The sequence below is a fragment of the Nyctibius grandis genome, chromosome 1, assembly GCF_013368605.1.
Source record: "Nyctibius grandis isolate bNycGra1 chromosome 1, bNycGra1.pri, whole genome shotgun sequence".
NCBI lineage: Eukaryota > Metazoa > Chordata > Aves > Nyctibiiformes > Nyctibiidae > Nyctibius > Nyctibius grandis.
In genome coordinates this window covers 28,359,908-28,480,621 of record NC_090658.1, presented here as the reverse complement: position 1 = coordinate 28,480,621, position 120,714 = coordinate 28,359,908, and the positions used below count along the sequence as shown (strand labels likewise).

General features: G+C 39.7%; 2 long non-coding RNA genes across 2 annotated transcripts; both read left to right on the top strand.

Annotated features, from left to right (window-relative positions):
- The first annotated feature begins 18,487 nt into the window (after positions 1-18,487).
- On the top strand, positions 18,488-65,738 carry LOC137665985 (uncharacterized). Its single transcript, XR_011048576.1, has 3 exons — positions 18,488-18,550; positions 19,028-19,057; positions 65,371-65,738. It is a non-coding gene; the product is annotated as an uncharacterized lncRNA (long non-coding RNA).
- A 928-nt stretch (positions 65,739-66,666) lies between these two features.
- Positions 66,667-115,401, top strand: LOC137665969 (uncharacterized). Its single transcript, XR_011048569.1, has 2 exons — positions 66,667-66,724; positions 114,291-115,401. It is a non-coding gene; the product is annotated as an uncharacterized lncRNA (long non-coding RNA).
- Positions 115,402-120,714: the final 5,313 nt, after the last annotated feature.

Sequence of the window (120,714 nt, the reverse complement as noted above, 5' to 3'; positions counted from 1 at the left end):
TACAGATTTTTTGTTTACGATAGTTGTTAACTTTCCACTTCAGAAATGTCACTAAGAGTAAGCCTTAGGAAGCACATATTGGGTGTATGTGGACAGCAGATCGGCCTCTGCCACCTTCGCACTTTCCCAGAGAATTGCGGCCATTAAGGAACAAAACCCAGAAAATATGATGAACCTGGCAAACATCAAATGTGAGAAACAAAAGAAGACTAGAGAGGAAAAATTCTACTTTAAAACTCTTTCCCATAAGCCTTTGATTTGACATTTTTCATTAGGACAGATAAGGAAAAATTTGATCTTATAGACACTGCTCTGCAGGATTATATTTAGGCACACTTACGTTACTGGAAGAGAGCTCCCTGCACACCTGTGAGGTTTCAAGTAACTTACAATATAAAGCGTCAGTGACTACCAATGGGACTTGGGCTATCCCAGTTAAATTGTGCACGTGATGACATATCAGTCAGCATGACAGGGCTTCATTTCTGCAAGTAGAAACCCTTCATGCACTGTGTTATGGAAATTACTGTTCTGTGCCAAGAAACTTTATGTTACTCCATCAGGCGCAACTCCATTCCTCTGACTCTCTGTGAATATTTTCTGTACGTGGCTATGGGTAGTTTGTGTTTCTTCATCGAAACAGCTCTAGAGTCTGTATAAATGTTTTGATGCATTGTAAATGTTTTGATGCATTGTAAATTTTTTTGGCAACATGTTATTACTCCTTTGATTAGAGAGGCCACCGTTGTTTGTTTTTATATTTAGAGCAAAGAAATGCAAACATCCTTACCATCAAGAAGGCTAGGTGGGGTAGTACTGAAGGTAGGTTGTTTTTAATCTCTGTACTGCCTGTATTCTAAGCTTATGTTTGTGTGTGCCTATTTTGCCCTCTGGTCCAGCAGAAGCTGCTGTTTTTCAGGATTCAATAAAACCTATTTTCTGAAGACTTGCTTTTGCGGGGTGAAGGGCAGAGGAGAGAAAAAAAGCCAAGCTGAACAAATCTATATGCTGAGGTTGACTTTACCTTAGAAAAGTTCCTTGGATTTTCATACCCCTGCACCAGTTCATTGATCTACATGCCAAAAAGAGGTGGTTGGTTTTGATGTACGGATTCTACATTGTTTAGGAGATTATAGTCTAATTCTCCTTCTGCTGTGACTAGTTAGGGCATGAACTGCAGTCATAATGATAGGCTCTCTGTTTCTGGATTTTAGCATGCCAGGCAAGGAAGTCACTTCAAAGTAAAGCTGAAACACGTGAAGAAGTTGTGGGGGAGAGAGCACTAGGAGGAGGAAATTAGATGGACCTTGTCTTATTAAAGAGTAGTATACACTGATGAATCAGTGAATTTAGGCACCACTAAAAAGGATAATACTGGGTGAAAATGATATCTGGCTTTTATTAATAGAGTTGGTGTGAAATAGCAAATGTAAGAAAAAGGTAACTTGGAAAAGGGATCCATTTTAATGGGAAAACGTTTTGTTGTTAATGATTGTTAGTAGTTGTATTGGAGTTGTGTTCAGGGTCTGCTTGGAGATGAGAGCACAGAGAGGAACCGCACTGCACTTTTCACTCTGCATGTGTCTAATAAAAGATTCCCTGTCTTCAGTGGTTCGCAGCTCCCACAGGGGTGGGATAAAGGGAGTTCCCGCTTACAGAGAGCATTGAGGGCAGGAGCTTAACTGCAAGACTTTGAAAATGTCCTTGAAATTACTTGGTAAAATGTCATTTATAAATGTGTAAAGCTGCTGTAGGCATTTTGGTTTCATTCAGATTTTTCTGTGTTTTTTTTTTTTTTTTTTTTCTCCCCTGTCTTCTCAAGGCTGGTCTGAGATCTTAAAAGGCACTATAGTTTAGACCTTTGAATTTTAATAACATTTGGCTATTTCTAATCTCTTACCTTCAGCCCACTCCATATACTATTACAGCACAAATGAAGTACAAGAAGCCCTTGGTTAGGACTCTGGATGTTTCTTTGTAACAGACAACTTACTTGCTATATTTTGCCTCTTTGTAGCCAAATATGATCCTCTTTCCTTTGGTATTTTCAACGATTTCCTTAATTATTTCTAGGACTAATTTTTGGGTTGTTGCTTGCTCGAGAATAGTCTATTGTGTGGTCTAATGAGAAAATCTGAGCACATTAGGCTTGATAGTACTTGCTTCTGTCTAAAATGTCATTGTGAGGGCTGAGTTTCTGACACAATATTTACAATTACAGACTCAAAAGTTTTATTCTGTGCATAAGATTCTTTGTCCTGGTTTCAGTCAGTAAATTTGCTCATTAGAACTTTTTTGTGTAACCACTTTTTGATCAAGACATCTGTGGGAAGTGACAGTGAAAAAGTGATAACTAAAGGAAAGGTTAACAAGTTAAACCAAATGTTAAACTTGAAAAGATTTCAATTTGTGAAGCATTAAAGCTGTCTTAGGTGTAAAATAATTTAGATCTTCATTCGCTGGTTCATCTTCTTTCTGGAAACACTTCGTTTTGGGGACTACACAGAGATTTTAATTTAGGTGTATGCCTCTGCCCTGTTGAATCAGCCCAGTGTTATTTTGTTCACCTTGAGATCTACTTCCTCTAATAGACGGAGGCCAAGATTGTTTTATAACTTGAATATTAATGTATATCAAGCAAGCCAGATTTCTTAGGGGAAGCTTGATTTAATCCGAAAGCCAAAACACTTCCAACTGGATACGCTTACATCCCAGCTGCACACACGCACATTCTTTACTCCCTGGCAGTGAAGAATACACGATGAAGCAAAAATTTCTCTGACATCGGCATTGTAGACCCCCATTCTTCTTCCTCTCCTTCTCTCCCCTACCCTTTAGTTTTGGATTCAGGGGTCAGTGAGGTTCAGTTTAGGTATTGAATTACAATGTTGTCACTATTTTGGAAAGGTAAATGCTGGCTGAAAACATGAAACCTTTTTTTTTCCGCCTGTTTTCACAGTAAGTATCCCCACAAGTAAAAATATATGGATGCGACTGCAGTGCCAAATTAAATGCTATCAAAAGCATGGCAGCTTTAAAATTGTAGAGGTATGTGAAAGACTGTTTAATCTTTTACCTATTGTATGTGATATAATAACATTGATACATGTTGAGCAGCCATTTGGGATTTTATATGTCAAACAGAGAGTCTGTGTATTTTGAAATTTAATCCTCGTGAAATATTCGACATCCTGAATGGAATAATTGACAGAGGGACACTAATTAGGGAGTTGTAATTCGGAAGGTTCTGATCGTGTAGGTTATACTGACATGTATATTGTCCCCCTGGTAACAGAGTTAATGGTGCTTAGACATGTGCATCAGGAAAAGAGAGCATACCCTTGGGAGCTCTAGAAATCAATCTCCTATGTAATGCCTTTTTTATAATGCTCTAGAAGGAATGGATTTACTCATTTTTCCATTTATTAAGCTGATCATACGTAAAATATTCTGGCTTTGGAAGAGTTTGACTCAGCTGGTGTTTTCATTCTTAAAAATCTGCAGTGAATAATATCTTCCCCTGAAATGGAGCTTTTCACCCGAAGTGCTTTGCAGCTCTCAGTGTTCACTTGAAATCTTGGGTAAATCTATTACATTCAGCTGAACTGAGTCCTGGTTACCTTAATGCAGGGATTATTTCATCAGCTCCTGAAATGCAAAACCTTCTGTGGCAAGGGAGAAAAGGCAGTCTTGTGACTGTGGTTTTGACCTAAAGGACATGCTCTCTCCAAGTATGATTTCATTCAGGTAGAGAGAGCAAGAGCTGTATTAAAAACCAAAAAGATCGGCCTTAGGCAGACAGGTGAGCTCAGTTTTTTCTCTCTTTTCCTCCTGGCTTTGTGATCATACTACACACATAATCAGACCATCTGATTTCCTCATCTTTGCTAGACTTTTCAAACTTTCTGCATGATTATAAGGCTTAAGTGAGGAGATACTTTTAAAGCACTCATTTGCTATATGATAAATGAATACAGAGAATTATTGGGTAATACTGCTTAAGGTGCCGTACTCTACCACTGTAGAAGACAGAAAAGCAAAGAACAGGCCAAAATCCAATTAAAATTGCTGGAATCTGGCAAAACGTAGTTACTAAATTAAAAACCACCTGGGGGATATTGACCTCATTCTTGAAAAATGTGTAAAGGGATTTTTAACTTTTTCAAAATGAAACATTTTTTATGTCTCCTTGTGTTCAACTTATCCAGAAGCTGGCTCTTTCTGCAGTACAGTGTGTCCTCTGATGTTCATGTTTGGATGTTGCTTCAGCAATGACTCAGAGTTCCAGCTATTGTTTCACTAACACCAGTTCCTGCCATGCTGGGGGTTTCCCCTCTCATCTCTTCCCAAATTATCAGCCAGATCCAACCCTCTTCTGTTCATAAAATCTGACGGGAGGCCCCAGTTTGGGCTACGTGGCTACAATATACTATTTATGCAATTCTAGCATTGCAGCTATCCTGCAGAAGAAATAATGGTTATTCATTTTCATATCTGTTGCGGGAACCCAAATGCTTTGTGGCATCAAGGAGAGGAACAGTCATTGCGATACAAAGCGGGCGGCAGCACTTTGCAAAGACTGCACTTCGGTAGAAGTACCTCCTGTAATCAGCGTATCTCGCAGCTCTGTGTGGCTTCTCTGCAGAAGAATCACACTGTCATTTCTGTAGTTCACTTGGGGGGAAAAAGAAGCAGATAGGCTTAAAAATGTTAAGAATTACCAGTGTACAAAGATCCATGCAAAGCTTTTCTATTTAAACAGAAATATGGACAGATATAGACAGTGTGTCTTGGAAGCAAGACATCGAGTGGATTGCTCTACTGCAGCTGTAAATTCAGACTGGGTGGTACCAAAAAGGGTTGAGGGTATCAACCTCATATGTCCTGTAGCACAAGGACATAGAAAATGGAAAAATGAACATGTGACATACAGTCTAAGCCAATTTTTAAAATGTGTCCATACCACCACAGCCTGGGCTGTGTTCCTGCTATCATTTGGTCTAACACTAAGAGACTTTACAAAACATGCCTTTCACAAAACTGAACTTCATCTTATGACAGCTCTCATCTGTGCAGCACACATGCCACTGTGACAGGAATGCTAATGCAAAGTTCTCTGATACACTTCATCTCATCAAGGCTAATGAGAATACCCATTACATGTGTTCAGAAGTGTCCTTGACTTACAGCAATGCCCACATCTCATATGGTTGCAATCATCCTTGTGTGTGGATATTTCCAGAAGATTTTTTGAAGTTTTTTTAAAACTTTTCATTTATGTTATTTATGGAAATACAGAAGAAATTATTAATTTGCCCTGTGTAGAGGCTTTTCTCTTAATTAACAATTTTCCGTATTCACGTTAACCCTACCTTTTTTCCTTCACCTCCATTTACAGTTATTTAATCACCTACAAATATGGATTATAATCTCTTCTGAGAAGCTACATGCCCTTTACTGCTCTGACAAGAACAGGCATTCTGAAGCGTCTTGAAATAATGGTACTCATCTTAAATCACATCTTTTTCATATGTCCTTAACCTTGTACTCCAGCAGCAGTCTAAATTCAGTTCATTCACTATTTACTGCTATCCTCAGAGATGAGCTAGGAGGGGGAATGAGCAGGTCTCTTAGCCTGAAAAGTTTCTTGGTATTTTGTTTCACTTGTGATGCTTCAGCATGAGACATACAGATTTCCATTTAAGTGCCTTTGCGGGCACTGTTGGTAAATTCTGACAGTAATAAATATGATTCTTCTGCTTGCGTCTTAAACTTTCTATAGCCTTTTTTGATTTTGTGCTGCTTCCAGTGCTGAGACCCTCAATATAACAGAAAACAATGCTTTATTAAAACAAGCTGCTGTATAAAATGTGTGCTTACTCAGCTGGAAGCTACTTGGCCATTTCTCCTGCTGCTCTCAAGTTCCAGAGCTGCAGATGGGGTTGGGTTAATGTAACATAACTTTCCCAAGAGCCTGCCGTAGGCCTTGACGTGTTTTCTGCTACATATCCTCATCTTCCAAATTAACCTGAAGACAAATGGGATCTGTTAATTTACCACTTCTCTGGGACAATGTATTTGGCTGTCATATTAGTGTCTGCTTTATATTTTGAGTAAACCTGAGTCCCTAAGGAGCTGGTTAGCTAAGACCAGAGAATATTCTATGTGCAAAAAAAAAATTCACAGAATCAATCACAGAATCACAGAATCAATCAGGCTGGAAGAGACCTCTGGGATCATCGAGTCCAACCATTGCCCTGACACCACCATGTCAACTAGACCACGGCACTAAGTGCCATGTCCAGTCTTTTCTTAAACACATCCAGAGATGGTGACTCCACCACCTCCCTAGGCAGCCCATTCCAATGTCTGATGACCCTTTCTGAGAAGAAATGCTTCCCAATGTCTAACCTGAACCTCCCCTGGCGAAGCTTGAGGCTATGTCCTCTTGTCCTATCACTAGTTGCCTGGGAGAAGAGGCCAACTCCCACCCCGCTACAACCTCCCTTCAGGTAGTTGTAGACTGCAATAAGGTCACCTCTGAGCCTCCTCTTCTCCAGGCTAAACAACCCCAGCTCCCTCAGCCGTTCCTCATAGGTCATACCCTCCAGACCCTTCACCAGCACCTTTATCGATAGCACACTTCAGCATGCAAGATAACAGAGAAAAAGTCAACAGAAAGAATTGAAGAATCTTGTAAAAGATGGCATGTGTGCCTGATCTTTGGTTCAGTCTCTTCCCCTCCTTCTCTGGGCATGTGACATTCTGTTGTGAATGTACAGAATCACAGAAAACCTGAACAACAATAGCAGCAGTGTGGAAATCAACCCATGTACCCACACTTATTGAGTGGTTCCAGAAGATGTGGGAAATTGTATTGATGGAAAAGCTGATTCATACAATTCTCCCTATCCCAAAAGTACAACAAACAAAACCACTCCTGTACACAAGTATATTTGGAATCTGACCACTGAATATGCCAGGTGCTAACAAACAATATTCTTGAGCATATTTTTATCAGGAAAACAAAATGCAATATTTGAGAATAAATCATGAAAAACAAAGCCCATAACAGTGTGCTGTGAGTAAATCAGTCTTTAACAGAGAGGACTGACAGTTGTTATGTTTCCTCTTCATTATTCCTTGAAGACAGACTGAAACAGTAATGGATGTGCAGCTTGTTGAACTGCTAGATCTGTAGATCCCTTCCCAAAGACAATGTTAGCTTCTCATTTCTGCCTTTCCCTCTCATTTTAATCTCATATGGGTTTGAAAGGGAGTAAGAGAAAGCCTTGATTGATAGGTAACTGTACCATTTAGGACAAACTGAAGCCATTTCAAAGAGATACAAAGCTTACAGATGAAAATATACACATAGTGTAGAGACTTCAGCTCAATATAGCTTCATTCAGCACTCCAAACTACGTTTTTACATTATGGCTGAAACTATCAATGAGTGAGTCCCTAATTCCCTGTGGTTGGCTGTATATCTGCCTAGTGTCTTTTATGGTAGCTGCTGTAAGACTGATCAACTAGTTGTTCCTCAGGAAGACCATAGCCTCCTCCCACCTGCTCTTTACATCCCTACCCATTCGGCTACAGGGCTAAGCAAGGGAAGGAAATGGTCTTGCACTACATATGTTTACATGATGCAGTACGGCATGTTAGAAATAAATGAACTGGTTTGCTGAGGGCTGAAGTTAACTAGGGGTCCTTGGTTAACTCTGACGAAAGCCACACTGGGTTCTCCATAGGTGAAGGGAGCAGGTGACAGGACCAGCTCAAAGTAGCAGTCTCTCTCCCAACCCAAAACTGGATTAAAGCAAGTGAATTTGAAAGAAATAATTTAAAAAGTAGAAACTGTACGAAAAGACTCCAGGTGTCCTTGTGTCTGTGGAAATATTAGGACAAGTTTGCTCTTCTCTCTGCATGAATATTGATCAACAAGCTGCTTTCTTTAATCAGCAATGGCAATGGTGATGAGGTGATGAGGTGATGGTAATTTTTTTTTTTACTGCACGTCTTTAATGAGATAAACCCTTAGCACTATCATGACTGTTGAAAGGTGTCAGTAACAGCAACATCAAGAGTGATGGAAACCAGCACCATTGTACGTTTTTGGTAATGTGGGGAGCAGATGTAACTTTCAACTTTTTAGTCGTTATTTTAGACACCATATTAATAATAATAAAAAAAAAAACAGTTAAAACCTTAATGTTCAGTGAGATAAAAACACAGCTATGGATGACATGGTTTGGGCTGGATTATAGAAGGAAGTTGAAGAATGCAGCTTCAACTCCAGGGTCTAATAGGCTGTGAAAGAACAAGATGTGAAAAATATGCACAAACAACACATGTGACAAATGCCTTTGAGAAAGTTTTCCTCCTCCTCTTTTCCATTTCATCTGGAATGAAAAGAGAGTCAAACAGCCAATTCTGTTGTGTTCACATTTGGTAACTGTTTACACTTTCTGGTTAATTACTTTCTATAGTTTAATGGAAAGAAAACCTCAAATACCTTGTTTTAAAAGCTTACATTTGCCGTACCAAAAACTCACAAAGCTGTACCTTTCAGTCCAAAATAGGATCTTTCAGAGATTTGAAGAAAAAAGAGCAAACAGCAAAATAGATTCTAAAATGCTGCTCGTACTGAGACAACATTAGATAGGAAATGAAAGTTTAACAGTTCAAATAGGAAATATTTCTTCAGCTTTTGAGGCAAGACAGAGTTGCTCAGGAAGTGTGGCATTTTGCCAGAGCAGGGAGCCTCCAGGAACTGAAACAGAACTATCTGGTGACCCTTCACTGCCTTAGACCAGCTGTTAGAGGGATGGCAAGCACTGGTGTGTGCACTGCTACGTGAAAGAGAAGAAACAAGAGCACATGGAAATTGTCACAACAGCATTAGGTTGGGAATGTGTACCTTTGCTGATGGGAATGTAATGTTTTTAGGGTTTTTTTCCCGTAATGTTCTTTTATAGGCTATACTATACTGATACTTTTTTTTTTCTGTAATTCCACCTGTATTTGTTCATTTTCCTGCAAAATACTGTGTCATTCTTTATGTGGTCACAGAGAGTGAATATTGCAGTGGATGGGATCTGTCCTTTAAAACTACTTAAGAAGTTTAAAGGCATGCTCTGGGGAATTGGTTTCTCCCTGTCCACCCTAACTAGTGGAGAACTTAAAGTAAGGAAGAATCACAAATGGTAGTTGTAGTGTTTTGGGGATCCTAATGCTGTTCACCCAGACAGGGTAACTTCTCATTCCCAACTGGATCTGCTCTGCAAAGAGATCTGAACTTAGTGATAGGGACCAAGTGCGTAGTGATTCAGCTGACTAATTGTTGGATACCTGCTCTCCATACCAGCTGAGTTGGAGAGAAGGCATTTGGGCTCTCCCTGCCTGTGCTACACACAGTCCATGGGCTGCAGGAAGCCTGTGAAGCAATGTGTTGGCTTGCTGGGCAGCCCAGGATCATCCTGGGACGTTTCCTGCCTTACTGAACACCGCTCAATGTACTTTTGCCTCTGTATTGCTGGGCCAGCCAAAAAAAAAAATTCAAATGTAGATAAGAGGAAGGGGAAGTTGAAGGCAGGCATCCTGTGGTATTGCAGATAGGTTCACAGTGCACATGAGGTTGGGGATACTTCAGCTGGAGTAAAAAAGGAAGAGCCAAATGTTCAGTGGAGGACACACGCTTGTTTAACTTGCACAGTGCTGACACACAGTGGAGGTCTCCACAGTACCCTTTTTGAAGTTCACTCCAGTGCCCAGCAGGAAAAGAAAGCAGCATTTTGAGTACAGAGGAGGCACTTAGCAGCCCTAGAAGGAGCAGCAGCTGTTGAAACAGCTACAGGGAGGGCTAACCAGAAAACACTGAAAGCTGAGGTCAAATAGATGAGAACTGAACAAAGAATTAGCAGGAGACAAACAAAAGGATGCAGCCCAAAGGGTTGTCTTGAATGGAGTTCTCTCTTAATCCAGTGACCTGAGTTTGGTGCAAGAATGGGAAGTTTTCCTAAAACATTATTAGCCCTGAATGGGTATCTGATTCCAGTTTCTTCGTTTTCACTGAGGTATGCTCACTTATACCACTGAGGGATCCTGTTTTCAACATACTTTTAGATCTAGAAAGTTATAACTATCCATCCTGTCATATAATTATCTTTTAGGAGGGGAAGGGGCAAATCCACTACAAGTAATTGTTAAACATTACTTACCCGTATTGCCTGCATAAGAATTACACAGCATGGCTTTTTTTGAGACTCTTCTCACCTGTATGGGCATGATGCTGCTAGCTTAAATGGATTTCCTCCTGTTTTGAAACAAGTCATGTGAGAGGATACTCCTAATGTTCTTGTCCAAATTGATAGTGCTACATCCTACCCTGGGAGTCACGAGAATTTGCTGTATTCTTCAAAGATATGTATTTGCAATTAGTCATCCATATGAGGGGACTGTTTAAGACAAGCCTTTCCCCCAAAGCAGTTAATTCTTCCAAATGAAAATAATCAGATAATGAGTTCATTTCCGATTTCACATTCAATGCCAAACATTTTTGGGTAAACAAGATATGCTGGCAGAGCTCCGCTCTCATTGTATGTTTTTTATTAACTGGGAAACAGACAGTTGATTCTTATCCTCTCTATCAGCTCAAATAAATTACACATATTTTAGACTGAAAGACTTGTGCAAACTGGCTGGCTGGTTTCAATGTGGGAGCCCATCAGCCGGTCTGTGTAAACTGCAACCAGGCCCTGCTAGCAAGAAGTGAAAACCTCCAAAGACCCAGCTTGGGAATCTCCCACTTGATGGAAAATTTTACCACAGTAACTCATTTCTGCAGCATGAAAATAAGTAAGGCAGCAGAGAATCTATCTGTGGCAACTTTACCAAATCAGACAGGCCCAGTATCTGAACTGCTGTGCCATTTCTGTCAACAGCCCCTTGGTAGCATGAGGAAGCCCCTGACCAGCATGGGTGCTCGTGCATGGCTCCATGCTGCTCATGAGCCAATGTAGGCGTCAGCTGTTCACGATGCACAGGGTAGCAGATACTGCTAGGTATTTTGGGGTTGTGTTTTAAAGAGGTTGTGGAGGAAGGTGAGAATATAACAAAGTATGTGACCAATAAAAGTGTTAAATACTGTTTCACCTCCCTGGAGCTCAGCTTTGGTCATTGGACTTGCTGTGGTTTTACAGACCTACCAAGGGGAACAGAATCTGGCCCTGAGTCTGGGGCCCCTGAAGCTTTCAAATTAATACTTCTTTCCAGGCAGAAGAAGTTGAGAAGGGAGAAATTGAAAAGATTTATTTGGAAGTGGTATTTATGATATATGCTATGTCAAAAGCATTTAAAGAAGTGTTTTCTTTAAATGTCCCAAATTTTAGCAAGAGGTCAAAGTATTCCCAATAGTTTCTAATTTTGAACATTGTAGATTAAAATTCAGATTGATGTCTAACGTCTCTTGTACAAATAACATTCTTCTTATCTATGCACAAAGAACTCCAATATGTCATGAAGAGACCAGTCATTCATAAACAAAGCAAAGCTGTCTTCCCTGTTGATCCTTTATATTAGCTTAGTGCTTAGGTTGATGGTGCTAGCTCCTGTCCAAACTGAGAACGTAAAAACAATCTCTGTACTAAAAAGCTAAAGAGCTCACAGTCTAAACATACAACAAAGAGTCAGGAGATGGAGACAGACAAGAGGAGGGAGTACAAACGCAGCGATATTGATCAGCACAGCCTAAGCGCAGCAGTAATCACACTGCAATTAAGGTTTTAAATGGATATTGCAGAAAAGGAGCATTTCAAGGAAAGATTTGAAATAGAGCAATGCGGTTATTTTTATAGATGTTTATCTTTTTTTTCAAAAATAGCGAGAAGCAGTGTCAGAGAAAACAGTTTGTCTGAATCCAGGCTGTGTTTTTAGGAAGTCATAATTGACCCCTGAAGTCTCAGATTCAGATGTTGAAAAAAAAAAGAGCAAAAGAGCAGTAGAGTTTATTGAGATGATGATTTTTTCTGATGTACAAAATAATACCCATGACAATGGAGGGTGTAACAGAGCTATACAGGTGCAGCTGGAGGAAGACTTTGGCTCTGCAAACTCTAGAAAAATCCCAGCTCTGGCAACTTCACTTTTTAGCTTCTGAGGACCAGTTGAACAGAAGTTGCCTGCGTTTTTGCAGGGGTATGGAACAGAAGGAGTCTGGTGTCCACAAAATAAAGATGATTAACATTGTGATTTCTGGGAAAAATAGTATTTGCAGCATGGGCTCCAGATAGGAGAAGCTGGGGTATTAGTAACATGTGACTGGAGACAGTCTCAGCAGTCCAGCTCTTGCTGTAGAGAGAATAAAGCAATGTCTTGAGAGAATTGGTCCTTTCCAATCCTCTCCTTAGAGGGGGAGAACTGCAAATATTTTTCTTTTTGCTGTCATGCTGAGGATGAAGACACCATTTGGATTTTCCTAACCCAGAGTTTAACTTTCAGATGACAGAAATACAACAGTTCACAAGAACGTAGTCTCAGCCCTCACACATGTGCTAGTTAACACTTTCATGGCTGAGTTAAATGCTCAGAAATTCTAAGCTGCTTAAAAAAGAATCTGGCAAATTACAACCACCCACTCAAAAAAAAAAACCCCAACAATAAATAAATATATGTGTATCTGCTCTTTCCTTTTTAAAGACCGTCTGAGATTATTTTCTTTTTCAGTAAAAGCCTGATTTGGAAGGTTATTGTCTAGAGGCTGTATTTGCATAACAGCAAAAAGGGTCAACCTGCATTGTCCAGCATTGAGGAAAAAATAACCTTCGTAGAAAAGGAGGGTAATTTGCCCTGTTGTGCTGAAGGAACGAGACATTCTTGAGGAAAAAATTGCTGGCATAGGTCTACTGCAGGGGAGAAGCAGTGTTGTACTGTGAGTGTGGTTTCACTAGGAGAACAGTTAACAAATTGGGTATGTGCTCTGCTTTTCTGTTCCCAGGAGGTGATGGTCCCTGGCAGATTGATAGTGACAGTTGTTTGTTGCAGTGCTTCAAAGTTGCTCCAGCCGCTTCAAGCCGTATACCTAGTGGTTGGGTTTAAAGAAGTTTGAATTTGGTTAGATGTCTACCAGTTTTCCATATGAGCAATGATCGGCTCTGGGCCTGATATATCCTTAATCAAAAGGTGCCTTCTGTCTCCTCCTCTGAAATTTCTGTTTCACACTTGTTGTTTCAGAACTTGTTTTGTGTTCTGTTTGTCTCCATTTACAGCAAATTTTGTACTATGTGGTTTTTCAGGGAAAAAAAGCCTGTGGTGAGGGAACATTCAGAAAAACACCCAGCTTCTCTGCAGGGTCCTTTGAGGAACTCTACTGTAAGAAAATAAAAATGTTATACTTGAGTGGGGTGATATTTTTCTAATGGGTCTTAATGCTTTACTATCTGGTTTGCCAGTCCATTTCAGCTGGGAAGGTATATTTGATACGAGCATCCTACTTCATCAGATAGGATGGTCACAGCACGGTATAACATTCCGTTGACTTCTGTGCCCCTAGAATCCCTCTAGAATATATGTATAAGAATATATATATAAGAATTTTTAGTAGGAATACCTGGTTTAGAGTAGTCCCCTGCCCACTCCAAGGTCTGCCACAGAGCGAATCTGTTGCTGCCTGGATTAAACCAAGAGGGGCCCTGCCTCCAGGAGAAATGGCTCAGGACCATGGCTGCAACCTCCAACTGAAACGTGTAGCACTGGTTTGTCCTTCAAGTGTGAAGCCAATAAGGACTCCCTACCACAGTTTTTGAACATATTTCCAAGTATGGCAGGGCACATAATAGGACTTTTGGCATGTATTATAGTGTGCTCAACAACTCCACTCTCTGATCCAAACATGCCCACCAAAAATAACTTCAGTGAACAGCTTTTATTTTAATTATTCCAGTATGGGACTCATGAAGTTTTGCCAACAGTCTGGTTTGTAAAGCTTTTTGTATCTCAGCACAGAAACCCATAGTGTGTAGTTAATCCCCCACTAGGATTTTCCTGATCCAGTCACAGGTCTATCCTGCAACCTCATCTTTCTTTACATATCATGTGCTCTTAATGCTCACCCCATCAGCTCCTTGAAATCTTGCCCTTTCTTGGCTCCTGTGACTGTTCTTTCCCAGCTTTCCCCTCTAATTTTCTGTTTTCTCTTTCAGCTCCACATTTAGTGGTTGTTGTTGGTTATTTGGTGGTTCCTCCGCAGTTCTGATCTCTTCAGGGCTCTCAGTGAGATCTGTATGTGGGCTCTCCCCTTTATGCTCTCTGTCCAACCTACCATGGGGTATAACAACTGGACAACTACATTTTTGCCAGTGACTTGCAAATCTGCCTTTTCCTATCTGATCTGCTTCCTTTCATCACTGAGTCTTTCAGTTTGTTTCCCCTCCTCTCCCTCTTTTCCTATCTCCTTCCCTTCCTCCATGTGTCATAAATCATAAAGCAAACATTAGAAAAGGATGTCCCTGTGGTTGGGTGGGATGAGCTGCTGAGTTCTTCAGAACACTTCCAGACCTTGAGTGGGTTGACTATGGTCGTTCCTCTCTATTCTCTATGTTGGACTATTTATCTAACCCTTCTTTCATCAAACTCTAATTTGCTTTGTGGGGAAGCATGTGCAATTTGGGACATGGCAATGGTGCAGTATTTAAGGAAGTACTTACTGTTAATTTGTAAATAGCCTCAGATAGTGAATAAATTGTCCCTTTAAGAAAACTAAATGTGAAAGGCAAAAATAAAAAAGAGTTTATATAAAGTTCAGTTTAGGTTAAGTTCATTTCCTTAGGTTCATCTCCTAAGCATGCCAAAAGAAATAGCTTTGGAAGGAAGAGGAGGAACTTTCCAGAGCAGGATAACCTGTAGCCTGATAGTTTTTAGCACAGGTGTGGATAATATGGGTCCAGATCCCTTCATGCCTGGAGGGAACTGAGCCCAAATCTGTGGTCTGAGGGAGTGCTCCAGTTGTAGGGTGATTGCGTAAAACAGGCCTCCAGCAACAGCACCCACTTCTCTTGCTGTTTTGGTGGAGGAGGTTTGGATAGCAGTGGAGAAGGGTGGAGATTCCTGCCTCGAGATAGGCGACTAAATTTCAGAGAGGCTTAAGGTAATTCCAATATCCTCCTCATTTCCTAATGGCTAATTTGGGCAGCAGCTGCTCAGCCCTCTGTTTGGGGCGTCTATATTTTCCACTTCCCAAAGCTCTGGATCCCAGCATGCAAGCACACTCCCAGCAGTCAGGAGCTGCGGTTTTCGGCACTGTGGGGCCTAAACACTGCTTGTGTTCAGAACAAAATATTTGTCTGTATTTATAATGTAAGCACTGTGTTAGAGATGTATTAACAGATGGCACGTGAAAGTTATACGAATGCTGCATATAAATGTCTTATTGTCCATATTGTGATTCTGTGATATTGTTATTGTTAGTAGCACTTATCAAGGTAACCAAGCACAAGACCCTGTAGAGCTAAGGCTCCTCCACCAAAACAGTAAATTATGAAGCAAAACTAGGGGAGTGTCTTTGCACCAGCTAAGGACAGATAAGACATACAGTTTTGTGAGAATCCCTTTGCATTCAAGATATTTTCAAACTACTGCTTACTAGCATGCTGCTCTGTGTTTGACTAAACCTGAAATGCCACATCTAATACTGGTATTTTCATTTTGTCTCACATTTGGACTGTACTCTGGTTCTGCTACCTTAAGTTTCTGTGCGTATGCAGTGGGGAGTATAAAATGGAGGATTTTCAAAGGTCTGAAGGTCCTTCAGTGTCAAATTACTTTTGAAATTCTGCTTTAGCATTTCCATAAGGCCCTCAAATATTCTTGGCAATTTACAATAGTCCTTATCCCATAGCATTTAAAATACATTTCAGATGTGCTGAGAATAATAAAGCTAAAAACAGGTAGAAAAATGAATTAAATAATCCAGGCCATAGTTAGAAGATCAGTGATTATTCAGGTATCCACTATTTTATTTTTAAGGCTTAAATGGAAGGACACATCACTTTTAATTATTTTTTATTGGCTCGTTGATTGTGACAGTGTAAGAAATGTTTCTAGAGGTCAGATTTGAGTTAGAGTAGGGTTTCACATGAAATCTGAGTGCTTTTGAGAGAAAGAATTGCAAACACTAGACTTCATTATCTAGTACAAATATCGGAAACAAAATGGTTCATTGATCTCCTCATTAGTTTCTTTTTTCCAAATACACCGATACATTTGCCCATCTGTGATTAAAAGTATAGATAACGAAAAAACTTTTGCCCTATGGTAAGTGTAAATAAAACAGAACAAAAAGCTTTGCTTTATAGTAAGCAGAGGGATGCTGCAGTGTTTGAGCAAGTATCATTCAGCGGCTCTTTTTTAAAAAATAATCTGAAATAATGAAAAAACTGCTACTTTAAAAAATTTAAACTTTTAAAAACCAACAACTTCAGATTATGTAGATTTGGTGCCTACTCACTGGAAAGTCACCAAATCTCACTTGTTTTGCTTGGGCCTCACTCAAACATAACTGGCCTCAAGCTAGTAAGCAAGCCAGCAAATGTCCTGGCTTGTAAAGAAATCTGATCCAGCTCTGTAAACTGAACCCAGCCTAAGAGCTGTGGTGAGGGGAACATATGGAAAATTAATGACAGATAATAGAATGGTGGGACAGCCTTAAATACAAAATAAGATTGTTATTAAGTTTATGCAACAATTTCAGCTAATGGTCTTTTTTGAGTTAAGAAAGTCACAGAGTAGCTGAGTGTTGCTTTTGACTCTGCCAGCACCTAAGCTCTAGAAATGGCTGCTGTGTTGCTCTTGCCCCTCTGCAGCTTGATATTCCCCATTGCACATTCTTAATTGATACCTGTAGCAGAATTGCTTTATAAGCTGGTTCAGCTGCAACAGCACTCTGGGAAGTACAGCAATTCTGGTCCCACCTGTTTAAATAAATGGGAGCCTCAGGAAGAGGAGTGGATTGGAATTTGCTTGGGCTCAAACAGGGTATAACAGCAAAAGCTAGGCTGAGAACTGCAAGTCTGGCCAAGCACAGGAGGTAAGGGCAGTGTGTGTGTGTTTTCTTTTTTTCCTCTGTGGACCTCCAGGAATTTTGCAAAGATAAGCTTCCCGTGGTATGATGTCACAGATGGGGAAACAGTCCTAGGGAACTCATAGTTGCACAGCCCCTCTCTGGTGGAGGGAGTGGGTTTCATGATGGAAAGGAAAGAATAATTTTAAGGAAAGTGTATGTATTCCTAGAATGCTCAAATCATGTATTTATTTGGCTGATGGCCTGGGACGTTCGCCCAGGGTAGTCATTGAAATGTGGCACCATACAGTACTTATTTTGTACCAAGAGAAAAGTGATATTTTTCCTCTTATCCCTCTATTTTTGTTTTATTGAAGACCAGTTAAATACTAATATTCTTCCTGTCTGGACCCTAAAATGTCTCTCCCTCCTCCCCTGTTGTTTCTGAAGAATTACCTCTTCACAGTGGAGGAGCATCAAGCTGCCTTTATTGATGAATAACTCAGTTGTGTCCTCATTCCTTATCACCACATCCAGCCCTCTGCATCTTTAACAGATCATGCAGTGCAGGGGTGGCCCAGGTGATTTCTGTGTGGTAAGTTGATGCCTCTTGTGCTGAAGAAGGTTTCCTGTACATTTGAGGAAAAACAGCAAGGACTGTATAGAAGGAGAACGGCAGGCAGTGGTCTCCATCTCTTTATTGCTAAATAACATACTACGGCTGCTGTATTTTTGTCTTTGTCTCCTGATGAGTAACCTAGCAGGAAGAGCACAGCTTATGCTCTTGTGGTTGTAGCCTCTCTGCAGAAGAAAACTCTTCTCCTTTCTTTTATAATCTGAAATGAGGACTGTATGCTGTGATCCTTGCAAAACCATTCCCCTTTCCAGGGAATATCTGATAAGAATAGCTCAGCATTTAAAGTATTCCCCAATCCTTGCTCACACTTGCAGTATGGAGTATTGCACACCCTGTTATCAAGTAAAAAGTAAAGTGTCAACTGAAATGGAGTGGCAGCAAAAAGTGTTTCATACATGGCTGCGACAGAAGAGCAGAGCCTCGCCCTGCTGAAGAGTAGCAGTATTACCAAACACATCTCAGGCTGGATGGATGCACATGAGCAAATGTTGAGGTTGATTTGCCCACTCAGAGACTCTTTAAGGCCAAAAGTTGGGCAGTTTTCTTGGTAGTTTGGATGTTTGTGGTTTTGTGTTTTTTGTGTGGTTTTTTTTTTGTTTTGTTTTGTTTTTTTTTTTAAAAAAAACCCTCTTGTTGTGCCATTCAACAAACTCTTTTTTCTTGAACCTGTTGCCTCTGTTCCAACACAGTGGCTTACGGGCCTTCCCAGAAGAGCCTTGAGGAGGCTCTGGAGAGGACCAGGCTCGCCCCAGACTCCTGCAGAGCAGGCACTGAGAGTCTCTGATGTCAGCTCTAAGCTTCCCTCCATGGCTGCTTGACTGAGAGAAGAAATGGACTTTCCAGTAAAAGCTTTTCAGGTGCCTGACTGCATCTTTAGAGCAGTTTAAAAAAATATGCGGTGATCAGGGTGTCAGCAAACTGGTGAATTCTGTACCTTACATTAAATAGGTGATCATAGTAGATCATCATAAGGATTCATGCTAACTATAAAAATTGATGTCTATAAAACGAAAAAAAATGCTGAGTTGTATAGGAAAAATGCATATGTTATACACAAACACATAAATACAGATTATGTATACGTATACATAGTGGTAGTAGTAATACCAGTAGTGCAGCAGAAAGCCTTTAACTATGTGCGGGGGGGTGGGAGTGATTTAGCAAACAGAATTTTTTTTCTTGAGAAGTAACTTTTAACCCACTTCACATGGCTCAAACACTGGGAATTGGTATCAGTGGGGAAGGAAAGGAATAAGAAATGTTTAGAAATACCAATGTTTCCAAACATAAATATTTCCGTTCCTGGTTTGATAAATCTGTTTAAATCCTTTCAGGTTCCTGTGGAGGAGTAAAACAGCCTAAAGGTAAGACTTATGATGTCAAAGAGTGTTTTCTGTGACCTTGGCAAACCTATGAAATGACCGAGAGACGTGATGGCTCCAGAGGGCACAGTACATGTTTTGCTTTCCTAATGTCTAGAAGATTCAGTACATCTGAAATACAGAAAAAAAATTTCATGCAGGGCAGTGGAGATGTCCTACTGACAAGAGGGAGCTGTATTCTTTTCTCATCACCTCATAAACAGTGGGGTTCTGACTGAGGATGTTAGGTAATGCTTGCCATATACAGAACTCAAAGGGGGTATTACTTTCATTGTATAACCCTTTGAGATCTGAGGCAGTATTGTTTAACAAAGCATATTGTTTTTCCCTCTTGCTTTTACTGAGCTTTGATGCTGATTTTTAGAACTTGACAGCTGTGTTTAGACTTGTCTTACATCTCTTCTACAGAGTGGGGGGAAATATAGACGTATGGGGCAGCAGGCAACATAAACTGTGTGGAGGGGATGGGTGAGGGTGGAAGAGAGGCAAGATTTGCCTTGGGAAATTGTGAGATAGGTCCCCAATGATAAGCTTCTAGCCATCCTCCTCTTGTGAGACCCCATAGAACTGAATGGGGTGCTGGTCCTTTATGCCCTATCCAGGAGAACTGTGTGCCTTGGAAAGAGACTCATTGATACTTAACACCATTGTAGAAAGGTGTGAAGTGTGGCTAGGCACTATGCTTCAGAAGGATTCCTATCTTTGCTTGGGATTGTGATCCAAAAGACCTTAAGAGACCCACAGGACTGCTTAACCTTCCCTATAGTGCTCTTCATTGTGACAGTATTTAGGTATGAGTATTTCGTGTGGCAAAATAATTAGGATGAAACAATATCTATTATGAATAGACTCTGAAAAAGGTCAGAACTTGTTACAGCTATTGTAATAAATGAAATGAAAATAAACTTTTAATCATTACTTTCAAATTCCTCACATCAAAGTAAAGTTAGTTCTTGTAGAATATTAACCTGATAACCTGTTTAAGTTCATCCTTCATGGCATAGAGAGAGATGTAAAGAGTTCATATTTGTTCAATAGCTGAGTTTTTCAGATGGCCCATCTTTGAATAATTATGAATACCTTGTTCAGTACCTGAAAACTGTGACGTTCCACCATCTCTACAGATACTTATTCAAGACATTCTCCTCTGGTATCTGTAATGGGACTGCACACATGGAACCAGGGATTGGAGACAAAATAGGAAAAGAGAAGGAATCAAGGGACATTCAAAACTCTAATAAAATAGAAGTCAGGCACTACCCTGTTCAAGGTCTGAATAGCTCTTTTCTCTTCACTGTTCTATCTAATGATAGAAGACTCAAGAATATTAATTCTTCTCAACTTCTGTAAAATACTATGCAAAGAAGGGCTCTTAATGAATTGTGTGTCACAATATTGTTTGTTTGTGTTTGTTTTTTCTTTGGAAAAATGACATTTCCATGGTGTTTGATTAAGTCATAGCCCTCTCAGAAGACCTCTCCTGAGTTTCAGCAAGATTATATCTAAAGGAAGATGCAAAACCCCAGGTCCCTTTACATGTTTCTCTCTGTGCTGTTTACATACATTCTTGTTTCCAAGCTGGAGTAAAGCTTATGAGCATAGAGCCTTTGTAGCAACTTCTCTGTAGGAATGCCACCTCCCCAGACCGTGAGCATTTCTGTTCTGTAAATACACTTCCCCCACTCTGATATGGGATGTCCTCACCTTTGTTTTCTCACCTTCTTTTCAGAATTTGCCTTTGGCAGCTGAGGGATGGGGCATGACGAGCAATCCTTGCCACCCATTGCACGCGCTTTGAATTATTTTTTAACTGGGTATCAGAAACAAGGATAATTTAATGGCTACCACTGTTAACCATTTCACAACTGATCTGTTTCGCAGGAATGTAAAATCAGTATACTTCTAAGCCAATATAACATTGTCTGTCACTGGTTAGTATCATTTGTGTCCTCTATGAATGGAAATTAGAAGTTCATAGGCCTTATTTGGGCACTGAGCACAGAACCTGAATTTATTCTCATAGAACAAAATGTACTACAGGATTACCACTTCTAACCTAAGATGTCAAACAAGTATCCCCATAACTCAGCCCCCAAGTTTGGGTTATCTTAGAGCAAGTTCTTCAAGTATTTGGCAATGATTTAGAGTCAGACCCAAATTTCATCGCTTGCAGTGTTCTTCAGTTCCAAACCACTGTGTCTGGTAGAAATAGCTGGAATGTGGAGTATTGTATTTAAAAACAAAGCAAAACAATCCTTAATAGCCACTCTATCATTTAGCTAAACAAAATCCCTACCCACACCATCCTGGAAGCAGGGAGTGCTGAGAATGGGAGAAATGGTGGGGAAAAATATATTGAAGTAAAACTGTGTATACAGTAACTAGAATTAATCATTTTGAGGTTTGGAACAAAGATGAAAATATAAATTAAACAAAACTGCCTTTATCCCATAAAACACTTAATGCCAGTTGCAGAATTCAGAGGGTCCAGTGTTTTTTTCCAAAGAAAATTGTATGAAAGGCCAGGAAGCCACTTCTGCTTGGTTACCCTTACACTGAGGATCAAAGCAGAAAGGTATCTCATTTCCATGTATAACTTTGAAGTATTTTATAAAGAAAGTCAGAAAATGGGTCTTAAGAGTAGCTCTTACTAGGCTGCCTTGCATTAGAGGAACGAGTAAGAAAACTATAATGTCTCTGCTGGAAAATGTACCAATACTGCATTGCACAGCAAACTTCTTCAGCTGTCTCTTATAATTTTTGGTTTGTAAAGACCAAGAAAGAGTGGGACAGGTTTTTTATTGCCTTGGGATAATTTTTTTTTTTCCTCTGCTCTCATAAACCTTCCATATGCTTCTACATCCATGTCTTGTTTTCTATTTCAGTGAAGGTTTTTATTTGGAGTCTCATAAAATTCTAATTTATTGCAGCTTCTTTTTATAAAATGGAGACGGGAGGAGGGAAATATTGAGATCGCATGTGCAAGGCAGTCCCAAGGAATGCATTTGTGAATTTAAAGCATTGGTCAGTTTATCAGCCCCCACTTCAGTTATTGGCAAATACTTTTCCTTGTTCTCTAACCTAGGATCTTGTATTCTTACTGTTTGTATAGAAAGGCTGACTATCTAAGTGTACTAATATACGCTTGTTTTTGGGAGTATGGAGTTCAAATCTGAAGTTCTAACACTGTTAAATAGGTCATAGTGATGTGTAATGTATATATTGAGAGATGATGGTGAGAACCTGCCCTCCCAATGTGCCACGTCTGGCACTACTGGGTAATAACTTCTCATGCATTTTTGTGCATTACGGTCCTTAAATTCTACTTAAATCAGGAACAGGAATGTCAACTTATTGAGTAGCTGCTGGTTTTGCCAGCATAAAGGAGTGCATTTCTGGTACAGGGAAAAGCATACTCTTTCCTCTTGTAGGGCAGAAGCCAGAACAGAAACTCCCAAGATGCCAAGCCAACATACCAAAATCAACCTTAAGAAAGGTCTGAGGAATATCCAAGAGCACAGTGAACTTCCAGATCTTCCTTCTTCCTGTGGACTCTTGTTCCTCCTACATGCAAAGGGACATCAAGGGACAGCCTGGCGGGGAACAGAGCACTGGATGTGCTTGAATGTACACGGGCTCACGCATCACTTCTTTTGCATTTTTACATTTGCTCTTTACTACAAATTCATATCCCTCTGCCTAAATAACAAAGTCTATTTTACAGTCAGCCAACTGTCTGCATCCACAGCAGAGTGAGGGGGGAATCAGGTGCAAGAGTCTCCCATCTATATGGTATGCGTCTGTAGCAGTCAGTTCTCACTGGCATGTCGTGGACTGACTTCCATCAGTGCACACCAGTTGTTGAATAGTCGTAACAAATACCCTCCAAGATAGCAGTGTTATATCCCTCAGGAAGACACTGGTGACAGATGGCCCTTTCCTAGGTCGGGAGCAGAGGGTTTGCCTCTGGGGGAACAGGAATACTTCCAGGCTCACCTGTGATACCTCCTCCTGCTCTGTTCAGAATTGGATGAGACCAATTCCTGTTCTGATCCAGAAAATCGGAACAAGACCAGAAATCTTGTTTTAGAGCAAGATTTCTACACAAGGGAATAAAATATATTTCCTATGCACTGCCACATAGTTATTTTTCTTTTCCCTTCTCCAGTGCTAAGTTGACCAACTTAAATCAAAACCTCGTACTTCAAATAGTGAAGAATCTGAGCACTAATGTGTTACTGTGGTTTGAAGTTTCGAGTAGCTGAAAATTCAAGTGGTCACTGACTTCAGGAGAATGAGCACATCCTGTTCAACAAAGAACCACATCACTTTTACATAATGACATGATGCACTGAAATCACCTGTAAAAACAAATGTCCAGAGTTAATGGTATATTGCACCAGCATAACCTATATGGAAGGTATCATCAGGCAAAATGACAAGTTTAAGAATTTTGTGCAAACAACATGTATGCTTTTGTGTATGTTATATATTTAATAGATATGTAAACATACATGTACACACACGTGCAGGTATACTCTGAATATATTCATCTTTGTGAACCACTTCCCACTCTATATATGTTATTGTATACGTTAAGGTATGTCAGTAATGCAACACTCAAGTTGTTTAAAAGTTTAGAGGGAAGACCTTCCTGGGAAATGTTCATAGGAGTGGGTCAGCCTGAGCACTGAAAGAGAAATCTGAGTCCCGCAGCACATTTGAAATCTGTTCTTGCAGAAGCTGTAAGGAAATTTGAGAGAAACTCTGCTCTAGAGACACTGCTGGGCACTGGACTTTTTTTTTCCCTCTAAATAAAACATATAATAAGCTTTTAACTGCCTTTTCTCCATAATAGCTACTTAACCCTATTCACTAATGTTAAGGAAAAAAAAAAGAAAATTCCAAGCAAAATTCCTATTCAGAGTAAAAAATATAAATTAAGACGAAGTGCGCAACGCACACCCTTTTCTTTTCTTCCTGTTTTGTTTGGTGTTTTCTAGCTCTGCTTTTCAGACAGCTGAATGGGGGCTGGGAAAGTGTTTACAATATTTTCACATGATTGAGATGGCAGAGTTCTTGCACTCTGTGAAAGGCCTTCTGTTTTCAGATGGCATTGAAAGTTTGCCGTCTTTCCAGACAAAAGGAAGAGAGCCCATTGCCAGCAGATGAGTAATGGGCATGGCTTCTGCACAATACCTCCTATCCAGTCCTAAATCTACATGGTGTTCTTAGGCTTCCCGGCTTCTCCAAAGCAACCTTTGTCTCTGCTCTGGGAGACCAAAACTGCTCGTTGGGCAAGTGGGGATGCAGCCAAGAGGGGAAGGCTCTCTGACAACAGTTGCTCAGTGCTCACTGCCCAGTATCTGCCTTCTTACTATGCTACTATAATAGTTGGAAACCCATCAACAATTGGGCATCTTCTATACAAATATGTTGTAGACCATCTGTATAGTTTTCGGTTCCAGAAGATTCCAGTAACTCACTAAGTTTTAATACTTTTTTTTTTTTTTCTTTCCTTGTTAATCTGATGGGCTGCCCTGAGATAAGTGATTAAAGCAAAAGCCTGCCATAATTACTTTGGAGCTAAAACTGCAGAGAATTTGCCAATTTCTGTATTTGTTTTCTTACAAGCAACTTGAAGCAGGCATTTTCCATTGCTAATAATTTTTAGGTTCTATTAAGTCTTTTTTTTTTGTCAGAAAAAATATTTTGGTGAAAATGATTGCTAACATATTCTTTCAAAATATTAGAATAGACAATTCTAAAGTTTTTCCAGAGAATTTGTGCACTTGGCGTTACTGAGACCAGTAGGTAATTTTTTTCTTGTTTCTCTTATAAAATTTCCTAGAGCTTGTCTGTTTGGAATTTATCTATATGCATATATGTAAATGTAGACTACATATGTGTGGGTCTTGTGTGTGTGTGCATGTGAGCATGTCTTTCTGTCTACCTGTCTAAAAGAACTTGCATTTCACTTTCACATACTTTAGAATGCACTAAAAAGAGCTTTCTAAGAATTAACTAAGTGTTCATTAACTACACTTAATTTTGACTCTGTGCTCAGCTAAAAATTTTGAGTATTAAATTCTTATTCTTTCATGCTAATTTGATGTTGCACAGACACTGATTTATTGTTGTCGGGAAAACAGAAGCAAAGACGTAAGAGACGCTGAATTTCTTAAGGGTTGGTTGTAGCTGGTATCAGCAATTTACTGATTAACGTGTAGTAACCTGTAGTGCTGACAGTCTTGGGTACACAAGCAATGCATTAAGGTTATTAGCAAAACTATTTTCTAAATTACCTGAGTAGAGCTTTCAAGGTAACTAATTCTATTCTTTGGACTATTTTTTTTTCTTTTTTTTGAGGAGTTAACTGTTTAAAACAGCATTAAAATAATCTGGCTTCATTTCCTCTGCTGAAAGAGCAAGTCAGCTGAAACTTGGACTTTTTTGCTGAAAGGGGGGAAAAAAAAAAGGTAGTTTTTCTTTTAAAGAGCATGACCATACACATTCCGCTCTGGTGCCTTTAAAGGGGACTTCCCTGTTTTAAATGCCCTCGAGCACAGAAATACCAACACCTCTTAATTGTTTAATATATTACAGCCTAAAACATTTACAGAAGTGCTTTCCAAGTATTTCACTGTTCCAGGTGCTTGGTCCTGCACCTCCTAAAATAATAGGCTATTTCCCCTCAGTTTTCATGTGCTTGGTGCCACAATGAGACATGTGCTCTGTATCAAGGGAAGGGGAAGTGAGGGAAGTAAGTGGGACTGCCTGACATTGGCGCTTGCACTTGCAGCGTACACAGACTTCTCTGTCTTGCGTCACATAGCTTGTAAAGAATGAGAAAATAACGTGGCTTGTACTTGGACTGTAAGATCCAAGGAGAAAAATACCATATTGTTAAGCATTTGAATGTCACTCTGCACAAAGACTGCGTCCTCTGAGCAGCATCACAATAATAATAATAATTCTAGTAATCAGCAGTGCTGAACGTACACCAGTCCATGATACAGCCATCTTGCAGGCATCTTAAAGCCATGCTCCAAACTGTATTTGTTGTTGTGTGGAGGTGACGTGAAGCTGAAGTCTGAGGAAGAAAATTTATTCTGAAAAAACCATGACACCTTATTTTGATTCAGTGGGGGCAAAGTAAGATAAAACAATTTGCTTGGCCTATACTTAGCTAATCTAATTTTCAACTTGTTTAGCCAAAATGAACTGAAACTCTTCCCTGCTCCAGAAATAAATCCCTTAATATAGAACATTTAATGGCTCCCTGGGCTTCCATGAGACTCTACCCTGATATAACAGGATCCGAGATACTCTGTCAATCTTATTGTCGCATCGTACCTCTGCTAAGTCTCGGATGCCTCCTGCTCACATGCTGCACAGGTTGGATATCCACACGCCACGAGCATGGGTAACCTGAACACACTATGATTCAGTGCATGGGCACTGAGTGAAACCAGGCGGTCAAAGGGACTTTGTCTGGAAATACCTGTTCGGAAAGTCTCCCTTCTCTTTCTTGAAAATCCTCCCTACTGTGCAAATGCAAGTGAATGTAGATTGTTTAAAGAGCTGGGGTTTCAAGACCTTCTCCTAATAAGTCCCTGTGAGGGAGCAGCAGCTGGACACAGTTTCCAGTAAGGAGCTGGAGGGAGGGTGGCTCTGGCTGGCCCGAGGGAGGAGATAATGCAAAGTTAAACAGTTCTGTGAGAGTGGAGGACTGAGTCTTTCCATGGCTGCAGTTTCAATCATGCACTTCCTTGCTAAGTTGCCTGCCATCCCTTTGAACCCACGTCTCCCATGTGACAAAGCAGTGATCTGGCTACTGAGCCACTAGACTAATATTGTTCTTTTAATCTCGCAAAAATGTGTTATAAAGGAGTTTGATTCACATGAGAAATTAAGTATAAGATCTGTCCTGGTAACGACATTATACCATGAATGCTCTCTTTCTGCTGGCTGCAAGAATAGGTGGCTCAAGGGTGAAAGAGTGGCATTTACATTTAAATACACCTATTGGAATCACACAAACAGCAGGCTAAAACTACTGCTCCCTCTCTGAATTCTTTTAGAGTTTGCTGCTTTTTTTTACACAGCAGCATCTTTTTTTTTTTTTTTTTTTACATAATCAAAAATGGGAAACGAGATCCTTAAGATCCCATAAAATAAAACAAAGAAGGTCTTTGTGCCAGCAGGATAAATGGATGAACCTTTACAAACCAATTATTTCACATTTCATCTGTATGTGCCACTCAGGAGGTGAAATCCAGATATGAACCGGAGCTTTCTCTGCTGTTACATTAACTGGTAGTGCTGGCTGGGTGTAATGCTGTTTACATTTCCCAGAGAAAGTGAAATGCACTTTTTCTTTTTTGCTTCTGCCAAACCCAGATTAACCCCATGATAAAACAGAGAGCTCCTTAGCACCTGGAGAAAACAGAAACTGCAACAGGGTGGAAAGAGCACTTGATGCCAGGGTGGCCTGGCAGCTAGGGTGCAAGCTCAGTGAAACCCTTGAAATGCACCCGCTTGACCCAGGCCAAGGCTTCTTCCCTTTCCTCTCTGCCATCTTCCTCCCCTCCACGCAGCGACAGAGGCTTATGGGCTGGAGTTGCAAAAGCTCTAGGATTGCCTTTGCTCTTTGGGACCTCTGGTTGCAAAAACATTTTTTGATGTATCTTTTATCATGATTTTCCACCACTGAAACAAGGACCAAAACCAAACAGCATGAATAAACGCCTTAAAATTACAATGTAGCTGGAAATCAGAAATCAGGAGCTGCATTCTGAACAATTTTTGTACACACTCCCCAATTTGTATTAAATTACCATATAACATACAGCTAATAACACTAATCATTAAATATGTTCCAGATGCCTCTGAACAGTGAAGAACTTAAAATCCAGATTTGGATATGGCAGTTTCTTAACACCTAGTTAATATTTTTTCTTTTGAATATGTATGTAAAACCGCTACCTTAATACATAACCTTGGATAGTGGTGAATCCTAAGGCATTTTTTACAAATTTAATGAAATGAAATGGACTTTAGAATCTCTAAGTGGAGTGAAATGATCAGATCTTCAAAATGCATGTAACGAAAGAAGCAGCGAAGGAATCTATATCTCCATGTTCAGTAGCCATCTATGAGGTTTTTTTTAAGAGTATATCTCATTGTATTTTGTTTCGTTTTTTAACAGTTTTGGCTTTTACAACATTGTATGGCTGTATGAAACAAAACAGTGTGTCTCTTAGTCTTCCTAGTCTAGCATGTCTTAGTCTTCTTAGCATGTCTTCCTAGCTTTTATGTTGTATGAAATGCTGAATAATTGTTTCCCACATACTTTCTTCATTTTTTTCATAATTTTCTGTTAACTACTCATCAGTCATCTTTTTTTCCAAACTGAGGAATCCTCTGTGGCCTAAACTCTCCTTGAGAAGCTTTTCTAGACATCAGATAAGCCTTGTTGCACCCTGTTGTAGCTCTCCTCCTTCTGCTATACCCTTGTGGAGGTGAGAGGATCACTCAGTATTCACCATGAGCTGATGAAACAGCAGAATGACATCCTCTGTGATGTTCTCCCTTCCCTTCCATAGGGCTCCTGACATCCTGTGTGCTGTCTAACTGCTACTGAGCATTAGGATGAAGTTTTCATGGAGTTTAAAGGTCCATTCTAAGGAGGAGTTATTTGCCTGGCCCATGGATACATAGGGCCCCATTACCTGAATGCAGAGGATTTTATGTCCTCTGCAGAGCCGTTTGGACAACCTAAATTGCATACCTGTGTTTTGATCCTACAGTGCGATGAAGATGCCTCAGTGCCCCTGAGGGAGAAGTCCCTTCCAGCCAGCCAACAGTCAATATTACGCACCTCAGCCCACTGAGAATTTAGGTAAAAATTATCTTCTGATGAACAAAACATCAGATAAAGCTCATTTTAAAAAAGTGGAGGGGATGTTAAGTGCTCTGATGTTCTGGTTCCTGGCCTCAGTTTCCTGTTTTCAATAATAGTGTAACACAAAATATCAAGTTATTCCCAAGAGGAAGAACCAGAGTCTATCTACTACCCCTATCTGGTAGGTAAGTCGTCTCTCTTGTTTCCCTGGTGGATACTTAAGTGTTTCTGGGAAAATGTCATGGGAACTTCCAGGTCAAAGAAGGAAGCCTGTAGTTGTTTTGAGTTCTTATATCACTAGACTGTGTGGGCAGAAGATGGTCCAAGTTGCTGTTTGAGGTTAGAATCAGACACCTCCATTCCAATTCAGGCAATGTTATTGGATATGTGCCAAGAAGTTTATGCTAAAAATTTAGTATCGCTACATTATATCAAGCATAGCTCAACTACAATCAAATACTCATTTCCTAGCTTGAGGCTCTCGTTTCACACTCTGAATGAATAAAATACAGCCTGACCAAACAGAGGTTGTGAGACAAGTGCAAGCTCTACTTAGAGGTTAACAACCTGATTTCTCTCTCATACCAGTTTTACGGTCATTTAGCTCCATTGACTTTGGTGGAATGAGGCCTGATTTACAGCATTGCTTCAGAGCAGGTTTGAAGCTGTGTTATACAATAGCAATGCTGATGCCAGGTCTTTGGGAGTAAAGTGTGTTTGCATTGTACATGCCACAGTACTATCAGTTCTGAGGTCCTAAAGAAAATATTTATCAATTTTTCATCCATAGAGAAGAGATTTTCAAGAAATTATTTAGGTTTCTCATTTGCTCCCTTACTTTTATGATTTAATATCAGTTATGGTTTTTTTTTCAGTGACTTGTCATTTACCAAGGTAATCCTGGGTTTTCAATTCAAATATATAGATTAGAGGTTTACAGAGTCCATATTTGTGTGTATTTTTGGTTAGAACAGACACCCTCAATTTGAAATTAAATCACAAAAGTGCTGTAAAATTTAAAAACAAAAACCCAACAATAAAACAGCTAAAATTAGTTATTTTAGAAACTACATGGAAATTAGTTTACCTCCTGTTACCTCTCCCAAGTGTGATTTTAAGTTCTCACACAACAGATTACCATTTCTTCAGTCTGACGTGTACCACCATAGGAGGTCTCTTGTGCTGCTTCTAAGCTCATATTGACTTCCTAGTGTAGAGCAGATAGGAGAAAATATCTGAGTGAATTCAACTGAGCAAGGCATGAGGATCTGTGAGCTTGACCCATGGTGATGTGAAATATTTTTACTGTGGGAAAGCTAAGCAAGCCAAACATGACAAACTTGTAATCCACTTCACTGCTAGGTAGACACAACTAGGCCTGCTGGAGCTCTCCTTTAGGAACCTTAGCTCACGTGCACTGAGGATGTGGAAAAGCACATGTGCTTTTGATGTCTTTCTGGTGTATCTCTTAAATTGCCAGATCTTACCTTTCACAGTCTTTAGCAGCTGATCTGTCACGGGGATCTTATCTTCTTTGTCAGACAGTCCTTATCTTCTTATCCAGTGCAATGGCCATGTTCTTTGGAGTCAAGATCAGCTAGCCCTCTCCCTTCTCTTTCCCCTTAAAATAAGCTGAAGTGGAGCAGAAGCAACAGGAGTGCAGTGCAGAGGTGAAAAGAAAGATTTTTCTCCCCAAGAGATGTCATTGTTTCTCGGTTCCCAGCCGCAGAAACTTTAAACTAATGATCTTTCCAGAACATGTAGGCCAGCGGAGCCCAAGACTCATGTTCATGTTGTGATGATTAAATATTGTGTTATGAGTATTTCTAGCAGGGACGTTTTGCAACATCATATTAAGGATAATAATAGATAAAACCATACTCCCTCGTCTCCCCAAAAATCATCCTCCACCATGGTTATTTATCTGATGGATCGTGGGGGCTTCAAGGCCTTTACATATGTCAGGGCTAGTGCAAGACAGACTGCTGAAGGAACCAGGTGGCTGTGATGTCACCTCTCTACTTCTCTTCCTTCTCCCCCCAAAAATCCTGACTTTAGGGAGAGAACAGAAATTTTTTCTTATGTGCCTGGCTTGCTGGGATAGAGCCACATAGTTGTGGTCTATTTGCTCAACATTAGCTGTGCTGCCCAAGTGTGAAAGAAAGCATGGAGGGTAGATTTTCCCTGACTTCTGTGGGATCTGGAGCAGATCCATGAGGAATGCTACTGTTTTCAGCACTTCCCTTGCTCTGCCTAAGACCAGGCACGCTGAGATATGAATGTTGTTGCAGCTGCCACATACTATATATAAGCCACATGTTGATGATTATTGCTTTAAACGAAAAGGTCTTTGTGTAAAATGCTTGTTTTCTTCCATTGAGAACCTACCATTTTTTTCTACAATGCTTAAAATAAGAGCTTCTATTTTTAATGTTTTTAACAATGTACCTGGAATTTACATAATATCACAGTTTGTATTTACAAAAAAGACTATCCAGATGTATAGTTATTGTGCAGACAGCTTTATAGTAACAGAGAACCAACCCCTAATTAATTGAAACAAATTGACCTATTTATTCTTCAATTGTTTTTATCATTTTATGTTGTGATTTGTTTATTACTTTTAGGTGTGCTTCAGTCCGCTCCCCAAATAGCAGTACCTTTCTTAAATGCAACACAGTTCATTATATTTTAATGAGAGCTGCCTGGTCAAATCACATTACTCCTGTCACCCTACTGAATGCCATGTCACACTGCCAATGTTTGGACTGAGAGCTGATTGCTGGCTTCAGCAAGACTGGAAAGGAAAGGAAGACCTGGACACACTGACTACATTTAAATTATTAAATCAAATTAGTCAGAGACTTTTCCTGGAGGCTAACTGGCATGAAAGAGCTTGCATTCACACAACTAAACTCTCTTACCCTCCAAATCACAGTGGCCACATCCAAAATACCTATTGGAGATGGTCCCTGACCCAGGTTAATACCTAAGTTGTGCTTTGGCATTGTCTGGAAGAGCACAAGCAGCCTTGGGCCAAGACTGTGCCAGGGACCAATTTTAGTAGTATGGACAGTTTCAGGCCCATGCCTTGTTGGTCCTGTTTAGTTTATCTTGTGTCAGAGTGAAACCTCAGCAACACTGCCAAGAGTCAACAGAAAACCCCTATTGGCCTCCGTGACCAGAAGCCACTGAAAAGTATAATCATTAGTTTGTTCACTTCCTTCACATTTGGATTCTTTTTTCTCTCGTTCTGTTTTCTACCAAATGAGTACTGGAGTGAACATTTAAAAAATCTCATAGAGCAATAAAATCGGGTTGTTGTCTGCTCAAAACTTGTTGTTCATTTTGAGCTACCGAGAGGTTTATCACACAAGCTGACGTTCTGGAAAAGCAAGCTTCAGCTCACTTCCATGATAGAGGATCTCCTATGGCTTTGAGGAAGTAGCTAAGATTTTCTATGACTCAGTACCCCATTTGGATAAAAGGGTAAAAAGCTGTGAGGTGTTGAGATACAAACACACCAGGTGCTCGAGGTCACATAAGCACGCTAAACTGATGCGGACATAAAACTCCCTTTGATTTCTGTGGCAACTTTTTTCACATGTCTGGGAAGGGAATTTATTTTAAACCCTGCAAAATGGATGCGAGTGTGTTCACCCCTATATCAAGACCTTTTCACAGTCAGAGCACTGGGGGTGGGTTTGGATAAGCCTGAAGTGTCCCATAGTGTGAGATTGTTCAGGGAGATGATGCTCTGTGTTTCTAGGGCTAACTCTGTGCACCTGGTACCCCAGCTAACCCATGTGACACTGTCCTTCACAGTACTATGTTATACTTCTGCCTGCAGCAATATAAATAAGAATCAGGCAATTCATGCTATAATCTTTTTCTCTATTCTAAAGATTAATGGCAGTGAAGGCCAAGTTGGTTTAAAAAGCTCATCATACAAAATGATTATATTAGGCCATGCTGTATTACTGAGATTACAGAAAATGACCTACATGTATTGAATTAAACCATGATTGTCCAATGATCTCAGCAGCAGCAGCAGAATTGGGACATTTTAATCATTGCCTTATCAGTTTGGTAGGTAACTACTATACTGAATTGCTGCTCGAAATGAAAAACTGTATTGTTTTATCCAGAAGGTTTCTGGTTTCTAACACTAGCCTTTACTTTTCTTAGAGCTCAGACATATGATTGAATTACTGAAGCTGACAAGTACTGATTTCAACGCTATTTAAGCTAACACATTTCTTGCCTCAGGTTTGCTACAGGCTGAGAGTATGCTGTTAATTAATGCGGTCATTTGATGTGCAGCACCTTGCTGGACTTTGAGAATTTGATTGTGTGCTTTCACTCAATGTTCCTTTTAGGTTAAAAAGCCTCTTTGTTTCTTAATTGACTTATTCATGGATCAGTCTCATAAAAGAGGCTATGGAGCCTGACATGTACATAGTCATACCTGGCCTGGGCTGTGTGAATCTTATTTAATGAAAATGTTAATAAGAAAAGAATAGAGTTGTTGCACAGAATGATCTACATAGAAACTGGTCATTTTTTTCTGAGCTGGACTTTGAAAAGCAGGAAGTATGCCAAAGCAGAGCAGGAACTTTTAACCTAATCTACCTTTGGCTCCTTTTCCCTTCCCTTTCCGTGTTGCCTCTCAAGCCTGAACCACTCTCCCATGGATGCTTGCATGTGGCAGTGGCTCTACTCAGACCAACAGAGATCATTGTATCAGTTAAGGTTTGCAAGGCCCTAGTGTGTTTATTTTTGCAGTCTGATCTTGAGAGAAGCCGAGGAGGGCTTGCATCTACTTCCCACTGACAACAGCAGTGTTGAAAGTGCTCGGTGCATTCCAGGGCAAAGCCTGGAAGGCTGCGGGTTAAAGAGCTGCTAACGCTTCTCTGGAAGTACATGCAGATTCCTTTGGTCTTCACTGGGGAAAAGCCTGGCTCTCCATTATAAAAAAAAAAAACAACAAAACAAAACAAAAGAAAACACCACGAAAAACCCAACACAATAGTTGTAGTGGCCCAATTAAAACATAAAAAACCCCAGCCTCAGCCCAAGCACTCAGTTTGGGGGTCTTCTTGAATTAGACAGAGGCTTGAAGCTTAACCAAGGGAGCAGTATCTCCATGGCCTTTCATGGGCAGAAGTGTGCAGGCTCTGCCCATGTATGAGTGGCCTGTGGTGTGTGAGGATGTAGCCCAGTGGCCCAAGATGGTGTTCCCTGCCTGCTAGCAGAGGATATCACCACAGGCTTGATGCTTATTCACACTGAATAGGCTCTGAGCTGTGCTATGCAACCATCACCCCAGACCCTCTTTAGCTTTTTTAAAGCTGGATCCTTTCAGCTTATACTCTCTCTCTAACAATTTTCTCTTTTTTTTTTCCTCTCTACTTCCACAACTGAATGTGCTTTGCCAAACTCCCCACTCCACCATCTATCCACCCCATATGTTTATATTTTGCTATTGCTGAGGCACGTTGTACTGACCTGCCTGGACAGAGCTCCTTTATCACAGAGATAAACATGATGTCCCCCTCACATAGAGTTTCTATCATGTGTGACCTTTCATCTTGAACTGCCATGACCTTTTTTTTATTAATGCTGTACTGTGCTGCTTGCAGAAGCCAAGAAAGAAAATCTTTTGTTTCTAGAGAGAATACTGCTAAAGGACATGATACGGTCTTGTTTTTAATCCAGCTAATTAAAATCTGCATGTGCAGTGTAACTGAGAACGCAGCCTTCGCCCACCACTTTCCCACAGGCAGGGAATAAAGGCCTTTAGTGCAGCAGCAGCTAGCCACCCTTGGATAACAGAGAACAGAGCCCACAATTCATCTCAGCTTTCCTTATCATATCCGCAGAGGGCTTTCCCTTCCCTCCCCCTTTCTCTCTGTGGAATCACTTACTGTAGCTATCCGCCTCTATACATCACTTCAGAACGTAATCAAGTTAAAAATATGTTAGCTCTCGTTTATCTATGCTCCAGCGTGCTCTGAATATAATTCATTTCCAGTATGAAAAAGAAGAGAACGAAAAAAAAGAAGAAGAGAAAGGAAAGGAAAAGAGAAAGAAAAGGAAAAAAGAGAAAGAAAAAGAAAGAAAAAGTGTCTATTTCTAATGAAATGTCAAACCTATTTACATTAAGACTGTTCTGCCAAGAACTAGCTGGATAACACAGTTTAGCAGTTCACACTTTCATACGTTCATTATGTAGGCTTTTTGGATTTGCTGGCTGGTTGTGGTTATTACTAAGGCTGCCTTTTGTGTGTGTGTGTCAGGGAGAGGGTGCCATGGAATTTTTTTGTGAAACGTTTCCTTGGTTAGTTTTTCACTTGTTGCTTTTTGTTGGGTAACTGAAGTGGGGGAAGGAGGAGGAGAAGGAGGGTGGCCGGGTGGGAAGAAACAGTGAGGGCAGAATGGGAAACATTAAAACTGAGCCTCCACCTGTTTTCTCTTTCTTCAAGTCATGTTTCCTATGATGATGATGAGGTCAACAGGGAGCATAAAAATGTGCCAGGAGATTCAAAACTTGGAAGGAGATTGTACAACATGAGTAGAAAATACATTTCAGTGTATGCAAAGAAGCCCTCCCCCCACCAGTTCCCCCAGTAAATCACACAAACAGGCTTTCTGTGGGCATTCCCTGGTAACCCGCACAAAGGGCTGTTCAAACAGCTGTGCCTTCAGCTAAACACCATCCACAGGCTGCTGCAGAAAATGCCCGTTTTTGTGCGTTAACTTCCCCAAATCAAATTCAGCGAAATATACTTACAATTGTTAAAGGAAGGGATTTTGAGTCCTGAATAAATATGCAACATCTCGGGAAATGATTCACTTTATTTCTCTGTAATGAATTATTCATATGTAAGTTGTACTCAGGGAATGATTAAAGAGCTATGAAAAAGTGGTGTTTTGAAATCTAATAAAGCTTATTAGGTGACACCAGTCTAACCAAAGCACCTAACATTACATTTTTGTAGTACCTAAGTAGTTTAAAAACAGGGAACAGAACGATTAAAAGAGATCAGAAGTGCTGTGCTGCCTATATATTAAAAGATGTTGTGTTGATCAAGTACAATAGTGTTTTTCATCTTGGTTATCTTATGCTGACCTCTACAAGCATGAATAGAGAGATCTGTACATTTTTCTGCTTTTAGTGCCTATGGAAGGATAACATTAAATAAGAAATAGCTATTAGTATACTTATGTAATGATGACATATTATATTTATAAAACACATCACGAAATGATAGCAAATATAAATTTTTATGTACTCTGGAATTAGTGTCTAATCAGTAGAACAGTGATAGCCAAGGAGATATTTATCTGTATTTTAGCAATTTAAGATTTTTTTTATATATATTTTGAGGAATATGTTCAATAATTGCTCTTTGATAGTGACATCTGCTTTGACACAGTAAAAAGGTTGCTAATATCAAATTACGTATTTCTTATAAAATGAGTTTTTGTATTGCATAAGCAATATAAGATTTATGAAACTTTGTGTATTCCTTTTAAGTGTGCTACTCCTAATAAATATGGCATTTTTTTTTATTGTTACTTAGCAGCCTTCCTTAAGCATTAAAATTAATTTGCATTGTGGGGGGGACACTTATAATTTTTATGGGCAGATGTGACATTAAATAAGGTCCTGTAATTCCATGTAACTAGTAACATAAATTAGGGTGGTGATTATTATTTTTGTCACTAATAACTGTTGTTGTAGAGCCCTTCTTATGCAGAGGGCACATAACAAGACCTGAAAATCGACCACATTGCTATGTTAGTCACAGATGACAAGCAGCATGGCATAAATTCCCTCTCAAAGTTACTGAAGGATGCTGAACATCAGGGCATGCTAAAGGTCAGTCTTAATAATGGGGCACAATTCTAGATCCCCACCGTGAATATTTAATGTATTGGGAATCAGGATGCCCTCAGTGAGTCCCTAAATCACTGTATGCACTCAAAACTGCATCTAAAAATTTTAGCTTGTGATAGGACCCAAAAGTGTTTAGGAGGTTGTTCTCAATACACTTAATGAAAAGGGGATCAAAATGACATTCTTTAGTCCTGCACGTGGGACCTGAACTTGCACTTCTGGTGGTACCATGGAAAATAAGACTGTGACAAGAGGGCATACCTGAATTTTTGTATCAAATAATTTTCAGAGTTTTCAATTTCCATTTCAAAAGTTTATTTCAAAGTTTTCAAATTTTTGTAGTTTGTATCTCTACTTTTTATGTTACTATTAATCTTCTGCACAGCAGATATATACTGATCTGCCAGAATTAAGAGCAAATTCTACATTAAGTGAAAGTTAGGAAAACTCAAGAGGCTGACATTTCAAAGATGGCAGTTATTTAAAATGTTCAGCTATGGCTGCAGAAAGATTCCTTTAAAATGACCATTCTTCTTTCCTATACCAACCTCATATCAAAGCAAGTTCTTAAATCAGTGCCAAAAGAAGTGAAAAGAATAATTGTGATTAAATTTCTTTTGATGCTGGAAATTCCTCTCACAATCCAATTCTCAGATTTCACTGCATCCCTTCCAAACAAAAGCTGTCTAGCCCGATTGTGCAAGAATGTTTTATAAGGCTATGAAACGAAGGGTCAGTTAATGGCTCCCTTTCTACAAACGATGAAGGCCGTGGCAGTAATGCTTCATCCGAACTGATGATTCAGGGGGACAGTAGGAGGCAGCTGCTGAATTGCAAACAGAAACATGAGTCACCCTCTCTCTGACTCTTAAATTAAAAAAAAACCCAAACAAAACCAAAACAATAATATGATTAGAAATTACTTTCCCTACCCTCAGAGTAGAGGAAGAGAGTGGCAGCTCATCTGTTCTTGCAAAATAACTAGGTAAGTTTATTACTGGTGGTAAATGGTGTAGCCACATAGCTCTGGAAACAGAAGAGTAAGGCTGACCCAATAATCACGCCAAAGTCAGGTTTTACCTACTGAGAATAATTCTGTGTGAATAAAAACCGAGTTGGGAGCTTGGGATTTAGCCTACTGCTAGCATAGTAGTAATAACAATAATGCTAATAAGTAGTTATTAGTAATGGGAACACAGGGACAGCACTTGTCAGTTATAAATAATTAGTTATCAGAAATGGGAAGCCTGTGGTAGCAGTGGGACCCCAGGGCTGGTTGCCCTTGCGGGTACCTGGCAAATGGAGTGCGATGGGAACACCACCGTGTCTCCTCACTGCGTCAGGCTGAGCGCGAGGTGTAAACTACCGAAACGGAACAGGGGTAACTGCTTATTCATGGCACTGTAAAGCCTTCTTTCTACTCATTTATCCCCAGTCTGTCAGTAAGGACCCAATTTCTCTCTGGGACATGGTTAAGTCCAGAAGGAGCAGGGTGAGCTCCCATTCAGTTCAGCGTGAAACTGAAAATGCAGTGCTTCCAAGCACTTTTTCTGCACCTGTATTAAAAAGCTCTAAATCCCATTAAAAAAAACCCTGAAATCTGTTTTACCGAATTTGAGCCTGATGCTGTTGCTACTCACATTGGTTGGATCAGCATGCCTACCTACACCAACACCCAGGTTTTCAGCTTTCCCTGCAGGAAATAAAGTCCTGGACTGTATCTTCTACTAACATCAGGAAGACAGTTTTGGATGGGAAGGGTATCCAAAGCTTAGTTTTCTGGAACTGTGCCCACTAACAACTAGCCAGAGTTTGGACCTCTCAATCTGTTCATTGCCTGTGAGGATGGCAGTATTATTACGTTTAACATCAATGTAATAATCCAAAGAAAAGCAAAATAAGGTTTTGCGCATTTTCTGGTACCAAGGGATTATGATTTACTGCTGTTATTTAGAAATACATACATACATATATGTAGCCTTTTTAATTCTCTTAAAAGACATGGGAACTGGATTACATCTGAGCAAGCTAGCTAAACGATTATTAATGTAGCTAAAATAATTCACAATTCATCCCACTTTTATGACCATTTTGTATAGTAAAGTTTGATTCATTTCTCTCAGACAGACAAGTACTATGCATATGCACGGCCCAACACTTCTACCTTGCTCCCTGTCATTGCAGGAGGATTAGGATAATCTTCACATCTGCACCAGGTCAGGTAAGACATTGGTAGCAGCAGCCACTGCAACACTTTTTGGATTCCAAAGAGCTAAAATGTGGTAGATACATCTCTGACACCTTTAACATATTGGGAAAAATGAAATATCTGTGAAAGATTCAGTTCAAAATTTAGCCAGGATCAGATCTGGCATAATTGTTTTTCAGAGGTAAACATGTGAGTGCTTAGAAGGAAATACTCCTGAACACATACATGTAGCTGTTGAAGTTTACCTCTGAGGACACCTTTGGGAAACACTGAAACAACCCACAGGTACAAGGCATGCATAAGGCCTACAAGCTCTTTACCAGGTAGAAAAGCCATTCTGTGGCAGCTAAGGATGCGGTGAAACAAAAAAGACTGAGTTTGACAGAGCACACTTATACACTTTCCGAATGAAGTTAACTAAAAGGTCAAGAGAATAATCTGAGTGATAAATAATGTAGTGAGACACACACTAAAAGTCGTTTTCAGATGTGCTTCCAATCAGCTTCTTGTTTTGAGAACACATCATTTCAACCTTATTTTTTGCACCTGCAAGGTAGTTACCTGGATTAGCCTAATACTTAACATGTGCCCTGTCCTTTCATTCTCCTTCCTCCTAGGGCTGCATGTGCTGACATCTTGTCTTGGTGCTTAGAGCTTGGGTTCAGGGTGCTGCATGCTTTGCTTATGCATTACAATGTTCACCTTCCTACTTCCTTGGCTTTGCTTCCAGAAATCTATCAACAAACCTCTTAATCTTTTTTTTTCATCATCTGCCATTTTTTCTTCTGTAAAATGATACCTGTCATGTCTTGAAGCTCAGTAACTGTCCTTTATATAAACTTGCAAATTATTCTCAAAATTCTTTGAGCTTAGTTTAACGCCTTTCTCTGAATTAGCTACTTTCTTTTAATTTCTGGTTACAATATTTTCCTCATCTTCTATCTCAAATGCTTTGCTTCAGAAAGTAGGATTTTTAATTTCTAACTTTGTTCTCGCTTGTATTTCAAAGTGCTCAAAGCTTTCTGATCCCACTTATCACATCCCTTGCCTTAGACATGCTTTTTCAGAGACTCAGCTTCTCACACCATCTATTTTCTAAGAGTTTTTTATTTCAGTGATTATTATCCCAATGGAAGGAGTTTCTGTCTCTTCCATTTGAATCTGGTAGGTAATCTAACAAAATTTAGGGGGCATTTGTGTCAATTGTGAGTCTAGGATTTCATTTCTTTCTTCTTTTTCCAACAGCCAAGATCATCATTTGTTTCTATAGTGAAGATGAAAAGTATGAGCCATTCAAGATAAACTGAGGTTCTGGAGGGACCATAGTCTTAAAAGCAGTGAATCTAGGAGGCAAATGTAAACTTTCTTAGCATGATGACACATAATACACTCCTGTGAAGTTATTAAAAAATGAGCAGTGCTAATTAGTCATGCTTTGAACTTAGTATATGCGTTGACTTTTCAACTCCGACCTTAACTTTAATTAGCTGGCAAAATGCTATTAATATAGTCTTTTAAAAATTAAAAAAAAATTCTTTATATGTTGCCTTGATGAAAATCATAACATTAATTTAAGCAGTTGTAAAACTCTTCCTTCCATTTTTAAGTATTTACTCCTGGGATGAATCCTGCTGAAGTCCCTGGGAGCAAGGGAGTAAACCACCTGGCCTGCAAGCTGGGAGACTTGCTACTTTCATTCTTAGCATAGCTCTGTCTTGCCTGGTATCCTTCTTTGTCTCTGTCAGGTTCATTATGAAAATAAATTATCCTTTGTCAGTATGTTGTTGGTAGATTTAAAGAATTCTTAGCAGATTAGTGAGACACAGGTTTTCTCTGCAGAAATCCTGCTGATTAGACTCTGTGGCATACTGAACATCCAGCTGTTTTATTATTTTTCTTTTAATGACCAGTTCAAAGTAATGCCCTGAATAACCTATACAGACTCTTCTAAATAAAGGTACAGTGCTTGCTACCTTCAGTCTTCTGGAACAGTTGTTTATTTCACGCAGTCTAAGATTTTAGTTTGTTCATGACTTGCTTGTCTTGTCGGTCTGGTAAATTTTTTTTCTTTCATATATTGGCAATTTGAAATCTTGGATAGCTGCTCCTCTTTATTACAAACCAAACAAAAATAATCCAACAAGAAAGTTTGAGATTAGTAATCTCTTGATGTTCTGAGCAAAGAAAACTGATGCAGGAAAATAATTTAGCTCTCCAATTAAAGGCCTCAGCTTTTCTAATTGCTGTCTTTAGGCCTTTCTGATCTAACGCAGTCACTGGCTTGTGTGAGCCTTTTACTTCTGAAGGACTTACTGATTTTTTTTTCACTAGCTCTCAGCTTCTGATAAACCCTCCAATTCATGCCCTGGCTTCCTGTTTCTGATATGCAGAACACATGTCAGAACAACTGGCCTAACTAGAGATGAAATATAGTGAGAAAAACTGTAAGATGTAAGAAAGGAGAAGTACAAGCACGAATACAGTATGAGCTTTAGGATGTTAAAATTGAGATTCTAGAGATTCAGTTGTCATGTAAATGAATCTGAGGTTTTTTGTTGTTGTTAATGTAAAATACTTTGGGTTGTAAAAGATTCAATGAATGCATGGCTGTTTCTCATTAGTAGTGGCTGTCACTAAAATGAATATGTTGCTGAGTGTTCAGTTTCTGGGAAATGTGGTTGAAACATGAGCAGCTCTCTCGACGCAGAGCTCCGAGTCAGATGTTTTCAGAGGGGATGTTCTCCATTAAGTAATGACAGAGAACCATACGGAACACATTACAAATCGAAATACTGATTGATGAAGTGCCTGTGGTCAGCTTTCTACAGAAATGAGAATTTTGAACGTATTATCACATCAGCATGGAACTGATCTCACGTACAATCGCATTCTGTTTTCATTTCTTTTTTGCTTCACAGTCTCACATGTGCTGTTCCAGATCACATTTATAGCGAGCAGAACCTCAGACTGAAGGAAATAAAGCATCAAGTTTGAGCTCTGATGTTTCATTGATTTAGCCCAGTTCACAGAAGCTCAATAAGTCTGAGTTTGTTCACACAGCTGGTAAGCTATAAACTCTTTCTCCCTGTAGCAAAGTTCTCCCCTCCTTCCCAAGAGCTGGGAGAGGGGACTCAGAGATTGCTGGAGCATGCCAGTGTTGGGGAGGGAGAAGTGGGGTCACCTGGTAAGGCAGGGTGCATCCCGTGCAGGTTTGAATTTATCAGACTAAAAGCTCCACTTTGGCTTCCCAAAAGTAGATGCTTTCCTTTTCCCACTTAGCTCATTTACAGGGGTTCAGTGAGGAAAATCAACTGGTTCACACTGACTTCAGGGCAAGACTGCTTGATTTGTTTGCATTCAAGTTACTTATTACTCTAGCTTCAAGTTCAGGTTTGTTTCAGATACAGTGACCTCTTCTGTGTTACACAGAAAGTAAACAGGGCTGGTCATACAAAATGTGTATAGCTATTCACTGTGTGCACAGATTGCAAGTGAATGCATGCCTGAGTCACAGCACATTTAAAGAAAAGTATATAGTCAAATGGTAAATTCAGAAACTTGGGTCAAAGTATCTAGCTCTCTTTTTTGCCAAACAATTCTTAAATGGTGCTTTGGTAAAAGCCTGCGCAGGAATGGACTTAGACACATATTTAGCACAGTGTTACAAACACTTGAGTATTTCTGTTTCTGAGATCCCAGCATGAGATTATTATAGTGCTAAGGCACATCAGGTGTGAGAGCCAAGTCTTGCTTATGCCTTCACTAATGGAAACTCACTCAAGTCAATAGAGTTGCTTGGTTTATATTAGCACAGCTGAGGACACAGTTTGGCCCAGGACCTAAAAATTTGAACATAAAGGGAAGTAAAATCAAATGTCTACTAATGCCTAGACATGCGAACAGTGGACTGGGTGTAAAATTAAAAACAAGGAGAAAGAAATATCAGGCATTCATGTAAAGTCTGTGGATAAATTTTAGGGTCTAATTTCTCATAACCATTGATTACAGACAATCAGGACGTGATTATTCAGAATTGTTAAGAATGCACAATCCCTTGCTAAATTGTCTTAAAACTAAATCTTTGAGGCTTACAGCAAAAATTGTAACAATCTCCTAGCCTTGTTAAATACATGTGAGGTTTTTGTGCTTTTTAAAAGAATTAGCCATGGCAAACTGTTTTCCAGGGATCTGATTTCTGCCCTTCAGACTCCTACAGATGTTCTCGAAGATGCAGAACAAATGTACTTGCTGATAAGCAATTTGTTAGTTTTCACTTTGTGTTTACTCATGGCAGAAATCTGTATTGGTATGTATGCAAACAATGGTTTTTAAGTGTTTCATTAATTCAAAGGATAAATAAATGTAGAATAAAATGAGGAAAGTTGCAAGCGGCTATTCAGGGATATCAGATTTTAAGCTGTAACCTTCATAATTTTTTCAATGTTCTTCCTCTGTTATTAAAAATATAATGCAGGTATTATAATGATAGCAATGATCAGTAATTTGCTGAGATTCTACTACCTTTCAGATATTTAAGCCATGAAATACTAAAGTCTTTTCGATAGTGATGGTTAGTCATTGGCAACAGATACAGACTTTTAATGGGGCTGAAGGGCTTCATAGCAGAAGGAATGCTGAAAGAGCTGCAACTATCATTCAGATCACCTTCCTCATGTACAATCTTCATACCATACAAGAACACCCTACCCATCTTCATGGCTCTTCATACCAGAGCCATGAGTTCTGCTCTCAGAAAAGACTGCTGCAATTGTACTTTTGGTACAGTCCAGAAATACAAGTTTGGGCTTAGTTGTGGTACGGATCAGGAAGGACTTACTGAGCCAGTTCTGGAACAAGCCTCAGATCTCATGTAATCCTACTAGTCTTGGAGGATCAAATACTCCAGAGTCCTCACCGAAAGTGCTACCCCAGCCTAAGATGTGCAATAGGAGCGATCCTTATCTGGACAGGAGAGCAGCTCAGATAAGGAGAGGGAAATGCTGATGGCATTTTCTCAAATATTGTGTGAATCTCAGGGAGAAATGTCAGTGTGGGACATTCTCATAGTACACCGTTTGGCCTGGGATAGATGATTGAGGCTTTGGTGCCAGAAAGATTAGTACTGGACTAATAGTACTAGCATAGGCGTACAACCACATTTCTGACAGGGTAGCCAGAAGATAGGTTTTGTGACTTCTAGACTTGTTCTGCTATGGCATGAAGCAAGGGTGTGGTTCCCTGGCTCTTAAAGCTTCTCCAAGCCAGGGCAGAGCAGGCTTACTGTCCTGCAAAACCCTGGCTGTGCATTTGAGCTGCTCTCCTGAGCTGGAGCTGTCACTGATGTGAATGTGTGGCGAAAATGTTGAGAGCTGCAAAGAGAGATCAGTCAAATCAGTTATCTGTAGGCTGAGGCCACCTCTTTTCTTTCCAGCACTAGGCACCCTAAAACTGATAGACTATATCAAAGAAGTTTTCCCATTCATCAGATAAAATAAGGAAATTCCTTTTTCTCACTCCACTGAACGTTTCTAAGCTTCTAGTAGGACCTGAATCAGGGAATTAAGAATCTAGATATTATTGAATTTATATTCTACAGGACTCAGTTTGTTCTTGTACATATGAAGATACGAGCATTTTTTTTATTAGATAAAAATGCTCAGACAGCATTATATGTATTGCTATAGCTGTTGTTACGCTTTTCCACAAGTATGGTTATAGAGATAAAGGCTTGCCAATATAATCAGCATTATTACAGAATCCTATTTCCTTTCGTTATTGTATCTTCAGATGGATTTGTTCGATTCCGTTCCTTTGAGGAGGATTGCTTTATCTTTTAACTTGCCAATTCTTATACATTTCATCAGCCTTAAAAATAGTATTTTCAAAATGCTCAAGTAACTTAAGACTCTCTCTTTTCCAGTTGTGATCTGGTGCTTACATGTGGGCCTGGAAATGCTATTACCTGCCAAAATTGTAGTGAAACTGGTGTGAAATAGACATCTAAGACTTCTGACACTCTTGGTCTCCTATAGAAGATCTGGCACTAGTACAACCATTTAGGTTACTGGTATGTGTTTTTATTGGAAAACATCCCAGTACGACCACATTTACAGATATAAAGACATCCTATATTGTTGCTTCCCTATACTGCTATTTCCTTTCTAGATTGAAATAGGTGATACTACTAAGAATACCAGTATAACTGCATCAGTATTAAATGCTGTATTAACTATGTCTGACATCTTGCTGAAAGTGGTGACATAGGCTCCTAAGTGCTAGTCTGTTTTGAAACCAAGATTTAAGGTCTAATTCCACAAAACTTCACTCTCTTTTTAGATTGGGGATTTTTGTCTGTTTGGCTCTCTTGAAAGTTTTTACAGTTAGGTTTATGCTGCCAAATCAGATCAGGATTCAGACTTTGGGTATTATTACTTCTGTCTCATAATAATGATGCAAAGATTAAGAACAGTGTGAGTGAAGGATGAGGCTCAGAGCTTTTGGAGCAGAACTAGCTCTCACCAGAGATAAGTCCATGTGAATGTTGCACTTCTTTTATGGGGTTTATTTTTGAGCTTCCTTAGGATTTGAGGCAGTCATCTGAGAACGAAACAGCATAGCTGCCTAAAAGTAAACAAATGCTTTTAGATGTGGTGGGCAGATCAGATTGGATATGAGTTCTAAGGATGTACAAAATTAAGTCAGCTTTATTTAGCAACAGAACAGTTACTGCACAGTGGTAGCACCACACGTGACTCGTCCCCAATGTTGCAACATCATTAACCAGAGAGATTGGACACAGAGATGACTGTTCTTGGCCTTGCTGAGAATACCACTAAGATGTCTAACCACTGCCAGTCATGCTGTTTCTCAGCTCACGTGTTAGTCATATACAGGAAAAAAAAAAAAAAAGAGCAAAATTCTGTTGTTCCCTACTAAGTCACACTGAGTAGCACCTAAGTATCACAGCTGCTGGATTTCCATAGGCCACTCCAGGGCTCCTCCCATCAGAACACCACAGCTGGGTGATCACATCTGGCCATCAGGGAGCAACTTGGGTCTACTGATTCAACAGGAAAACTGGTTCGGACTCAAGCTTCCCTATGATTGTCACAGTCGCAGTGTCACCCAGTCTGTATCGTGTATTGATCTGCAGTCTCTGTCTTATTAGAATATTTATTATGTAACATTAATCATTACTTTTTTTTCAGAGTGCCATGAAGTTTCCACCACCTTTTGCTTTTCTGGTATGGTGTGGGACACCCACTTCCCCCAAAACCCACCTTTTTTTTTTCTGCCAGTCTCATGTGTATTGTGCAAAACCCCCTTTGCTAGACGGGCAAACAGTTGTTGCAAAGCCCCATCAGGCATTGTACAGTTTTGCTTCTTTCTGTTCCTCTGATTTTGCACTGAATTGTCCAATTACTGGAAAGCACCACAGACAAAAGGAGAACATAAAACAAAGGTAGATGCTGTTTCTTTTTGTCAGGGCGACTCAGCTCCCAAGAGAACTGAAACAAGAGGGCCCTTCTAAGTCCCACAGCAAGAGCACGTTTTTCTGAAAATGCGCTCTCATTCTCTCTTGCTCTTGCATACTTTAAAGCATACATCTGACACAAATTAATCTGCAGGGATTTTAGTCATTTCCCATCCACTGCTGGGGCAAATTAGACTTGCTGATGTTGTTTTGGCCTAACCCTGAATCAGCATGAAAGGAATGGCCCAGAGAGAGAGAGAGGGAGCATGTTCTTCTTGGCTCTTCTTCCATGTATGCTCTGGCCTGCTCAATAAAAAAGAGCTCAATTGGCCTGAAAGGTACTGGGAGATTGAAACCCCCTCTGTAGTACCTTAAAGAACCAAAATTACTTAATTAATGTGGAGGCCATTATGTGCGGTTACCATATGAATGAGTAAGTGGACTGCCTGAGTTACAGAGCAGGAAAAAGGAGAGGATATCTGAGGTCAGCCTTGTCAGGGTAAAGGAATCCTAAACAATGAGGGCATTGGTTTAAGATTTGAGGAAGAATTTGAAAAAGAGCCCTGAGAGTGAAATTAAATGAAGCACAGGAGAGTATTAGTGGAGATTAGCAGTGCTGTGAAGGAACCCAGAGCAGACTGCCAATCGCCCTTGAGCGCAGGCAGCTTTAACTGGCTGCTGCAGACAGGAATTAGGCTGTACGCTGCTGGAGTTTGACTGAAAAATATTTTCTTAAGCAACGTTAAAGAGTTTCTCTTCCACACCCCCTCTCTTTCATTGACTTCGGAAAGTGAACATGCCCCTTTCAGATGCTTTTTTTTATTGCCAGGCAGACTTATGAGAGAAGTAGAAAAAACAGAGTCAAGATTTTAAAAGCACTCTGGCACTCTCAGTGTAAATCTGAGATTTGCTTAGTAGCAGAGAGTTGCCATCGTGAATGTACTGCTTCAGATGAGAGAAGGACAAAACCTAGTGAAACTAATGAAATTAGTGGCTGTGTTTGTAGTTGAAGTTGGTGAAGAAACAGATGAGATGTATTGCTCACATATAGAATGAAAAGGATGGATACTGGTTTAGTGAAAACTAGATGATTTTTCCTAAATATGAATGCTTACAATGATCTAAATTTTTCAGAGTTCTTTGAGGCTATTTCAAGATTTTTCTCACTGGAGTTTATCTTATTAGCCATAATTTCCTGAAAGCAGTACCTGCGATAGAACAAGCATCCATAGCACATAAACCAGCTGAAGGCAGTAATATTTTGGAAGATGTTTGCTACTGTATTTATTTTCTTGGCTTTGGTTTTATGTGCTGTCTTTTTGAAACAGTACTCACTCACATGTTCTGGAGTAACAATCCTGACTGCTAGATATCAGTTCCTACCACTTACTTTTCCTACCAGCTATAAACAGAATTGTTGCTAAAAGCGAGGGGAGAGAAAATGAATCATCTCTCTGAAAATACTTTTATTGTGCGTAAGTTTTCCAGGACACAATGGACTAGATCTTGAGTAACATTTGCAAAGCTATCCACAGAATCCCAAGGTGAGACCTGCCAGAGCCTGTAGGAAGTCAGGGATCATGTTTAGACTGTGTCCTTCAGTTGTAACTAATGATCCTGATTGACTGTATAGATTGGTAGTGCCTAACAGCTTTGGAGAGTGGTCATTCAGTGCTTTGGTGTTAAATGCTGCTGTACCGTGATCCCCAATAGCTGGTTGTATGAACATAATCTTAGGTATCCATCTTTGGAAGGCTGCATTATATCCTTCTCTACATCTTTATTCCTAAAGAGTGTAGGTAATCTTGTATTTTACAACTCTAAGTCTCAGTCACTGGAGCTTAGCTTTCCAAGACAGCTCCTGCGTGCTCCTGAGGTGCCAAGGGGACCTGTGTGCCTAAACTGCCTCTGAGGGATGGACTGAAATGGTTAAGCCGCCTTGTGAAGAGGCATACGTAAAGCTTCACTGGTTTATGTCCCTGAAACTTTTAGGTGCTTCTGGGAAGGAGGTGGAGCTCTGACTGTTAATAATCCTAACAGTTTTCAAGTAACACCAAAACTGGAGTCTGGCTGGTATTTTAAGTTGGGGTGAATTAGTGGAATCCACACAAATGGTGCTTCATTGCATGAACTGCGTTTCAGAAGCAGATTGGATGACATTTTCCAGTGTTCCCTCTGCAGCAATTGTTTCGTTTCTCTGCAAAAGAACAATTTAAGTAATTGAATTTTCCCCTCAGGATAGGAAAAAATTACCTCCCTCCTAGCCCTTTCTTTTTTATTTTCCCTTCTATTAATTTAATTGAAACCAAAATTGTTTGAAATGTTAAATACCATTGGAGGCCTCCCATTACTAAGGCTAGAGCTGTGTGGGAAATACTTTTCTAACCTGCAAAACTTTTGTGTTTTCCTAAACATTCCTGTTCTGCTCCGAGATAAAACCAACCCCCTTTAAAGGCAGGAGTACACGTGCTTGTGTTTATGCATGGCTGTTAGCATTATGAGAGTGGTATGTAACCCCCCAGAAGTTTCAAATTCAAAATACCTCCTCTTTTTTCCAAACCAAAGAAAAGAAAAAATCGCCAAAAAAAAAAAAAAGGTGAATTGTTCCATGATTTCATTCTCTACCCAGAGCTTGAGCAGGCTTGCTAACAGGGCCCTGCCTTTCAGCTGAGTGCTCTGCAGATTAATATGAAGGCTACCAGAAGTCTGAAATGAGTAGGAACCAACACAGAGCATGGCCCCACAAGTACTTAGCCAGACTGCCTTCAAAACATACCTTGCAGCCTGGCTGAGCAGGAATTAAATTCCCTTTGAAAAAAGCAATGTTGCTTTAGGAGACTTGTGACTTGCTAGTCACCAGCTCTATAGTTGTCATGCAGGACTTCATGGGTAGTTTTCCAAGCTAGACCTGACTAACGTGTTCCACCTGGTCTAATGGAGTGCGTATAAGTGACTTAAGCTGGACTTTGCAGTGAAGCAGAGGAGGTGTGTTCAGGCAGTCAGCTGCAGGCCCAGCTGGGAGGCAGTACTACCTGTTGTGCCACAGATGAGGCAAGTTCGTGATGGCACATGGATTTGGACACAGCAGAAACAGGACAGCAAGCCCTCCAGACAAAACCCCTGACCAAACCTGTTGTGCATTTCTGCATTTTTTTTCACATAAAAAAGAAAATCACACCATGTAAATGAGAAACAAAGATGAAGCTAGTGGGTTTTTTTTTTGCTGAACCCTAAAACTAAAAAAGCTGACAGAGGAATTGCATACCCTCTAAACAGTCTGCATTGCTTCTGGTAACAATAACATATGTAATGCTCCTGCTAATTCTGAATTGACCGTGGAGTTACTCAATATATCCTCCTGCACTGCAGTGCTGATTGCTCAACATAGGGCCTAAATAGAGTTTGCAGCTGAGTGTGACTTTTTGTTAATGTAATGTATAATGACCAAATTTTGCCAAATATTAATCTAATCAGCACTGAAGGACCTATTTAGTTAAGAATGCTTTTTCTACTAAACATGTTGCAGGCAATATATTCCTGAACCATAAGCTCTGTTTCTCCATTCCCATCTAAATAAAATGCAGTAACTTTTTATTGAAAGATTTTTGTGTTACTTCAAACAGACTTTAACCCTGACACTGTTTCTTAATGAAATCTAATTACAGAAATGTGATTTCATTTTAAGAGGCTTTTCTCTGTACTTGCCAGTTCATAGCAATTAGAAATCCTTTGCCTTAGAGCTCACATAGAAGAGGAACTCTTATTACTTAAACTTTCAAGTCGTCTTTTTCATGTGTGAACCACAAATATATTAATTTTCAATGATTCACAAATTAAGCTAATAAAAACAAAGGCAGGGAGGCTGGTAGCTTCATACTTTCTAAGAGTTTGGGAAGGTTTTTTTTTATTTTAAAAAACAGAAAAACAGCTGAAGTCTCAAGAAAAAAAGAGCGATACATGAGATCACAAACTATGTAGTTCTTTTAAAGGATTCTGAATAACTCATCCATTATTAAGATTCCTTTTAATGACTGGTGCTCCTTCTAATTGGTTAAACTACTTAAGGAAGTATTTCAGTGCAATCATTAGCATAGAAAGCCTGATTGTTTATGCCTTTTGATCATTGATGCTATCAGGGAAGAAGTTGGATTTTAATATTCTTGAGATGGATGAGTGGAGTTCTGACTGCCGTCCAGGCTTCTTGGTTGTAATATTATATGCCGAAGATCCTTAAGTTGCATATAGATATCATCTTATTTCCTCTGATGAAATGTTTTCATAATAAATGCCCTTTTTGTACTATTTATTATATGCTCACTATCCAGTGAGCTCCTTGGGAATCAAATAACTTAGAAGTAAGGGGGAGAGAACACATTCTCCTTTTTGTAGGCTGTATGGACTATATTGTGCCCTGGAGATAAATACTAGCTTTGGGATTTTTAATGAAGTATCTGACTTTCTATGGTTCAGTGTGAGTAGCTGTAGAGGCTAAATCATCTGCCATCTGCATTTCATCTGTTCATATTTGACCTAGGTCAACAAGGCCTACCAAAGTAGGGATATAGAAGTATTTATGCAAAGAAATATATTAGCTAGTTTTGGTTTGGCAAGTTTATAAGCATGTTCTTTTGCTCTGAAAATTGAGAAGGAATCCTCTCAGGTGAAGCTTTTCTACAATATTTCTAGTGCTTCCAGCCTTGAGATACTGTTGCCTTACTGGGTTTTACTTTTGGTTCTTTCAGATCAGCCCAGAGGCAAGATGCATGCCTTGAAGAATGTCAAATTAAAAGCTGGCTGTTCCGAGGACATATTGAAAGTACTGAAAATAATCCATGGCATTTGTCATGGCCTAAATTCATTCTTAGTGTTAGCAGGTACCCTAACAGTGCTTGGTCCTTAGTGACACCTGGTAGTAGAAATCACAGGATTAGCATCTTTAGCCTAAATTTCTTAGAAACTGTAATTGTACTGTCAGGGATATGTAGTTGTACCTTTTCTGGACTGAAACCAGTGAGAACTTCATACTGAAGAAATCCATCACGGGTGCACAGGTGAAGCTGAAATTCTGATCTAGAGAGGAACTGTACCAGTTGTACAGTCCTGCTGCCTCGGAGAGTCGCCAACAGTAAAGCTGATTTTAAAAAGTCTGTCAAAGCTAGGGTGAAAACATTCTTTGTTAGGTAGGTAGATAGGGGCATTTTATGTTAATCTGCTTCAGAGTGAGGCTAGAAAGTTTTTAAAAACACACTTGTTACTGAATTCAAAACTGTTTTGTGAATCGTTAGCTCACATTGTGCTCAGTGGTAGGCTCCATTATTTGGGCTGACTTTCAAAATGCTGACGGGAGCACAGCCACCTAAGTAGAGCTGAGTGAATAATGAAACAGCGACTAATTTCTCTGATACATTTTTGTTAGGTTCAGGATGTTTGCAAGGAAATTGATTTTTGAGGGGGGGGGGGGGGGGGGGGGGTGGTGTTTTACACTGATGAGCAACTACCAAGTCCTGGAAATAAAAGCTGTGCTGCCTGGCTGCTCTGTGCCTACACGTGCGCACACGCAGCTCTGGCACGCAGGCTGGCAGATGCAAACGAAAACTTCAGTTCTAGAAAGCCACGTCTGCCACTCTCCCCCTCCTCCAAACCCTGCTTTCTGCTGATATGTTTGCCAGTAAAACCCAACCCTGTGAACATTTGCAGACACCTGTTGTAAAAACAGGCCAGGCACAGCAACATTCAAAGAGTAATAAAAAAATATTAAGAGTCACAGAAAATAGGTGAGTTTTGGTTTGTTTCCCCCGAGGCCTTAGGCTGTCCCCTTAGGAGTATTTCACTGGCAAGGAAAATAATTTAGTTATCATGACTGCTGTTATGGGTTGCTGAATGTTTGATTTAGGCAAAACTTACAAATTTGATTCCTTATTTCTGCTTACACAGACTGTATGATCTTTTTCAGAGAATCCTTTTTTAAAAGGTCTTTGAATAGTTGTGAACTTAATTGTATCAAAAACTTCAGGCACAGTCATTCTGTTTCCAGTCATGGCCATTGCAATTTAGACCATAAAGGAAAAGAAACCTGAGGAGGGAGGCTGTTTCAGAATGAAAGGTGTGATGGCTGCCCCCTCTCAGCTATTTAGTCAGAAGTCTTGTTTAACACTATCCCGAGTTACAGGAATTCTGCATTTAGCAGCCTGTTGTCCCCCTACCATGTATGCAGAAAGCTCCTGTCAGCAATCATGGGGAAGAAGAGACAGTTTCATGAGATGAGTGGGAGGTTATCCATAATTGTAAATGTATTATACTAGCATTTTATTTCAAACCCTTCTGCTCACGTGCATGAATCATTCAATACACTACATGACTCTCTGACTTGTGAACTTATGTAGCAGGAAGAAATTCCTAGCTTGGGGAAGTGTCTATGGTATCAATTAGTATAAAGTTCCTATGTTCATCAGAACAAAAGATAATGCTTAACTTGCTGACTGCTCAGGCCCCTGATTCTGTAATGTACAGAAAAATAGATCCACACACTGCACACTTAGCAGAGAGGGATTAAAGTTGAGTATCTAAAGCGTTTGGGCAATTCTCTCTGGTCTCAGATGAATCAGTTACCACTAGTATAGGAATAAATAGGTTTTTTAATATAATGAGAAAATGCTAGAAATCTCTACTACACCTTGAAAAGGCATTTGTGTGCCTGAAAGTTTTCTTCTGACTATACCAACTGATGTAAAAAGTTTTTCTCTCTCACCATGCAAACGTGCCTCAGAGGTTTCACAGGTTATCACTCATTTCCAAATTCTCCTTTTGGAGCAGAGTATACTTCTCTGTATTTCAGCACTGGAAAGCCTCAGTTTTGAGTGGGATCCATAATTAACACTACTACAACTAAATGTCAACAGCTTTCTCTGCAAGGGAACCCAAAGAGTCTTGAGTTCTCAATCCCTGTGCCTAAATTAAGGGCCAACATTAATTCAGATCAAAACTGAACATGGTTATCTTACACTCATCAGTGAATTCCAAACAGTAACAGCTCTCCATTCCTTTCCTGGGTAACCTTATATATAACTTTCCTGTTTATTAATCATTCCTCCCAAAAGCGTAAGAGGAAGAATTTAAACAGAGTTCTTCAGAATAAACCCTGGGCTTCTACACAGTCTGAAGCATGACAGCTTCAAATGATGAGAAATGTTTGCTGTTTTTGTGGCCTGAGCTTAAAGAGCATATACCTGCCCAGTTTACTTATAAAAAAGCAGGTTAGGCTGCAGTTGTGTTACCTGGAAGAAACGTAATGGTCTGAAAACATGCAAAGTTTGTCCTGCCCGTAAAGCGCTTGTCCTAAAGCAGCAGATCAGGCATCTTAAAAGGCAATATGTGAATTTTGTGAATTTGATAGGTTTCTTTGTTTAATTAAAGGAAATTATTTAGCTAAATTGCAACTTTTCTGGCTGATAGAGCTGCAGCTATCACACAAGAATTTCTGCATAATGGTTATTTTAAGTAGGTGTTGAATTATATTGTGTTCTTGTTTCAGCTTAGGAGATTTCTATTTTGAAGGAATGATTAGACAGTGGTTACATTCTATACCATTTTATTTATTACCACTTTAAAACTTAATTGAATTTTTGTAGTCTCATAGGAATTATCACGGTGATTTACGCTGCTTTATATTCTGTAACTAGTAACAGACACTGGTCCCCATCTCCCTTTTGTGCTCTGAGCACTTGGTATGTGATGCTTTTTTAGCTGGCTTGGTTTTGTGCTGTCCTGAACAAATATTTCTGCAGTTTCCTATCACTGGATTTAACACCATCAGTGTAGCACCTGACACTGTTTTGACTTGCTAAGGACCACTATCAAGGCTTAGAGTCCCTGGCTATTTTGCTCTCACAGCTTATTAGGCCATTTTTGTAATATGGGTCTTGGAAACTAGTCTGGAACCATCAGCTTCTTTTCAGACACTTTTGAGTGGTCCCAGAGATGAGCTGGCACAAGCAATCACACCGTGAAATAGAAAATCAGTCCAGAAGGTGCATTTGACAAACTAGTATTTTAAAAAATTCTCCTTTTACCCTGTCCAACTGCCTGGTCACATCTGTTTGAATATGTCCTTGTAATCTAATGAAACTGATAGATTGAATGTTTCCAATGAATAACTCAAACCCCTCTGAATTCCCCAGCTCTTTACTTTCCCCACAAATTTCCAGATGTTTTAAAGAAATAGATTTACCCCATTGTATTGTTTAGCAGTCCAGATTCACCAATCCCGAGCTGAAACGTTTATGTTTTAGGAGGACTGCAACTGTTGAAAGTACATGATCAGTCTTTTAAGTGAGCACCCTTGTTTCATTCAGGATGGAGATTAAATTTGGGACTATATTTTGAGTTACATTTGAGGTGTAAAAATTAACAGAGAAAGTTGGGAGCCTGGTTAATATCACAGTTTCTGAAGGGTCTGTATCAGGATCTTTTTGAACAAGTCACTGCTAAAATGACCATGTTCATTGCCCTTTTGTTATAGCTTTTCCATGTCTTTAAGTGCAATAAGAATAGGTGACAGTTGCATTTCATTTTGTATTGCATTTCCACATCTCATAAAACCTGCCATTATCTGCTTCCCTTAAAAGATGTGCAGAAGAATCCCATGTCTCCTTTCCAGTCTGTTTACATACTTATAGATATGCTTCATCACCAAACACTATTTTCTGTTTACAGATTCAAGGTATACAACACAATGCACAATGCTACCAAGAGTTCCAAATTACATATGGTACTAATTACCTATAAAGAAGCTAATTACATGGCTAGAGTTGCTTGTTGCTGCTTGTGCAAGTTCACAAAGCACAGAACCTCCTTTATCTATACCTCGATGCTACAGCTGTCAATCTACTGAGGTTTGATGATTCAGAAGCAACTTTTCCTTGGGTCAAAACAGGTCACTCAAGTATCCTCAGAGATTTAAGCTGTGGCTTTTTTATATCCCGCCTCAGCTATGTTTCTGATTCTAGGTTCAGACTCGCAGCCTCCCTTTGTTTTCCTTATTAGACCACCGAAGTTGCAAAACACTGGTGGAAAATATACGTGAGAGAACCACGTTTTTCATCTAATTTTATTGCAGTCACTGAGATTGTCTTGGCACTAGTGCATTTCATTAGAATTTTGGATAGTTTCTGTTACTAAAATAATGGAGTGATACGAGGGGAACAAAGATGAAAGTGTTTTCAACAGGATATCTTGATGAGGCTGAAAAAAAAAATTACACAAGTTTTCAGGTGATAATTGTCCATTTTGTTTTCTAACCAGCACTTAGCTAGGTTACTATCTGGAATCTGAATATCACAACACTTAAAGTGAGACAACAAACTGCAGGAATGTCCAGATCGAAGTGCAAAAGCAAATATATACCTCTGTGCGTACCTCCTTGATCTCAACGCTACAGAATCTAAACATCTTAATATTATCTAAAAACGCCATGCTCTTCCAAAGTTAACTCCAAAGTTGGAAACACTGCAAAGGAATGAATTGCAGAAAATTCTTGCCTTGTACTGTCATTGCAGTCCTGTACCTTGAAAACTTTGAGCATCTCTCAGATACACTTTGCCTCATGGGGATGAAACTCTGATACACTGCTTACTTCTATAGAAGAGAGGGCAGATCTAAAGCAAGGATAATTGCAGTGAGCAATATTTTCTTCAAAAGAACAGTGGCACTTTTGGTGGAAACTAAGCAGCGTGAAAAGAGGTAGTCGGTTGGAGAGACACGTGTAAAAGAGTGTAAAATACTTCTTGTATTTGTTCAGCCTATGTTCAGGTTAATCTCCCTAAGCAATGAAATGCATGTATGTAACATTTGTGTGAGTATGGACTCACTGTACAGCATGTGTAGTATGGTCAAGTAAGTCATCCCTGTGTTCTGGCAACTGATTATCAGAGACTGCTTTAAAAACTGAGGATCTGGGCCCTCAACTTAATGACCCCACAGGAGAAGGCAGGATTACCTAAATGAGGTTTGAATAAATAACAAGTAAATGTGCTAGATAGACTAGGGGCCGTCAATGATCCAACTCCTTTCTCCGAAAAAAAAAAGCCAGCATCATTGTGTTAGCGTTAGAACATCCTTCTGTGATTGAAAACATTTGTAAGGCGGTGCCAGCATGTTGCTGTTTGCATCCAAACAATAATCAAGATCTCACACAGTGATGATTTGTTGTCAGCTATTTTTCCTGCACTAAACAAGTCTGACACTAACAGCCCACAAGATAATTAACTCAAGTATCGAGCATGGGAATCTACACTATAGCTATCAGCAGAATATCCGCAGAACTGAAATAACCAGCGAATAGGACTGGTGCTCCAGGGAGATGAAGAGTGTCTCCTTGAGGTAGAAAAGAAGAAAGATGAATGTTGATAAACAGGATTTCCGGTCCCCTCTCCCCCTGGCCCAAAGAAATTTCTCTATCTTTTCTTTTTAAACAAAACCTTGAAAGAAAATTTTCTGTATTCACTGAGCTGAGTCCTTCAGAATGAATATTCGTTACTTGTCCTTTTAATTCCTTATTACTTTCTCTCTCTCTTTTCAACCTTTCTGGTTTACCTTTAACCTGTTCTTAACACATAGAACTGGGTTCTGGCATCAGTTTGCTCTTAATATCTGCCCAGGTTCCTTGATGAGACAAGATTTTGGGATGCTTTGCCATTCAAACACTTTTTGTTGCTCCCTCAGAGTACTGTTGGCATCATTTGCTCATGGGGCAATCAGAATTCAGAAATAGCAAAAGTTTTAGAAATTCAGCACTGTTGCTAAAGCGCCAGAGTAGGCTGGAAGAGTTGAGCTGTCCAAGACAAAAAGGTACAAGAACAAACTGAATGAAAAGGACATTAATATTTTGATACCTTGTCAAGGTATCAAATATTTCAATTTTTTTTTTCTATATATCTTACAGAATTAGAAGAACACTCATCTGGTTTTCTATCACTTCCACTGAACTCAAGCAAAGCTATGAATTCTCAGTCTCTTTAACAGTAGGGCCTGAGTTGTCTTCTAAGCATGGAAAAGTGCTGCAATAGTGTCCTCTTGCCACTGTAACACTGAAAGTGAACTTATCTTTTTTTTTTTTTTTTTAAAAAAAAAGAAGACATGATCATGTGCCTCATGAGCAAGGAATATATATAGACAGTTCTATATAGAAAACCTAGTTTAGTAGGCATAGGCAGGTCCCAGGAGAGCTAATGGAAACATATTTTTTAATTAAAGCAAATTAGATCCCTTCTGAGCAGAGAGGCAAGAGCTGTTGGGTCCATACCCATTAAGGAATTTAAGCATTTGGCTCACAGGGTCATATTTACACGCCAAAACTAAATACTTATGAGCACTATTTGGTAGAGATTTTCTTTACTCAGTAAGAGGTTCTTGAGAATCACAGGTCAGCCAGAAAATATTCAGAAGAAAGGGCTGCTTCTAAAAACTTGCCACTTTGCTAAGTGTGCCTCTGCAGTCAGGTGTTTCTCACTGAAGTTGCGGTGCAGCAATCTGTTCCCATCTATCCTTTGTATAGCAGATATTGGAACAGAGTAAGAGTTCAAAAAGACATTTCTTACCTTCCTAGACAGAAGAGTTAGAGGTGACTCATTCTGTTAAAACTGGATTTCTTGTGTAGAAAGGGAATACAAGATTCATTAACTCCCAAGAGAGTACAAACAGAGCCATAATGACTCCTCAGCCCTGCAAGGAAAGTACTTCCTTTGAGCAAGAGAAGCCTGAATAGCTGTTTAAATCAGTAACGAGCATATCCATGACTGTAATATCATTGGCTAGATTAAGAATTCTGTTTTGGGGCTTGGACCACTCCTCAGTTATTAAGGAGGGAGTCTACACTGTCATTTGAAAGCACTGTTACGTCAAACAACATGACAACTTGCTGTTGAACTAACTCCAGTATCAATAATGTAACTGCAGCAGCATTAAACTAATCTCAAGATCTGAGCGTATGTTGCTGAAATCAGTGCTGCAGTGGGCTAGAAGGGAAGAGAGTTATTCCCCCCTTTGCCTACTCTTGAGCTCTTAAACCGCCCTGAGTGGCCTGGTATTGATAGCCCTCAGAAATCTGGCGCTAAACTCTATCTTTTGTGTCTGACCCGGTTTTCCTTCAAGGGAAGCTGGATGTAAATAGTTATGTTAAGTTGCACCTTTCGCAAGTCAGAAGTAGATGTGAGGCTGGCTTTACCCATTCGCCCTGTTCAGATTCAAAATTACTTCAGCTTCTTGGCCAATTTCAAACAATGACTGAACAAAGAAAGGAAAAAATACCCAAAACCAAAACAAACCATCATAAACTTGAACTCTTCTTGTCTTGCCACTGTTTAATTGGGGGTTGACATGAAAATGTAGTTGTACATCTGTGGCAGTGTTAAATTACATTTATTAAGAAATAACTTTTGCAGCAATGTGGATGCTTTCTTCTGCTCACATTCACACTGAGCTATAAGGTTTCAATACAGCATTCCTTTCTGGGTTGCTGCTGTGCAATCTGAGCATTAATCATCAAGTGAATTTCTGCTTCTGCTGGGCCTTCCATGGTATTTTGATTTTTGTTTTTTTTTTTTTTATTTCCCAAGCATTGCTTTCATCCTGCCTTGGGTCATTTACTATTATGCAGTTAATCCACTCTAGCAGAGTGGCAAATGAGACTGGCACCAAAGGTATGCCTGCTGCTGATTCCCAGCATTTTTTAATGTCATAATTGCACCAGAGGACAATGAGAAAATTAAGTTCATCCTTGTAACATAGTATGTCTGTGAGCTCTATGGAAAGTGATCATGAATAAGTCCGCATCAGGTACAAGTCATATCTGAATTAAATGAAAGGAAGTTAGTTTATGTGGAGTCTGTCAGTTGCATGTGTCAAATCTGAAATGATCACGTTCAACAAAGCCTGGCATGCTGTTATATTTTTGTAGGTATTTTTGGTTAGAGGATAACTTGTGAAAACAACAAAAAGAAATATTGTGTGCAACAGTGATTTTAGAAGGTCCCATGGTTCCCATTTGCCATTCCTTGCTCTTTCCCTTGTACATGGCATAGCCTACGCATTTAAAAGTTCCTGACTAGATTCTGCAAATCCATGTATAAGACAAGCAAAAGCCTCTCCTATAGCTGCAAGTGTCCTAAAACTTAGAGGCACAAACTCCTCTGAAAGAGATACCGCCCGGTTTCAGACCAACCACATTTGGTAACTATTTCGGCTATTAAAGATCTATTAAAGCCTCCAGAGAAATGTCTTTAGGAATTGCACATCCTGATTGCAGTGTGGACATAATGTGAGTCAGTCATGAGACATCCTGCGTGTATTATGAAGCTACACAAGGATCCAGATCAGTATGCACATCAGGGTAGTAAGCACAATCATACCTTAATGCATGTCTGTGCCTAGAGACGTGTTGTGAACTGTCTTCAATAAGACCCCACCAATATTTTTACAGCTTACGTTCTCTATCAGGCTGCTGAATGTTTTAGTAAAGTTTTTTTAAGATGACATAAGCATTTTGCAAACAAAGTGCCACATACTTAATAGTTTAACACTAAGTAAGGCAAGATGAGGGCATGTCAGTAAGAAAGACCTTCCCTTTTTTTTTTTATTTAAAGTTGATTCCTGTCACAAGGTGTAATCTGGTACTTTGCTCAAAGCATAATTTTGTCAGATTCCCCTCAATTTCCAGGCAAAGATACTCTAAGATATGCTGTTAACTTCATCCAGAGAGAGGGAAACACAATTGGTGAGAGCAAGGATGAAGCAGCAGAACTGTCCTGTGAACTTATGACTGTCATTGTACTTATTGTGTGTCATCATTGTACATACATGAGTACTGCATTATAGTAATTCCCAGACTTAAGAGATCAGGTTCCAATGTATATCAACATCTTTTACATCTCTACACTCAGGTTTCTGCAAATGCAGGACTCCAGATAGATGAGCTGAATCAATTAGTGAAAAAATGAAGCAAATGCTAATTCAAGAGTTCCCGTATTCTGCAGTTACAGCACATGGACAAATGGAAATGCCCCTGTCTTGTTAACTTGATTGTGAGTAGTGCTTATAAATGTTTTAACCATGGTTCCCCAAAAGGAGCAGAATGCGTAGTTCTCAGTGTTAACTGCTCCTCGAGGGAAAATGACTGTGCTGAGCAAAAGCAGTGTTGGTATGGCCCAAGGAGTGAGACGTGTTGCAGCCTCAGCACCAGCTTTGCATACAGGAAAGTCAGTGGGAGTGCAAGCACTTTAAATATAGGAAAAATCTAATTGCAAGTAATCATGCGATTACTTACAATTACTTAATATAGCTCGGAAATTAAAAATTAAAAATATTTTGCATTCAGGCACTGATACATAACTTTGGCATAAGGATGTACTTTTGGCAGAAGTATACTGTAAACACATAGTAAATGGAAAGCCACTGCCTTAAGGAGCTATCAGTATTGGGTTTATTACGAGATGCAATCAGAGAAGGAAACAAACAAATGGATAGGAGCTGAAACAGAGGAGGATGCGGGAAAAATAGTGCAAGCACGCTTTTTCACAGACATGCTGTGTGCATAGTATCACAGTGAGCAAGGGGGCCCTGGGAATCTCTTGCTTCATGTCATGGCTTATTTAGGCACAACTCCCATAAACTTCAGAAAGAGTTTTGTCTTAAACAGAACCAAGGAGGAGAAATTGGGGCTTGTCACAAAATGATGATCGGGTATGTACAAATGAATTGATATGCTTCCCACTCTGCTGGCTTAGTGTTGCAAAGAAAAACAAAGCTTGGGAGGAACAGAAAAGCAGCTTTTTATAATTATGGATCTTTTTGAGTTAGCCTGAGCCCTCCTCTTTCCTTCCTTTACCTTCCACTTCTCCTCCCAAAATAATAACACATTTTGCCAATAATTTTGAGGAAGTCTCAGTGGGCCAGATGGAATTTGGAGAGAGGGATCTAATGGAGTTTCATTTAATTCTTCTTTCTCCTGCTTTTTCCCCCTCCCTCAATTTTGTACTTGCTATTTCTTTCTTTGGCTTATTGCATGACACGGAGGTGGTGAGGCAAAAATAGAAGTTAATGGCACTACCACTGTTTGTTTCTATTAACGTTTACATGTGAAATGAAGGCATTTTGGAAGAGAACCAGACTGGCCAGTAAAACCTTTCACCCTCGCAAACCGTACATTTGGTTTGACTTTGGCTTAGATCCCAGAACTTGTCACAAGTTTTATTATAAAGCTGTAGTTCAGCTAGAGTTTTGTTAGCTTTATTACAACAGCTCCCCTCCTCCCCCCGCCCAAAAAAAAAAAAAGAAAGAAAGAAAAGAAAAAGAAAGCAAGCAAGAAATGCTTTTGTTCATTCTGAACACTTTTCAAATTCTGGAGAAAATATACTAGAAAAAGCAATTAGCCAGATAACTGGTCAGCATCAATCATCTGAAAATAAATGAAGTTTATCTAAAATTTACAAAAATTATACATCACCTCCTCAAAATAATCCAAGAGTGACTAATCATATAAACAATAAGGCAGCCACCAACACTCAAGCATGTTACAACTTCTGAGAAAACACAGGCCTAACACTGCCAAAGAAGAGTCTACAGATCAACTAGAGAATGATATGGACATCTGGAGGGAAGATGCATGCTACACTTCAAGAGGAGATTTTTTTTTTTAATACGCTTTCCCAAAAGGGTAATTTAGTTCTGCATGAGTTCACTCAGGAAATATATAAGGAAAAAAAGAAGAGGAGGAAAAGGAATGTGTTGCACAATACACAATTATAAAACTATTGGCCTCATCCTGCTTTCATGCATCCTGTGTCTCTCATGCACAGAACCCCCTGGTTCAGGACCAAGTACCTGTGAGAGCAGTGTAGGATTTACACAGTGGTAATGGGATTTAAGGAGACTGCTTTATACAATAATCATTCATGAATTTTTAAACCTATTACTGTAGATTTAACAATTATCAAGAGGATATGTAGAACTGCACTGAAAGACCAGTTAGTTGGAATCTGAAACATGGTCTTGTAGGTAAGGAACTACTTTGAGACACAGAAGATCTAAGTGTGACTCTTGCTCCTGTCAGTCAATTCCCATGTGATCCTTGAGTAAGTGACTTACACTACCTGTATTTCAATTCCCTGTTGAGGAAATGGTGACCCGAAATTCTTATTTGAGTCTAGTTTAGACTAGTCTAAAAAGTTTAGATTGATCTTCTAGTGTAGAAATTTTTACTCTTTTAAAACATCTTGGATGAGGAACAGTTAATTTGCTATGAGGCATTGATTTTGATTGGAATTTATAAAAACCAAGTTCTTTAACAGTATTTGATTCCCCAAAAATGCAAACAGGCACATCAACTCTTTTTTTTTCATGATATTTTGGTGTCTATTTCCAACAGATATAATTACAACCCTGCACTTTTCAATGTAGCACTGCACTGATGGTGATTCCTTATTCTCCCATTGGAAAATACAAACTCACAAAATCTTGAAGTTCCCTGAGAACCTACTGAATTGAGTCCTGTGTCTCCTTCAGTAGTTGCTGCCCAGGGCTATCTGGAACTAGGGTACTCAGGAAGCAAGATTACTTGAAAATCTTTCTTCTCATGCAAAGTGTTTAATGTTTGGAAATGAGCAGTATTTTTTGTGAGGGAAGGAAATGCATTTTCTTGTTGCTAGTCTTGGAAAGCAAGTAGATTTGGCTCGCCAGCAGTTAAGCCTGGCTCCCATGCCAAGGCCATGGTTGGTAATGGCTGCAGGCTGCTTTGGTACTGTCTGAATCCTCCCTGTGGATCTGGGCTGAAAGCTTCACCTTGCTGGGACCAAAGACGGGCCTGGTAGAATCATTGTCATCACTGGTGAGTAAATCACTGCCAGAACTTGTCCTCCACTCCTTCCTGGAGAACAACATTGTCTGGTGCTGCTTTGCTATGGGTCATCTAAAGGAAAGTTGGCCACTCCACTATACTAGTGCATTAGTGACGTCCATCAGCGAACTACCGAAGTGAGAATTTGTGTAGCAGATGAAGGTTGTATGCAAATGATCATTAGTTTTAGTCAAGTAGGAAAATCAGTTATGTAAGAAGTGCCATGTAATACATTGCTTCTGAATTTCACTTTACAAGCAATGTGTGCAACTGTCGAGAAGTCTTTGGTAAATGTTGATTTGAAAATTTTAATCTGCTGATTGGGAATTCTCAAACTATACTTGAATGTTTGCTTGAATTACAAGTAAAGAATATAAGGATAAAATTATGAACGACTTGCATCTATCAATAAGAGGAAATAAAAGTGCAGGATGAAAGTAAGGGCCCACTGCTGTATGGTATAGCATGTATTCTGTGAACTGTTGAGGATGAGATTGTTTTAACAGTCAGCGGGAGTCGGAGCCTCAATACCTCTAAAAAAGCTGTCTCTCTATGCTTTTCATTCTTATTGCTTTCTTTGAGGGGGAGGGAGGTTTGAAGGTCACAGAATCAGGTCGTTTGCTTAACCAGAACCAGATGATTAATTACTTTTTTAGGGATTTTTTTCCTCTGAAAATTTTATCCCAGAAAAGCACGAGGACACACAAAGTCTGTGGTTGAAAGAAAATTATATTAGGATTAGAGAAATATTGTACGTCACAGTTCTATGGGAAGTAGCTTTTCATTGTTTAGCATAAGAAAAAAATACTAACATGTCAGGCTGCACAGCTGGGGTTTGTGCTGTGTAATAAGATCCACATAAAGGAGTTTTATAACAAACCTTTACATATTGTACCCAAGCTGAAGTACATATATTGGAAAGCCTGAGATTGAAAAGAAATCAGTTAGCACAATTAACATTCAAACTAGATTAACTGTCATTTTAGCTTAAAAAAATCTCTCACTCCATTCTTTCGTGCTCCCCCCTCCAAAAATTTGGAACTCATCACGGGAAATATCACCTCAAAAATCTTTTTCTGCTTTCTATTATTTAAACGAGAGACGTATGTACTTGTTTGAGCAAAATAAGAATGAATCTAATTTTTTTCTTAAATCAGAAACAGATCCAGATGAGGATTTCAAAATTATGAGAACACTTTTTTATTTAGATTTCTGTGCATTTAAGTGGTATGTTCTAGGGAAAATGCTGATTATTGTCAAATGTTGAAGACTTCGTCGCAAAGCCCATTGAAACCACTGGGAAAACTGCAAACAATTTTGGTGTGCTTTGAATCAGGCCCTTTCTGGAACAGTCCCTGAACATAACATGTGGGAGGGCTGAAACATATCTCGTTAAGCTGCTCCAAAGGCTCTGTTTGTCGTGGCAAACTGACAGGTTTGAGCACTGTCGCACAGTCTGTTTCCTTCTTTGCACTTTGTTTGTCCCAGTTTTGGCCTGGGCTGACCAGCTTCTCCCAGTTAATGACCAAACACCGTTTGTGTGACTAATGTGGACCTAAGGCTCTTCACGAGAGGTAGCATGGATGTGGTAACTGGATTTAGGTACAAAGAGGAGGGTTGGTTGTGTGAGTCCAGACCATGCTAATGCCATTCATCCTCAGAGCCAGAGAGTGGATCTGGACAGGCCAAAGTTTGAGCAGAAGGGAGGCCCCTGTCAACTCTTATCCAAAAATCAGTTTTTTCAATGAAGTCACTCTGTTTTCAGCTGGGTTTACTCTGGAACACTATTTTTATAGTTTTTCATTTCCCCTAAGCTTGTTCAGCATGTGAGTTGATCACAGCAACAAATCGGTATGGAGGGTGCTAAATAATACTGCAACGGACAGAATTATAAAAACTTCATGCTGTCTTTTGCAGGTCCTCTTCTGTGTGTACAAAAACCCATACATGAGTACGTTTCCAGGAGCCAGCCACACTGAGCCTGTGTGAGGAAACACAAAGGGGCTGGTGCCATACCAGGCGTTTGCTCTCCAGAGCATGGCTGACCTTGGTTGAACGCTGCTTTGCAGCCTACCATCCAGGCTGGGAGAGAGGGGATGAGCAGCAGTGTGGTGTCCTCCAGGCTGAGTTGCTCCACAACTCCCTTAGAAGAAAGCAAATCCTCAGCTACTTTTCTTCTGGACTGCTTTCTGGTGGTTTTGTCTTTCCCTTCCTCAGCAGCAGGAGCTGGTTGAGCCCAGTACTTCTAAAAGCCCCATTCTTCATGAGTGCCACTGAATGGGCTTTTCACAAGGTAAAGTTTGACCTAGGTCTTTTGATATTCTGAAAGGAATCCATTTTACAATGAGTGGCATTACATTAACAGGACAATTCTGTTCTCTCACTGGAGTGAGATCAGAATTGAGGTTTCTGCAATTCTTCTGTCCACTGTAGCTTTGATATAACACAATCCCCTGATGTTTTTGGTGCTGATACATAACTGTATTTATATGTTGTGCTCTTACATTCTTGGTACTAACCGAGGAAGCAGAACAGTAACATTCTCTTGTCAATACAAGCACTGCCCTGGGAGTTGACTAATTAACATAAAACTCAGCCCTGCAGGAACATTTCCAGGTTCATTTTTTGCTGCCTCAGCAAACTATAGGGTTTGGGCTGTTAACTACTTTCAGATGCTCTGTCTTTCAAGAAAGAAATAAAGAACATCCACATTGCTTTAGGCAAGTTAATGATTCTACAGAACACTTACCTTTTTTTTACCATATGCTTCATGGCAGATTAAAATCCTAAAGGAGCTAAGGATTATATACCATGTATAGTCCTTTGGCAGAAAAACATGTATTCTGAACTAAAAGTGAATGGCTGAATGTGACATTTATATTCATTGTTTTTCCAGAACTGCATACTGAGGATCTTTGATTTTACTCAAAATAATCCCAAAGCAGAAGTTTTGTAGGTGCTTTGATTTCTCAGGGTCTCTTAAGGTTATGACAAGCAGTTCACACTGGCTACTGAGAAAACTAGAGAGACTTGCATAACCACTTCTGTAAAATTAGAAGGAAATCTGGCCTAACTTGGCAAAGAGATGTGCCTAAAATTTTGAGAAACTCAGAATTCTTGGGTTTTGTGTGTTTATATATGTGCTTGTGTGAATTAATTACTTTTCATTCACATTCTTTTCCTTGGACCACAAAACAAGTTTCTTGTCTGCAGGAAAAATATGAGAGAAAAGAGAAAGAAATTCAAATGAAATGAAATGCGAATCTCACAGGTAAAGAAAAGCTCATTGTTTTTATTTATTTTCTCTAGATCTGGATGTTATAGCAAATTGCTCTCCTCCTTGTACTGCTTGTTACAATTAATTATTAATATTAATCTATTACTAATGGACATGTCTTCCCATTGCTGCTATTTATAAATGAACAAAATCACATTTTGCAATTCATAGAAATCAACTGTAGAAAGTAACAATAAAATTATTTCCTATCAGAGGGTTGAAAACTGATAGGTCCTGACGTGCTACATCTAAAAGGGCTCAGAAGTTAGATTTGAATGAGCACAAATACTTTCAAAGTGTTTTGTAAGAACAGAGAAATAAGCGTATGTGCAAAGTGCAAGTTTGAGAAAGCCGACGCCACGGCACATGCAGATACATGCAATATTCATAGTCCTGTTTTGTACACACATTTGCTTGTTGGTGCATGAATACACTTATTTTTTGAGTGCACTTCAGGCATGATTATCAGAAGACCATGTGTGTATATATAACTGCGTGTGCCTATCATCAGCACAAGTTATTAAAGTTGCCCAAACCGATCTGATTCTGGTGTGTAAGCTTCACAAACTTTACGTGTTTGGAAGAAAATTTTCCCTGATGTATATCTGCCTGCACTTTTTTGGCTGCAAATTTCAAACATCATAGTTCAACATTTACTTAAAAAGGAAGAAAAAAACCTAAGAAAACACACACTGTTTCGCTCTTAATCAGACATCCTGGAAAGCTTTAATTTGTGTCGCTGTGGCTTTTAGGTTCCAGAATAGCAAACTGGATTGAGAGGAATTTTGAACTGAACCAGGAGAACTTAAAGAAATCGTGAATGTGAGGGGAAAGTGAAATCTGATGTGGAGCCAGCAGGTAGCCAGGACTATCTGGGCAAGGTGACTTGTGAGAGATGAGTGACCACAGGATGAGGACTCAGAGGCAGGGACAAGGAAAGATTGCTACAGCAGTATTTTGAAGAGGATGAGGCAGCAAGTGTCAGTCTTGGGGTGTTCAGAAAAAAAAAACAGCCTTTGTGACCCTCTAGCACTTGGAATGGCACCAAGTGTCTGAAAGTCACTGACAAGATCTTCATTTCCTCTGATCCCCATCCACACGAGCACTGGCAATTTACTACCGCCATCATCTACTATGACAACTGTCGTGCCAGTCACAGAGATCTGTGGGATGGTTTCAGTGTTTCCAGCACTGCCGATTCTGGGAGTCAGCAAATGCAAAGATGCCAAAAATATGCTGATGAAATCTTAGCGTTCTTCTTTATTTCCATTAAATACTGCTGTCATGATCAGTATAATAACTTTTCATTAGTTTAGTCTACCTTTACTCTCTTGAAAATCTTAAATAAAACCTGTGCCTAGCTTTCCTTAACTTTTCCCTGGAGACTTTTCCCTGCATGCAGCAAGTGGCTATCTGTCATATATCTACAGTGTGCTAAAACAGAGGGAACACAGAATTTTGCCTTTATTTTCAGGAAGTGTCAAAAGTATTAATAGCATAAATTTGGCTAGCTAGCTAAAATTCTCACACTACAATCTTGTGCATCAGCATTTTTTTTTTTACCACAGATGGTCATTTATGTAACACTGTTGGAAATTGTGGCTGTGTTCCACAGCAACAGGAAAATGGGATACATCTGCACTGTGTGGGGAAAAATACAAATGAACTAGAAGCTATGCAAACATTTAAATTACAGGGAAATGGGACTGCGATAAGCCCTGGACTGCATGAGCAGGAAGAGAGTGTCAGCCTCACCCATGCCTTGAAAAAATGGTCACATTTATGGGCTACTCTATTGTACTGAGTGGAAGTTTGTTTATGCGGGACCTTCCTTCCCTCAGGACTTCCTCTGGGAGGAAATGTCGTCACTATTCAGTAGGGGTCAATTGTTATGCATTCAAAACTCAAACATAAAATAGGATCCCTGAACGCAACCAAGTGGAAAGGAATAAATAAGATTTCTCCATTTACATATTTAGAAACATTTACAACAACTATTCTTGCTCACCAATACTTTCAGAGAGCTGAGAAAAATCAAATAGGTTTTGAGTACGTAGAATAATAGTTTTACAGGTACCCCACTCACTACTCAGTTTTTGATGAATCCCAACACTTTTGTCAGGTCTGTTACTTCTCTATGGGAATATGTTTTAAATGGAAGAAGGTTACAAAGTCCGCAGCTGTAAAACCAGGGTTGTGCTCCTATGGGACTACTTGGCTAAGTCTGGTCCATGTTTTGGACCAAAGTGCTGTGGATCTGAAGTGCTCTGGATGAGCATTTTGTCTGAGGCTGTATTTGCAGCTTAGATGTTCCTTGAGTTTTATTTTTTCTCATGGTAAAACAGGAATATTGTTTGAGATAAAAGAGCTAGTATTAGTGTTGTTTTCCCTTTGCTATTGTCATTGTGCTTTTAATCAAATGAAATGACTATGTGTGACACTTGTGGGTGGGGAATACACTGAGCTCTTGGGGTGACAGAATGGTAGAAGGGCTGAAGTTGGAAGAAGCCTCTGCAGATCACCTCATCCAACCCCTTGCTCAGGCAGCAGCAGCTAGAGCAGGTTGCCCAGCACAGTGTCCAGCTGGGTTTTGAGTGTTTCTAAAGGGTGGAGACTCCACAGTCTCTCTCGGCAACCTGCTCCAGTGTTTGGTCACCCTCACAGTAAAAAAGTATGTTTCTTATGTTTAAATGGAATTTTCTGTATTTCAGTTTGTGCCCATTGTCTGTGTGCTTTTGTCAAGCTCACAGTAACTGTGCTGTTCCGACACCAACCATACTGGAAAGGTGCTGGGCACCAACTGGGCAAAGGCACAATTGAAAATTTTTGCTCACTGGTCACAAGAGGTGGTTAGTAAACTTGTCCGTCTTAGGTGAGTAGATTTGGTTTCCAGGTATGCACTGACTCACACTTCTGTATTTATTTTGCATTAGGCTGTGGGACACCTGAAAGCAAAGGAATGTGGGGAACTGGGCAGGGTCCACAGCAGTCTGCAGTGCACATTTGTGTCCAGAAGAGGCATCACAACTGTGACCAATGTTGAAGTCTCTTGATGGCCTGTCTCTTGAAGTTTCAGCGTCCATGAAGTCTTCTTCCCTATTGCATGGTCTATACTAAAACTAAGTCGCCTATCCTCTCTCAGACAATTTTGTCTAAGGGTGTGGTAAAACAATCAAGAGGGCAGGAACATGTCATTTAGTCTTTCCAGTGGAGAACTTAAGAATTCTCCTCCAAGAACAATATATAAAATAAAGCACAACACAACATTACAAACTGGTGTCAACCTGATTAAAGCTCTTAGACAAAGCACCATAGTCTACAAGCTGATTTTATCCCGACTAGAGACCTGGTCCAACATATTTAAGCCAATTCCTCCCTCCTTCTTCCCTTTCTCTGCCTCTTTCTCTCCCTCCCTGCCTCCCACACACACATGCAGGGATTACCCAGGTTTTCAGCCTCTCACTGAAGGAATAAGTGGAAGGGCTTTCATTTTGCACATGTACATGTAACTTTTCACAGAATCACAGAATCACAGAATCACAGATTTCGGCCAGGCCTTGCAGTCCTTGCAGCCCGGGCTCTGGGCTGTGTCCAGGCCACCAGCCCCTTGCATCAGATCTGAAAGAATGTCGCCTGTGAGGCAGAAATTCCCACATGAGAAAGCGCCTCTGTGTTGCACAACAAAGGCCTCCACATTGTCTCCCTGTTAAGGGGGTGTTAAAATGCGCATATGTTGCCAGGGCTATTGCTTATGAGGGTCCGTTTAGGAAGCGGTGGTTTTTCCCGGCCGCTGACTGCTCTGAATCCCACTCATATTAGCACATTAGCACACATGCGGGCCTTCTTGTCAGATTAGCTACAGTTGTCACAGATTAGTTCACCCTGTGAAGGAGCCGCAAAGGTACTTTTGACCATTCATTCAAAAGAGCCAGAAAGGTTTTTCCCTTGTCTTCAACCATCAGAGTGCAAAAATTAAAGGGAAAGTCTCTCTGTCTCTCTCTCATTTTGGTAACAAGGTAACTAAAGGATAGGCATTAGGGTAGACTATACAGACAGACATTAATGGATACCTAATATTCATCAATGAAATATTTATTTAACTCCTTAAAAACATTTATGTGTTTTCTCTCCTCACCAATGTCAATAGTCTTTTGAGAAATAACATTTCTGAAGCTCAAAGTTGCTTTTTTAATGATTTGCTTCTCCTTTTTTTTCCCCTCTCCTTTTTTATTACAGCTAATTTACAGTGTGGTTCAATGATGGCTATTTTGCGGATTGGGGGTGGCGGAGAGGAAAAGACTTGCCAGTAGGTTGTTACCTTATTTATTTAACCCATCTTGCTCCTTAAAAGGTTGTGATAGCTGATAAAATAAACAATGACTCAAAATACCTTCGGCATGACTTGCAGTCTACACAGACATTAAGACTGAGCCTAGAGAAGACATAACACCTTGGAAGTGTAGTGACAGCAGAGATTTGAACAGTCATCTCTGAAAGAACTTGGTGGTAGAGGAGGCTGAGAAACTTACAAAAACATATAGCTGAAATTGCTGGTTAGCATTCACACCTTTGGTGCACACACGAGAAAAAAGGGAAGGAAACTGTGGTGAGGAAGGAATGCAGCAATTCCTTACACCTCAGTGCTTTCTAGGGGAGGTGTTCCACATCCTCGCTGCCAGGTGCTCAGTTTGAGCTTATCCATGAGCCAGAGAAGAAGAATCAGAGGGCAGTGTTGGTGCCTTTAATGCCCTCTGCAAATTAGCTGTGCTGCCTGCGTATGGGAGACAGAGGGGACAAACCAAGACAAAAACACTATTCCAGGACCAGCATTCCCTTTGTCATACAGGTGGCCTGTGAGAGTAGACCTGCAATCTCCACTCATTGGTCCAGTGCAGAATATTTTCTCTAGGAAATGAAGAAGAAATCAAAAACTGAACTGTGATTCTTTTCTGATTGCAGGTAACCAAACTGCATTATCATTAGTAGGACTTCAATTAGTAACTCTTCATTCAGCATCTCCCACAAATACTGGAGCGCAATCTTAGCAATTTTGTTTACCAGTCTGTTTCTCTGCACAGCCTTAAACCTGGCTTGTTCAATGTGCTCTGTTTGTAAATGGTAGAAAGTACAATAGATCGTTTGTAAGGTCACTAGCGCATTAACAGAGGCTGGAGTTTCGGTGCTTCTGAGCAAACAGCCTGACTATGTGTTCTCAAGTGCATGCAATCAGACTCTTCTAAGAGTACAACTTTAGTCTCAGAGCATGAACTTTTTAGTTCTGGAATCATATCTGACAGTGAAACCCTAAAATACTCCCAGCCTAGTTCTGAATCACTGTATAGATCCTGTTGAAATGCAACAATATCTCTATTACAGTAATTTTTTTTATTTTATTGTTTTCAAAACAGTGTCACATCTATAAGAGAGGGCTGTGAAGGATGTGGCAAAACCATCCCTTAGAGCCCTATGTCAAGAAAAAGTACGTCACTGATGATGCTTCCCAGCTCTAAGTTACAAGCAACTTCAATTTATGATCAAGATAGTGAGGCGAGAGCAGTGACAGCAAAGCGGGGTGTATGTGGGAGAAACCAAGCAGTTGCACCCTGCTTTTGCTTTAAGTGGTTGCATCTGATTAGTTGATGAAAACAGTCTCCATGCTATAAAGTTACCAGAAGGGTTCTTTGTGACATCTGTTTCTTCTTTTGTCAGATAGGATGGTAAAACCTTACATTATTAATTTCCTGTGCTGTTTTCTGATAAAAAGCATCAGTGTTTATATTTTTATATTTCCACATGCACCTAGTTCAGTATGGTCATTTTAAAATTTCGTTTTAGATATATATATACACATATATATATATATATGGTGTTAACTGATTTGTTGCAGTTTTGGATTTTTCTTTTGAAAGGGTGTGATATGAAAAGTAGCAGTGAAAGTAGGGTTGTAGTTCTCAAATTGACTGTTTTCCTATCAATCTAGAAATTGTTTTCTGTGTTTCTGTGAAAAACAGTTTTTCAGTCCTGCACTGACACCTTTCAAATGCACCCCCTGTGAGCCTATGATGTAGCTTATGCACTGACTTCAGTCATTAATCTGAATTTAGCAAGGCTGTTTTGTTGATGATCCTTCTATCTTTATCCCAAAGCGAGAAAATAGTTGCAGAGCTAAAGGCCTAAACTCACAGTAATTAAATCTCTTTTTCTTCCTTAAATAAGCACATAGGAGTCTGGGTCAGAGTATGAATCTTCTGTTTCCATTAGTTATTGTTACCACATTGTCCCAAGTGTCACCTGTCTTGCCAGTGTGAGTAAAGAGTCCCAGTCCAAGAGACCCCGTTGAATGTGAAAATGCTGATTTTCACACAATCCTCTTCACTTAATGAAGTTAAGTGAGTGTTGTCCGCAGCAACGCATTTTGGTGCTGAGGATGTAAATTAGAGTATTTTCCAGAACACTGATTCAAATCCAAACAGTAATCTTCCATGCCCCAAAGCAAAATTTAACCTCAGTCTACTAAATGGTTGATTTTTATCTAAATGTTCAAACAGTCTATCTTGCTTGCCTTGGGCAAAAGAGACTAGAATTGAGACCTGTGGGATTTTATGCTTTGATTCATGTAACTGAGTCCCTGGCAGCTAACCCTGCATCTCATTTCTCTTACTTCATTATGGCTTTCTCCCCTTCCACAATCCCAGGCAGTGTGACAGTCTGATCTGTGAGCCACCAATGCAGGCATGACATATAGCATGCGGGGTCAGAAAACAGTGGGGAGGCAATGCCATTGGGGATGGAGATGGAGAGATGCTGCCTGCTGTGATCCGTGCTTGGAGAAAGAGCAAGGCTAGAGACCATGCTCCCTGGCAGGAGCTGAGCATCTCTGCCTCTCTCCCCCGGCCCTGTCACCTACCCGCTTGCTTTTGTCACCTCAAGCAGTCTGGCACAGTGGGAGAGAAGCAACTTGACATGTCTGCGTGACACACACCTTTGACCCTTCTTCAGTTCCTTGATGCAACTTGTAGAAGAAACTTCTTGGATGTGGCCATTTTATGACCTAGTCGAAAGCAACAGACAATTTTGTTTGAAATATCCATGAATTTTTAAAAACTCATTTCTATCAAAATATCGACAACACATTATTGAATTTTTTGAGTTGCCCTTACTTGTTTCAACAAGCATCTCCTTATTTTAACACACTGGATTAAACTCAGGCTTCATCAAACATGAATAGTAAATCAATTATTTTAAATACAGGAGTGCTGCTTCACTTACAACGAGTCTTTCCCATGCTGATGAACTCCCGCAAGTTCCATGGCTGCTGACCTGGTCTGGGGAGCCTTGTTCTCATTGATAATGTTGCTTATTGTGAGAATACTGGCTACGCAAATCCTGATGCTTGGTGTGCAGATTAGCATTCCAATACTCAAGCGCTCTGTAAGGGTGTGCAGGGCTGGTATGCTGGCTCTCAAAACACAATGGGAATTATGGAGATGTGTCTCTGAGCCAACAATTATTTCCATGTGCGTGCTAAATCAGTGCAGGGAGGGAAGACTTTCCTCTTGTTTAGTCTCTATCACTGTCTTTGGTGCTGTACTGCATTTTAATATCAACATCCCCCCCTCCCCACTACCTCAACCCAGCCCTGTCAGATATTTGCCTGGCTTTCATTAAAACACTAGTGCATGAATGGCTGTAAAATCACAGGGCTGGATGGCATCTTTGCTGAAGCTGGAATCTTTGGTAAATAACTTGCTGCACTTTTGGAAGTGCTAAAAGTAACTAAGCACCTAATGAATGAGTACCTGAACAATAGAGTTAGTCAAACTACTCCCACTATTGTTTTTTGCTAATAGAAGTAAATAAATAGTAAATTTTTTTTCAACCACTATGTATTGTTGGCAGCTCAGACTCCGTCATGTGTAAGTAGGTTCACAGGGCTAAAGAATATCATACTGGTGTATAGTGCCCTGTCTAGCTATCAAAAGCAACAGGTCTGTAGGCAGACTTTGGCTTTTCCTTCTGTCAGAACAGGCTGGGCTACAAAAATAACAGTATAAGAGCAACAGCTGGCTTAGTCACATAATGCTCTGCTATATAGTCTGGACTTCTTGTTTTCATTTCACTTTCTTTTGTTTTAGAGACAAAAAAAGAAGCCCTCAGGGGAAAAGACTTCCAAGTTTATTGCTTGACCAAAGTTAGATGACTCCAACATCAGCAGCCTTTATTAACAGGAGCTTTAACATTTCTTTCTCTGAATGTAACCTTGACACTGATATCTCTGTTCGGCCACACAACCAGTACGAAACAGGCCCTGGTGCAGGGCAGCAGGCTTTCTCACAGGGCTTTTCCGGCTGTTGTAGTGTCATCTGCCATGGCCTATCCCTAGGGTTAATAGATAAATCCCTCTGTACTGTCATAAACATTCTAGACTCTGCCCTTAGACTGCCCAATTATCACTCTGCCTTCTATTGTAGGAAATGGTTTGAGACCACCAAACTGTTCCTCACATGGAAGCAACAAGTATTTGCCATCACCAGCTCTACTATAATTTGAAATCTGTGGCCTGTATGAGGGCACATGGAAGCAACAAGTATTTGCCATCGTCAGCTCTACTATAATTTGAATTCTGTGGCTTCTGTCAGGGACTGATGAAGCTACGCTAACGATGGGAAAGGGGAAGAGCTGGCCTGTGCAAAGGCAGCTCCTCTGTCAAGTGACAAGTGGTCCTACTTACCCCACTCCTGCTACACTGAACTGTGCTAGTTGAGGGCAGACTAGTTACTGAGCCAGCTGCATCAGCCATCTAAGTTCAGTGCACTGTTCTTACAGAAAAGAAACAGTGATCTCCAGATTGGCCATATCAATACGTGAAGCGAGATAAAGCCGTAGTGAAGAAAACACTCCCTGCACATACAGAACAACTTAAAAATTATTGCTGTAAAGGACACTTCTTATTTAATAGTAATTATACTGTATTGCTCTTGCTAAAAGGACCAATTCTATTGCTTCAGTCCTTTGATGGAAGATCACATAAAAGAAGAATGAAATGAAGAATAACACTAGAAATTTTATCCAAGCTGCCTGTAATACTGTATATTGGTGATGGACGACTAAATATTTTTGAGTCTTCATACCATTATGCAGCTCAGCAGAGTGTGATACACTGTCTTCTTTCTTTTGCTTTTTATGCTGAGCTATATGAACAGCCAACTGAGTTCCTGAAGCAGCAAGTTAAATATTTTGGCTATAAGGTCACTTCTGTTATCACATATGGTGTTGCAAGGAAATTTCCAACTTAGTTTCAAAATAGCTTTGGCAGAACATAAGATTCAAGCCAAGAAAACCTCCTTCTCCTTTTCCCAGCTTCTGTCAACACCCGATCAAGGGTCAGCAACCTAAACTCGGCTCATATGTAGTTGGCTAGCTCTTTTTTTTTTTTTATTTCTCCAGGGACAAAAGCAGACTTCATCGCTAAGATAATGGCCCTCCCTTCCTGCAGTGATTGAGGTCTAGAAACCCTCTTCTTAGGTGCATTGCATAATTCAGATTTTTTGCTTTCTGTACTTGGGTTAGGCATGCAGCATATATTTCAGTTAAAACAAACACTTCTCCCAACATGTCTGGCTTGTTCTTTTGACACAGTTTCTTGAACAGGATTTTACTTGCCAGCTAGCTGTCAAAAGGTTGGAGAAAAGATAAAACTTTATTTGGATAAGATGCACTGTGTTAGATACTTATAGTAGAGCTTACCTTTTGTAATAACCAGTTTATGTTTTTGTCATACTATATCTAATGTGTTCTGCTATAAATATGTCCTTATAGGTTTTTTGTGTGTCTGAGTCTGTGTCAAAAATAGAAACAGGGATATAAATTGTGTTCTCTGTCCTATTTCCTGCCTTTGAAGAATCTTTATAGACTGAAGGATCAGTAATATTCAGGAACAGGTATATGCAGGACAGGTACCAATCGTTGCCCCTATGGATTTGGTCACTGACAAACATCAAATAAGTCTTCATGCAAGATCACAGATCAAGCTCTTCTTCCCCACTCAGCAGGCAGCTGAATTTGGATACAAATACTGGATCCATGAGCCTTGAAGTTTCCCTGCGTCTCATCAGGCTCAAACAACTTTCTCTGGCCTTTCACAGACTTCTTGAAGTTCTACGTTTTTTTTCTTCCCTAGACTTTAGTCATGCTAACTGTTTAAGGTGTTCTTATTTAGAGAGACAGCTGTTCATTGATTTTCAGGTTTTCTCTTCTCTGATACCAACCAGCTGATTAATTTTACTCTGACACCTTCAATAAAGCAGCAGCTTCATCAGATATATGATTCAAATGATTTCATAGAGTATCTACTTTTCATTCACAACTGCTCCATCACTCAACTAGAGGGTCATAGAGCCAGAACTTAGTTTTCAGAGAAACAGTATCAAAGTGATCAAGAGGAGCCCTGAATTTTCTAATTCGACATTTTACTGATATTGCAGGATAAAGAGCACCATGTTCTTGTCCTTGCTGGGTTCTGTAAAAAACAACTCTATATACAAACTGAAGTGCAGAAGCTGAACATTGAATAAAAGTGAACTGCAACTAGCTGGGATAGTGGAGGAAGTTTAGGAAGAGAAAGGCTAGAAGGTGTTGGGAAAGATAATAGGTAGTGGCAGAGATAACTTATAAAGCATTTTCTTTTTAAAAACAGAAAGCAAAACATACAAAAGAAAAAAAAGAAGGATTGTAGTAGAGATGGTTGCTATAGTGAGAGCAATCTTACAACCTAATGTGTGAGTGCTCTCAAAAGACTGGATGTTCCAGTTCAGTGAAGCAAGATGGCCCCCTGCAGTATTGTTAGCCCCCTCACAAAGAAATTTTGCTTCTAATCTAGGAACATCATTGTACAAAATACTAACAGATCTGCTGTGGTTTACCATTAGTTTCACTCAAAACACAAGGTAAACATTCTTTACTTTAAAACATCAGTCAAAATTAGAAATCCTCAGTTACAAACTTTGTTCCTATGCTTCCGAATGTCTCCTGCACAGTTCTGATGTGAGACTGAAACAAAATTGGGTTTAGGCTACCACCTCTGAACCCCCAGGGAACAAAAATACTCTCTCAAACTCGTGTGGTAAAGATTGCAATAAGGTGATAGTAAAGACTGAAAAGAAAGTCTTGCTGGAGTTGTGAAACCAGGAGAGAAGTAAAACTTCTTCATGAATGAGAAGGTAAACCAGAAAAAAAAGCACTGTGCTCTGCATGCATTCAGAATAGGAACTTTGACGTGTATTGTCTGCATGAAAAGCTTTTTATTTCTCCCATCCTATTACATTTCCTTGACAGTAGTGAGAATGGGATAGCACATTTTTTTGAAAAGAAAAAAAGTTTTTCTAATATATTCGTATTTTGGCAACATTTGGGGCTTTCAGGTTATCAAATTCTTTTCACTGATGCAGCAACTCACTATAAGTTATGTGCTTTGTAACAACACAACAATTTCATGTTTTAGAACTTATACATATCGTGGAGTTCTAAATGTATAATTAATATACATCTCTAACCTTTGTCTGATAATATGCAGCAAAACGCAGAATTTACTGTTTATTTAGTAGTTATGCAGGGATAGGCAGTTAGCTTCCCTCTGAAGTACACGAGACTTCTCTGACTGGCATCTGCAACTTAAAGCGTCCATCCAGGTCACTTATTGCAAAACCTAGGCAAGGAGAGGAGGACCAGCTAAAAATGGACTCAAATATTTTCTTAGCAATTAAATACAACAGTTTAAAAGGTTCATGAAGTCAAATAAATTTCTTTCCCAGTCCTGTTTCCTCTCCTCCCTCTCCCTGCTTTGTATACCTCTGTGATTTCTATCACTATTATTTGCAAGGCAGCAGGACTATGCCCAGTGCTTGACAGAGCGATGTGCCAGACGACCAGAAGTAAAAGCATTAGAAAAGAAGGCTGTCTCATAATATTTCTAATTCACACTTTAGCTTGTTCCCATCAGATTCCCAACCTAACGCAGAAAATCAAAAATGGACTTGGGAAGTTTGAATGAGCGCAAATTTTAATAAAAATTAATTTCCTGTCTACCTTCCAATCCTGAACTTAACACATCACTCACAGAAACCCATCCAAGCTCTAAAGAATCAGTGTTGTGAGGTCTGTGTGGCCTTCTACAGACTGCTTTGGTGTGGGAGCTTGGATTGTTTTTGACCCTGTGACACTGAATGGCCAAGAGCTTCCATGCAAGCACAATGGTGCTGTTAGTGCCCATTACTAAAAGCCTTCTTGTTTCTTTCAACTGCTCACAGGCCTCCTAAACAATGAAAGAAATCCATACATCATTAATAAGGAGATTTAATTTAAATTCTGCTCTAAGAGAATTCTCAGATACCCTCCTCGTTTATTTTTTTTTTTTAAGTGAAAATTGCTGAAGTCTGATGTAAGGCAGAATCTTAATGCAGAGAAGTGTTGGGCCTTATTTAGGAATGCCTGGAAACTAATGGGAATTGTAGTCATGGAGCAAATGGGAAAGCAGTACTGTGACACCAGTGAGCAGCTCCCATGGAATGAAAGCTTGCTGACCATGGGGATATGTCAGCTAGTGAAAAAAAGTCTCTGAGCCCTCCCTTAAAATGATCTCTTTTGACTTGAGGAATTTTACAACTTTTACATTTCTAGTGATGGCAACTTTATTTTTATTGGGACTACATGTATTCAGGATTTCTAACAGCCATTTATCACTCAAAATGGGCTAGTTTTCACTAGAAAAGGGAATTGCCAAATTCCGACAGAAAGTTGATGTGAAAGAAAATGGAACGGGATAGCCCATATTCACCTTCATAGTGAAAGGTCATTAATATACCCATCAATACTTTACTTCTGATTGTGAACACTTGACATGGTTAAAAATCAGTCAATACAAAAGAATCAGGGTTATTTGTCACATGAAAATAGTGTGAGTTAACTTTGCCTCAGCTCTATCTCTACTATCTTCAGTGGAATTAATTGCGTGAGGAATGAATGCTGATCAGGAATTTCAAAAGGTTTTATTCTCCTGTCACTTTGAATTTGAAACTATTCTTTCGTTTTGATGTTTTTTTAGGAACATAAATAACAACAGAAGATGTCAGAGAAACCTCTGAGTTGGACTATGTTGCGTGAGAGATGGTTGTTTTATATTGCTGAGATCTATCCATCTGCCAGAGTAAGGCCAGAAACAACTAATGCTGCCTTCAGTGTAGATATATGCATCAACTTTAAATGTTTAAAACAGATTCCAGTGCATATGAAATCCAGAATGAGCCAACATACTCATGATTAGGTGGAGAACAACTATTGTATCAAGGTCATTCTTCACAGGTTTCCATAACCATGCTCAATTCCTCATTGAGAGTGTTTTGGTAACATAGCAGATGTCTATGTGTCTATTCATCTATGTATTTATCTATGTGTGCACAAACCCTCCCCCACAAATATATAAAAATATATTTAGAGAGAGTGAAAACCTGGAAGATAAATTCTTCTTCTCATGCCATTAAATCTAATTGAATGTCTTTGAATTAAATAGTTATTCTATAGTAACACTAGAATAATTCAGAGCAGAGTTTGGATTTTGATAGAAAATGTTGTTATATAACAGATAGAAATTTTGTTATGTAAACTGAATTCTCACTTTGAATGCACTCCTCATACAGCTCATGAATAATTCTTTTTAAGTTAGGTGAATCAAACTGGCTCATAAAAAGGTTATATATATATATATATATGTGTAAAAAATATATATAATTCTAAATATATATATATATAAAATTTTGGAGATATATATTATAGATATCTCTCCAAATCTGCTCTCTATGTGTGTTATGGCTTCCAATGAAGGTAGCTGCAAAAAAATTCCAAAGATCTCTCTAAGGAACATTCAGTGATTCTTTTACCTCAGGCCCCCTAATCTCTGTAAACCTGAGCAGGGTCTTATCAAAGATCTCACATTCAGTTTAAAGATTCTTAAATTCTTTTGCAGCTATTCCTAACATGACTTGAGGGAGACACAACCTCGGGCCTCTGTGGAAACCTTTCTGTTTTGAGGGGAATCTGAAGCTAGTCTGTATGTCAGGTTTTCACACTATATTTAGCAAGTACATGATTGCTTTACAGAGCAGTGAAACATGATTTCTTTGCCATAAATATTTAGGCAGCAATACCAAACATCAGCTTGAAACAGGAAATGAAGGATACTTTTTTGATTTAATCTGTTTCGGAAATTTAGGATACGAAAAAGTAATATGTTTCTGAGGATGAAATGAGTCTTTGGAATTCGGGTATGTCTGCATTAGAATTTCCGTGTGGGTCAGGACTGTGCTTACAAAGTGAATCTCTTGCTTGTCCCCAGCTACCACATGTTGGTTCACATCAGAGATAGCACAAACTGGATTCTTTTAGGATGTCATTAAGCCAGAAGATACAAACATAATATGCTCCAAACCACCAACTAGCAAATCAGTTCACACTGAAATATTCCTTTGAATGTGTAAATAAGTTCATGTCGAGCATGTACAAGTCCTTGCTATGTTTGTTTTCACAAATATTTGAGCAACTGAGCCTCATTAGCTAGAGCAGTACCAGAGCCTCGATCACAAAGTCACTTGAATGAATATGCATGAAATCACCATTAGTTTTGCATTTAGGGTAATTATTCTGCACACATATTTAACCAGGAAATGGACAGCAAAGAAGCCATGCAACTCATTCCCTTGAGCTCAAGTGAGAAAGATATTTCAGGCTTGATTTTCTACTGCTTGAATCTTGCATGTTTCTGCGAAATGAGTGTGAAACATTATCCATTCTGTTTTGAAAATATTTCACAACAATGAATAATGCTGTTTCAGTAAGTAGTTACATTATTGATCTGTCTGTATCTAATTCTTGCTTATGCTTAGAATGTAAACTTTTGAGAACAGAGACATACCATACTGGTACTATGCTGAGCAGAGTAGGATCTTATTCAATGTCTGGAATTGCTATGCACTCTTGCAGTGTTACAGTATAGTTATGCAATGTTCAAGATGCTGGAGACTCAGTCATCTCATATTTAGAAGCTTGTAAATTGTAGAGGATATATGTAATCAAAGTATATGTTAACATAAGAGCCGAGAGAATACTGATCACTATGTTGTACAAAGGCAGTCACAGATACTCATCCCATGAGCAGAAAGAAAGGCAACACTTACAGAATAAGACAGGAATTAGGAATTACTACCTATGCTCTAGTAAATGCATATAAGGGACAACATTATGATCATGTCATACCATGACCGAAAATGGAGATTGTAGTATGGGAAACATTATTTCTGCTCCCTCCCTTCCTCCTCTCCTTCTCCACCCCCACTCTTTTGTTCTTTGCCATTCAGTGTTTTGGTTCAAGTTAATTAAAGATTCCTGCTGCAGCCTCCTGGAGTGAAATTCTGGCAGTATGCCCAGTGCCGCCATAGTCACGTGTAAGCAGCCCCTCCAGTGAGCTCCATAATGTTTCTAAGAAACTATACAAAGAGGAAGAAAGAAACTGAATCCAGATGGAATGGGAAATCAGATATTTCTTCTATTTGTGCTGAAATCTGTGAAGGCTGCCCCATAGGTTGAAAGAGAAGGCAATTCACATACTCCACAGTCTCAGGGAAAAGCATGTTTTCTCCCCCACCCCTCCGCTCTTCATTGAAGATGAATCTGGGAGAAAGCTTACAGTGAGATGCAAACTCAGTAATGAAAAACATGTTTTCCCAACTCTGCTTTACTCTGCTAGCTATAGAAAGGTGTAGGATAGACCTGTCAGGAGAACACAAATAACGAAACAAAAGAATCAAAAGAGTGACTCAAGCAGACAAAGACTCTTCCTAATGACAGGGTTAGAAGAGAATTTGACATCCAAACCAACATTTTGACACACAATTCATAGTGAAAAGAGAACTAAAGGCATTTTTAAATGCCCAACAAGAGAGTAAACATGTCTAACACACTAAGCAATAACCACATCCTGACCTGCTTATTGTTAAAAGGCACATTAAAAAGATTACAAAAGTGTATAGTACATAGTCATTTCTTGGATCTCACATGCATAACAAAAATCAGGAATATCCTTGGAGAATCAAAGATGTGCTGTATTTTGTGCTTGTGAGTCTTTGTCAGCTTCAGTGCTTGGTTCTTAAAACATGACAGTACACTTCACAGAATCACAGAATCACAGAATCACAGGATCAACCAGGTTGGAAGAGACCTCAGGGATCATCGAGTCCAACCGTTGCCCTTACACCACCCTGTCGACTAGACCATGGCACTAAGTGCCGTGTCCAGTCTTTTCTTAAACACATCCAGAGATGGTGACTCCACCACCTTCCTGGGCAGCCCATTCCAATGTCTAATAACCCTTTCTGAAAAGAAATTCTTCCTGATGTCCAACCTGAACCTCCCCTGGCGAAGCTTGAGGCTGTGTCCTCTTGTCCTATCGCTAGTTGCCCGGGAGAAGAGGTCAACTCCCACTTCACTACAACCTCCCTTCAGGTAGTGGTAGACGGCAATAAGGTCACCTCGGAGCCTCCTCTTCTCCAGGCTAAACAACCCCAGCTCCCTCAGCCGTTCCTCATAGGTCAGACCCTCCAGACCCTTCACCAGCTTGGTCACCCTCCTCTGGACTCGCTCCAACACCTCAACATCTTTCTTGAAGTGCGGGGCCCAGAGCTGAACACAGTACTCAAGATGTGGCCTCACCAGTGCCGAGTAGAGAGGGACGATCACTTCCCTAGACCGGCTGGCTACATTATTCCTAATAGAGGCCAGGATGCCATTGGCCTTCTTGGCCATCTGGGCACACTGCTGGCTCATGTTTAGCCGGCTGGCGATCAGCACCCCCAGGTCTCTTTCCACCGGGCCGCTTTCTAACCACTCTTCCCCCAGCCTGTAGAGCTGCATGGGGTTGTTGTGGCCGAAGTGTAAGACCCGGCACTTGTTCTTGTTGAACCTCATGCCGTTGGTCTCGGCCCATCTAACTAACCTGTCCAAATCCTTCTGAAGGACCTTCCTACCCTCCAGCAGATCGACACTGCCACCCAGCTTGGTGTCATCTGCAAATTTACTGAGGGTGCACTCAATCCCTACGTCTAGATCATCTATAAAGATATTGAACAGCACCGGCCCCAGAACTGAGCCCTGGGGAACACCACTAGTGACGGGCCGCCAGCTGGACTTTGCCCCATTCACCACCACTCTCTGGGCTCAGCCATCCAGCCAGTTTTTAACCCATTTAAGAGTCCACCCATCCAAGCCCCGGGCAGCCAGTTTGTCCAGGAGGATGCTGGACAAATTGGTAATTACTGAAGAATTTCAAGTAATTCTGCTGTGGATTAATGACAGTGTCATTAGAAATCAGAACTGTGGATATTTGCAGGTGTATTTTATATATAAATTACTGTTTGCTTTGTGGCAGATTCTGTGCTCACTAGGGCTATTCTGGAATTTGGTGGGGGAAAGGAATAAATCGTGAAAATATCTGCAGTATTGCTTGGTTTCTCTATGCATTTCATTTTTCTGTCAGCACCATGTGAATTTATTGCTCTCTGATGGCCTGTCTAGTTTTTCAGGATTTTGGTTGCTTGGGGCTGGGAGGTGTTATATGAAGATTAAACTTTGGCCAGGGCAATTAAAGAAAAGAAGTCTTAAACTTATCTGCTGATTTCTATGTCAAAGGACTAGCTTTTAATTTTAAAATATCAGGGCAGAGTGATTGCTTGGCAGAGAGAACAAGCTGTTTTCACACAGTAGATGACTATTTGAGATGCAGACTTGGGGCAGAGGTTATGATTCAAGGTAGCAGAGTTTTAGCTGATGGTTTAGAGCAATACTTCAGGTGAAATGAACCTGATAATTGCAGTGCAGATTTCCCCAAATAGCAGGTTGACTGGAATAGCTCTGGCTCCCTGTGACTAATTGGATGTTTTGTTACTATTTTTTTTTTAAAGCAACAAAAATGGTCCAAAAACCTGTCCAGGTGAAAGGGGCAATAGATGTATGCTGATATGGGTATGTGTGTTTCTTGCCCTTTCAAACCTTTGAAGCCAGGCTGGGGTCAAATTACTCAAGCAGAACAGCTCTGTTGACAAACATGTGGTCTTCAAAAAACAATCGCAGTATGAGAGGTACCACTAATTTAAAATAACAGAGGGGGAGGTGAAAAAACGAAAAAAAAAAAAAAGAGAGGGAAAACCAGCACCATACTACATGAAATCCAACCCAACTGCCACCTTCCCTGCTAGCCTCCTTTTGTGAGTCTGCCTTCCCTGCCGCGTGAATCGGCCATGGTTGGGGTTAAATGGGTAGCTTTTGTCTCCTCACAATGGCCAAGAGTGACAGGTTGAGCTAAATGATTTACTGGTGGAGATGATTTGAAGGACAGAGCCTGGCAGCCTTGGGAACACACACACAAGAAAAGGACAGTAGCGAATCAGCCTCTCCTCCCCCTCCTGCTTTCATGGTTTTGACTGAAAGATCACAGAGTGAGACTCTAACAGACACAAGGAACATTGAGAAGCGATTTTTATTACTTATCCATGGCAGCCTTGCTTTGCTGAGAACAAACCTGAGGTTAATTAACCTTTACTTTCTTTTTTTCTTCAAACATTGTTGTTTTTCTTATTGGGGATGCTAGCCCGTAAGTTGGCAGGGTCACATGCCATGGGCAAAGGGAAAGTCTGTGTGAGACTTCAGCGCAAGAAAGCTCAACAAACCCATCCCTAGCCAAAACAAAGCTTTCCACACAGAAATGTGATGCAGTGGGGCAGCAGTGAAGGCAGCTGCTCGGAGCAGAGCCGTCACAGCTGTTGTCAATTGGAATGTGCTAGAAACAGTGCTCCCCCACCCTGTTAAACTGCCCTGGCGGTGATGGTACCAAGCTCTAATATGGATCCCAGATTGTTTCCTGAACACTGTTTGATCTGGCTGTGTGGGCAGGAATGAACCGGTTTATCAGGATGTGGGGCATATCGGAGCACTGGCACGCTGCGTTTTTGCCCATCTCCTCATGAGCAGGCCAGGCACGTGGCGACAAGATGGCAGACTGGCCGTAGGCCCTCAGCTCCAGCTCAGGGGAAGGCAGTTCCGAGCCTCCTCTCTGCCTGCAAGGTGGGGAGCAGGGTGGCTCGAGAAACCAGCTGGCAGAGCCCCTAACATGGCTGTGGCTGGCAGGGAAGGGGCATGGCAGAGAGCAGCTGGGAAATGCCCATCGGCCATCATGCCCACCTCCACCTTGCTGGAGTGCCTGCCGGGTCCCGTGTGTGGCCGGCTGGTGCAGCAGCCCCGAGCGCCATCCTCAGGGAGCTCGCCCTCCTTTGTGCACCCATGATCCTGCTGGCTCAGTGGGACCAGGTGTGGGACAAGAGATACTTGCTGTCCAAGGCAGCAGGCAGAATGGGGCCTGGCCTCTAAAGGGGAGCAGGAGATGGCAACCCTGTGGCCTCTCAGTAAATATATTGTGATGCTTTCTTCAGAAGCTGCCCCTCTGAACATTTGCGAGGAAAAGTGAAAACTTTTCTTAACAGGAAAAGGACTTTTTCAGACAGGTGTTGTGAATAAGTCTGAAAAAAACCCAGAAGGCAGGCTGTAGAAGATACTAAGGTTGGGTTTATGGATAAATTAGAACTCATAAGAGCCCTATTACTCGAAAGAGGCAATGGTCTCTTTCTATTCCACATTTCTTTTGTGAGCTGTTCCTCAAGTGCAATGGAGTAATACACTGTCACAAGTTATAACCTGCAACTGTCATGTCATTGGTTCTGAGAAACAGACAGCAACAACAAAAATTCTTCAAGTAATTTTTTTAGTGCCTAACATCTAATGACATCCAAAATGCTGTGAATCGCATCCCGTGAATGTGCAGCAAAGCTTTATTCTGATATGTTCAGCTAACTTCAAAAAAAGTCAGTCAACAAATATCTCAGATGTCTTAACAAGTTAGGGAAGAACTTTGAACAGTAATTCCAGTGTGTGCTATAACACATAGCTTTTTCCTGCCTTGCTTTTAATCATATTCTCATTTTTTATAGTAATTTTAATGAAATCTTGTAGTTATTCAAAAGAAAAAACATAAACATGTGAACACGATGGCAAAGCAGCATTTCCTATGAGCAAGTTTGAAAGACATGACTTGATTTAATGGAAACTGAAAGGATCTATAAAATGGCAACTTTAGAGAACAGAAGTGTTTACTGATAGTTAATCTGTTGTACTGTAGAGTTGCAGTACTGTAGAGTTGCAGTATGCTGTCACATGATACATTTCTAATGGCCTCTTGAATGCTCAGTTGCGAATAAACACTTACTTTAAAATACAAAGAGCAAAACAAACTAAATCTAAAAATAAAAGAAGGAACTATGGTATTTATTTATTTTTTTTTTTTCTCTAAAAGGGAGCAGTGTTTGCAAAAGATGAAGCAACCCTAAAAAAAACGTTTACCGGACAGGCTTCCATTTATGGATTTGCCACTGTAAGGATTATGGCAAGCGAAAATAGAAGAAGAACATTTCTCTTGCATATTCTTCAATCATAATTACTGTCACTGTCCCAGTGTGCATGGAGAGTACTAGGATTACTTCCTTCTTGAGGTCCCAGAGGAATAAGTGTGCTGTAGTAGATGCTGATTAGTACAATAATGGATTTCATAAGTCTTATTCTTGACTGGCTCTGTCAAATCTGGTCAGAAAGATCTTGCAATTATATTTTGCATCTATTTCTGTCCAGGCTGACTTTCTGATGCTTCTCCAAGCACTTCTCTCTCTCAACTTCTGCCTCCACACTTCATGTCCTAGTAATGCTGCTATAGACATCATCATCTCCAGAACTGGGTACACAGTACTCTTTTGTAGGACTGGGCTACAATCCATTGCATGTTGAGCCCTGCTTTAAAAGGTGTCTCCTGTAAGAGGTGAAGTTTATGGACTGCTTTCAAAAATAAAGGAAAACATCTTTTATATTGCACAGGGTGAAAAGATAAGATTTGAGGCTCAAGAGTGGTCTTCTAAATCCAGTACTGCACAATAACAGGTATGCTTGCTCGAAGTTACCAGTGTCATTTACATTAGGTTCTCACCTTACCCCTCTAGATTGCATAAAATGAGTGCAAAGTCCTACAACTTTTTAAGCCTTTACTATGAATGATATGTACTGTTCCTTCTTTTTCTGTCTTTTTTTCTCCTTATCATCTTCACTATTTTTTTCCTGCGTTTTTTTCTAGCCCTAGTTCTGTCTTCCTCTTCTCTTTCATCTGCCTTTTCTCTGACTCCTTTATGTGTTTCCTCGTCTCATAATCCTCCTGAGCCATTGCAGCTGTAATAGTGTTCAGATGCTTGAGGGTCTGAGACAGTTGGCTTTGAAAGCAAAGATGGAAAAACTAGGTAAGGGTGGGAAAGGAACACCTGTAGGATGCAGGGTCCTCATTTCATTCCTTATTTTTCATGCTATGCCAGTAGCATCACAATTTTGCTGCATCTTTCCTATTTGTCTGTGCCTGATGAATGCCTTGCCTGACCCCAGCTGAGGGGCTGGATAAAATCTGTTGGCAAAGAAAAAGAATGGAATAGAGCTGTGTGGAGTCATCCAAAGGAGGAACAAGATGGAGTCCCCACAGTCAGGAGGACAGAGGACAGCATGGGTTGCATAGGCTCTGTACTGCAGCTTCCCCCAGACAGCTGGGAAGCAGGGTCCCCTTCAGCCACCTGGCACTCTCCAGTGGCATTGGGTGGCCTCTGATGCTGACATGGGACATGTGGGTTGGTCTGTTCCTTCCAGCAGGGCACAACCCTTGAACAGTGCTTGGAGCCAGCACTTAGTGCTTGGTTAACACCAGCCACTTATTTTCTTCCCATGCTCAACAATTATTTCCTTCTAGCAGATCTTTCAAAAGCCTTTATTTACATTACAATTCTTTCATTGCTTTGTAAGAGGTTACGTCACGTCACAAGACCAAAAAGCACATTGCAGCTTAGAGTAACTTGACCCTGATCTGGCATTTCTTTTTGATGTGTCATGTCAGAAATGTAAAGAAAACAACATTGTCCTTTTCCTGTTAGTTTGGACAGCAGTGGCCATTAAAGGTTGCCTTACCTTCTGCTTGGAAGATGTGTGTAGTTTATGAGACTGATGAGGATTTTGTACTGGGAGTAGGAGAAATTATGTTTATGAAGCTGTACATACTTTTTGGAGAGCTGCATGTGAGCTTAACAAAAAGTGGGGTCTGAGTCACTGCTGCTGTGGTGGTTGCAGAGAAGCTGGCAAGAAAGGCAACAAATAGCATTTACAACTGCTGCTACTTGAGAATGAAGAGAGATGAGGGAAAATACGGTAACACACTGTTTTGTCATTTCTGTAGATTTTCCTTTTTGGCCTACTGAGTTTGAACTCCTTTTAAATATGCATTTTCCAAAAGGGATTTAAGACAGCCAGGAAAGGCTGAAATTACCCTTAAAGGTTTGAAGAGTAAGAAATTCTAGAGCATCCTAGACCCAGTAACAAATTTCCTCCTTGTACTGAGCCTAAGCAAGAGCTGACAAACAGGAACTGTTATAGCCTAGACCCAGGCCTGATCACAGTAAAAAGAATCACATCTGTGTTAGTTTTTTCATGTGTACACAGGAAATTATAAACCCGACTCCCATCGCACAGTGTGCTGACCTTTTGTTGCTTACTGTGAGGAGTCAATCTATCTTTTAAGTCCTCATAGCTACAGCCTATTTGCATTGAAATATCACACTCAAGAGCCTTGCTGCTCCCCATGCAAGGATCAAGTGCTACTTGTTTTTAAAAGAAGACTTACCACTTTATCACCTTGGGGTGATGAGCATGAAGCCCTGATTTGACAGGCTTATGTGATAGTAGGAATTGAAGCTGGTTTGCAGATGAAGCATTCTAGGGGGATCTCAACTGCTCAGTTTCCAGTCCTGCTACTAATCTGTTGAGTGACCTTGAGCACCTCATTTGATGTCGCTGCAGCTCCGATTTCCCTTCTTTTTTGTTTATTTGGTTAACTTGCGATACGCTGGAAGTCTATCTATAGCACCGTGTGAAGTAAGTCCTGATCTCATTTTGGTTGTTAGGTGCTGGTACATTAAAAACAGTTTTAAGCAGATTATTAACCCTTTCTCAGGCCTCTCCATTTTAGCAGACCACAATGCCTTACTGAAGCATCTGACCATTTTCCTTGAAATAGTCTAGCAGTACATTAGCCATTCTGGGTTTCTGCTGACAGAAAAGCCTTAGGTTAGTCACATCCATCATAAAACTGCAATAAAGATGTATATACATTTTATAGCTTGAAGTCATAGGTAGTTGGATCAGTACAACCAAGTTTCTAGTAAGTCAGTGGCAGATAGAAGTAGCTGGCACAGACGAAAGCAAGAATTTCTGTGGAGGAGCTCATAGGGAAAATATCCAAGCACGTATGTAGCCTAGCTATACTGTGTGGCTCTTTAGAGGCGAGGAGAGTTGGAACGGAATGAGTTAGGGGAAACAAAGACATAGTCCATTAAGATAATATTTTGAAATGCATACGAAACTAGAAATCATTCTGAGTTTCCATACTTCCTTTCTCTGCAGGGAAGAAATATTCCCATACTATAGGTTCAATGTATAAGGCTAGCAGTTCTTCAGTTATCAGGCCTCATGCTTTTGCAGAACAGATTACGCTCTGTATCACAGTCTTGTCTTATCACCCATGCTTTGTCAGGAAGTTCAGGTGAATAAGTGTACCTGAGTCATATTCCAGCTTAAAATGGTATTATTAATTGAAATGTCTTGCTTCCACTGATGTTTTGCCTGTGGAAAAAAGGTGAGACCTTTGTGAGTGCTACATAATATGGAAACATTTGAATGAATAGGACTGTTGTCATTTTGAATCTAATGTCTAACTAACACTATGTGCTTTATTCAGAGGCTCTCTTTTGCCAGAAGAGGGAAAAAAAACCCCAAACCCAACCCCCAAAAAACCCCTTATATAATGACAGAAAAAAAAAATACAAAAAGCAACTGCAAGACTATTTGAGTCCAGGGTATTAAAAAAAGGTACTTTTAATTTAATTTACAATATTCCAAATGAATTTCATTCATTTAAGAATCTTTATTTTCCTTAAAATTTTGATTAAATTAATGTCACAAAGTGTAAGAGCCATCTCTAATATTTTAAAAGGTTTCTTATGTAGCTACATAGGTCTGGCTTTTGTTCCTGGAGAAAAACAGGCACCTTGAGGCTAGACTTATTTAATTGGATGTTCACTGGGCTTATCAGAAATCTGCTTTAATGGGAGATGAATGGTACCCCAGAAGTGCTATTTCTCTCCATTCACTATAAAGGCAGAACAGATGTTTAATCCAAATGTAGACAGTGACATTGCAGATGGCTGTGTTTGATCAGATGAATTGGCCAAAATACTTGTACAGGAGCTTCAGACAATAAATGCTCAAGAGATGTGTGCTAAGTTAAATGGAGGCTTGCTTCAAAAGTCTGTTAAAGTTTCTAGTCATCCTTTTTTATCTCTGAAAATGTCTATCCTTGAGTCAAAGCAGAAATGGGGATTTGTTAGTGTTTGTTGTTTTCTACCTGTTTTCTAATTGTCTTTGTGCAGAGCCCTCTTCCTGTTTAGCTCATTTGTGTGTGCATCCGTGTGCATGTGTACATGTACATACAGGCAGTACTGGCTCAAAGCCTCCTCAAGGTTGTGGACAGAATTGATTTCTTATGCTCCATGGATGGGGCAGCAAGAAGGGTTAGAAGTCAGGCCAGAACAGGAGGGGAGCTGATGACAAGTAGCAGGGGAAAAGGATTCCCTTTCCTTTCTCAGTTGTAAGTAAAGGTGCACCTTTATGCCTTCCTCAGCGGCAGCAACAGCCCAGTGACCACTCTTACTGGGACTGGAGCCAGCTTGCTGAATGTGCATGTCCATGGACCTCTGTGAGTATGGCCATGCTGGTATTTTTAGCAGTCCTAACATACTGCCCTCTCTGTTACTCTAGGAATAAGTAAGGATATTATATCTTTTTTTTTAAACATTGAATGATTTTTACATTCATTTTTTTTTTCCTCTATCAGAAGATTTAACATTAAAAATAAGAATATCATCTACTTAGGTGCCTGTGATGAGGGCCATAGATTGGGTTGTCTGAATTCTGTCAATGAGGTGCACTGGCTACATACTACTCAGGGCTACCTGGTCATAGAAACTCCTCAGTTGCCATTTTAGACCACAGAATTCCCACGATGTCTAAATATAGATTTGTTCTCATGTTTAGAGATGTCCCATTCTGAGCTGCCAGTCACATAAATACACCCACACCTCTCCTGCCAGAGCTGCCCCGCTCTTCAGAGAGCAGAGCAGTTCAAGCAGATGGTGCAGAGACTTGAACAGCCTGCATGGCAGTTGGTATGGATCTCCCAGACTGCCTGAAGTGGAGTCTACTGAAAAGTAGCAAACATTTCCATGAGTCTGGACTTCAGTTTTCAAGCTCTAATGAAATCCTTTTTGTGTGAATGTGCTATGATGCCCTATGATCTATTTTAGCTGGATTACCAGAGGCAATTTTTTAAAAACTGCACTGCCCACCGTGAAAATCCATCTCAAGTTACATCAAGGATATCAACAGCGTATGAATGTGCACCTTTAGGTTAGCATCATTAGAACTAATAAGTAAACAAACAGTAAGTTATGTTCTTCTTAGTGGGCTTAGAATATCTTTCAATTATTAAATATATGCCAGTGTGTTATTTACAGATATTCAACAGTGTTTTTTTAGGAAACCTACCTGTCAGTTAGAAGTAAAATATTTTTTTCCATATTTTTTAAATGGTAAAAAATAAAGGTGACAAGAGAAACCTGGCTGAAGAACTCCAGGCTATGCCCTCCTCTGCAGAGCTTGAACTCTCCCTATATTTATCTGAAGCAGATGTTCCAGGCAGGATGCACACTGCAGCCAGAGGTGAGGACGGAGGTGTACAGGACTTGAATACATTTCAGTACAGCTCCCACATCCTGTTTACACATAGTTGCTGGCCTGAGAGCAACACAGGAAAAAAAAAAAAAGGAAGGAGGGGGGGGTGTGATAAAAAGGAACGATTGATTGGAGTTGTAATACTAACACCACTGCTAGGCATGCATATCGAGAGTGCTGTAGATTTGTGGTTCTCTTTGCATCTGCCATTGCCAGCAACATTTTCTGTGCTACTTTGGCAGGCGTTGATAGGCATGCTGTCTTCTGTCATAGGGGAGGGAGAAGGAAGAGAGGGAGCAATTCATTAAAAAAAAAAAATCTCACCTGCAGAGAAACTATACTTTCTCTTCTATTCAGCAAGGCTACCCAGACTCAAGAAAAAACACAGCTGGAATTCACTGAACCAACTTTTCTGTCTCATTAAAATCATGGACTGATATTTCATAGCAGAAAGGCACTTACTGAATCACTAGTGGCAATGAGAAATATTAATAATGCTAAGCCCCATTTAAACAGTCATTCTGCTGGAGCACGGATTTTTTTCAGGCAAGATACTTACTGGCAATTTGATTTCTACACACACAGAGCAGTGAAAGGCCCACTTTTCTGTGCACTGGACATCCATTTTCATTTCATGCCTCATTCCCAACTTACTACACCAATTCCACATCATTCACATGTATTCCTGTTTAGTGTTAAGGAGATAAGGAAGAGGTGTATATATACTTTCTATCTGCTTTTTTTTTTTTAGCCATGTAAAAAAGATCACTAAAGGACCAGCTTTTCCTTGTGAAAGATTCATAAAGCCGGTAATGGTAAAATTCCCAGGAGGCAGAAATGGAAGAAGTAGTTTTTCAAGGTTGTTTTTTACAAAGTTCACAACATGGGCTGGGAACACTATGCATTTGTTAGGTGTCTCTGTAATATTATATTCTGCAGAGACTGGCTACTGGCTTCACATGTACATAGCCATACACACATACAACATGGGTTAGTTCGAAGGACATGTACTTTCTTGTGCTTAAATGGTATGAACTTATCAACACCACAGATCGACCGATGTGTCATCAGCTCCTATTTTAAAATGCTTGAGAGGCAGAATGTATGCGAGACACGTTTAATGCCGGAAATAATTAACTAATTTGTTTTACTAGGACAATATAAAAGAAGGTCAAAACTTATAAAAAAACTCTAGAAATCTATATTATTATGGGTTATTGTAATCTATTTATTTTATCTTCTAGTAATTAGAATGTAAAAATTGCAGCATGAAAGTTCCTGTTCTCTCAGCCCAGACTATATTAACCTGTTTACCACTGCTTTTTTTTTTTCCCCCAAAAAAGAAAGGAACCACCTTAGTGCTCAAGACTCCTCTTTTTTATACATCAAGTTCCAGCAGGAGACAGAAACTTCTAAAGTACGCGCTGAGATAAGCTACATTTCCCGTATGCCTTGCTTTTCTTTACACTATTATATTTGGATTATTTTGTTATCCATGCAACTACTGTGGTATTAGGCTTCGATTTTCTTATTTCAAATCATCTAAAAGGCCAGAAATTTGGAATCAAATTGGAAGACAGAAGGAAAATTCAAATTCTGCTTTATTCTCAAGCTTTCTTCTAAGCTTCAAGCTATTTAGCACTTGAAACTCAATCTTCAGCTAAGGTACACCGGTCAATCCCTTCGTTGCTTCCTATTTGTTTTTTGTATAAGACAGCCTATCAAGTTCCTTTTTCCCTGGAAAGACTATAAAAAAAAGATTAATTAAGACCTTACTGTATTATTACTAGTAATCCCAGTTCACATTTACATAGCTTTGTAATGACAGTATTTGTTAAAAGCTTTTCAAGCTGCATATGCAAAAGGCACCACATCCATGTTAAAAAACATCCATCTTAGGGTCAGGCAGAGGCTGCCTGAAAAGTATTTAATTTTGTGTTACAGAAAGGTTTAGAAGAGGGTGGAGCACCGTGACTGGAAATACAGACTCTATTTGGGGAAAAAGGCTATTTTATCTTTCTTAATATTTTCTATTTCCACATCTTTTACAATATTTCATTGAAGAATGATTTTTTGCACCAGTTTTTGGTGGTGTCTTCTACCTTCTGGTATAAAACTCAGTGTTAAAGTTAACAAAAACTAAGAAGTCATCAAAGAAAAGATGGTACTGGCGTTACTGATTGATAGACAAACAGCAATATACCATTTTCTGACTATAAGAATTTGGCCTTTGCAGCTTCGTGGATTACTATTGCCACTTGGAAATATTCCCAGGATGGTCCCTAAGACAGAGACCTTATGAATGACAATGGAATATCAAAGATGTGGAGCAAATGAAGAATGACAATCGTATTAGTGGTATAATACTAACAACCCTTTCTGGTCGAAAAGACACTAGACATGAAAAAGCACTAGGGAGATAGCATGACTATCAGCTCAGTGTTATAACACAGGTATGAGTTTTAAACCAGACTCCACTTCTATTCATCTTTTACTGACATTTCCAAAAAGATAAGATCATTTAAAATAAGATACTTAAAGCTATGAAAAATAGTGTTCTACCTATTAGTAAGAAAAGAAACTAGGCTGGGCAGCATGGATACTGGATAAGGACATTTTATAATGGTTTCCAGCAACTGAATATCCAGAGCAATCCTCCTTATTTGGGACAAAATAATGAATCATAGCAAGATCAGAATACCACGTGTGGTCTGCAATCAGGAAGGATTTCTATATAATTGAGGACTGGAGCATCTCTCTCTTACGAGGAAAAGCTGAGGGAGCTGAGGCTGTTTAGCCTGGAGAAGACTGAGGGGGGAATCTTATCAATGCTTACAAATACCTTAGAGGTGGGTGTCAAGAGGATGGGGCCAGACTATTCTCAGTGGTGCCTAGCGACAGGGCAAGGGGCAATGGGCACAAACTGAAACATGGGAAGTTCCATCTCAATATGAGGATAAACTTCTTTACTTTGAGGGTGACAGAGCACTGGAACAGGCTGCCCAGGGAGGTTGTGGAGTCTCCTTCTCTGGAGATATTCAAAACCTGCCTGGACATAACCCTGTGCAGCGTGCTCTAGGAGAACCTGCTTCGGCAGGGGGTTGGACTAGATGATCTCCAGAGGTCCCTTCCAGCCCCAACCATTCTGTGATTCTGTGATAATTTACTTAGGATAAATAGAGAAGATGATATTAATGGCAAGATACCAATATTTTTTTGCTGTTTCCCACTCATTGCATGTCCAGAGGTCCTAGTTTACAAAGTAGAAGTGGAAAGACTTTTCAGAATTGGCTTCTAACTATTCCTGTTACCATTTTTATCCTTATCTATTTATACTGTAATCATGCACAGGATTGGTACCTGATTGTGCTGACAGTTATATGATATATGAGATGACACACTTTTTGTTCCAAGAGCCCTGTTGTCCCATGGTTGGAATAGGCACTGAAAAGTTTCACTGATCACCCTATCTTGACAATTTTGAGAAAGCTTTTTGATTCTAAGTAAATCCCTTTGTGTTTTGCATTATAGGAAAGAACCTTAACATTCATATATACCTGAGGATATCTTTTTCCTTTTTGTATTATTTATCTTGCTTCATCTGAGCTGTGTCTACACAATTTCCTCTCCTTGGTTTTGTATCCCAGCTGATGGCTGTGTTGCCACAAATTCTCTGTTCTCTCAAGTGTTTTTTATGTACCTTTATTACCAATATATGTAATTAGCTGCAGTATTTTCTTGTAACCTTCTTTCTCTTTGAGACTCAGGTTTCTTTAATATATAAAAACTCTTTCAGTCCCTTTTCTTGATAATGATACTTTTTTCCTTTGTCACTAAAGAGAGCCCCAGGGCTTCATGTGTGAAGTCTTTCATTTCTTATATATATAATTTATATATATATATATATATATATATAAATAGTGAAAGGGATGAGGGAATGTTATACTGCTAGCTTATGCAAAAGGAAGATGAAATCTTGAATGAGTCAAACATCGAGCTGAAGATAGTTCTGTCTGCAGGGTCTGACTGGGCTGTTCTTATGGCCAGCAGACAGTGTACGTATGTCCACAAGGAGAAGAGGTGTATCTGAAAGTCTACGGTAACCTGAGCTATCTGAATCACCTTGATCAGTAGCCTTGCTTAAGCACAGAATAAATTATATGAAATAGCTTAAATTTATATATAAGATGTTCAGCTTCCAGAATTTTTGAACACTCTCTTTATAAAACCAAAACCAATTGATTGACAATTAGAAAAAATAATAATGTTTTTACCAAACTGAAATATATCCATGAATGTTTCATGGATAAATACTAGCCAATTATTAACTCACGCATATCAATATAAACTTGTTTAGAGTGAGGCTCCTGTGTAGCTGATAACACCACTGAGATGGAATATAAACATTGCAGTAGTCCAAATGCCCACAAAAGGAGTAGAAAATCAGAGGCGATTGATGCCTTGCCATTGGCACCCATTTCCTGGGTAGGCTGAGGGATTCTTTTGCTCTTCCTTCATGAGATGATGAGACTGAGCAGGGATAGCTATCAATTTGGTGGAGGATTAATTACAAATTATGTAAAAAACATTAAAAGCATTTGGCATTCATACCAGTCTGCAATAATACTGAACACTGTTCAGTCTCATGAAAGGGATAAATGCTTCAATAATGCTTAATGTTCAGTTTGCAGTCATTATTCTGGAATGGGAATAACTCAGAAATACAATTATGAATCTACTGTGTCTGATGACAGTTTTAATTTCATTAATAGTGAACTTGGCCACTGTGAGAATTTCTTATTCTTAGTGCACTTTTTCTGCAATGATATCTGTAGACAGTGCATTTGACTCAGTTTAAGTTATGAGCAATACATTATTCATATTGCTCCCACCCTCTGCTTGGGAACTTACTTGTAGACTTAATTTCATGGTTAGTGACTTCATTGTGAGAACAGTAAGGACAGATGATAGAGAAAAAACAGAATAATTTCAGTTTGTTTAGCCTTGAAGAGCATTGTAAAATATAAAGCAAGGAAAGTTAGCAAATCCAGTGCTGCAAATAGAAGATTACAAGCCATATCGCTGCCTGCAAAGTTCTCATGTTTGATCATCTTGTGATTTTAGTGCAGAAAAGACAGGTTATACTCTCAAACTAAAAAGAGCTGCTAGTATATTATTAATTCTGATGAATGCCCAGTATTTGCACTTCATAAAACCAGAAAGAGGGCATGACCTCAAGAGATCATCTGTTAGTGCCCCATTTTCTGCCATTTCAATTCCAATCCTCTGTCCCAAATGCAGAATAACAAAATTTAGCTGATCACTAACTTTTGTTAATGACACTTTTGATCTAAGTGCCAGGAGCTGCCTTCTCTTCTTGTCTGGTAAGATAGGCACATCCTTTAAAATATTTTAAAGTAAAACTGTTAATAGAGCAAATCATACTTCCTATGCTAAATCTTGCACAAAAACCTATCATTAGCCAACTGAAACCAACTACAGGTGCCTGTGAAACAAATAGATGCATAAAGTTTAAATGTGTCATTAAATGTAAGGCTGAGGATATAGACCAACCAGGGACAGTTACATACATGATAACAATTTTAGAGATCTGAGTAGATTATTCTAGAAAACTACAATAATTACAATGCATCAATGACTATACATTTTTAACAATACTGGTCTCAGTAATATTTTAAAATATAGAAAAGCTGTCATAGCTAATGGCATTGGATTATTTAGCTTTTTAATTAGGAAAGGAAAAGCTGTCAGTGGCCTTTGTAGAATTTGCATGGTAGGAAAGAGCAAAATAACAAAGAAGTTCTGCAGTGGAAAACTAAAATATCATTAAGAGGTCTGCTTTATATTTATGATTTAAAAGAGATTATTCTGTGTCACATCAACCAGACTGTTTAACAGGGGAATTTATTTTAGGGAGTGTAGAGATTAGTATTATTGAAAAAACATCTGCTAATTGGGGTACAGTACATGAAGGTATCAGCCTCCTCTTACATGTTTTGCAGTGCAGTCTTCCATTTTCTGTCCTTAGCATGTTCCACAGTATTCGCTTATTCAGAGGGTACTGAGCCATGTTAGCCTTCGATATACAACTGAATTTATCTTCAGAAAGTGTTCCTTTGCACTACACACAAAACTATCTAAATCTGTAACTTCCATATCTATGTATTGGTATCTGTATCTGTGTCTTTATCTGTATCTAGTTTATCTACCTTAGCTTTCCTTAGGCATCTATCTTAGTTTTACCGATGAGCTGACTCATTAAGGTAATATCAGGGTGATGTGTACAAGACAGACATTAGGAGTGACAGACCTTAGGAGTGATGGAACAGAGCAAAAGGAGGCCCATCTCCAGAGTGCGTATGCAAATGCACATGGCCAGGGAAAAAGGCAGGAGGAACTAGAGCTCTACTCATGGTCAGTAAATTTCATCATCACTGGGATAACTGAGATGTGGTGGGACAGCTCATATGACTGAAAGGTTGTGACAGATGGATACACAATATTCAGTACAAAGAGAAGGGAAGACAATGGGGGTGTCACTCTTTAAGTGAAGTAGGAACTTGGATGTATGGAGCTCCTCTGAGATGGATGAGAATCTGCTTGGGAGCTTGTGGCTCAGGATCAAAGGAGAAGCCAGCAAAGGTGACACTGTGGTGGAACTGTGTTACGGACTACCTCCTTAGGATGTGGAAGCAGATTAAGCCTTGTTTAAACAACCTGGGAAGTCTCTGTATCACAGACCCTGGTTCTTATGGAGCCCCTTGCTTTCCCTGTTATCTGCTGGAAGGGCAACAAGGCAGGGCGTAAGCAGATGCTAGATGAGCCAACCAGGGATGACACACACAGCACCTACCATTCACTAACAAGGCAGAACTAGTTGGTGTGGAATAATCAGTGATAGCCTTGGCGGTAGTGACCATGATATAGGAGTTCAAGATCCTGAGGAAGGAGAGTAGCAGATTACAAACCCTGAACTTCGGGAGAGCAGGTTTAAGCTTATTCTGGAAACTGGTAGATAAGATCCCATGGGAAGGAGCACAAAAGAGCAAAGGAATTCAGAGAAGTTTGTAGATCCTTAATGACAGTATCCTCCAGGTCTAGGAATGGTCCATCTCAATACACAGGAAGGCAAGTAGATGTATCAGGAGACCAGCTTGTCTAAGCAGAAAACTCATGGAGGAGATCCAGTGCAAAATGGAGCCAGAGCTCAAAAGGAGACATCAAAGGGGTGCCAAAAGGAAACAAGAGTAGCCCTTACTGCTACATTAGTAGTAAAAGGCTGAACAAGGAAAACGTGGTCTTGGTAAGTGGATGACTAGGTCGGTAAAAAAAATGGTTAATTAATCAGGCTTTCTGTCTTGGTTGATGAGGGTTGGATCAGGGACCAATTAAGCAACCTGGACGTCGATAAATCCATGGGCCCTGATGGGATGCACCCGCGGGTGCTGAGGGACCTGGCAGAAGTCATTGCTAGGCCACTCTCCATCATCTTTGCTAAGTCGTGGGCAACGGGAGAGGTGCCTGAGGACTGGAGGAAAACGAATGTCACTCCAGTCTTCAAAAAGGGCAAGAAGGAAGACCCGGGTAACTATAGACCGGTCAGCCTCACCTCCATCCCCGGAAAGGTGATGGAACAACTTGTCCTTGGTGCTGTCTCTAGGCACATCAAGGATAGGGGGATCATTAGGGGCACTCAACATGGCTTCACCAACGGGAAGTCATGCTTAACCAACTTGATAGCCTTTTATGAGGACATAACCTGGTGGATAGATGATGGTAAAGCTGTGGATGTGGTCTATCTTGATTTCAGTAAAGCGTTTGACACGGTCTCCCACAGCATCCTCGCAGATAAACTGAGGAAGTGTGGTCTGGATGATCGGGTAGTGAGGTGGATTGTGAACTGGCTGAAGGAAAGAAGCCAGAGAGTGGTGGTCAATGGGACAGAGTCCAGTTGGAGGCCTGTGTCTAGCGGAGTCCCTCAAGGGTCGGTACTGGGACCAGTTCTATTCAATATATTCATTAATGACTTGGATGAGGGAATAGAGTGCACTCTCAGCAAGTTCGCTAATGACACAAAACTGGGAGGAGTGGCTGACACACCAGAAGGCTGTGCAGCCATTCAGAGAGACCTAGACAGGCTGGAGAGTTGGGCGGGGAGAAACTTAATGAAATATAACAAGGGCAAGTGCAGAGTCCTGCATCTGGGCAAGAACAACCCCATGTACCAGTACAAGTTGGGGGCAGACCTGTTGGAGAGCAGCATAGGGGAAAGGGACCTGGGGGTGCTAGTGGACAGCAGGATGACCATGAGCCAGCAGTGTGACCTTGTGGCCAAGAAGGCCAACGGCATCCTGGGGTGTATTAGAAGGGGTGTGGTTAGCAGGTCAAGAGAGGTTCTCCTCCCCCTCTACTCTGCCCTGGTGAGGCCGCATCTGGAATATTGTGTCCAGTTCTGGGCCCCTCAGTTCAAGAAGGACAGGGAACTGCTAGAGAGAGTCCAGCGCAGAGCCACAAAGATGATTAAGGGAGTGGAACATCTCCCTTATGAGGAGAGGCTGAGGGAGCTGGGTCTCCTTAGCTTGGAGAAGAGGAGACTGAGGGGTGACCTCATTAATGTTTATAAATATGTAAAGGGCAAGTGTCACGAGGATGGAGCCAGGCTCTTCTCAGTGACATCCCTTGACAGGACAAGGGGCAACGGGTGCAAGCTGGAACACAGGAGGTTCCACATAATTATGAGGAAAAACTTCTTTACGGTAAGGGTGACCAAACACTGGAACAGGCTGCCCAGAGAGGTTGTGGAGTCTCCTTCTCTGGAGACATTCAAAACCCGCCTGGACGCGTTCCTGTGTGATATGGTCTAGGTAATCCTGCTTCGTCAGGGGGATTGGACTAGATGATCTTTCGAGGTCCCTTCCAATCCCTAACATTCTGTGATTCTGTGATTTCAAATTAAGTACTATTCTTTACCCTTTTTTAGGTTGTTCAGCAAGATTTTAGACAAATATGAATAAGGAGTTAAAGGAAAGACTGAGACCAAAGCAAAATCTTAGTGTTCTCTAGACCATGTTGCACTTTAAAGTTTTATGGCAATCTTTACACAGAGGAGGACCTCCCTATGGAAATGTCTCAGCTTCCCCTTCTGTAGTACCAGGGAGGTGTGGTAGGTTACAGAGGGAGTGAAATAGTGCCACTCCGTGAGACCACTGCACCCCCTTTTTCAAAAGTGATACTGCTTGAGTCTGTGGTTTAGTTTCTTGGTTTCAGAATTGTGAAAGATTGAAACACTACAGCACACTTCTGTTTGCAAGGACACCATAACAGAAGTATGTTAAAATATAAGGGTATAACTCTGCCCAGTGGTGATTCTGCCAAGCAAGTAACAGCTTGAAGAAGGTCAGGATGGGGTTCTAAAACAAGACTGATTTTTTTAAATTTGACATTTACTTAGAAACAAATGGCCTAATTCTCTTGATTAGGCCTTTTGTGACCCTTGAGGGAGCAGGAGTTTCCTGCTCTTGGGCTGATATGGCAGTAGAATTAGACTGGTCAGATGTCTCAGTTGCTGTGGTCCATGCAGGTTTTTAGATCAGCCAGAAATGAATAGAGCTGATGCCACCCTAACAAGACTCACTTCTCTAAACCATAACACCACTGCTGCAGAAGGGTGTTGTGCTGAGCCAACGCCACTATGTTTGGGTAATCCTCCATGCAAAGAAAAGCCCCAAAGTTTTCTCTTGAAATCATCCCTAGGACCTTTGCAGCCTGCAGAAAGGCAGAAGATGTATATATCGTAGGCTAGGAGCGGATCAGCTTCCTGGCTTTAGAAATCATTTATGCAAACTTACACTTCCTGCAGCATTCTGGTGTTGGACTGGAAAAGGAATATGAAAAAGGAAGAGATGTAAACTGAATTAAATAGATGTTTTAGTCCATTTCAAATTTTAATGAGATCTGATACTGAATTTCAACATAGTTATTCATATTAGTTCAAAACTCTTCCCAGTGGTGCATGTAAAGGTGATACACCTCTCACCTGTGTTCAGAGTAAGAAGATTTATTTGCCAGTTCTTCTATTAACTTGGCCTTTGGAATACCAAGTTATACCTTCTCAAATATTTGTCAGAAATGTGTGTGTGTCTGTATGTGTATATATAGACACTGTAGTGGACTTTTTTTTTAGATCAGACTTAATACTTTCTCCATCCAAATGAAAACAATGTTAAGTCTTAAGATGCTTTCAAATTCTTCGAAAGTGGAGGGATTTATAAATCCACAGCTGGAACAAAATGAATTGCAAACCTTAAAAGACAGATTATGTTTCCAAAACCTGAAGACAAGTATGACCTTACTGTAAAACTATGTGTTTAACCTATGGGTAAAAGTGTTACATGAGGGGATTATTTATGTTTAGGTGTGTAAATAAATAGTGAGCCTTTGGACACCCTTCTCATATTTCCAGTGGAGCCTGCCAGCAGTCTTTTATTTCTGTTATGGCTTCAGGACATTAAGACCACAGGAACACAGCTAAATTTGATGTTGCAAATGCAAAAGTATCTGCGGCACCTCTCACCTTCACATCTAAGGGCCCTGATTCAGTTGAACATGTGCTTCACTTAAATATAGTGATAGTACCATGACACTCTGGTATGCTGCTCCCAGACTAACTGATTGCTCTATGTAAAGGCAGCAGAACTGTGTCCTTGGTATTGTATCTATATGATCATGAGAGAAGTTTAATCCTATACTGATCATGACTGTAGATTGGAAATATTCTAGGGAAATAGACTGCATTTGTACAAATACTTTGCTTTGTTTTATTTGGCTGTAGAAAGAGTAAAACTATGTTGTCATACGGTGATACACTTAGTAGATTTTGTAGAGGCAAAATACTTCTGAAATAACTGAAGGTGAGCTCTAAAGACAGTCAACCATCAGTAAGTCATATTCTTTTAATGTTTAACTTATCCAAATCCCTGCTCTTTCTGAAGTATTGTTCCATGACTTTGAAAGCATTAGAACAATAACAACAAAAAGTCCCAGGCTATTATATCTTCTGAAATGACCATAACCTCTCATAGGCCATCATTGTTTTAGCGTCTTCTGTGATTAACTTTTTTTTTACACATGGACAAGACTAACACAGCCTGATACATATACCATCTTTGTACTTTGCCTGGAAGCTCCCTGCATGATTGAAAGTGCTGTTCTGGAGCGGCAACCCTGTATTATATCCTGGATAGTGCTCTGTTGTAGTCCAAGTTCAGGCAGAGTACCATAAAAATTCCACCTTAATCTTCTATGAAGTTAAATGTGATAACATACAAGTACTTGGACGCTTCAGTATCCATCCTTTTGCGTAATACTCCACTAACTTATCCAGCAATTAGGAGTTTTGTGCTTTCTTCAAGCAGAGAATTCTTGAACCCATATCTTTCACATGTTAGTCAAGTGCTCAGGCCATGAAGTACTCTGGTTAACTTGTTCTCCACCCTTTCTCTTGAACTGCAGCCAGAAATGCTAGTATTGTGGGCCAGAAGGAGCACAGCCAAGAAGAAACCTGACTCTAGCTTAAGGTTTAGGCATTTGGTTAGAAAGGGAAAAAAAAGACGGATGCCAGACACTCCTTCCTAATATGTATGCACATTATATAACTGTTAAAAACAGTCCTGGGAGCACAGTTAAGAGCCATAAAGTCTATTATTATTATTAAGTACCCACCTGAGAAGATGATCACATCACCTCGTAGGTATTGCATATTTGGAAGGCAGTTTTCTTGGCCTGTTTATTAAGGAAATATAAAAACACTCATGTTTTAATCTGCCAACACCAAATACGATGCAACATCAAAGGTTAAAATGAGATGCAGAGGAAACAATTGTGTAAGGATTTTAGAGTATAGTTATCAGAGTGCTCACAGATATTCACTGGGATATAAGTGCTGCATACTGTTCAAACAAATAATTATAGTCTTTACCCTGAAATAAAGACATCCTCAGCAAACAAGGAAATTAAAAATGGAGTAGGAAATTGAGGTACAGAAGAGCAAGATGACCTGCCTTAGATCAAAAAAACAGAGACAGAGCCAGCAAGACACTCTCATGTTTCTGCCACCCAGCTCAGTTCCCAGCATGGCACATGTATCGTGTTTCCTTACCTGGGTATGTTTTCTTGTTTGAAATATGTAAATTCCTGAAACCTCTGCTTAGACAAAGTCTACCCTTTCATGCAACTGGGCAAGCTATTAATGTTGTGCCTTAAGAACAGTGCTTCATAGTACTCCTGGTCCCATTGATGTGCCTTTTCCAAAGAGAAACACAAGCATTATTTGACCTAAAAACAGGTTTGAGAGTTTAACCATAAAAATCAATAAAAATGCCTGTTTATGGGAGAATTTTGAGTGGCCTGATGGTAAACAAAGTAATCGGTGATTTCAATTTCTAAACAGTTCTTTAGAATGGACTTCTCACAGATTTTTAGAATATAGACTATATACCTAGACATACATATACAGACATATAGATGTAAGCATACATATAGGTGTGCATATTTACAAATAGGCAAACTCTGCTGTTCATAACTGAACAATATTCCCACTGAATAACATAGAATTTGACTCTGAGAATACCATTTTGCATGGAAAAAGTTAAATCCTGTCTGAAGTGCAGAATATCTTCTTGGACCTCCTTCAGCTTTACTGTATATTCAGTTAATAATTTAAGATCCAGAAAATAGAAACAAAGAAGCAGCAGCTCACCAAACATGGTTTTGCTTAAGAAACACAGGGAAAAATCTCCCAAAGGTATTACTAACATTGAAAGATGATGGAAATTCTTGACCTTTCAGTGGTCAGGATTATGGTTAGATTATACTGTGTACGATATGCTCTCTTAGTGGGGCATCTTTTTAAGGGTCAGCTGCTCAAAGAAAAGGTTAATGTTTACTGGCATGTACAAAATGGGCCCTGCAAAACTTCAGCCAACTGGAAACCCTTCTCATTTGGAAGTCTAATTAGATTAATTCAGCTTAATTATGTATAGTATTTAATAACAGTTAAACAGAGGCTAACAAATATACCTTAAATATCCTGTTCTCAAAATTATTCTCAGCCTATAGTCTATGTCACATGTATGAGTTTGAAAATTGTTCTGTTTCCATAGAATATATTACTATTACTACCTTATGCCAAAACAGCCTTGTCTAGCATGTGAAATATGTGTCAATTGTTTATTTCAGTTTTTGAACCAAAGTGAATAGTTGCTATAGCAATTGTTGCAACACAATTATTTGACATACTCTAATGATTCAGAACAATAATAGCTGAGGTTTTAAGCATTTTTGTAGTAAAAGCAGGTGAGGGCATGTTCCTGAAAACTTGAAAACTATAGTCTTCCTGCTGACACATGGTTTGAAATTGAGTTCTGGAATGACAGACAGAAGATTTTCTGCACTATATTCAAATTGAGCTGAGAAACAAAAAATCATACAGAGAGAGTCAAGTGCATTTAAGACACATAATTACGTTTCTAACCTGTTCATTACAGCCGTGTGAAAATACAGTTCTTCGTTCAACAGCAGATGCATGAGCTCTTCCCAGAACATTGCTATGTTATAGATGCATGACTCTGAAATGGCCTGATGCAAACAAAATGTATAGCAACCTTTTGACTTACTGTGTTGTGCCTCAGACTTTTGACTGGTGTAATTTTTCTTTCTAGCACACTGGTCTTAGGTAGAGCTTACTGGGAAAACTACTGTGTTTTGCCAACTGATAGTTCAGGATCAGAGAGGGGAATCTTCACTGATCGTGTGTATAAACTAACCAACTGCTGTGTTCAGTATCGAACCAGAGAGAGATCTCGAACATAACTTAAAATACAGTACTGGACTCCTGTCAGAAGCTTCCTTACCTTTTGTCTTCTTTTTTTTCCCATGGATTTTAACAACTAGGTTTTTTTGGTGGAAACCTGGCATTAACAAATTTAAATTTACGTGGGCAGCTTTTCACATAAGAATCTGTTACCTGTGTAGGGAAGGACAATGCATGACAGAGCTTTCTGTTAAGCATTTCCAAGGATTTTGGCACAAGTGGAGGCTAATGAGCCAGATGAGGCTCTGATCTGTACTTCTGAGATGTACTTCAGACCATCAGGGAGTGGAGGGATGCTGTAGGAAACAACATGACTTTGCAGTTACCACACAAGATAGTTGAGGGGTATCGTTTCAGTCAAAAAAAAATGTGTCTTCAATTATTTTTATTTCTGTACTATATTCAGTTGACTAAATTATATATTTCATGTTATGTATGCATGGAGGGAGAAAGTTTTTCCATTTTTCTTTCCATTTAAAATTCAATTAAAATTTACTTTTTCTCTGGAAACATGAATGATAATATAAATAAAATGCTGTGGAAGAGTGCGAGAAGTGAAAGTGTCAAATTCTCATGAATAGCTGAAACTCCTTGCTTCCTCCCCTTTCCAGTTCTTGTTTGATTGATTCATTTCTGTTCCTTGGAAAATTCCTTACAACATGACCATGAATCCGATCAATGTATTCGGGTCACAGGAAATAACAGAGGGAAAAGACTGAAAGTGATTTCTTCACTAAAAGAGCTATGTCTCTACCACCCCTCCCCAGATATCTTGCCTTCAGCCCATCCTAATTCAATTAGGAATAGTAGTAGGAATGTCTCAAATTACTGCAATTGTTGCAGCAAAAGGGGAGGAAGATGATATAAAAGTACATACCTCTGACCTATGTGGGACTTATCCAAAATAAATCAATTACATGTTATAAAAAATAACTGTTACCTATACTACTATGTAGTGCTGATAGCTATGTGGAAAATGGCATTTATAAAGCACCTTTGACCACTTCACCTGAACCCAGATCACTAATCCATCTGGCCTGGGACAATTTCCAACACTCCCAATCTGTCAACAGTTCCAAACAGCTGCCATTTCAAAAATAAAGTCAGCCTTTCAGACAAATGTCTCTTCTTTCACTCAGTACATGGCATTATTCTTTTCTTTGCTTCTCTTCTCATAAATTCCACTGATGTGACGTGGGATCAGTAACTGGTCCTTGAAAAGGTGACTGAAGAAGTGGCAGATCCAGTATCTGATAAACCATCTTAACCTGACATGATAAAAGATTATTCACACTCATGATCTGGGACTCCAGATTCTAAAGAAATATGGGAATCATTTCTTCCTGAAAAAGAGAGTGAAATATTATACTTAAAAGTGCAAAAAACTGGTACATAAAATCTACTTTTGACTTTTTTTTTCCCCCACAGAGATTTTTGTTGATATGCTTATGAAAATTTTGTGGGATGACATTCTATCTTTATTTTAACACTGCAGTCAGTGGAATTGATATTAAATTTATATGTGAGGTGAAGTGATGACAGGGGACTGTTTGAGTGAGGAAGGCTCAAGACACTCCATTGGTCCCATTTGCTCCAAATTTCCACCCACAAAATTTCCATAATTTTTCATACAGCCAGGACTGTAACTTTGGGAGTTACCTGGGAGTAAAATAAGCTCATCCATAGGTACGGGGTATAAGGAGGTTGTGTGAACATGGACTTCCTTCTCAAAGCAGAAGGATTTTTACTTATTGAAGACTGCTACCCTCCGAGTTCCTCCAGTACATCTCCCTTGAAGTAGGAGAAAACTCTTGCAGCTTTTAAAATGTTATAATTAGCTTCAGTACAGCTCTCTGCTGTCACTGCCAAACTGTTTCTAGGTGTGGAGCTAGCTAGTTCAAATCCTTCTGTGTCATGGTCCCCTGTACAATTCAGACATGCCCTGCAACAAAATGTCCAGACTACTAGTTGACATCTTATATTTTTATATCTGCCTATAGCATGCTGTTACAGAGGATAAATGTATGTACACGTGTCTTCGTTTAGCCTGCACCCATTGCTAAACAATGGCCAGCTGTTCTATCACCCAAGACCCCTCCCCAGCCGTGAAGGGGAATTGGGAAAAGGAGGGAGACTCGAGGGCTGAAGTTTAAACAGATGTAATAAAATAAGAAAACCAATATCAATACAAAAGACACAAAGTTATACTTAGCCCATAGAATGGTGGCAAGTCCCTCCAGGGATCACAACTGAGGGAGAAGAAAGCAGAGTAAAATAAACCCCATACCCTACCAAGCTTTCCCATTTATAGTGACCATGACAATGATGTTATAGAATACACCTGTGGGCCAGCCTAGATCAGCTGCCCTGGCTTACTGCTAACAGCCTTGATCACCATACCATGGCTGCCACAAACTAAAACAAAATGTAACAGAAAATTGATTCTATAATTTTATGCCCACAAAACCAGGACAACATGCAATAGAGGAGTTTAAACTGCAGAGACTCAATACAAAAATTTAAGACTTTTTCACTAAGCAGATTTTTATTTTCTTCCATTTTTCTGGCATTTTCAGCTTGAGGTAAACTGGTTATCCAGTGGCAGAGAGACAAAACTGCACTACCAAGAAAACTGTTTACAATATGCTAAAAATTTTTAAAAGTATTTCCCCTGCATTCCTGAGAAACGTTGTACTAGCAACTAAGCGATGGTTGGAACTGTGGTTTTGTTTTGTATTTATTTTTCTGTTACTTGAATCTTTAAGACATAAGTAATATGATCATTCCCAGTGAGTGCCAGCAACTTTTTTATGTAACACCAGAAATACAGCAAGCTATAAAGGCAAATGCAGCAATAGCGTATTAACTACCATGAATATAATCATACCAGATCTATAGAAATGGTGGATTTTGCACGTACATTTGGCATTGTACATTGAACTCTTGTTGGAGCCAATCCTACCTACTTTCCAATTAATTCAGATGGAGTTGTAAGTACTCAGCACTCCCAAGGCTGTTTGTTTGATAAGGGCCTAAACCCACAGCCTTTGAAAGTGGAAAAATTCACTTTAAGAAAGGAATGATGTAGAACTGGGTATTTATTATGTAAATCAATAACATCATTGTAGATAAAGATCCTATAGCAGTCAACAGAAAAAATACTCTACAGAGGTTTTGAACCATCCTACAGAATTTAATAGATAAGACTATGGTTGGTGTATGGCATGCAGAAACCTTTAAGAAGAAACTGTGCAAAGCATATATTCTATATCAAGTCCCCAAATATTTTATATTAGTTTGTATAGGATCTTATTAAGTGTTAATATAAATATGACATTTTCATTAATTCTATGTTCTATCAGTTTTTTTTCATCCCCAGGAGATACTATTTAGGAAGATAAATTTTTCTTCATGAACTTTCCACTAAAGCAAACAAAAAAGACTTCCAGACTTCACTGGAAACAATCTTTGCTCTTAAAGAGCAATTGGTGATATCAGTTATTCCAGACCAAGTCCTTTTCTCACGTCTTAAGTTTTTTAAGAGAGCTGTTTAGAAAACCACCTCGTGCAATACAGATATTGGGCAAGTATGCAATTTATTTTCTTGTATTTATCTAACTATCTGTGGATAAAAACCATGTTTTTTCTTTTATCTGAACAATATTGAATGGAGTTTTTCCTTTAACAAATCCCATTTTACTGTATTAAAAAGAGGAATTCATTATTAGTCAGCTAAGTGAAGCTACTCTGGTCCTGAGATGTCCCAGTTTCAGAAAGGTTTGGTTTATGCTTAAAGCTTTGGTAACTGGATAGCCTGTCATTGAGTGGGAAACACATTAATTCACATGGGAGAGGGAAACCAGAAGTGTTGAAAATTTGTCACTGCTTCTTAATACAACTGCTTTGACAAAATAACTCCTCCTTTTAAACAATTCTTTTGATGTTAAATTTGGTGCTGTAGCAGCTGCAGTAGAAATAGTCGAATTTCTACTGGCTGAAGTGTCCCAGGGCTTTATTTTCAGTATTTCAGGACTTTAAAAATACAGAATCATAGAATAATAGAATCACAGAAAGGTTTGTGTTGGAAGGGACCTTAAAGATAATCTAATTCCAACCCCCTTGCCATGGGCACTAGACCAGGTTGCTCAAAGACTCATCCAGCCTGGCCTTGAACACTGCCAGGGAGGGGACAGCCACAACTTCTCTGGGCAACCTGTTCCAGTGTCTCACCGCCCTCACAGGAAAGAACTTCTTCCTAATATCTAATCTAGATCTAACCTCTTTCAGTTTAAAACCGTTACCCCTTGTCCTATTACTGCATGCCCTTGTAAAATGTTCCTCTCCAGCTTTCCTGTAGGCCCCCTTCAGGTACTGGAAGGATGCTATAAGGTCTCCCCAGAGCCTTCTCTTGTCCAGGCTGGACAACCCCAACTCTCTCAGCCTGCCCTCAGCCTGTGTTCAGCCTGTCTTCATTGTTATCTAAACAGTGTGGCAAAGTTGGCAGGAGTTGTTTTTTCATGAGCAGAGTTGGTCGTTCAGAATTTGGAAGGAACTTTATATCCAACAGTGTTCAGTGAAACAGCCTAATATGTGACTGATTTTTGAGACTTCAACAGCACTCAAAAATACTCCTGAGAATTTATTCTACTTTTAGTTACAGAGCTGTGACTATAGGGGTTCCTAAAGAACCGGCCACTGGAATTTCTTATGTGTAATAACCCTACATTCCCCTCAAAAAAGGGAAATGTGTAGAATGAGTAGCAGTAAGGTATGGTGACGATAGCCCAAATGGTCTGCCAGAAGGATTAGGATCAAAATGGCTTTACCTTAGAAGATTCCTAGGTGACGGGAATAAAGAGCTGAAGAAAACAGTAATCTGACACAATTTTGACACCTCTCTAAAAATATAAGCATAGTCACTGTGGATTCATGATGAAAACTTTATAACACCACAAAACCAAACAACGTAAGACCGCCTACCTGGCCGCCCTTTTTAACCTCTGGATAGAGCTGATGTATGATTGGCAGACACTAGCTATGGAAATATTTCACAAGGGGCAGAAAAGTAAGGTTTTCCATGGGGCTTATTATTTTCAGAAACTATCTTAACTCCACAAATAGGTCTGGTTCAAGTAAATGTAGAGGATGGTCTGCAGCCATTTATCCCTGTGCTGTCACCTGGGAAGGCTTCTGACTGGGCTGACAGCACTCCCACACATGCCACACCGTAAAAAAAGGCTCAAGGTACACAGCGTAAGCCCTCACATGAGAAAAGGCTTCCAAAGGAAAAGGGGGCTCCGTGGGTTTCCCACTTACTCCTCAGCTTCTGGGGTTGAGATTCTACCTTGGGAGACAGTTTGGACAAAGACCGTTTGGTTTTTGGTACTGCTGCACTATGAGCAGGTTAGGAGGATTGCCAGCACCTTAGAAGTGAGCAAATCCCCATCTGCAGAGTCAGCAGAGGCATTATCTGGGAGATTTCTGACATGAGGCCCCTTCTACTTTAGGCATGGATGGGATTATGAAGAAGACACACTAATGTTGGCTAACCACAACAGAGCTGCCCTGTTTGACACTACACAAACTGATGAGACTGTAAAAATTCCTTGGGGGCTTTATGGAAAATAGATCCTTGTTTTAATTCTGCTCTATGATTAGTTACTCCTTCTTACTTTTTTTTTTACACCCTCAGGGGACACCCTCTGATTTAGCTCACAATTCTGTGCAGTTTATAAACCAGAGTTTATTTTCTGTTAGCACAGCAATACCTCAATGCCGTGAGAGAACTCAAGGCTTTATGCATTAGTGGTGCATACAGAAAGCCTATTTAGAATTTACCATGGCTCACATTGTCCAATCTTTTTTTTCCTAGCATTAGATCCACCAAAACATCTGTAAGCCTGCCCTGCTAAATAAAAGTGTCTGACTTTTAGAAGAGAATGAAAGCAGCTCTTGAAGATTCTGTGTTTATAGCATGTCATATGGTACAGCTTGGTCAGAGTATTTTTGAAGTTAAAGAGTGTTTAGAGAAGTTCCAAAACAAAAATCAATCCAAGAATAGAATTCCGAATAAAAGATTTCTGGTTTGTAAAATGTTGTCAGCCCTGCTTCCTTTGACTAAGGCTGATCTATAAAAAAAATGGCTTTGTCTATGTAACTCTAACATAGGGGATTGATTTAATTTTCTTCTTCATCTGAAATAATTACACTCTTACAGCCATGGAGGTATGGTGCTGCCTTATTTCAAGAAAAATCAGTCCTGTTTGGGAAGGATAAACACACTGCAATTTATGGGTACACAAGGACACACCCTAATCCCCTTGTCCATGAAGTAAAATTTGCCGAGAGCTGGATTACATACTGAAACACCTCTACATCCAAGAAGGCTACTTGAACATGTAACTGCAGCCTTGTTCCAGGTGTGCCACACATCAGTGCAGGCTTTAGAAAGCCAAATATCTTCAGAGTGAGTACTTTGATCTTTCTGTTCAAGTACCACACTAAGCTACACTAAAAGCGAACATCCTAGTTTAGTGTGTTTTAGTAATCTGCCCGGGAATGTGATGTTCCCTGAGAGCAGATGTACAGCTTTCTCTTTCTGTCCTTCTCTCATAAATTCATTCCCTTTTTGTTAAGCTGAATGATATATGAATTAGTTTTTTAAGCTACAAATTCCCAAACAGGCTTCTGATTAACCTCTGTGTAAGTATAGGATGCAGTACTTGTGCTCAAATTCCCCAGTAAGACCACAGCTCACACGAACTTCTGCATCTCTCCTCTAGTGGGGATCTTGGGAGTTTCCATTTGTCTGAGGAAGGGTTATTTATCATGCATGTGACTCTGGTTCTACTTCACCTGAGTCTCATGACAGTGTTTTTAGGAGATAACAGTCAAGATCTCAATTTTCCCTAAAATGACAAAGCAAATTTCTAGCTTCTGTGGTTGCAGGAAAAATTTTGAAAATGTGGAATGCTCCTCTAGTCTGCAGAATCCATAAGTCAAAATACATTCCTCCTCTTTATTGTTCCTCCTCTTATGTTTTTTAGCCGGTTTCTTTCTTTAGTATTGCTTTGTCTGTAGAGAAGGTGGAGATATGGGAATTAACTCACACTTTCACTTATATATTTTTTGTTCTTTGAGGCTGACAATGAGCTTTTGCTAGTCTTTCGACTATAAGTGAAATCAGAGTTATGCTGATTTCATTATAACAGAAATAAAGGGCAACTACTCTCCAAACAGCAGCAGCTACCAACTCCTTCCCAAAAGCAAGTCAAGGTCAGTGTGCCGTGATCTCTCTGAAGGAAAGAAAGATCCAAAGGAACTCCTTCCGTGTAGTGCTCATGGCAGTCCTAAAGAAAAGGCTGTGGTGAGACCCTAAGAGGAGACACAGCCTGACTGATAGCTGGGTAGTGTTCAGTGGATCCGAGGAATTTGCAGTACACGTGTCAAACCAACTATTTTCCTCTCTGTATTCTGAGAGGGGTGCAAGAGGCTTTCCTTTTCCCTCTTATAAACAATCCTGCAGGCTGAAGGTAAGGGTTTGATGCTGGACAACTGAGGCTGTGCATTTCTTGTTTAATTGTTAGCTCCTTGCCTATTTAATTTTAGATGTAATTGGTTTTTTCCTCCTTTTTTTTTTTTCTTTCTTTCTTACATCAGTGGAAACAAAATATCAGAAGTATGGGAATACTGGAGCAAGTGGAAAGAGTGAAAACAGCCGTTTTTCCTGGAATATAATATTATGCCATGGGGATCAGAAGCAGATGAAGCTAAACAATGACAAAAGAGAGTGCCTTTATACATACATTTCTTCTTGTTCCTTTTTGAACCATAATATATTTGAAGTTACTAATTTTACTGTAAAAAAACAATTGTTTTTCTACCCTCTGGACAGCTGGATTAAGATTTAAGCTACTATTGAATTATTTCTTTCTATTATTTCTTTTTTTTTTTTGATTTTAGTTTTGTCAATATACTCAGTGCCTGTTTAAGGAAGGCTTGTGTTGCTCAAGAAAGATTGCAACAGACTGTGTTTTGTACACCCAAGAAACTACTGCTCATAGCTGGCAGGAACGATATGAAGGACTGAGAAGGGAACTTACTGGTCTGTATTTAACCATAACAGTTTGAAAAACACATTTCAAGAGAGAGTCTTTTACACAGTTTACTAGGGACAAGAAATTCTAAAATTGAAAAGGCTTCAAATAAAACAACTCATCCTCAGAGAGCCCACTGGGAATTGTTCATTTGAGCTCACCCAAGAAAAATTACTTTAAAATTATTACAATGCCAGATCCTTGGATTACAAGTTTGAGATACTTCTTTAGCAAAAGCTTTTATTTTTTCCTCATTTTTTTAAACAAGGTTCCACTTTAAAATCACAGATTTATTTTCTGTAGAAAAGAGTTCCTTGCAAGTGTAGCAAAGCAGCTAGATTTTTTTATGGAGGAAAAAGGAATTAGTGTGTCTGAAATGCATATTCACTAGGCAAGTTTAGTTTTGTATGAAGTTGTAGCTTTAAGAATCACTCCTGATTAATTGTAAAGCCTATGAAACCAGCAGGCCTTCTCACATGTTGCAAACTAAACATATGATCAAGCGATCTGCTGGATCTGACAGGCCATACTCTTCAGTAAGTCCAGAAAAACATTTTTAGTTGATTTTTTTTCCTCAGAATAAATGTAAAACCTGATGAACTGAAACATTTCATGAGTTCATTTCTGTTTTACTTTACTGTTAATGCAAAAATAAAATAGTAACCGGATAAAAATGTTTTGTTTTTTTTTTTCTTTTTTTTGCGGGGGAGGGGGGGGGGGGGGGGGGGGGGGGAGTGGACAAAACAATTTTTCATTTAGAAATCTTCTTCATTTGTAATTCTGGCATATAAAAAAGCAGTACTTGAAGATTTAGCACTTTGGATCACAGGAACTTTTTGTCTAACTTTGTCAGACATTAAATGAAATTTTCCAGACTATTTAGTTCCTACAATTGTTTAGGCAACCCAAAGTGCCTTTTCTGCTTCAATTTTACAGAGCAGTCAGGAAGTTTGTTGTTTTCCTTTGTCCAACATTCCTCTTTATCTGGAAAGTCTGTTTTTGAATATTAGGAACTTGATGCTATTTAAAAGTGTTAATAATTTAAACTTCTTGGATCTTTTTCAGGTAGTTCAGACCTTGAGAAAGCAAACTTTTGCACTATTACAAATAAACTTCAGTTGACTCACCTTCTCCAGCTTCAGTATCTGTCATTGAAATAAACATTGCACAAAAGCATTACATTTTATTTACCCTACCTATCTTCCAATACCATGAAAGAGGCAATATGTGCTGCTCTGAACTGCAGAGTAGTAACCAAATTCAGCATTAGCAACTTTTTCCCCAGAAAATGAGGCCATGAGCAACAATAAAGAATTTACATTATACTTCCTACAGATAATGTTCTTCTCTCACAAGCTGTTCGAGCCTGGCAAGATGCCCCAGTCACCAGCCCATGAAATTCACAGACACTCGTTCCTGCCACCACCAAGTAACTTAACTGTTTTATTTTGGCTGAGAAGTGCGAGTTTCCAGCTGGAACAGTCTGTAACACTTTACATATACCAGAAGATGCCACATAACAATGTGAAAAAAAAAAAAAAAAGAGAAGCTACTGAAACTTTGGCTTGGTACCCACAACTTACAATAGCTGGTTTTGTTGGCTGTAGTAGTCCATGGAAAGAAACAAGAATACACGAGCTAACTCCTTGATATTTTTGAGATCTGAATAAGAAATTACCCAGGATGAAAGTGGCTCTTGCGAAAATACTAGACCTCTGCGCTGTCACACAGCAGCGTCTTTGCTGATCATCCTATGTGTAACAACAGAGGCACCACCAGACCACCTAAACTGACACCCAGTGATCTTTACTTTCCCCTATTATTCAAATCAGACACTCTAGAAATCCCTTTCTAAGCATCTTTTCAACTTCTGCATTAGATGCAGGTCTTTTATTTTATATAAGGCCTGATATAACACACTGAAGCCTACAACACAGCTTTATCTTTTTTGAGTCTCCTGTGGTTTGTGAGACCTCATAGTCCCTTTCCATCTTTTTTACATGCTTCCTTTGAGCCCAGTTGCTTACTTTGTATAAGTTACTGATATCATATTCTTTATATCCACAAAGCAGCCAATTCTGTCTTTTTTCTGTCTTCATAAACCTGGGGCTGCTTCTGCTTTCCAGTCCCAGGAGAGAGTCCTGCTCCCAGAAATTATCTTTTTTTACCTAAAACCAGCACGGCACTGATTCTTGGAGTAGTTCCCTTTCCTCTCTGGCCAGGGTGGTGAGGCCTGGGCATGCCTCCCCACCAGACTAAGGGGAACTCACTCTGTACTTCTTCTAACCTTCAGCTCTCCTGGTGCGTTGGGCGCCTGCTCTACTGCTGGAGAATAGCTGGTAGTAAGGTTAAACAGTGGTTAGCAACCATGACATGATTACAGTGACGTTAGAGGCCATATGCAACTCACAGTTAAGGTCCGTTGTCTGCCACTCAGGCCTCAATACTTTCATCTGTTCTCATTTTGCCGAGAATTTTTCTTTGGCCTCTTCCTCAAAATATACTTTTGTGACACTCCCATAAAACCACAAAAGAACAGTCAAGAAGGGCCAGAAAGAAGGAACTTGCCCCACCCCTGCCATCAGGCCCCAACAAAAGCCAGAAACTGTAGAGAAATATCAGAGGAATGAATGAACTGATTGCTGACTCCAAACCCTCAGTTCACCTGCTTGTGACTTATTGCTCATATGAGTATTTTTTTCATCTATGGCCTATGCAATCTAACTAAATAACAAGTTCTCTGGTGCAGGGAACCTCGTTTACAGATGTGATTTTGGAAACCAATGATCCTGTAAAACCAGTGGCTAGCTGAGGGGGACCTAAAAAGAAGCCTGTGATTTTTATGGAGCATGTATCTTCTGGAAATCAGACTCCTCTAAGAATCCGTATTTTCCAGTCTCTGTCACTCTGGCAATTTCCTGGACAGGTTGTGGAGTTTCTTTCAGAAGCTTTTAAAATGCAGTTAAGACAAATACTTGCTGGGAACATCCTAGACATAAACATTTCCACTAGTGGTTTCCAAAGCAAGGCTTCTGTCTTTTGCTGTAAGATGATTGCAAGAACTCCCTCAGAAATCTCATCCTCAATTTCTTTACTATTTTTCAGATTTTGCAGAATGTCTGCAAAACATGAGAATTTTGTAGAGAACAAGTAAAAACCCAGAAAACATAATTACAGGAGGCGAAAAGAAATTCTGGAAATTACAACCTCACTCATGAATCTGATACTAATCGTCTGCAATAACAAATAAAGTTATTAGAATAAAATGAAGTGATGGCTCAGAGATAGTTTAAAAACAGCTACAAACAAAAATGGTTTAACAACAGTAACAACCAACCAAAAAAACCCCAACTCCCCAAAAAGGAAGCAGAGCTAAAACAATCTCTATTCAAAATTCTGTTCCACAACAAGTCTCAGTGGAGCCTTTGGGACTGTGGTCCCCATATTTCAGTTAGCCATGTGTTTCATGAAAAATTTAGATCTGAAGATTCATGGAGTTCTTGACTGTTCTTAGCACACTGGCTTTTGTTCTTGCTTTCAAGCTTTTACCCAACACCTCAGCAGTTAGATCACCCCTTTGGGACTTGAAAAACCTGGTTTTTTTTCCTCTCTTTGTCCAACAGAATTCAGGCTTAAAATCTCTCTCCAAAAATTTCTGGAGGGTGCCTTGGGGAAATCTGGGATGAGAGGAGCCTCCAAATATTTCTGTGGAAACTGTTCCATTTTGAATGAAATAATTAAATACTTGTTAAGCTGTTGGCCTTGAGGTTAGGGAACTTGCCTGGAAGGGGAGAGATGAATATTTCAGACTGCTCTGATTAACAGTTCACTCTTTTGTGTTAAACCCAGCAGGGAACAGACCTCTAGCATTCTCCTTCCAAGTAAGCCTTACTTTAAAGTCCCATTCACACACTTCTTCACTTGGTTTTCTCCTTTGTGTGCCACCTCAATCTAGGTGAGGGGTATAAATACAATATAACTCTAGGGAAAGCTAGAATTTTGTGCTCAACATTTCTTGTTGCCTGGCTTCGCTGCCTCTTCAAGCACTATGTCAGACTTTGCAAAGCCTATTCTTGTGTGCCCAACTGTCCCCACACAGCCTTGGTACCTAACTAGAGTCTCACGAATCGGAGTATTTCTGAGTTCTTTCTGTGGATTTCACCTCTAATTGATTATTTTCTTACTCTTTGTCAAATTCCTATTCAACTAAAAATAAATCCCTCTGCGAATTGTAGCAGGACATAGAAAGCATTTGCTATAGCAAGGTATGTGTATGGATTGGAAGCTGTGAGATACCTGCAGAGCAGGTCTAAAGTTAGGAACCAAAGTTGAATTTTAGCTGTATATAATTCTTCGCCCTATCAATGCATGTCAGTCACATTGTTTGAGGTAATTCAAATTCAGTATGTAAAAAATGCATTAACATTCTTTGTACGTTCTTTCCTGGGGTTTCCCTGATTGCAAAATAGCTTCCATACTACCATCTTCTGCAAGAATTTTTTCGAGAGGCAAAGAATTTGAACTGACTTTTTCTAGTAAAACTACAAATAATTTTTCTTTTTCTTTCCCCCAAAGATAGGGAACCAATTGTACCCTCAATGGGTACACAATAAAAAGCCATTGAAGATTGTTTTCATGCTTTTTTTATGCCCACAGGTCTTGTAAGATGGCATCTCCATCCTTCATCCTTTATTTTTTTAAAATAATATATATATATTAGATTACATTGCAATGGCTGACACTGCTAATATTGACACTGTTGTTTTAGATGTAGATGTTGTGATATGCAAAATCATTCAGCACTAGATATCCTAAGTATCCAAAAGATACATTGGCTGCAAGAAATCTAAACGACTCTCTTCCTTTAACAATTGTTATTATGGACAAGGCAAAAGGACGTTAGGTGTTTGCTAAATGTTGAAGTTGTACCCATCTGACTCTGAAATGTCCCTGTAGAGCTATTTTGAACTTCCTGGAAAAACAGAGAGAATATGTGTATGAATTAACAAGTTACTTCATTTGGCATCTCATGGGAATCTGATACCTGAGGAACATTAGTTATCTAGGCTGAAAATAATAATCCAATCTCTTTCATCCAGTACTATCTAGTTTATAGTGTTTTTTCCAGGGTATGATGTTGCATTTAATTACAATGCAATAATAAATTACCTTTCATACAATAATTTTAATTGTCCTTCCCTGAAGCTGGTCTTCCTTGCAGCTGTGTAAAGCCAAACAGCTTGAGCAATTTGACTGTTGTCCTTGGATAGCTGGGAAGTTTCTGCTTACCAAGAGTTTCAGTTCCCCCTCAAAGAAAGGCGCTAAATTTCTTGGGTGAAAACAGCAATAATTATATCATCATTGTGGTCCCCATGAGGGATACATGTAGGATGCTGCAAAGCTGAGGAATAAAGAACTTTGAGAACGAAAGTGATGACTCACAACAGATTCTGCCCTGTTGTCTGTGTTACCCTGTTTACAAAACATTTTTCAAAATTTGCTAAGAAAGCAAACTAACTAATGTTTTAGTGGTGCTCGTACTGTCGAAACAAATGAGCCCAATTAATTTCCATCTTCAGAACAGAGAAACAAATAAAAATCCAAAGAAGCAGGTCTAAGGACTCTAATATCCAAACCCTCCTTTTTCTTTACTGTTTCTGCAGTGATTCTTCCAGCTCCCACTCTCTGGTACTGGTTAATCAGTACGTTGCAGAACTCTGGTCTTAGACCTGTGCACTGCTAGCAGTTAAAGGCTGATTTCCAGAGAAGGGGATGATCTTCATTTCACCTGGGGAAGAATGCAAAACCAGCTAGAATTTAAAACACTTGTCTGGTTCATTAGTTACATTGTGACTCTGACATAAGCTACTAATTATATCGAAGATTCACAGCAAAGAATAAAGGGGTGGTAGATGAGAAGGATGGGTGCAAGACCAAGAAGACGGTTACTATGTGTGTAGTTACTATGAAGCTAAAGCCGACTAGGC